Below are 144,179 nucleotides of genomic sequence, written 5' to 3'. Positions count from 1 at the left end.
CGGGACCTCCTATTTTGACACCTTGTTGACTTCATTCCTCTACTTTATCCTTTCTGTACTTTCCTAAAAGGAATGGTATAATTCATAAGTTTATTGCATGTCTTATTCTTTAGATAAGTTAGACATATTGGCAATACTTTCTGTTTTTAACACTTGTCCCAAGTCACATAGTTGAATATTTACTTAGTGGGTATAAATCTTAAAATGCAAACTCAGGTTGAAAAGATAGCTTTCTTTTTTTGTTATAACTCAACAAACTTCTGAATCCAAACTTCCATTCTACCAGGCTGTCAAGAAACCAGTACAAAAAATGCAAAACAAAAAGTTAATTCAGTATTCTCCCCTCTGGCTGAAGGAGTAAGGGTATCCACTTGCATGGTCTCCTCATGACTGGGCTTTTTGCTACTTCTATGCCCTACATGACACCCCTGAATCCACTAAGGATGTGAGTTGTTCAGTTCTCTGTGATGCACTACTCAGTCATTCTTCTCTTAATTTTTGTCACTAAGGTGGTGTCATTTGCAAGTACACAGACCATCTCTGCTTTTGGATCTCACAAACTTCTCTTGAATATCTGCTTTTTTTCCCACCATGGAGTGTAATTTTCCTATCTGGTAGAAAGTTCTCTCTTTTCTTATTTCTTAAAGATATTCTATATCTGACTGTACATCCCTTTCCTCTAAGGATTTAAGATTTGACAATCCCAAGGTCAGAAAGAATTTTAAGCTGTATCTGTTTTCCTACCTGCCACCTATTTCCCCTAAGACAATGAAAACCAAGTTGCTTTCGTGTATTAAGAGAAGAGAAAGGAAACAGAATGATAAAAAGTAATAAGTTAATATCTCAAAATATTACCAAGTCACACTAATATCTGTCCTCTTTTGGGAACAGTAGAGCCTCTTCTGATTGCATCAGGGCATTTTTGGATGATTCATATGGGCCTAGGCAAAATTAGTATAGAACATATAACTTACCTAAATTACATGAAAATCTATAGTACTCCACTTATAAAATAATTTTTATAGCTGGGAGTGGAAGGAGATTTTTCACTTGTAGAACATGGGCTGGGCTGTAAGGAAAAGAGTGAATGCATTGAAAAGGTGGGTATTCCAAACTCAGTATTTTGGATGGTTCTATGTTTTTGTTCCCCCAAAATTCATTTGTTGAAACTGAAATGCCCAATATGATGGTATTGGTATGTGACGCCTTTGGGAGATTATTAGGTCAAGAGAGCAGAATCCTCATAAATGTGATAAATGAACTTATAAAAAAAGAAGCCAGAGAGACCCCTTGCCTCCTTCCTCCACATGAGGATACAGGAAGTCTGTGACCTAAAAGAGGTCTGGTGGCATGCTGGCACCCTGATCTCAGACTCCCCAGCCTTAAAAACTGTAAGAAATAAAATCCTATTCCTTAAAAGCTACCCAATTTGTGGTATTCAGGTAGCACCCTGAATGGAGCACCTCCATAAGACAGATGGGGTTTGACTCACTGTGGTTAAAGAGATCAGGGTCAAAAGCTTATAGAAAAAATCAAAGGAGACTTTGGGATACTGCCGGCATAAACAGAGCTGCTTGCCAACCCAGATATAAGGGTTAGCTCAGAGCTGTATGCAGGGGTTAGGTATGGAGATGCCATTTAGTCTGACATTGCCATAGCAGGAGAAAATTTATGAATATTGAGATACCCATCGTTTGCACAGAATGTTAGGCATTCTCAGCAGTGGCAACAGTGAGTTTCAAAAACAAGTGGCAACTAGAGAAGAGGAGGAATCAGTGTGGAGACAAATGCCATATGGTGTCTTTAACTAAGATGTTGGTTTGGGGGGCACATGTAAGGTCATCTTTGAAGATTCAGAAATAAACTGATACAAGGAAATAAGGGAGTTGGTACTGTTATCACATGGATGGGAGCCCAAACCACTGTAGTTTGAGAATTAAAAGTTAATTTAGGAGATTGACACCAGCAAGATGGCAGACTAGGAAGCTTCAGTCCCTATTTCCCCATGAAAATACCAAATAAACAACAACATATAGACAAAAGTAGCTATGTGGTATCTCTAGAAATAGTTTAATAAGCTGCAGCAACCAAAGCCTAAACAAGAAAAAGACACACTCAAAACAGTAGAAAATTTCATGAAGTGTTTGATCTCCTTTGCCCCAAACATCTCCAGAGCTACACAGCATGGCACAGTCCCAATTTCTGGTTCTTCACTCAGGACATAGAGTATAACTTGCTATATTCTGGCTTGTCTGGGAGCTGTGCAAGGGAATGGTTTCTGTCTTGCCTTACTCAGGGCACTGACAGGAATGGTGGCATAGTTTGGGTATCAGGTTGAAGGTGAATAAAAGCAATTGATGGAGGCCTCAATGCAAGAGAACTTCAAGGGGATTTCAGATGTGTGAGTGCCTGGGAGGATGAAATTAACAGACAGATGAAAACAATAGAACATCTATGACTCTGAGAAGAAGCAGGGGTGAGACTCCTCAGTAAATTAAGACATTTAAAAATAGGCATGTATTTGGGAGCATTATAAAAGAAGAAAAAAAAAGCACACATATACTTATGGGAGATGCATCTTCAGAAAAGGCCTGAGAAGACCTTCAGCCTTCATGACAGGTGGATTAGAGGAGGTGTTCCCCTGCACAGAGCCAGTCTGTGAAGACTGGGAGAGGTGAATATTTTTTCAAACCCTCAGTTTTCAGCAAAACATGGATATTGTTTCACCACTTCTATTCAACCCAGTACTACCAGTCCTAGTTGGAGTAATTTTATAAGAAATAAAAAGCATCCAGATTGGAAAGGAATAAATAAAATCATTTCTGTTCACATACAATATGATCTTATAAGTAGAAAACTTAAAGATTACCCAAAAAACTGTTAGAATTAATAAATATTCAGCAAAGTTGAAGGATACAAAATCAACACACACAAATCAGTTGCATATCTACACACTAATAATTTACAATCCAAAAAAATTAAGAATATTTTTAAGCCTACACCATCTGCTTTCATTGGCCTCCAATCTGACACTCAAACTATGTCACCATGGGCTTCCCTGGTGGCGCACTGGTTGAGAGTCCACCTGCCGATGCAGGGGACACGGGTTCGTGCCCCAGTCTGGGAAGATCCCACATGCCACGGAGTGGCTGGGCCCATGAGCCATGGCCGCTGAGCCTGCATGTTGGGAGCCTGTGCTCCGCAACGGGGGAGGCCACAACAGTGAGAGGTCTGCCCGCATACCGCAAAAAAAAAAAAAAAAAAAAACTATGTCACCATTACTGTCAATGCCCTGAGTTAGGCAAGAAGGAAACCATTCCCTTGGGGAAGAAGTAAAACTGTCACTCTTTACACATGGCATGATACTATATATACAAAACCCTGAAGTCCCCACCAAAAAACTATTAGAACTAATAAATGAATTCGGTACAGTTGCAGGAAACAAGATTAATATACAGAAATCTATTGCATTTTTATACACTAATAATGAACTATAAGTATGAGAAAATAATTCTGTCTAAAATTTCATCAAAAGGAATAAAATACCTAGGAATAAAATTAACAAAGGAAGTGGAAGAACTATACTGTGAAAACTATTAAACATTGTTGAAGGAATTTGAAAATGGTACAAAGAGATGGAAAGATATTCCATGTATTAGATTAGAAGAATTAATATTGTTAAAATGTCCATATTATCCAAATCAATCTACAGAATTAATGCAATCCCTACCAAATTCCCATGATATTTTTTCCAGAACTAGAGCAAATAATCCTAAAATTTAAATGTGTCAACTGAAAAGAATGTACATCCTAAAAGTTGAGAATTATGTTTTATTCAAGGATATTACTGAGGACTATAGCCTGGAAAGACAGCCTCTCGGATAGCTCTGAGGGACTGTTCCAAAGAAGTAAGGGAGGAGCGAGTTGTTTCTGAAAACAAACAAACAAAACAACAAAACAACAAAAAAATCACATGTAGTCGAACATCAAAAGATTACTGATAATCAGAAAAAACCCCAGACATCTCAAGTTAATGATGTTAGTGCCTTTCTCAGGGAAGATGCAAGAGTTTGGGCTCTCTGAGGTGGGAGAGCCAACTTCAGGACATTGATCAACAAGAGACCTCCCAGCTCCACATAACATCAAATGGCAAAAAACTCCCAGAGATCTGCATCTCAACACCAGCACCCAGCTTCACTCAACGACCAGCAACCTACAGTGCTGGACACCCTATGCCAAACAACTAGCAAAACAGGAACACAACCCCACCCATTAGCAGAGAGGCTGCCTAAAATCATAATAAGTCCACAGACACCCCAAAACACACCACCAGACATGGACCTGCCCACTAGAAAGACAAGATCCAGCCTCATCCACCAGAACACAGGCACTAGTCCCCTCCACTAGGAAGCCTACACAACCCACTGAACCAAACTTAGCCAATGGGGACAGACATTAAAAACAATGGGAACTACGAACCTGCAGCCTGCAAAAAGGAGACCGCAAACACAGTAAGATAAGCAAAATGAGAAGACAGAAAAACACACAACAGATGAAGAAGCAAGATAAAAGTGCACCAGACCTAACAAATGAAAAGGAAATAGGCAGTCTACCTGAAAAAGAATTCAACATAATGATAGTAAAGATGATCCAAAATCTTGGAAATAGAAGAGATAAAATGCAAGAAACTTATAACAAGGACTTAAAAGAACTAAAGACGAAACAAACAATGATGAACAGCACAATAAATGAAATGAACAATACTCTAGAAGGGATCAATAGCAGAATAACTGAGGCAGAAGAACAGACGTGAACTGGAAGATAAAATAGTGGAAATAACTACTGCAGAGCAGAATAAAGAAAAAAAGAATGAAAAGAACTGAGGACAGTGTCAGAGACCTCTGGGACAACATAAGACATGCCAACATTGGAATTATAGGGGTTCCAGAACAAGAAGAGGAAAAGAAAGGGACTGAGAAAATATTTGAAGAGATTAGAGTGGAAAACGTCCCTAATATGGGAAAAGAAATAGTTAATCAAGTCCAGGAAGCACAGAGAGTCCCATATAGGATTAATCCAAGGAGAAATGTGACAAGACACATATTAATGAAACTGTCAAAAATTAAATACAAAGAAAGCATATTAAAAGCAGCAAGGGAAAAACAACAAATAACACACAAGGGAATCCCCACAAAGTTAGCAGCTGATCTCTCAGCAGAAACTCTGCAAGCCAGAAGGGAATGGAAGGACATACTGAAAGTGATGAAGGAGAAAAACCTGCAAGCAAGATTACTCTACCCAGCAAGGATCTCATTCAGATTTGATTGAGAAAGTAAAACCTTTATAGACAAGCAAAAGCTGAGAGAGTTCAGCACCACCAAAACAGCTTTACAACAAATGCTAAAGGAATTTCTCTAGTCAAGACACAAAAGAGAAGGAAAAGACCTACAATAATGAAACCAAAACAATTTAGAAAATGGGAATAGGAACATAAATATCGATAACTACCTTAAATGTAAACGGAATAAATGTTCCCACCAAAAGACACAGATTGGCTGAATGGATACAAAAACAAGACCCATATATGTGCTGTCTACAAGAGACCCACTTCAGACCTAGAGACACATACAGACTGAAAGTAAGGGGATGGAAAAAGATATTCCATGCAAATGGAAACCAAAAGAAAGCTGGAGTAGTAATTCTCATATCAGACAAAATAGACTTTAAAATAAAGACTATTAGAAGAGACAAAGAAGGACACTACATAATGATCAAGGGATCAATCCAAGAAGTAGATATAACAATTGTAAATATTTATGCACCCAACATAGGAGCACCTCAATACATAAGGCAAACACTAACAACCATAAGAGGGGAAATCGACAGTAACACATTCATAGTAGGGGACTTTAACACCCCACTTTCACCAATGGACAGATCATCCAAAATGAAAATAAATAAGGAAACACAAGCTCTAAATGATACATTAAACAAGATGGACTTAATTGATATTTATAGGACACTCCATCCAAGAACAACAGAATACACATTTTTTTCAAGTGCTCATGGAACATTCTCCAGGATACATCATATCTTGGGTCACAAATCAAGCCCTGGTAAATTTAAGAAAATTGATATTGTATCAATTATCCTGTCCGACCACAACACCATGAGACTAGATATCAATTACAGGAAAAGATCTGTAAAAAATAAAAACACATGGAGGTTAAACAATACACTACATAATAACGAAGTGATCACTGAAGAAATCAAAGAGGAAATAAAAAAAATACTTAGAAACAAATGATAATGGAGACACGACGACCCAAAACCTATGGGATGCAGCAAAAGCAGTTCTAAGTGGGAACTTTATAGCAATATAAGCCCACCTTAAGAAACCGGAAACATCTCGAATAAACAACCTAATCTTGCACCTAAAGCAATTAGAGAAAGAAAAACAAAAAACCCCAAAGTTAGCAGAAGGAGAGAAATCGTAATAATGAGATCAGAAATAAATGAAAAAGAAATGAAGGAAACAATAGCAAAGATTAATAAAACTAAAAGCTGGTTCTTTGAGAAGATAAACAAAATAGATAAACCATTAGCCAGACTCATAAAGAAAAAAAAGGGAGAAGACTCAAATCAATAGAATTAGAAATGAAAAAGGAGAAGTAACAGCTGACACTGCAGAAATACAAACGATGATGAGAGATTACTACAAGCAACTCTATGCCAATAAAATGGACAACCTGGAAGAAATGGACAAATTCTTAGAAATGCACCACTTGCCAAGACTAAATCAGGAAGAAATAGAAAATATGAACAGACCAATCACAAGCACTGAAATTGAAACTGTGATTAAACAAAAGCCCAGGACCAGATGGCTTCACAGGCTAATTCTATCAAACGTTTAGTGAAGAGCTAACACCTATCCTTCTCAAACTCTTCCAAAATACAGCAGAGGGAGGAACACTCCCAAATTCCTTTTATGAGGCCACCATCACCGTGATACAAAAACCAGACAAGGATGTCACAAAGAAAGAAAACTACAGACCAATATCACTGATGAACATAGATGCAAAAATCCTCAACAAAATACTAGCAAACAGAATCCAACAACCTACTGAAAGGATCATACAACACGATCTAGTGGGGTTTATTCCAGGAATGCAAGCATTCTTCAATATGCGCAAATCAATCAATGTGATACCATATTAACAAATTGAAGGAGAAAAACCATATGATCATCTCAATAGATGCAGAGAAAGCTTATGAAAAAATTCAACACCCATTTATGATAAAATCCCTGAAGAGAGTAGGCATAGAGGGAATTTTCCTCAACATAATAAAGGCCATATATGACAAGACCACAGCCAACATCATCCTTAATGGTGAAAAACTGAAAGCATTTCCACTAAGATCAGGAACAAGACAAGTTTCTCCACTCTCAACAGTCTTATTCAACATAGTTTTGGAAGTTTTAGCCACAGCAATCAGAGAAGAAAAGGAAATAAAAGGAATCAAAATCAGAAAAGAAGAAGTAAAGCTGTCACTGTTTGCAGATGACATGATCCTATACATAGAGAATCCTAAAGATGCTACCAGAAAACTACTAGAGCTAATCAATGAATTTGGTAAAGTTGCAAGATACAAAATTAATTCACAGAAACCTCTTGCATTCCTATACACTAATGATGAAAAATCTGAAAGTGAAATCAAGAAAACACTCCCACTTACCATTGCAACAAAAAGAATAAAATACCTAGGAATAAACCTACCTAAGAGAACAAAAGTCCTGTATGAAGAAAATTATAAGACACTGATGAAAGAAATTAAAGATGATACAAAAGCTGGAGAGAAATACCATGTTCTTGGATTGGAAGAATCAACATTGTGAAAATGACTCTACTACCCAAAGCAATCTACAGATTCAATGCAATCCCTATCAAACTACCACTGGCATTTTTCACAGAAGTAGAACAAAAAATTTCGCAATTTGTATGGAAACACAAAAGACCCCGAATTGCCAAAGCAATCTTGAGAACGAAAAACGGAGCTGGAGGAATCAGGCTACCTGACTTCAGCCTATACTACAAAGCTACAGTAATCAAGAGAGTATGGTACTGGCACAAAAATGGAAAGATAGATCAATGGTACAGGATAGAAATCCCAGAGATAAACCCACGCACATATGGTCACCTTATCTTTGATAACGGAGGCAGGAATGTACAGTGGAGAAAGGAGAGCCTCTTCAATAATTGGTGCTGGAAAAACTGGACAGGTACATGTAAAAGTATGAGATTAGATCACTCCCTAACACCATACACAAAAATAAGCTCAAAATCGATTAAAGACCTAAATGTAAGACCAGAAACTATCAAACTCTTAGAGGAAAATAAAGACAGAACACTCTATGACATAAATCACAGCAAGATCCTTTTCGACCCACTTCATAGAGAAATGGAAATAAAAACAAAAATTAACAAATGGGACCTAATGAAACTTCAAAGCTTTTGCACAGCAAAGGAAACCATAAACAAGACCAAAAGACAACCTTCAGAATGGGAGAAACTATTTGCAAATGAAGCAACTGACAAAGGATGAATTTCCAAAATTTACAAGCAGCTCATGCAGCTCGATAACAAAAAAACAAACAACCCTATCCAAAAATGGGGAGAAGACATAAATAGACATTTTTCCAAAGAAGATATACAGACTGCCAACAAATACATGAAAGAATTCTCAGCATCATTAATCATTAGAGAAATGCAAATCAAAACTACAGTGAGATATCATCTCACACCAGTCAGAATGGCCATCATCAAAAAATCTAGGAACAATAAATGCTGGAGAGGGTGTGGAGAAAAGGGAACATTCTTGCACTACTGGTGGGAATGTGAATTGGTACAGCCACTATGGAGAACAGTATGTAGGTTCCTTAAAAAACTACAAATAGAACTACCATATGACCCAGCAATCCCACTACTGGGCATATACCCTGAGAAAACCATAATTCAAAAAGAGTCATGTACCAAAATATTCATTGCAGCTCTATTTACGATAGCCTGGAGATGGAGACAACCTAAATGCCCATCATCAGATGAATGGATAAAGAAGATGTGGCACATATATACAATGGAATATTACTCCGCCATAAAAAGAAACGAAATTGAGCTATTTGTAATGAGGTGGATAGACCTAGAGTCTGTCATACAGAGTGAAGTAAGTCAGAAAGAGAAAGACAAATACCGTATGCTAACACATATATATGGAATTTAAGAAAATAAAATGTCATGAATAACCTAGGGGTAAGACAGTAATAAAGACACAGACCTACTGGAGAACAGACCTGAGGGTATGGGGGGGGAAGGGTGAGCTGTGACAAAGCGAGAGACAGGTATGGACATATATACACTACCAAACGTAAAACAGATAGCTAGTGGGAAGCAACCGCATAGCACAGGGATATCAGCTTGGTGTTTTGTGACCAACTGGAGGGGTGGGATAGGGAGTGTGGGAGGGAGGGAGACGCAAGAGGGAAGAGATATGGGAACATATGTTTATGTATAACTGATTCACTTTGTTATAAAGCAGAAACTAACACACCATTGTAAAGCAATTATACCCCAATGAAGATGTTAAAAAAAAAAGAAAAGAAAAACAAAAACAAAGCAGGATGCCAAATTTGAATTTCAAATAGAAAATGAATACCTTTTTTTTGTATGAGCGTGTCACATGCAATATTGGGCATATAATTATACTAAGAAAAAAAAATTGGGGCTCATTGAAATTATTTCTTTGATATGCATCTTAACTATCTAGGGCCAGTAAGTATCCTGTTTTTATCCACCCTGAATTCCCCTTAGGGAGCACCACTGGGGGCTGCTGTAGTGGCTGATGGCTTGATGGCTGAAACATTCTGTGTTTACTGAAATGACAGGCAACATTTTCTTTGTCCACATATGGAACCATGAAAGACCCTGAACTGCCAAACAATCTTGAGAAAAAAGAAGAAAGTTGGTGTGGTGCTGGGAAAACTGGACAGCTACATGCAAAAGAATGAAATTAGAACATTCTTTAATACCGTGTACAAAAGTAAACTCAAAATAGAATAAAGACCTAAATGTAAGACCTGGGGGCTTGAATCTGAGTAGCAAAAAAAAAGAGAGAGAGACTTTATTAAATTTGAATTTCAGATAAACAATGAATACATTTTTAATATAATTATATCTCAAGCACTACATGGAACATACTTATACTAAAACATTATTCATTGTTTATCTGAAATACAAATTTAACTGGTATCCCATATCTTTATTTACTAAAACTTCTAACTCTAGCTAGAGTGTAAATGTCCCCAGTGGCATTTATACAGTAGCATATGGCTTACAGATCATGGACAATAAGCTATGCTCATAGTTTTTGACTATGTCAGCGTAAACAACTTAAAGGCTTTGTCAGGCATTTTGTTTGTAGACTTATGGCCAGCTCTATGTGATCTAATATCTTGTGCCTCTTCCACACTGTTCAGTAAAGTTCTGTGAAGTACATTCCAGCTTGGCAGGTGGTTTCGTGAAACATATAGAGGCAATGCTTAAAACAACACATTTAAGTGAAGCTAAGTCCTATCCTTGCAGGCCAGCATGGTGGTGGTGGCATTTATCACATAAGTGAGAGAATGAGAAGAGAAATGCTAAACTTGCAAAATGTGTGACAGACTGGAGATTGTTTGGTCAAGTATCTTCTCTAAACCTGGAGATTCTCCTTCCAGATGTAATCTGGAGACAGCTTTTGTATTGCTAGATTGAAGGAGGCTTGTGTTTTCTCACAAGGCTGTCAGGACTGTCTGGCTGGCCACAGTGCCTCATGCTGAGGAGGCAGCTAGGGACAGTCAAAGCAGACAAAGCAGAGTTAAGTAGGTGCAAAAGAGACTGTATATGGTCCACAAAATCCAAAATATTTACTGTTTTGCCTTTACAGAAAAAGTTTATTGACATCTGGGCTATGTATTAAGAGAGATTTTCTAGATTCCTCTACCATCCTTTAACATATGACAGGATATTCCCAGATGAATCCACACTTAAGAGTTCTGTCATCCAAATCAGAAAAGAAGAAGTAAAGCTGTCACTGTTTCAGATGACATGATACTATACATAGAGAATCCTAAAGATGCTACCAGAAAACTACTAGAGCTAATCAATGAATTTGGTAAAGTAGCAGGATACAAAATTAATTCACAGAAACCTCTTGCATTCCTATACACTAATGATGAAAAATCTGAAAGTGAAATCAAGAAAACACTCCCATTTACCACTGCAACAAAAAGAATAAAACATCTAGGAATAAAACTACCTAAGGAGACAAAAGACCTGTATGCAGAAAATTATAAGACACTGATGAAAGAAATTAAAGATGATACAAATAGATGGAGAGATATATCATGTTCTTGGATTGGAAGAATCAACATTGTGAAAATGACTCTACTACCCAAAGCAATCTATAGATTCAATGCAATCCCTATCAAACTACCACTGGCATTTTTCACACAACTAGAATGAAAAATTTCACAATTTGTATGGAAACACAAACGACCCCGAATAGCCAAAGCAATCTTGAGAACGAAAAAAGGAGCTGGAGGAATCAGGTTCCTGACTTCAGACTATACTACAAAGCTACAGTAATCAAGACAGTTTGGTACTGGCACAAAAACAGAAAGATAGATCAATGGTACAGGATAGAAAGCCCAGAGATAAACCCACACACATATGGTCACCTTATCTTTGATAAATGTGACAGGAATGTACAGTGGAGAAAGGACAGCCTCTTCAATAAGTGGTGCTGGGAAAACAGGACAGGTACATGTAAATGTATGAGATTAGATCACTCCCTAACACCATACACAAATGTAAGCTCAAAATGGATTAAAGACCTAAATGTAAGGCCAGAAACTATCAAACTCTTAGAGAAAACATAGGCAGAACACTCTATGACATAAATCACAGCAAGATCCTTTCTGACCCACCTCCTAGAGAAATGGAAATAAAAACAAAAGTAAACAAATGGGACCTAATGAAACTTCAAAGCTTTTGCACAGCAAAGGAAACCATAAACAAGACCAAAAGACAACCCTCAGAATGGGAGAAAATATTTGCAAATGAAGCAACTGACAAAGGATTAATCTCCAGAATTTGCAAGCAGCTCATGCAGCTCAATATCAATAAAACAAGCAACCCAATCCAAAAATGGGCAGAAGACCTAAATAGACATTTCTCCAAAGAAGATATACAGACTGCCAACAAACACATGAAAGAATGCTCAACATCATTAATCATTAGAGAAATACAAATCAAAACTACAATGAGATATCATCTCACACCAGTCAGAATGGCCATCATCAAAAAATCTAGAAACAATAAATGCTGGAGAGGGTGTGGAGAAAAGGGAATACTCTTGCACTGCTGATGCGAATGTGAATTGGTTCAGCCACTATGGAGAACAGTATGTAGGTTTCTTTAAAAACTACAAAGAGAACTACCATATGACCCAGCAATCCCACTACTGGGCATATACCCTGAGAAAACCAAAATCCAAAAAGAGTCATGTACCAAAATGTTCATTGCAGTTCTATTTACAATAGCCTGGAGATGGAAACAACCTAAGTGCCCATCATCGGATGAATGGATAAAGAAGATGTGGCGCATATATACAATGGAATATTACTCAGCCATAAAAAGAAACGAAATTGAGCTATTTGTAATGAGGTGGATAGACCTAGAGTCTGTCATACAGAGTGAAGTAAGTCAGAAAGAGAAAGACAAATACCGTATGCTTACACATATATATGGAATTTAAGCAGAAAGAAAAATGTCATGAAGTACCCAGGGTAAAACAGGAATGAAGACACAGACCTAGTGGAGAACGGATTTGAGGATATGGGGAGGAGGAAGGGTGAGCTGTGACAGGGCGAGGGAGAGTCATGGACATATACACACTAACAAACGTAAGGTAGATAGCTAGTGGGAAGCAGCCTCATGGCACAGGGATATCAGCTCGGTGCTTTGTGACCGCCTGGAGGGGTGGGATAGGGAGTGTGGGAGGGAGGGAGACGCAAGAAGAAAGAGATATGGGAACATATGTATATATATAACTGATTCACTTTGTTATAAAGCAGAAACTAACACACCATTGTAAAGCAATTATACCCCAATAAAGATGTTAAAAAAAAAAACGTAAATGGATGAGGCTTCCCTGGTGGCGCAGTGGTTGAGAGTCTGCCTGCTGATGCAGGGGACACGGGTTCGTGCCCTGGTCCAGGAAGATCCCACATGCCACAGAGCGGCTGGGCCCATGAGCCATGGCCACTGAGCCTGCACGTCTGGAGCCTGTTGCTCCGCAACGGAGAGGCCACAACACTGAGAGGCCCGCATACTGCAAAAAAAAAAAATGTAAATGGATAAAGAGAAATAGACTATGCTAAAACTAATCAAAAGAAAGCAAGAGTAGCTATACTAATTTCAGATACAGCATTCTTCAAAGCAAGGAAATTTATCAGGAATAAATAAGGGCATTACATAATGATAATGATTACAAATAATAAAGGGGTCAATTCTCCAAGGCATAAAAATTCTTAATGTGTGTACAGATAATGGTGATGACTTTTTATATACCACAACTAAGGCACAATCCATGGAAGAAATAATTTATAAGCTGGAATTTATTAAAATTTAAAACTTCTGCTCTATGAGAAACAATGATAAGAGTGTTATCCAAAATATGAAAAGAACGCTTAAAACTCAACAATAAAAAAACAATACTCCACTTTTAAAAATGAGCCAAAGACCTTAACAGACACCTCATCCAAGAAGAAGATACACAAGGCAAATAAGCATATGAAAAGATGTTACACATCATATGTCATCTAGGAAATGCAAGTGAAAACAATCATGAGATACAGTTACACACCTATTAGAATGGCCAAAATCTGGAACCCTGATGACACCAAACACTGGTGACGACTTGGAGCAACAGGAACTTTCATTCATTGTTGGTGGGAATGCAAAATGGTACAGCCACTTTGGAAGACAGCTTGGTGTTTCTTATAAAACTAAACATACTCTTACCAAATGATCCAGCAGTCTCATTCCTCGGTATTTACCCAAAAGAGTTGAAAACTTATGTCCACAGAAACATGCACCATGCACTAGTATGTTTATAACAGATTTACTCATAATTGCCAAAACTTAGAGGCAAACAACACGTCCTTCAATAGGTGAAGGGATAAATAACGTTATTCAGCACTAAAAAGAAATGTGTTATTGTGTCATGAAAAGATATGGAGAAACTTTAAGTGCACATTACTAAGTAAACAAGGCCAATCTGTTAGGGCTCATAGTGTATGATTCCAACTACATGACATTCTGGAAAAGGCAAAACTACAGGGATAGTAAAATGATAAGTGGTTGCCAGGAGTCGGTGATGGAGGGAGGGATGAATAGGAAGAGCACAAGGAGGTTTTAGGGCAGTGCAAGTACTTTGTATGATACTATAATGCTGTATACATGTCATTATACATTTGTATAAACCCACTGAATGTACAACACCGAGAGTAAAGCCCAAGGTAAACTATGAACTTTGAGTGACTATGATGTCAGTGTAAGTTCATCTATTGTAACAAATGTATCACTCTGGTGGATGATATTGATAATGGGGAGGCTATGCATTTGTCGGGGTAAGGGCGTATAGGGAAATTTCATAACTTTCTCTCAATGTTGCTGTGAATCTAAAACTACCCTACAAATGAAGTCTTAAATAATACTATGTCTTTTTAGGACAATGTAACTTTAAAGCTTAATGCTTAATGATAGAAGGAGGACATGATTTAGGAAAATAGAAAAAACAATAAAACAAAAAAATCAACCCATCCTTTTTCTAATCACCTGGAACACTATAAAGGAAAAGGAAGAAAAAGAGTAAATTTATGAGTTTGTGCAATTCCACTCCTGGGTACACATCTGGAAAAAAAAAAAACTAATTCGAAAAGATACATACACTCCAATTTCCATAGCAGCATTATGTACAGTAGCCAATAAATGGAAGCAACTTAAGGGTCCATCCACAGACGAATGGATAAAGAAGATGTGTGTGTGTGTGTGTGTGTGTGTGTGTGTATATATATATATATATATACATATACACACTGGTATACTACTCAGCTATAAAAAAAGAATGAAATTTTGCCATTGGCAGCAATGTGGATGGACTTGACATTATGCTAAGTGAAATAAATCAGACAAAGACAGAAACTGTATGATATGACTTATATGTGAAATATTAAAAATACAACAAACTAGTAAATATAACAAAAACAGACTCACAAATATAGAGAACAAACTAGTGGTAACAAGTGGGGAGAGGGATGGGAGGAGGGACGATATAAGGGTAGGGGATTAAGAGGTACAGACTATTAGGTATAAAATAAGCTACAAGGATATATTGCACAACACAGGGCATATAGCAAATATTTTATAGTAACTATAAATGGAATATAACTTTTAAAAATTGTGAATCACTATATTGTATACCTATAATTTATATAATATTATACATCAACTAAATAAAGCTTTAAGTTCAATAAATTTAAATTTTAACTAAATAAATAAAATTTTAAAAATTAAGCTGCAAATATTTTCTGCTGCTGTTTATAAAACATACTTTTACAGATCTACATTTCTAAGGGGAAAGGATAACTGATAACATAGTTAAATAGTAAATGCACATTCACTGAAGTCATTTAAGCTGTGACTAAAGTTTTTTTAAAAATATCCACTTGTTTTACCTTTTAAAACTCAGTATTTAGGTTGTGATTTGAGTTATTTCCAGTTGACCAGTGTCACAACTGTCCAATGAATAAAGAACCTGGGCTAGTTAAGTGACTGTGAAGGGGTGCATTTATTATGTACAACCTGTGGTTTCATTGTTGCTTGTTCAGGAGTAGCAAGAAAACAACAGACCAGGCTTGAGATGTATTAGAGGAGATCAAACGTACTCACTTTAAGCAATTAGAAAACAAAGTATTATGTAGGTCAGGGCAAATCACAATGTTTTTAGGGGCCAGGTAGTTAACATAAATGTGTGAATGAGACCATATATAAATAAAATTATATCATGAAGACTTTGGGATTTAGAATATAAACTCCTCTTAAGGTATTCAAATTCAATTTAAAATAAAATGTTTGCAAGCCAAACAAAATAACTTTGCAGCCAGATTTGACCTTCATTGGATGTTTGCTGTCAAAGTTTGAATGGAAATATAAAAAGCTCTTCTGGCTACTCAGGGCTTCAAAATATACCGATTTCTTAGAGTCATCACAACCCATGATTTGGCCCTAAGCTTTGCAAACCTAGGGTCTTGACTCTTTCTGATTACCATGTTGATCAATTTATATGACTGAATCAAATACATCATTCACATAATATTGGGTTGGCCAAAAAGTTTGTTCGGGTTTTTGTAACATATTATGGCATAACCCGAACGAACTTTTTGGCCAACCCAATGTAATAAATCAGGATGCCATTGTACTGGTGTCAACAACAGAATACATATTTGCAGTGGCCAAAATTATGCAAGACATCAACTCCTTAACCAATGTATTTGGGAAGCTAAATTAATCATAATAGCAAAAGAATTGTTGCTAGTGAGGGATATGTCACCCAAGCTGTGGACCAGCCTGATTAATAATTATTGCCTATAAATAAGGATAGCTTTTAATAGCTGAGCTACTTTTGCCTACCAGCTACAGCATCTCCTCCATGGGCTTTACGTTTATGACTAATGCCTAATTCTCATTATTTAGCTCCCTTTTTTATTAGCTTCATACATTTCATTGAGTTTTTGCTATCTTTCCTATCAGTAGAACATCAACTACAAATGAAGAATTTAATTATATGTTTATTTATTATGTATAGTATATATGTGTACATAAATATTCACTTTGTATATAATTGTGTATGCATATATATGCTTTTAGTTTAAATACATTTCATTATTAGCTATATTAAGGTGTTGAAGATAACCTTCTAATCACTTCTATTAGACTTATACTATCTCAACTCTCCTCAGTAATACATTAGATTTAAATTAGAGATAACAATTGATAACAATTATAGATAAAAAACTCCACAGTATGCATCAGACTGGCTCGAGAGAAAAATGCCTACAGAGAATAAAAAACATGCTCCTACCTGAGAATAAAAGGGAGAGGGCTCAGGATATTAAAGAGGGTCTAGAAAGGAAATATGATGGCTGTCAAACTGCAGCTGATGATTCTTAAGAACTTCATGGTGCATCTGTGGTGCTTTCAGACTACAATTCTATACTCCTGAGCCAATAAAATCTGACAAAATCAGCAAGAGATGGCCCATTAGGGGAATTCATTAGATTTCTTTCTCCCACCCACATCACTCTTCCCACTATTTTCATCTAAATTATCTAACTCTGACCTCTGGTTCCGGCTTTAGCACAGGTACCAGGTTTCAGGCTCCTAACTCCCAATTTGGGTGGTAGCAACCACCTTTTCCCATGCAAACAAATGTTACATAATATGCCTTCTTTCACTGGGACTTAATATGCCTGGATTGAAGCTTGAGGCCTCCCTGATTCCAACCAGCACATCATAGCACTATTTCTCCACCAAGTCCATTGTTCAAGACACAACAGTGTTGACCCGTGTGAACTAAATACATAAAAGATGAGGAAATGTAAATGAGCATATGTCTTTTTTTCCCCTCAGGTATGAGCTTTGTTTTAGATTGATATTTTTCAAAAAGGGTTCAAGGATCACCTGCATCAGAATCACTTGGACTGTTTACTTAAAATCCGTATTTCTGGGCCATACTCCAGACCTATTATATCAAAATATGTAAGCAGTGGGGTCCAGAAATCTGTATTTCACACCAGGAATCCAGGTGATGCTGATGAATACAAAAGTTTAGAAAAGATTATTTGGTGACATCTTCTGTAATTTCAAATTTTCTCAGTAGATGGTGTTATCTAACCATTTTTCTCTGTATTTGCATCATCATATTAACAGTTTGTTATCTGTATCAAGAGGTGGCAAATTCTGTCTCTCCATCTTCTGTTTGATAAATTTACATTTTCTTAGTCACACACATACTATTCTTTCAAGAGACACAACACACAAAATGTAAAATGGAGATGTTGTCCAAAGTTAGGAGAATGGGTAACTAGATTAGGGGTTGGCAAATGTTTTCTATAATGGGCAAGATAGCAAATAGCTTAGGTTTAACTGGCCATTCTATTTCTGTAGCAACTACAAACTCTGTAGCATGAAAATAGCCATAGACAATATGTAAATGAATGTGTGTGGCTTTGTTCCAATAATACTTTATTTACGGACACTGAAATTGCAATTTCAAGTAATTTTTACTTATTACAAAACAGTACAGTAAGTCCCCTACATATGAACAAGTTCCATTCCAAGAGCACGTTTGTAAGTCCAATTTGTTTGTAAGTCCGACAAAGTTAGCCTAGGTACCCAACTAACACAATTGGCTATATAGTACTGTTCTGTAATAGGTTTATAATACTTTTCACAAAAATAATACATAAAATACAAACAAAAAATAATGAAAACATTTTTAATCTTACAGTACAGTACCTTGAAAAGTAGAGTAGTACAGTACAACAGCTGGCATACAGGGGCTGGCATCGAGTGAACAGGCAATAAGAGTTACTGACTGGAGGAGGGAGAGGAGGTGGAAGATGGTAGAGCTGAAGGATCATCAGCAATAGGAGATGGAGAGCAAGCTGCAATTTCACTCACACATGATGTTGATGGAACACACGTTCACATCTTTGAAAATTCACAACTTAAAAGTTTGTATGTAGGGGATTTACTGTATTCTTTTCATTATCCTTCAACCTCTTAAAAATGTAAAAAAACATTCTTATCTCATGGGCTATACAAAAACTGAGGGTGGGCTGTCTTTGGCCTGTTGCCTGTGGGCTGCAGTTTATGGATCCCAGATCTAGATACTTATACATGTTCAAACTGAAGGCATAGTAGTTAAGAGCTTGGTCTTCAAAGTCAGGTAGTCTGGGTGCAAATGCTGGCTTAGGAAAGTTAATTAATATTTCCAAACCTTAATTTCTTTTTCTTTTCAAACCTTAATTTCTTTATTTATAAAATGGGAATAATAACAGTAAAGACCACTTAAGATTATTGGCAGGATAATAGGAATTGATTTGTGAAAAGAGCTTAGAAGAGTGCTGAACATATGGAAAGCAGCCAGTAAGTGATAACTATTGTTGTACACTAAGTCCTGTCCTAGATGTTTTCAATACATCTCATTTCAACCTCAGAACAACCCTTGAATGTATGTATTATTTTGCCTCTTTAAAGGACAAGGGAACTGATGCCCTGAGAAATAAATTATTTACACAATATTACATAGCTGGTAAGCAGTAGGGCCTGTATTTGGAGTCAGATTCAAGTTTGTCTCACTTCAGAGTTCATGCTTTTGCCACTATGCTGATCTCCTTGGGTTCATTTGTGTTAGGCTATGGATAAAGACTAGAACTCTATCAATTTATTCATTTAGTAGTGTTAAAATTTCTGTTTTAAAGAATTACTAAGATTCACAATCAACATACTATTATGTGTGTTTATACAAAATAGCTTGTGAAATTCAAAAACATATGATGGTGTTATGGTTAGTTTTTATGTGCCAACTATGTGCTAGGTTATAATACCTAGTTATTCAAATACTAACCCAGGTGTTATTGTGAAGGCATTTTGTATGTGGGCTTAAGGTCTTCAACCAGTTGAGTCTAAGAAAAGATTACTTCCATACAGTGGGTGGGCATCATCCAATCATTTCAAAGACCTTAAGAGAAAAACTTACGTTTCCCTGAGAAGAAATTCTGCCTCAAGACCACAACATCAGGTCCTGCCTGAGAGCTTGCAGCCCTGCCAGCCTACCTTACAAACTTTAGGCTTGCCAGCTCTCACAATCAAATAGGTCAAATCTTTGAAATAAATCTCTACTGGTCCTGTTTCTCTGGAGAGGCCTGAGTAATACAGATGTACAGTTTTGACATAGATGAAAAAAGCCAGGTATATCTTCATTTGTACATGTAACCAGGATTTCTCAAACTCTTCTCTCTTGAGTGGAAATATAAGTGACAGTAACATTCACAAAACAAGATTTTTCTGACTTTGCTCTCTTACTCTACAGCAGCATTTCTCAATTGGGAACAATTTTGCCTACCTGGGGGATATTTGGCAATGTCTGGAGACATTTCTCTTTGTCACAGCTGATGGGTATAACTAGCAGGTAGCAGGTAGAAATCAGGGATGTTACTAAACATTCTACACTGCACAGGACATCCCCCTACAAAAGAGTTACACATCCAAAAATGTCATAGTGCTACAGTTAAGAAAATCTGCTACAGGAATATAGTTCCTTTCAAAATCTTCTCAAATAGTTATTGGAGTTCCCAGGTAGGAGCATAAAGGAACCTTTTTCGACACTAAGTCCTCTGTTCTTCATTCTCCCACTTTAACTCCCTTGTTTCTGCTGATGCTCAGAGTAGCAGCTATACCATCATTTTCCAAGAATTACTCCGCACTGGTGTTGGGGGTTGCTAATGGTAGAGATGCTGTTGCTAATGCCCAATTGGTATCTGGGTTGAGGCTCCAAGTGCCTAATATCTAGAGTCCTGGTGTAAATGTTGAGGACATCATTCTCTCACCATTGCTGAAACTGCTGGAAACAATGCTGCCAATACCAGGGTCTTTTGGACTATCATCATCCCTACTCTTCTCATTTTTATCTGCTGTTTTATCATAGCCCACTCCTCAGGAAACAACCTGAGTGACACTCACCATGCTGTACTCCGAGTCACTTTTTTACTTTGAACTGGCCCATTTTCCTAGAACCAGGTTAAGTTCCTTAACTATTTTCTTTAGAATGAACTCTCTCCCAAGAGTATTCTAAATTCCCCATTCTTATCCATAATGAATATATATATATATATATATATATATAATCAACTCTCTAAATATGCTAAGATGTACTTGAACCTTAGGGTAAGCCACTTTTTGCTCAGATAAGGATTCCCTGCTACATAACTTACTTCATTCAACTATGATACACATATTTATGGAGCACCAGTCATTCATTCAAAACAATTATTGAACATCTAGTATGTGCTAGGTAGTATTCTGAGAAATGAGGATATAGCAATGGCAAAACAAGGTAAGGTCTTTACTCTCATGGAGCTTACATTCTAGTTGGAAAATAAATTCTTAAAAAGTAAATAAATAATTTCAGAAAGAAATATTACCTTGAAAAAAGCAAAAAACAAAACTGTATAATGTGGCTTGTAATAGAGAGAGGATTCTTTGGATTGAGTGGTCAGGGAAGGCATCTATGTGGACTTAAAATTTAACCAGATGCTAGCATGATGCGAAATATCTAGAGAAAATATATTTCAAGCAGAACAAGAAAGAGAAAATAAAACATGGTAAGCAAGGGGGAATGCGCTGTAAGATGAAATCGTAATTTGGCATGCTCCAGATCATATAGATCCTACTAAGCCCCAAGCACAGTGCTATGTACTGGGATAGTGTGGTAAGCCAAATATATTATGTACCTCATAGAATAATTTAAAAGATATATATTAATCAAAACTGACACAACTAAATATACAAATGCAAAATATTTTAAGTACAATGCAGGGAATTACCTAATGTTATGAGAGTATGTAATTATGCAATTTGATCTGATTAAAGGAAGGGTACCCTGAGGATGATGAGCTGGAATCTCAAGGATGAGTAGTTGATAAGCAAATAATAAAGGAAAGACTGACATTATGTAGACAAAATAATTTAACTTTTTCTGCTTTTAACAGGTAGTGAGGCAAGGAACAGATGCTCTTTTAAAGAACTAAACTTATTTTTCTCCTTTCACTTGGACACACAAAATAAGAGAGTTTAGATTAAGAAGAAACAATTAATTAGAGTAAAAGTACACTTTGGTTAATGATAAAATCATTAAGCCTGAAAGGCCTAACTCCAGGTTTCTAGTGGTTATTGATTTCTCATTCTATGCAGCTGTTACAGCATGACTTGGAAAAGAAAGGTTACACTTAGATCCAGTAAGGTAGGGCCAATGTAAGCTGAGCAGCAAACTACTTCTACAGTCTCCCAGGGAAGGTCATGGCCATTTGTTGGTGGATGGCTATTTCTGGAGAAGCACAGTGTCATCTGCTCTGGAAATCTCAGTAGTCTGGCACCATGAAAATTTCCACTAATCAGACTAGTCTACCAAATTGGAGTAAAGGAAGTGTTCTTTGTGAAGAAAAAAGAAAAGGAACAACAATGTTAAATGATGAAGATTTCTATGTATAAACCAAATGATAATTTTATAACACATTAATGCATGCATATGTCAGCAAAATTTCAGCTGCAAGTAACAGAACAATTAAGTGACCTAAGAAGGAATTTTAAATTTATCACCTAAAAAGAAACCTAGAGATGGTAATCCCTATCTCGACATCACTGGAATTGGGCCAGATATGGTTGTGATAGTCTTTGAAATACTTCTTATTCTGAATTTGTAAACACTTTATAATTTCCTGACATTAGTATTGATGTTTACAAATGTACAAAGTATATATCATTATCATCACCACCAGTACACTGTCATTGCTAATATTTGTTTCAGAAATAAGACAAACACTAACCTGTTATCAGACACCCACTTCAGATCCTGAGAGAAGTTAGGAAGACATTTAAAAAACTAAATGATATTTTCTCTAAAGTTTACCTAAGCAGTACTTCTATAAACAGTCAAAAGTTGATTGCTCTCAGGTACAGATTAAAGTCAAAGCAGATAAACATTTTGAAAGCTATAAACATAGTTTTATGATTTTGCTGATCCCATTTGATTTTCAAAGGCTAACATAGTTGACACTGGAAAAATTTTTTAAAACTTTGAGATTCATAAAATGAATATAGAACATTTTCTACCAGTAGCATGAAGACAACCCAAATAGATTACCATAACAACACATGCTCTGGAATTTAAACAAGTGGAAGTCTTGTGGAAGACCCAGTTGAAATATGAGAAATATAATGTATAGAGATGCAATGTATAAAGTTTCCATGTTTTATAACAACTCAGGCTCAGAAACAGTCAAACAAAGACCACAGATAGTAATTTGGTGAGTAAGGGGTTTATCATAGTCAACTCATAAAATATAGTGGGTTGGGGAGTTATGCTGGTTTTGTTTCTCTATTGTCTTTGAAGTTGAAATGATTTATGATACCCTAAGTAGGCTCCTAGAACCTGGAACTTTTCTAAGGATGGCAGTAGGAGAAGTAACAGGAACTCACATTTCACCTAAGGAAATATGTATTTAATACTAACTGAGGACAAGGAACTGCAGCAGGTTTTAGAGCAAACAACTCTAAAAGTAGTCAATGGATAGGTCGAATTCTGGTTTAGGTTTTTACCAGATTTTTCATTTTTAACACAGTATTATTATTAATGGGTACATTAAAATAAGGTTGGAGGTTTGGTTAACCTCCATTTTGTACTCCCAGCTTCTGCCAATGCCTTGTCTAGTAGGGTATGAGAAGTATGTGCAGCGAATGGTCTTGCTCTATCATTTGGGTAAATCTGAAAGACTTCAGACACAACATTATTAACATCTCCCTTTAAAATACACATAGGGGACCTTCACTATGATGGACTAGTAAGATGTGGAGATCACGTTCATCCCCACAAATGCATCAAAAATACATCTGCATGTGGAACAACTCATACAGAACACCTACTGAATGCTGGTAGGAGACCTCAGAATTCCCAAATGCAAGAAACTCCCCATGTACCAGGGTAGGGCAAAAGAAAAAAGAAAAAAACAGAGACAAAAGAATAGGGATGGGACCTGCACCTCTGGGAAGGAGCTGTGAAGGAGGAAAAGTTTCCACACACTAGGAAGTCACTTCACTGTCAGAGACGGGGGGTGGGGGGGGAGCTTTGGAGCCATGGAGGAGAGCGTAGCAACAGGGGTGCAGAGGGCAAAGCAGAGAGATTCCTACACAGGGGATCAGTGCCGAATAGCACTGACCAGCTTGAGAGACTTGTTTGCTCACTCATCGGGTTGGGTGGGGGCTGGGAGTTGAGACTCCAGCTTCGGAGGTCAGATCCCAGGGAGATGACTTGGGTTGGCTGTGTGAACACAGCCTGAAGAGGGCTAGTATTCCACAGCTAGCCAGGAGGGAGTCTGGGAAAAAGTCTGGAACTGCCTAAGAGGCAAGAGACCATTTTTTCAGAGTGTGTGAGGAGAGGGGATTCAGAGCACCATCTAAACGAGCTCCAGAGATGAACACAAGCCACAGCTATCAGCAGGGACACAAGAGACAGGCATGAAATGCTAAGACTGCTGCTGCAGCCACTCTAAGAAACCTGTGTGCAAACACAGGTCACTAACCACACCTCCCATACCTGGAGCCTGTGCAGCCCGCCACTACCAGGGTCCTGAGATCCAGGGACAACTTCCCTGGGAGAACACACCATGCACCCCAGGCTGTTGCAACATCATGCCAGGCTCTGCTGCTGCAGGCTTGCCCCACATTCCATACCCCTCTCTCCCCGCAGCCTGCGTGAGCCAGAGCCACCTACCTAATCAGCTGTTCCTTTAACCCTGTCCTGTTGGGGCAGGGAACAGACACCCTCAGTAGACCTACATGCAGTGGAGGGGCTAACTCCAAAGCTGAACCCCAGGAGTTGTGCAAACAAAGAAGAGAAACGGAAATTTCTCCCAGCAGCTTCAGGAGCAGTGGATAAATCTCCACAATCAGCATAATGTACCCTGCATCTGTGGAATACCTGAATAGATAATTAATCATCCCAAAATTGAGATAGTGGAATTTGGGAGTAACTGTAGACATGGGATGTGCTTTCTGCATCTAATTTGTTTCTAGTTTTATGTTTATTTTAGTTTAGTATTTAGAGCTTATTATCATTGGTAGATTTGTTTATTGATTTGGTTGCTCTCTTCCTTTATATATATTTTGTTTGTTTGTTTGTTTGTTTTCCCTTTTTCTCTTTTTGTGAGTGTGTATGTGTATGCTACTTTGTGTGATTTTTTTCTGTATAGCTTTGCTTTTACCATTTATCCTAGGTTTCTGTCTGACCATTTTTTGCGTGTTTGTTTGTTTTAGTATAGTTTTAACGCTTGTTTTCATTGGTGGATTCGTGGATTTGGTTTTTCGTTTGGTGGCCCTTTTCATTCTTTCTTTTTCTTTTTATTACTTTTGTATATTTTTAACTTTAATAATATTTTAATAACTTTATATTTTATTTTATTTTTCTCTTCCTTTCTTTTTTTTTGAATTGACTGTTTTATTTCTGCCTTCACTACTGTCATTATTTTTTTAAGACAATTTTTTAGAACAGTTTAAAGTTCACAGCAAAATTGAGAGGAAGGTACAGAGATTTCCCATATGCCCCCTGCCCCCGGCCCCCCAGATCCACAGCCTCCCCCAGCATCAGCATCCCCAGAGTGTGGACATTTGTTACAAATGATGAACCTATGCTGACATGTCATAATCACTTAAAGCCCACAGTTTACATCAGTGTCATTCTGAGTATTGTACATTCTGTGGGTTTGGACAAATGTAAAATGACATGAATCCACCATAATAGTATCACACAGAATAGTTCCACTGCCCTAAAAAATCCTCTGTGCACCCACCCCCCGTATTCATCCCTCCTTCCCCTTCCCCAGGCTCTAGCACCACTGATCTTTTTACTTTCTCCATAGTTTTACCTTTGCAGAATGTCCTACAGTTGAAATCCTCTTCAGATTGGCTTCTTTGACTTAGTAATATGCATTTGAGGTTTCTCCATATTTTTTTCATGGCTTGAAAGCTCATTTCTTTTTGGCCTTGAATAATATTCCATTGTCTGAATGTACCATATTTTACTTATTCATCACTGAAGGACTGAAAGACATCTTTTGGTTGCTTCTGTTTGTATGGAAACACAAAAGACCCCAAATAGCCAAAGCAATCTTGAGAACAAAAAAAGGAACTGGAGGAATCAGGCTCCCTGACTTCAGACTATACTACAAAGCTACAGTTATCAAGACGGTATGGTACTGGCACAAAAACAGAAAGAGAGATCAATGGAACAGGATAGAAAGCCCAGAGATAAACCCACACACATATGGACACCTTATCTTTGATAAAGGTGGCAGGAATGTACAGTGGAGAAAGGACAGCCTCTTCAATAAGTGGTGCTGGGAAAACTGGACAGGTACTTTTAAAAGTATAAGATTAGATCACTCCCTAACACCATACATAAAAATAAGCTCAAAATGGATTAAAGACCTAAATGTAAGGCCAGAAACTCAAACTCTTAGAGGAAAACATAGGCAGAACACTCTATGACATAAATCACAGCAAGATCCTTTCTGACCCACCTCCTAGAGTAATGGAAATAAAAACAAAAATAAACAAATGGGACCTAAAGAAACTTCAAAGCTTTTGCACAGCAAAGGAAACCATAAACAAGACCAAAAGACAACCCTCAGAATGGGAGAAAATATTTGCAAATGAAGCAACCGACAAAGGATTAATCTTCCTTTCTTTCATTTTTTTTTCCTCCCTTTTCTTCGGATCTGAGGGGCTGACAGGGTCTTGGTGCTATAGCTGGGTGTCAGGGCAGAATCTCTGAGGTGGGAGAGCCGAGTACAGGACATTGGATGCCCAGAGACCTCCCAGCCCCACATAATATCGAATGGTGAAAACTCTCCCAGAGGTTGCCATCTCAACACTGAGACCCAACTCCAATCAACAATCAGCAAGCTACAGGGCTAGACACGCTGTGCCAAACAACTAGCAAGACAAGAACACAATGTCACCCATTATCAGAGAGGCTGCCTAAAATCATAATAAAGTCAGACAACCCCAAGCACACCACCAGACACAGTCATGCCAACCAGAAAGACAAGATCCAGCCTCATCCACCAGAACACAGGCACCAGTCCCTCCACCAGGAAACCTACACAACCCACTAAAACAAGCCTAGCCACTGGGGGAAGAAATCAACAACAACAGGAACTACGACTTGCAGCCTGTGAAAAGAAGACCACAAACACACTAAGTTAAGCAAAATGAGAAGACAGAGAAACACATAGCTGATGAAGAAACAAGGTAAAAACCCACCAGACCAAACAAATGAAGAGGAAATAGGCATTCTACCTGAAAAAGAATTCAGAGTAATGATAGTAAAGATGATCCAAAATCTTCGAAATAGAATGGAGAAAATACAATAAATGTTTAACAAGGACCTAGAAGAAATAAACAGCAAACAAACAGTGATGAACAACACAATAAATGAAATTGAAAATTCTCTAGAAGGAATCAGTAGAAGGATAACTGAGGCAAAAGAATGGATAAGTGACCTGGAAGATAAAACAGTGGAAATAACTACCCAAGAGCAGAATAAAGAAAAAAAGAATGAAATGAATTGAGAACTGTCTCAAAGACCTGTGGGACAACAATAAACGTACCAACATTTGAATCATAGGGGTCTCAGAAGAAGAAGAGAAAATGAAAGGGATTGAGAAAATATTTGAAGAGATTATAGTTGACAACTTCACTAATATGAAGAAGGAAATAGTCAATCAACTCCAGGAAGCACACAGAGACCCATTCAGGATAAATCTACAGGGAAAAATGTCAAGACACATATTAATCAAACTATCAAAAATTAAATACAAAGAAAATATATTAAAAGCAGCAAGGGACAGCAACAAATAACATACAAGGGAATCCCATAAGGTTAACAGCTGATCTTTCAGCAGAAACTCTGCAAGACAGAAGGGAATGGCAAGACATATTTACAGTAATTAAAGGGAAAAATCTATAACCAGAATTACTCTACCCAGCAAGGATCTCATTCAGATTTGATGGAGAACTTAAAACATTTACAGATAAGCAAAAGCTAAGTGAATTCAGCACCACCAAATCAGCTTTACAACAAATGATAAAGGAACTTTTCTGGCAGGAAACACAAGAGTAGGAAAAGACCTACAGTAACAAACCCAAAACAGTTAAGAAAATGGTAATAGGGACTCTACTTGATGGTAATAGGAACATACATAACGATAATTACCTTAAATGTACATGGATTTTACCCAACCAAGAGACATAGACTGGTTGAATGGATACAAATAAATGACCTGCATACATGCTGTCTACAAGAGACCCATTTCAGACCTAGGGACACATACAGACTGAAAGCAAGGGGATGGAAAAAGATATTCCATGAAAATGGAAATCAAAAGAAATATGGAGCAGCAATTCTCATATCAGACAAAATAGACTTTAAAATAAAGACTATTACAAGAGACAAAGAAGGACACTACATAATGATCAAGGGATCAATTCAAGAAGAAGATATAGAAATAGTAAATATTTATGCCCTCAATTTAGGAACACCCCAGTACATAAGGTAAAGCTAACAGCCATAAAAGGGGAAATCAACAGTAACACAATAATAGTAGCGAACACCAACACCCCACTTTCACCAATGGACAGATCGTCCAAAATGAAAATAAATAAAGAAACACAAGCTTTAAATGATACATTAAACAAGATGGACTTAATTGATATTTATACGACATTCCATCCAAAAACAGCAGAATGCACATTCTTGTCAAGTGCTTATGGAACATTCTACAGGATAGATCATATCTTGGGTCACAAAACAAGCCTTGGTGAGTTTAAGAAAATTGAAATCATACCGGGTATCTTTTCTGACCACAATGCTATGAGAATATATATCAATTACAGGAAAAAAATCTGAAAAAAAATACAAACACATGGAGGCAAAAAAATATACTACTAAATAGCCAAGAGATCACTGAATAAATCAAAGGGGAAATGAAAATATGCCTAGAAGAAAATGACAATGAATACAGGATGACCCAAAAGCTATGGGAAGTAGCAAAAGCAGTTCTAAGAAGGAAGTTTATAGCAATACAATCCTACCTCAAGAAACAAGAAACATCTCAAATAAACAACCTACTCTTAAACCTAAGCAATTAGAGAAAGAAGAACAAAAAACCCCAAAAGTTAGCAGAAGAAAAGAAATCATAAAGATTACATGAGAAATAAATGAAGGAAACAATAGCAAAGATCAATAAAACTAAAACCTGGTTCTTTGAGAAGGTAAAAAAAAAATTGATAAACCATTACCCAGACTCATCAAGAAAAAAAGAGAGAAGACTCAAGCCGATAGAATTAGAAATGAGAAAGAGAAATAACAACTGACACTGAGGAAATAAAAGGGATCATGAGCGATTACTACGAGCAACTGTATGCCAATACAATGGACAACCTGGAAGACATCTTTAGAAAAGCACAATGTTTTGAGACTGAACCAGGAAGAAATAGAAAATATAAACAGATCAATCACAAGCACTGAAATTGAATTTAAAATTTTCCAACAAACAAAAGCCCAGGACCAGATGGCTTCACAGGCGAATTCTAACAAACATTTAGAGAAGAGCTAACACCTAACCTTCTCAAAATCTTCCAAAATATAGCAGAGACAGCAACACTACTAAACTCATTCTATGAGCCCACCATCACCCTGATAGCAAAACCAGACAAAGATGTCACAAAAATAGAAAACTACAGGCCAATATCATTGATGAACATAGATGCAAAAAAAAAAAAAAAACTCAACAAAACACTAGCAAACAAAATCAAACAGCATATTAATAGGATCATACACCATGATCAAGTTGGCTTGATCCCAGGAATGCAAGGATTCTTTAATGTATGCAAATCAATCAATGTGACACACCATATCAACAAATTGAAAGATAACAACCATATCGTAATCTCAATAGATGCAGAAAAGGCTTTTGACAAAATTCAATACAAATTTATGATAAACACCCATCAGAAAGTAGGCATAGAGGGAACTTACTTCAACATAATAAAAGCCATATATGACAAACCCACAGCCAACATAGTTCTCAATGGTGAAAAATTGAAACCATTTCCACTAAGATCATGAAAAAGCCAAGGTTGTCCACTCTCACCACTATTATTCAACATAGTTTTGGAAGTTGTATCCATAGCAATCAGAGACGAAAAAGAAATAAAAGGAATCCAAATCAGAAAAGAAGTAAAGCTGTCACTGTTGGCAAATGACGTGATAATATACACAGAGAATCCTAAAGATGTTACTGGAAAAATACTAGAGCTAATCAATGATTTTGGTAAAGTAGCAGGATACAAAATTAATGCACAGTAATCTCTTGCATTCCTATACACTGATGATGAAAAATCTGAAAGAAAAATTAAGGAAACGCTTCCACTTACCATTGCAACAAAAAGAATATAATACCTAGAAATAAACCTACCTAAGGAGAAAATAGACCTATATGCAGAAAACAATAAGACTCTGCTGAAAGAAATTAAAGATGATAAAAACAGATGGAGAGATATATCATGTTCTTGGATTTGGAGAATCAAAATTGTGAAAATGACTATTCTACCCAAAGAAGTCCACAGATTCAATGCAATCCCTATCAAACTACCAATGGCATTTTTCACAGACTACAACAAAAAATTTCACAATTTGTATGGAAACACAAAAGATCAGAATAGCCAAACCACCATGAGAAAGAAAAATGGAGCTGGTGGGACCTGGCTCCCTGACTTCAGACTATAGAACAAAGCTACAGTAATCAAGAGAGCATGGTACTGACACAAAAAAAGAAATATAGACCAATGGAACAGGATAGAAAGCCCAGAGATAAACCCATGCACATATGGGCAACTTATCTTTGATAGAGGAGGCAAAAATATACAATGGAGAAAAGATACTCTTTAATAAGTGGTGTTGAGAAAACCATAAAGCTACATAAAAAAGAATGAAATTAGAACACTCCCTAACACCATACACAAAAATAAACTCAAAATGCATTAAAGACCTAAATGTAAGGCCAGACACTATAAAACTCTTAGTGGAAAACATAGGCAGAACACTCTATGACATAAATCACAGCAAGATCCATTTGGACCCACCTCCTAGAGAAATGGAAACAAAAACAAAAATTAACAACTGGGACCTAATGAAACTTAAAATCTTTTGCACAGCAAAGGAAACCATAAACAAGATGAAAAGACAACCCTAAGAATGGGAGAAAATATTTTCAAAAGAAGCAACTGAGAAAGGATTAATCTCCAAAATATACAAGCAGCTCAATATCAAAGAAACAAACAACCCCATCCAAAAATGGGCAGAAGACCTAAATAGACATCTCTCCAAAGAAGATATAGAGATTGCCAAGAAACACATGAAAGTATGCTCAACATCACTAATCATTAGAGAAATGCCAATCAAAACTAAAAGCAATCACCTTACACTATTCAGAATGGCCATCATCAAAAATCTACAGAAAATAAATTCTGGAGAGGGTGTGGAGAAAAGGAAACCCTCTTGTACTGTTGGTGGGAATGTAAATTGATACAGCCACTATGGAGAACAGTATGGAGGTTCCTTAAAAAATTAAAAATAGAACTACCATATAACCCAGCAATCCCACTACTGGGCATATACCCTGAGAAATCCGTAATTCAAAGAGTCATGTACCACAAACATCATTGCAGCTCTATTTACAATAGCCAGGACATGGAAGCCACCTAAGTGTCCATCGACAGATGAATGGATAAAGAACATGTGGCACATATATACAATGGAATATTACTCAGCCCTAAAAAGAAATGAAGTTGAGTGTTTTGTAGTGAAGTGTATGGAGCTAGAGACTGTCATACAGAGTGAAATAAGTCAGAAAGAGAAAAATAAATACCTCATGCTACATATATATATGGAATCAAAAGAAAAAAAAAAGGTTCTGAAGAACCTAAGGGCAGGACAGGAATAAAGACTCAGATGTAGAGAATGAACCTGAGGGATGGGGGGGGAGGATAAGCTGGGATGATGTGAGAGATTGGCATGGACATATATACACTACCAAATATAAAATAGATAGCTAGTGGGAAGCAGCCACATGGCACAGGGATATCAGCTTGGTGCTTAGTGTCCACCTAGAGGGGTGGGATAAGGAGTGTGGTAGGGAGATGAAAGAGGGAAGAAAAATGGGGATATATGTATGTGTATAGCTGACTCATTCTTTTATACAGCAGAAACTAACACACCATTGTAAAGCAATTATACTCCAGTAAAAATGTTTAAAAAAGAATAATGATGGAACATGCCCTCTGGGTGGGAGCTGTGAAGGAGAAAAATTTTCCACACACTAAGAAGCCCCTTCACTGGCAGAGACAGGGGAGGGTGGATGGGGAAGCTATGGAGCCATGGAGGAGAGCACAGCAACAGGGGTGCAGTGGGCAAATCGGAGAGATTTCACACAGAGGATCCGTTCTCACCAGTACTCACCAGCCTGAGATGCTTCTGCTCACCCATCAGTGTGAGTGGGGGCTGTGAGCTGAGGCTTGGGCATTGGAGGTCAGATTCCAGGGAGAGGGCTGGGGTTGGCTGTGTGAACACTACCTGAAGGGGGCTAGTGCCCCACAGCTAGCCATGAGGGAGTCTGGGAAAATGTCTGGAATTTGTCCCTAAGTGTCAAGAAACCATTGTTTCAGGGTGTGTGAGGAGAGGGGATTCAGAGCACTACCTAAATGAGCTTCAGAGATGGGCACGAGCCACGGCTATCAGGGTGGACCCCAGAGAAGGGCATGAAATGCTGCTGCTGCAGCCACCAAGAATCCTGTGTACAAGCACAGGTCACTATCCACACCTCCCCCACTGGGAGCCGGTGCAGCCCACCACTGCAAGGGTCATGTGATCCAGGGACAACTTCCCTAGAAGAACACTCGGCATGCCCCAGGCTGTTGTAATGTCATGTTGGCCTCTGCCGCAGCAGGCTCACCCCACATTCCATGGCCTGAGTGAGCCAGAGGCCTCTAATCAGCCACTGCTTTAACACCCTCCTGTCTGGGTGGGAACAGAAGCCTGAGGGCACCTACATGCAGAGGCAAGGCCAAAACCAAAGCTGAACCCCAGGAGCTGTGTGGACAAAAAAGAAAGTTAAATTTCTCTGTGCACCCTAAGGAGCAGCAGATAAAACCACCACAATCAACTTGATGTACCCTGCATCTGTGGAATACCTGAATAGACAATGAATCATCCCAAAATTGAGGCAGTGGACTTTGGTAGCAAATGTAGACATGGGGTTTGCTATATGCGAATGACTTGTTTCTGATTTTTATATTTACCTTAGTATAGATTTTAGTGCTTGGTATCGTTGGTGGATTTGTTTATTTGTTTGGTTGCTACCTTTTCTTTATTACTTAAATTTTTATTTTATTTTAATAATTTAAAAACAAATTTTAATTTTAATAATTTTATTTACTTTTATTGTGTGTGTGTATATATATATATATATATTTGCTTTATTTTCTCCCTTTTCTTCTGAGCCATGTGGCTGACAGTGTCTTGGTGCTCTGACCTGTTGTCAGGTCAGAGACTCTGAGGTGGGAGAGCCGAGTACAGGAAATTGGAAAATAAGTGACCTCCTGGCCCCAAGTAATAGCAATTGGTGAGAGTTCTCCCAAGGATATCCATCTCAATGCTACGATCCAGCTCTACTCAACAGCCAACAAGCTCCAGTGCTGGATGCCCCATGCCAAAAACTAGCAATACAGGAACACAATCCAACCCATTAGCAGAGAGGCTGCCTAAAATAATAATAAGTTCACAGACACCCCAAAACACACCACTGGATGCAGCACTGCCCACCAGAATGCAAGCACCAGTCCCCTCCACCAGGAAGCCAAAACAAGCCACTGAACCAACCATACCCACTGGGGGCAGACACCAAAAACAACAGGAACTTCGAATCAGTAGCCTGCAAAAAGGAAACCCCAAACACAGCAAGTTAAGCAAAATGAGAGACACAGAAATATGCAGCAGGTGAAAGATCAAGGAAAAAACCCCATCAGAACAAATAAATGAAGAGAAAATAGGCAGCCTACCTGAGAAAGAATTCTGAGTAATGTGAGTAAAGATGATCCAAAATGTTGGAAATAGAATGGAGAAAATACAAGAAACTTTATGAAGGACCTAGAAGAACTAAAGAGCAAACAAAAAATGATGAACAACACAATAAATGAAATTAAAAATTCTCTAGAAGGAATCTATAGGAGAATAACTGAGGCAGAAGAGTGGATAAATGACCTGGAATATAAAATCGTGGAAATAACTACCAAGATCAGAATAAAGAAAAAAGAATGAAAAGAATTGAGAACAGTCTCAAAGACCTCTGGAACAACATTAAATGCATCAACATTTGAATTATAGGGGTCCCAGAAGAAAAAGAAAGCATCTGAGAAAATATTGAAGAGATTATAGTTGAAAATTTCCCTAACATGAGAAAGGAAACAGTCAATAAAGTCCAGGAAGCACAGAGTCCCATATAGGATAAATCCAAGGAGAAACACACCAAGACATATTAATCAAACTATCAAAAATTAAATACAAAAAAACCATTAAAAGTAGCAAGGGAAAAAAACAAATATCATACAAGGGAATCCCCTTAAGGTTTACAGCTGAACTTTCAACAGAAACTCCACAAGACAGAAGGCAGTGGCAGGACATACTTAAAGTGATGAAAGGGAAAAACCTACTACCAAGATTACTGTACCCAACAAGGATCTCATTCAGATTCGACAGAGAAATTAAAATCTTTACAGACAAACAAAAGCTAAGAGAATTCAGCACCCCCAAACCAGCTCTACAACAAATGCTAAAGAAACTTCTCTAGGCAGGAAACACAAGAGAAGGAAAAGACCTACAATAACAAACCCAACAATTAAGAAAATGAGAATAGGTACATATATATCAAAAATTACCTTAAATGTAAATGGATTTAATGCTCAAACCAAAAGACACAGACTGGCTGAAATGATACAAAAGAAGACCCATATATATGCTTTCTACAAGAGACCCACTTCAGACCTAGGAACACATACAGCCTGAAAGTGAGGGGATGGGAAGAGATATTCCATGCAAATTGAAAGCAAAACAAACCTGGGGTAGCAATTTTCAAATCAGACAAAATGGACTTTAAAATAAAGACTATTACAAGAGACAATGCAATCTCTTCAAATATTTTCTCAGTCCCTTTGTTTTTCTCTTCTTCATCTGGGACCCCTATAATTCGAATGTTGGTGCTTTTAATGTTGTCCCAGAGGTCTCTGAGACTGTCCTCAGTTCTTTTCATTCTTTTTTCTTTATCCTGCTCTGCAGTAGTTATTTCCACTATTTTATCTTCCAGGTCACTTACCTGTTCTTCTGCCTCAGTTATTCTTCTATTGATCCCTTCAAGAGTATTTTTAATTTCATTAATTGTGTTGTTCATCATTGTTTGTTTCCTCTTCAGTTCTTCTACATCCTTGTTAAATGTTTCTTGCATTTTCTCTATTCTATTTCCAAGATTTTGGATCACCTTTAATATCCGGAGAGGGTGTGGAGAAAAGGGAACCCTCTTGCACTGCTGGTGGGAATGTAAATTGATACAGCCACTATGGAGAACAGTATGGAGTTTCTTCAAAAAACTACAAATAGAACTACCATACAACCCAACAATCCCACTACTGGACATATACCCTGAGAAAACCATAATTCAAAATGAGTCATGTACCAAAATGTTCATTGCAGCTCTATTTACAATAGCCAGGAGATGGAAGCAACCTAGGTATCCATCGTCAGATGAATGGATAAAGCAGATGTGACACAAATATACAATGGAATATTACTCAGCCATAAAAAATGAAATTGAGTTATTTGTAGTGAGGTGGATGGAACTAGAGTCTGTCATACAGAGTGAAGTAAGTCAGAAAGTGAAAAACAAATACCATATGTTAACACATATATATGGAATCAAAGGGAAAAAAAAGGTCATGAAGAACCTAGGGGTAAGATGGGAATAAAGGCACAGACCTACTAGAGAGTGGACTTGAGGATATAGGGAGGGGGAAGGGTAAACTGTGACAAAGTGAGAGAGTGGTATGTACATATATATACTATCAAACGTAAAATAGATAGCTAGTGGGAAGCAGCCGCATAGCACAGGGAGATCAGCTCGGTGCTTTGTGACCACCTAGAGGGGTGGGATAGGGAGGGTGGGAGGGAGGGAGATGCAAGGGGGAAGAGATATGGGAACATATGTATATGTATAACTGATTCACTTTGTTAGAAAGCAGAAATTAACACACCATTGTAAAGCAATTATACTCCAGTAAAGATGTTAAAAAAAAAGAGACAATGCAAGACACTACATAATAATCAATGGAAGAACATATAATGATTGTAAATATTTATGCCCCCAACATAGGAGCACTTCAATACTTAAGGAAAATGCTGACATCCAAAAAAGGAAACACAATAGGGTAAACGACAGTAACACAATAATAGTAGGGGATTTTAACACCCCATTTTCACCAATGGACATATCATCCAAAATGAAAATAAATAAGGAAACACAAGCTTTAAATAACACATTAAACAAGATGGACTTAGTTGATATTTGTAGGACATTCCATCTACAAAGAATACACTTTCTTCTCAAGTACTCATGGAACATTCTCCAGGATAGATCATATCGTGTGTCACAGACCAGTCCTTGGTAAATTTAAGAAAATTGTATCAAGTATCTTTTCCGACCACAGCACTATGAGATTACATTTCAATTACACGAAAAACAAAACTGTAAAAAGTACAAACACATGGAAGCTAAACTATATGCTACTAAATAACCAAGAGATCACTGAATAAATCAAAGAAGAAATCAAAATATGCCTTGAAAAAAATGACAATAAAAACACAATGACCCAAAACCTATAGGATGCAGCAAAAGCAGTTCTAAGAGGAAAGTTTATCATAAAACAATCCTACTTCAAGAAATAAGAAAAACCTCAAATAAACAACGTAACCTTACACCTAAAGCAATTATAGAAACAAGAACAAAAAAAAAACCACAGATAGCAGAAGGAAAGAAATCATAAAATCAGATCAGAAATAAATGAAAAAAAATGAAAGAAACAATAGCAAAGATCCATAAATCTAAAAGCTGGTTATTTTAGAAGATAAACAAAATTGAAAAAACACTAGCCAGATTCATCAAGAAAAAAAGGGGGAAAACTCAAATCAACAGATTTAGAAAATAAAAAGAAGTAACAACAGACACTCAGAAATAAATGGATCATGAGAGATTACTACAAGCAACTATATGCCAATAAATAGGACAACCTGGAAGAAATGGGCAAATTCTTAGAAAAGCACAACCTTCCTAGACTGAACCAGGAAGAAATAGAAAATACAAACATCAATCACAAGCACTGAAATTGAAACTGTGATTTAAAATTTCCAAAAAACAAAATCCCAGGACCAGATGGCTTCACAGGCAAATTCTATGAAACATTTAGAGAAGAGTTAACATCTATCCTTCTGAAACTTTTCCAAAATATAGCAGAGGGAGGAACACTCCCAAACTCATTCTATGAGGCCACCACCACCCTGATACCAAAATCAGAAAAAGGTGTCACAAAAATAGAAAACTACAGGCCAATATAACTGATAAACATAGATGCAAAATCCTCAACAAAATATTAGCAAACAGAATCCAACTGAACACTAAAAGTGTCATACAATATGAGCAAGTTGGGTTTACCTCAGGAATGCAAGGATTCTTCAATACATGCAGATCAACCTGATACACCATGTTAACAAATTGAAGGATAACAAACATATGATAATCTTAATAGATGCAGAAAAAGTTTTCAACAAAATTCAACACTCACTTATGAAAAAGCTCTCCAGAATGTAGGCATAGAGGGAACTTACCTCAATATAATAAAGTCCATATATGACAAACTCACAGCCAACATCATTCTCAATGGTGAAAAACTGAAACAATTTCCTCTAAAATCTGGAACAAGACAACATTGCCCACTCTCACCACTGTTATGCAACATAGTGTTGGATGTATCAGCCACAGTAATCAGAGAAGAAAATGAAATAAAAAGAATCCAAATCAGAAAAGAAAAAGTAAAACTGTCACCATTGGAAGGTAAATGGTAATATACATAGAGAATCCTAAAGATGCTACCAGAAAACTACTAAATCTAATCAATGAATTTTGTAAAGTAGAAAGATACAAAATTTTTGCACACAAATCTTTTGCATTCTTGTACACTAATGATGAAAAATCTGAAATAGGAAATAAGGCAACACTCCCATTTACCACTTCAAGAAAAAGAATATAATACCTAGGAATAAACCTACCTAAGATAACAAAAGATCTGTATGCAGAAGATTATAAGACATTCATTAAAGAAATTAAAAATGAAACAAACACATGGAGAGATTAACCATGTTCTTGAGATGGAAGAATCTACCTTGTGAAAATTATTATATTACCCAAAGCAATCTACAGATTCAATGCAATCCCTATCAAACTACTGATGGAATTTTCGCCAGAAGTACAAAAAAAAAATCACAATTTGTATGGAAAAACAAAAGACCAGAATAGCCAAAGCAATCTTGAGGAAGAAAAATGGAGCTGGTGGGATCAAGCTCCTTGACTTCAGACTATACTATAAAGCTACAGCAATCAAGAGAGTATGACACTGGCACAAAAACAGAAATATAGATCAATGGAACAGGATAGAAAGCCTAGAGATAAACCCACACACACTTGGTCACCTTATCTTTGGTAAAGGAGGCAAGAATATACACTGGAGAAAAGATAACATCTTTAATAAGTGGTTCTGGGAAAACTGGACAGCTACATATAAAAGAATGAAATTAGAACACTCCCTATCACCATACACAAATATAAACTCAAAATGCATTAAGGACCTTAGTGTAAGGCCAGACACTATAAAACTGGTAGAGCAAGGCATAAGCAGAACAGTCTATGACATAAATTATAGCAAGGTCCTTTTGGACCCACCTCCTAGAGAAATGGAAATAAAAACAAAAATTAACAAATGGGACCTAATGAAACTTAAAATCTTTTGCACAGCAAAAGAAACCATAAACAAGACAAGAAGACAACTCTCATAATGGGAAAAATTATTTACAAAGGAAGCAACTGACAAAGGATTAATCTCCAAAATATACAAGCAGCTCAAGCAGCTCAATATCTAAAAAACAAAAACACAATCCAAAATTGGGCAGAAGACCTAAATAGACATTTCTCTAAAGGAGACATACAGATTGCCAAGAAACACATGAAAGCATTCTTAACATCACTAATCATTAGAGAAATGCCAGTCAAAACTACAATGAGGTATCACCTCACACCAGTCAGAATGGCCATCATCAAAATATCTACAAACAATAAATGCTGGAGAGGGTGTGGAGAAAAGGGAACTGTCTTGCACTGTCTTGTTGGTGGGAATGTAAATTGATACAGCCACTATGGAGAACACTATGGAGGTTCCTTAAGAAATTAAAAGTAGAACTACCAGCAATCCCACTACTGGGCATATACCCTGAGAAAACCATAATTCAAAAAGAGTCATGTACCACAATGCTCATTGTAGCACTATTTACCATAGTCAGTACATAGAAGCCACCTAAGTGTCCATCAACAGATGAATGGATAAATAAGATGTGGTACATATATACAATGGAATATTACTTAGCCATAAAAAGAAATGAAATTGAGTTATTTGTAGTGACATGGTTGGACCTTGAGTCTGTCATACAGAGTGAAATAAATCAGAAGGAGAAAAACAAATACTGTATGCTAACGCATATATATGGAATCTAAAAAAAAAAAAATGGTTCTGATGAACCTCGGGGCAGGACAGGAATAAAGATGCAGAAATAGAGAATGGGCTTGAGTACATGGGGAGGGGGAAGGGTAAGATGGGACTAAGTGAGAGAGTTGCATGTACATATATACACTACCAAATTTAAAATAGATATCTAGTGAGAGCAACCACATAGCACAGGGAGATCAGCTCCATGCTTTGTGTCCACATAGAGGGGTGGGATAGTGAGGGAGACACAAGAGGGAGGGGATATGGGGATATATGTATAGCTGTTTAACTTTGTTATAGAACAGAAACTAACACAACATTGTAGAGCAATTATACTCCAATAAAGATGTTTAAAAAAACACATCATAAAAAATTCTTACTGATAAAAAAATAGATATTGGAACATGAGCAGCTAACGATTGTTAACTCCTTCTCTACTTCAGTAGTGATACTCAGTCCTGTTAGATGTACAAAGATGCCAGGGTGCCATTTGCTGGTGTTAGTCGGAAATGTGAAAAATCAAGGGTTAGGTGGCCATGAAATAAGTGCCAGACAAGGCTGAACAGCTGTACCATAGAGCTGGTCTCTAGAATTTGTTGTAGCATAGTGCTCTTGCTATAGTGATTTTGCCATTTATTTTGTACTGTACAACTATTTATTAACTCAATTATAACTTTTTTGTAATAAGCACATTCACTAATCAACAAACGTTAAAAGCCATGTTAAATGAAAAATAATACAATTCTATTTTTCAAAAAGTTAATGATAAATTTGTAACTTGCATAAAATGTGCTATTCATTTAGATCAAATGACTCATTCTAAATTAATTTAGCTCATATTTGGTTCTAACCTTTCTCATGCATAAACAAAAAATGAAATGATAACTTAATAAGATGATTTTATTAACAGAAGTATTTCACAGTTACACAAAGGTAATTTTAGAACAATGAAATCAAATACTTCAAATAGAAAATGTTATGTTTAATAATGGTTTGATTTTTTGATCCAATCCATAGAATCAGTATAAAGCCTTTGAAAGTTTATTCTACCAAGGTGAAATATTTGAGATTATTGAGAAAACTATTTTAAATTCAGTTTAAAAATTAAATCTGGAGATAAAAATATTTTTATATTTATCATATGAATGCAAATATTAGTAGAGCAAAAGCATCATTGTAAAATATTTTCTTATTAAGTTAGAAACCTCTGGAGAAATTTGGGATTATTTTGAAATACACATATTTCATAACTATATCTTAAGATGCCTTTATAGTCCACCCATCTATATAGAAAACATAGATGTCAATATTTATATGGAGAAAGAGTAATTGATAGAAGTATAGGGTTTGGGGTATTGGCGGTGTTGAATCTAAAAAGAAAAATTTCCCCTTTGCATGTATTTACCTACTTTATTTCCTTGCTGCCCCTCACCAATTAGAGTTTGGAAATGTTTAAGCCTTTGGATAACTATTTTGTAAATTAACCTGTTTTCAAATGTAATTAATTACCTTTTGTAAATGCGTTCTTAACATTTGAGTTGAATTTTTTATCAAAATCAGTTGGAACTCTGATGCAGGACACATGAAACATGAAACAAATGTAGCTTTCAAGCTTTTAATTAATCACAATGACTGAAAACAAAGCTTGAAAACACAAAGACACTGGAATTTTATTATAACAAAAGAGAGGGAACGACTGAATTAAATGATGAGAGCTCAAACTGTAAAAGTTTTAATTTTGAAATTTTATAATTGAACTTTGGAACATCTTGATTTGTGATTTTTTGATGGTGCATCTATTTTTATTGGATAAATTCATATTCTGTACTAGAATGGAGTAAAATAAAGGATATGATTTTGCAGCATCTAAATTCGGTGAAACATTCAAAAGGTTTATTAAAAGAGACAACTTCTTGATGAATTTATTCTTGTAAAACAAATTTGTTGAAGACAGATCCTCTGAATAGAAGCAAAAATTATATATTTAAACTAAAACAAATACACATTTCAATACATACAAGAAAATTGGGAATATACACCTTTTAGCAGAATTTTCTCTGAGTTTCCCTGTCATGACCTATAGACAGTATTTTATTGATTAACACTATCATGGTCTGGAGAGAAGAATCAACTGAAAGTATTAAAAATTTCAAATTTATCAATAATAAATTGCAACTTTTAAAAACATTTCAGGGAAAAGACAATATTTTAAAATATATTTTTCTCCAAAATGGCATATTATAGATAGATGTAGCTAAGACTGTGATTAAAATGTATGAATTATCAATAATACATGTTCTGTATATGTTATTTTCCAATGTTCAGGTAAATTATATATTTTTTAAATGTTACTTTAATGTACACAGATACATGTTATTTTATTTTTGAAATAATTTCACTTTTGAGAATAGTTTTTGAATAAAACAATTTTATAGGTCCACGCACATAGTAAAACCAAATTGTCATCATTTTAATTATTTTGTTGTTCCCTTTCACATTCTGAAGTGCTACAGTTTGGATTGTATGTTATAAATCTGATGGTCACTCTATCCTTTGACTTTTTTAACACCTCTGGTGATTATTAAACATACTAAATTTTTAAAAGTGCTTTAGTAATGAGATCCCACTTCTATGTTCAACAAACCTATAAGCCAAGAAGAAAAAACAGAAGCTCAGTGGAGATAGCATCAGGGAAATGATCTAGCCATTTGGCAGCTGGTATAAAAAAGAAAGCAATATCATTCATTGTAGTATAGGTAGTACATGTCTAACAAGAAATAACTTCATTTTCTTCTTCTTATAAAATCAATTCATTTTCATCATAGAAAAATTAGAAAATACAAAAAAGTAAGAAGAAAATAAACACCCACACTACCTCCATCTGAGGAACACTATTGACCAATTAGTGACCACTATTGACCTTGACCAATTTTATTTTCAAGACTTTTACCTTGGAAATTCCGCTAAATTACAGTACTCTTTGAATTTTAATTTCAAAGATGATTGCCTACTTCTAGTTTGAGTGCAATAGGTCTAGGGTAGCCATACAAAGAGGAATGTGTGTGTTTGTAGATGATGCAAAAATTCGGCCTCTGTACACTGGTACTAAACGGAATCTCAGAGACAGAGTTTTGGGTGAAGTAGAAAAGAATAGGTTTATTGCTTTGCCAGGTAAAGGGGGCCACAGCAGGCCAATGCCCTCAAAACTGTGTGTCCAATAGGCATGGGAGGATTAGGAGTTTTATAGTCAAGGGGCAGGGTTACTGATAAGGGTTGGGGTGCATGCATGGCCTGCATTTCCCTCAATATAGATATCTTATGGCATCAGGTGGTCTCATGATCTGTGGTTCTTGAGGTTACTGAACTGTGACCTTTCTGGAACATCTTCCATTTGTTGGGGGTTTTTGCTCTGCAGAAGTGCTCAAAGATATTGTTATGTATATCCTTTGAGGAGGAACCAGGACCCTGTGCCATGGCTGTACTATTGTTTCTTGACTGCTCCTCCCTTGTGTCTGCATCCCCACCCTTCCCTGATTAACAGTTTGAAACTGTCCTTTGGAACTCAGGGAAGGGGACACAAAAAGTTTTTGTGCCCAGGAGCCCCACTGGGTCCTGCTCAGTTTCATAGATGCAATGGCTGTTATCTTGCTGGCTGAATATTATAATCATCAATGGCTTGCACTGTGGAGTTTGACTGTCTGGATTCAAATTCTGGCTCTATCACTTCCCTGATGTGTGACCTTATAAAGTTACTTAAGCCTTCTGTGTTTCAGTTTGCTTAGCTGTGAGAGGAAGTGAATAATAGTATCTACTTCATGTTGTTGTTCCAAACATTAAATATTATAATACACAGCACCTGGCATACTGTGAGCACTTAGTAAATGTTAGCTATTATTATTTTGAGCTATGTGATTACATAAATATCATCTATCTTAACTCTGTGGAGAATAAGACTCAATCTTCTTTGAAGATTAACTTCTATATGTCTTTCTCAGGAGGCCTATTAACTCTTAGTGCCAACAGTAGAGATTTTACAAATATTACATTTTTTTCACATAAGTAATTTTTCTGTTTATTTTTATTTCTTTCTTTAACTGAAATTTCTGAACAACTTCCCAGGACCAGATTTCATCTTGCCACTTAATGTCATAACCTCCACTTGCAGGCCATCATCACCCTTACTTATCACCCCACACCAGTTAATTTTCTCTTAATCGCGTACTGCACAGGCATAAGAACACACACACACACACACACACACACACACACACACACACACACACAGCCAACATACAGAAAAAAGGACCTTTTTTTTCTTATTTAGCATTCATTAAAGCAGCAATCACAGGCTAAAAAGAAGTGGAATATTTACTTAGCCTCATGTTGGTGGAAGTCTTCAGCACTGGATTGTTTTTACACTGAAAAAAAACCCTCATGTAATCAGTTAATTGGAAAATTAGCCCACCTTCATCAATTTACATGTCTTTGGTATTTTATTTTTAAAATTCTATTTAAGCGTACTATGATACAATTAGGTCTGAAGCCAGAATTTTCTTTAAATCATATGAGAGTGTAAATATATATGTGTGTGTGCGTGTGTGTGTGTGTGTGTGTGTGTGTGTGTGTGTAACTATTAAACAAAAGACTACCAGTCTCACAGGTCCTAAACCTTCTTGCTCTAATAAAAATTAAAATCAGTCGTTTAATTTTTTTGACAGTATTTGTGATAGTTTTTTGAATATTTCATAATAGATTTCTGACTTCCTTTCAAACACATCATTTCTGATGTTAGTTTGTCAAATTAAAATAAATCCAGAATTAGGTAAGGAAAGACTTTATTCAAAAAGATTATTATCGCAAGTGGAAGTGACTATTGCAACAAGGAGAATGAGATCTGCAAGTCTCTCAAAGGTAAGGTAGAAAGAAATTTTCTTTTATTGGGAAAGATAAACAAGCCTAGAAAAAAAACAGGGAATGGGGCAGTGGGATGAATATGTGGCTTAAATGACAGTTGATCAAAGAAAATGTCTTTCCTTGCAGTCAGCAAACTCTCTGGAGGAGCCATTAAGGGGGGGGTGGCTGTTCCATATTCTGATGCTGGCTCAGGCTGAGGGTGGGTCAAAGTTCAGGGACCTGGGGGAAGGAGAGAAATCTGAAAGTTTGGTCAAGCCAAGCTAGTGGTATTTAGTGGGGGCAAACAGTTTATCAAATCATTTACGAGTCAAAGAATGGGAATTTGGGGAGTTCCCTGGTGGTCCAGTGGTTAGGATTCTGTGCTTTCACTGCTGTGGGCCCTATGAGCCTTGTCCTAGGTAAACAAGGGAGCCATCTACCAGTCTTATCTAAGTTATGTGGGGAAATGTGGTTCTTTGCAGTTAGCTATTTCCTGAAACACAAAAGTGTGGGTGGGAGAGGCGTCGGGGGGTGTGGGGGAGGCCCTTGAGTCACTGTTTTCAGAATACAGGGCTCAGGTAAAGTTTAACGTTGCTACTTTGTATATTAAGGACATTTTCCTTGGGTAATACCCAGAGGGCACAGTCACATGTACCAACAATATCTCTTCTCTTACAAACCACTTAGATCTATGAATCCCTCTCCTTATTTATGGTTAGTTGGGTGGAGGAGTGGGGAAAATTGCACTTGGCCAACGGCGTTCTCACAGAACAGTGCTTTTCAGTGTGTTGGCAATTTTCACTTGTGTACAAACTCCTGGGTTTTTTTTCTTTTCTTTTCTTAACTTTTTGTTTGGTTTGGTTAGGTTTGGTATTCTTTTTTTTTTGATTTTTAATATAGTGTTTAATGTATCAAAGTATATTATGAGCATACTTAAATATCAAATGGTGCTGAAAGGTTTTTAATGAAATACTGTAGCCCTTTGCTCCAACTATTTCTAGTTCTCATCTCCAGAGGCAAATGTTTTATTTATTTTTTTTAATTTTTACTGGAGTATAGTTGATTTACAATGTTTTTAGTTTCAGGTGTACAGCAAAGTGACTCCATTATACATATACATATATCCACCCTTTTTTAGATTCTTTTCCCATATAGGTCATTACAGAGTATTGAGTAGAGTTCCCTGTACTATACATCTGATGGTGATGTTCATACTTCTAAACAATATACATATAGAAAAAAAACTTTTCCTTGGTTCATTAATTTTAAACTTATCGACTTCCTATTATAATAAAGACTTAGCTATCTTGTACCTCCTCCTCTCCCTTCCCAACTGCCCCTCTTCCACTCCTCCCAATATATATGTAAATCACTATATTGCTTAAATCATTAATCAGCATGTTCATAATTATTACTATGTACATATTTACTGGATAACTAATTCTTGTCATCATATATATTTATTTACATTTTTCATATCTTCAGGCTATTATTTGCCTAGTTGCCTTGCATAATTTTCCAGATGCTCTTAATTCTTTCTAGATGCACAATCACATTATCTACCATACCATCTGCTCTACTGAGTTTAATTTTTCTGGGATGCCTCCTTCCTGGGACTGCCATCATTCTGCTCTAATCTGAACAGACTGATCTCTGCAGGTCTGCCATACAGTTGCTATCCTAAGACTAATCTTCACAGTTGTCTTGAGTAAGACTCATTGATCCCTAAACCTAGGAATGATATTTAGCTGTTACACACCTGTATGGAAGAGTAGCCAGCCTCCCTCTTGATTGTTTGAGAATCCATTCTCACTAGTAAGTGTCATGAAATGTTGGTTGTTAAATATTTTTAACATCATCTTAAGGAAATCAATATCTTGTTTTTTCTTACTGTATATCCCTATATTGCCGGCGAACATATTCTTATGATAGATTTTCATATGATAGGTTTTGCACACTTGATCCCTACTATACATGTTTTCTCTAGGTCCTGAAATTTTCTGGGGTTCTGTGAGGATATATTAGCTCTTTTTTCTATCTTAGAGCATTGTCATTGTAACCTATTGTACGCCGATGTCCCTTCATCATTATCTTTGTCTTTTGTGATTTGTACAATTTTCATTTAATTTTAACTTTAATTATTAAAACATGACTATAATGCAAAAAGCTGTTGAAACATAAATGATAATGATATTGACCTCAATTGAGAAGAAAAATTTGTAAAATTTTCCTGTAGATTCTTGCTTTAAAAATCCCTTTGTCTTTAAAACTGATTTTTCCATTATGGATTTAAGTCAAATAAAATTACTAAGAATAATCTTCCTGCAACAAATTTTGTAGTCAAATTAAGTCCTCTGAACAGAAATTTCTTATTCAAATATCAAATATTTTAAAAGAATTGGAAATAACCTAGATCAAATCTCAGCTTAAAACTGGATACTGGGACATGAGGGGGAAGATGGTGGAAGAGTAAGACACGGAGATAACCTTCCTCCCCACAGATAAATGAGAAATACATCTACACGTGGAAAAACTCCTACAGAACAACCACTGAATGCTGGAGGAGACCTCAGACTTCCCAAAAGGCAAGAAACTCCCCATATACTTGGGTAGGGCAAAAGAAAAAAAGAAAAAACAGAGACAAAACAATAGGGATGGCACCTGCACCAGTGGGAGGGAGCTGTGCAGGAGGAAAGCTTTCCACACACTAGGAAGCCTCTTCAAGGGCAGAGATTGCGGGTGGCGCAGGGGGGAAGCTTCGGAGCCGTGGACAAGAGTGCAGCAACAGGGGTGCGAAGGGCAAAGCAGAGAGATTCCCACACAGAGGATCGATGCCAACCAGCACTCTCCAGCCCAAGAAGCTTGTCTGCTCACCCACCGGGGTGAGCGGGGTCTGGGAGCTGAGGCTCGGGCATTGGTCAGATAGCAGGGAGAGGACTGGTGGCATGAACACAGCCTGAAGGGAACAGTACACCATGGCTAGCCTGGAGGGGAGTCCGAGGAAAAGTCTGGACCTGCCGAAGAGGCAAGACACTTTTTCTTCCCTCTTTGTTTCCTGGTGCACAAGGAGAGGGGATTAAGAGCAAGGCTTAAAGGAGTTCCAGAGACGGGCGCGAGCCGCGGCTAAAAGCGTGGACCACAGAGACGGGCGTGAGATGCTAAGGCTGCTGCTGCCACCACCAAAAAGCCTGTGTGCGAGCACAGGTCACTATCCACACCTCCATTGCGGGGAGCCTGTGCAGCCCACCACTGTCAGGGTCCCGGGATCCAGGGACAACTTCCCAGGGAGAATGCACAGTGTGCCTCAGGCTGGTGCAATTTCACGCTGGCCTCTGCTGCTGCAGGCTTGCCCCACACTCTGTGCCCCTCCCTCCCCTTGGCCTGAGGGAGCCAGAGCCCCAGAATCAGTGCTCCTTTAACCCCGCCCTGTCTGAGTGAAGAACAGAACCCCTCTGGTGACCTACAGGCAGAGTCAGGGCCAAATCCAAAGCTGCGCCCAGGGAGATGTGAGAACAAAGAGAAAGGGAAATTTCTCCAAGCAGCCTCAGGAGCAGTGGATTAAATCTCCACAATCAACTTGATGTACCCTGCATCAGTGGAATACCGGAAAAGACAATGAATCACCTCAAATTGAGGAAATGGTCTTTGAGAGAAAGATTTATTATTTTTTCCCCGTTTCCTCTTCTTGTGAGTGTGTATGTGTATGCTTCTGTGTGAGATTTTGTCTATATAGCTTTTCTTTCACCATTTATCTTAGGGTTCTGTCCATCCATTTTTTTTTTTACTTTTTTTAAAAAAAATTTCTTAATAATAATTTTTTTTATTTTAATAACTTTATTTTATTTTATCGTTATTTTATTTTTTTATCCTCTTTCTTTCTTTCTACTTTTTCTCCCTTTTATTCTGAGCCTTGTGGATGAAAGGTTCTTGGTGCTGCAGCCAGGAGTCAGTGCTGTGCCTCTGAGGTGGGAGAGCCAACTTCAGGACACTGGTCCACAAGAGACCTCCCAGTTTCATGTAATATCAAATGGAGAAAATCTCCCAGAGGTCTCCATCTCAACACCAACACCCAGCTTCACTCAAAGAACAGCAAGCTACAGTGCTGAACACCCTATGACAAACAACTAGCAAGATAAGAACACAACCCCCCCAGTAGCAGAGAGGCTGCCTAAAATCGTAATAAGTCCATAGACACCCCAAAACACACCACCAGGTGTGGACCTGCCCACCAGAAAGACAAGATCCAGCCTCATCCACCAGAACACAGGCACTAGTCCCCTCCACCAGGAAGCCTACACAGCCCACTGAACCAAATTTAGCCACTGGGGAAAGACACCAAAAACAATGGGTACTATGAACCTGCAGCCTGCAAAAAGGAGACCCCAAACACAGTAAGATAAGCAAAATGAGAAGACAGAAAAACACACAGAAGATGAAGGAGCAAGATGAAAACCCACCACACCTAACAAATGAAGAGGAAATAGGCAGTCTACCTGAAAAAAAATTCAGAATAATGATAGTAAAGATGATCCAAAAACATGGAAATAGAAGAGAGAAAATGCAAGAAACATTTAACAAGGACTTAGAAGAACTAAAGAGGAAATAAGCAACGATGAACAACATAATAAATGAAATTAACAATACTCTAGAAGGGATCAACAGCAGAATAACTGAGGCAGAAGAATGGATAAGTGGCCTGGAACATAAAATAGTGGAAATAACTACTGCAGAGCAGAATAAAGAAATAAAGAATGAAAAGAAATGAGGACAGTCTCAGAGACTTCTGGGACAATATTAAATGCACCAACATTCAAATTATAGGTGTCCCAGAAGAAGAAGAGAAAGAAATATTTGAAGAGGTTATAGTTGAAAACTTCCCTAATATGGGAAAGGAAATAGTTAATCAAGTCCAGGAAGCATGGAGCATCCCGTACAGGATAAATGCAAGGAGAAACACACAAAGACACATATTAATCAAACTGTCAAAAATTAAATACAAAGAAAACATATTAAAAGCAGCAAGGGATAAATAACACACAAGGGAATCCCCATATGGTTAACAGCTGATCTTTCAGGAGAATCTCTGCAAGCCAGAAGGGAGTGTCAGGACATATTTAAATTAATGAAGGAGAAAACCTACAAATACGATTATCCTACCCAGCAAGGGTCTCATTCAGATTTGATGGAGAAATTAAAAGCTTTACAGACAAGCAAAAGCTGAGACAGTTCAGCACCCCCAAAGCAGCTTTACAACAAATTCTAAAGGACCTTCTCTAGGCAAGAAACACAAGAGAAGGAAAATAACTGCAATAACAAACCCAAAACAATTATGAAAATGGGAAAAGGAACATAGATAATGATAATTAGCTTAAACTATCAAACTCTTAGAGGAAAACATTGGTAGAACACTCTATGGCATTAATCACAGCAAGATACTTTTTGACCTACCTCCTAGAGAAATGGAAATAAAAACAAAAAGAAACAAATGGGACCTAATGAAACTTCAAAGCTTTTGCACAGCAAAGGAAACCATAAACAAGACCAAAAGACAACCCTCAGAATGGGAGAAAATATTTGCAAATGAAGCAATTGACAAAGGATTAATCTCCAAAATTTATAAGCAGCTCAAGTAGCTCAATAGCAAAGAAACAAACAACCCAATCCAGAAATTGGCCAAAGACCTAAATAGACATTTCTCCAAAGAAGATATACAGACTGCCAACAAACACATGAAATAATGCTCAACATCATTAATCATTAGAGAAATACAAATCAAAACTACAATGAGATATCATCTCATACCAGTCAGAATAGCCATCATCAAAAACTCTAGAAACAATAAAAGCTGGAGAGGGAGTGGAGAAAATGGAACACTCTTGCACTGATCGTGGGAATGTGAATTGGTATAGCCACTATGGAGGGCAGTATGGAGGTTCCTTAAAATACTACAAATAGAACTACCATATGACCCAGCAACATCACTACTGAGTATATACCCTGAGAAAGCCATAATTCAAAAAAGTCATGTACCAAAATGTTCATTGCAGTTCTACTCACAATAGCCCAGAGATGGAAACAACCTAAGTGTCCATCATCCGATGAATGGATAAAGAAGATGTAGCACATATATACAGTGAAATATTACTCAGCCATAAAAAGAAACGAAATTGAGCTATTTGTAATGAGTTGGATAGACCTAGAGTCTATCATACGGAGTGAAGTAAATCAGAAACAAAAAGACATATACTGTACGCTAACACATATATATAGAATTTTAGGAAAAAAATGTCACAAAGAACCTAGGGGTAAGACAGGAATAAAGACACAGACCTACTAGAGAATGGACTTGAAGATATGGGGAGGAGGAAGGGTAAGCTGTGACAAAGCGAGAGAGAGGTATGGACATATATACACTACCAAATATAACCCAGATAGCTAGTGGGAAGCATCCGCATAGCACATGGAAATCAGCTCGGTGCTTAGTGACCGCCTGGAGGGGTGAGATAGGGAGGGTGGGAGGGAGGGAGATGCAAGAGGGAAGAGATATGGGAACATATGTATATGTATAACTGATTCACATTGTTATAAAGCAGAAACTAACACACAATTGTAAAGCAGTTATACTCTAATAAATATATTTAAAAAAAGAAGAAAATGGGAATGGGAACATAGATATCAATAATTACCTTAAATTTAAATGGAATAAATGCTCCCACCAAAAAACACAGACTAGCTGAATGGACACAAAAACAACACCCTTATATATGCTGTCTACAGGAGACCCACTTCAGATGTAGGGACACGTACAGACTGAAAGTGAGGGGATGGAAAAAGATATTCCATGCAAATGGAAATCAAAAGAAAGCTGACATAGCAGTTCTCATATCAGACAAAATAGACTTTAAAATAAAGACTATTAGAAGAGACAAAGAAGGACACTACATAATGATCAAGGGGGCGAAACAAGAAGAAAATATAACAATTGCAAACATTTATGCACCCAACATATGAGCACCTAAATACATAAGGCAAATACTAACAGCCATAAAAGGGGAAATCAACAGTAACACATTCATAGTAGGGGACTTTTACACCCCACTTTCAACAATGGACAAATCATCCAAAATGGAAATAAATAAGGAAACACAAGCTTTAAATGATACATTAAAAAAGATGGACTTAATTGATATTTACAGGACATTCCATCCTAAAACAACAGAATAAATATTTTTTCTCAAGTGCTCATGGATGATTCCCCAAGAGAGATCATATCTTGGGTCGCAAATCAAGCCTTGGTAAATTTACGAAAATTGAAATTGTATCAAGTGTCTTTTCCGACAACAATGCCATGAGACTAGATATCAATTACAGGAAAAGATCTGTAAAAAATACAAACACAAGGATGTTAAACAATACACTACTTAATAACGAACTGATCACTGAAGAAATCAAGGAGGAAATCAAAAAATACCTAGAAACAAATGACAATGGAGACACGACCACCCAAACCCTATGGAATGCAGCAAAAGCAGTTCTAAGAGGGAAGTTTATAGCAATACAATCCTACCTTAAAGAAAAGGAAACATCTTGAATAAACAACCAAAACTTGCACCTAAAGAAATTAGAGAAAGAACAAAAAACCTAAAGTTAACAGAAGGAAAGAAATCATGAAGATCAGATCAGAAATAAATGAAAAAGAAATGAAGGAAACAATAGCAAAGATCAATAAAATCAAAAGCTGGTTCTTTGAGAAGATAAACAAAATTGATAAACCATTAGCCAGACTCATCAAGAAAAAAAAGGGAGAAGACTCCAATCAATAGAATTAGAAATGAAAAAGGAGAAGTAAAAACTGACACTGCAGAAATACAAATGATGATGAGAGATTACTACAAGCAACTCTATGCAAATAAAATTGACAACCTGGAAGAAGTGGACAAATTCTTAGAAATGCACAACCTGCCAACACTGAATCAGGAAGAAATAGAAAATATGAACAGACAAATGACAAGCACTGAAATTGAACAGTGGTTAAAAATCTTCCAACAAACAAAAGCCCAGGACCAGATGGGTTCACAGGTGACATTTAGAGAAGAGCTAACAACTATCCTTCTCAAACTCTTCCAAAATATTGCAGAGGGAGGAACACTCCCAAATTCATTCTACAAGGCCACCATCACCCTGATACCAAAACCAGACAAGGATGCCACAAAGAAACAAAACTACAGGCCAATATCAGAACATAGATGCAAAAATCCTCAACAAAATACAAGCAAACAGAATCCAACAGCACATTAAAAGGATCATACACCATGATCAGGTTGGGTTTATTCCAGGAATGCAAGGATTTTTCAAGATACACCAATCAATCAACGTGATACACCATATTAACAAATTGAAGGAGAGAAACCATATGATCACCTCAATAGATGCAGAGAAAGCTTTTGACAAAATTCAACACCCACTTATGGTAAAAACCCTGCAGAAAGTAGGCACAGAGGGAATTTTCCTCAACATTAAAAGGCCATATATGACAAACCCACAGCCAAAATTGTCCTCAATGGTGAAAAACTGAAACGATTTCCACTAAGATCGGTAACAAGACAAGGTTGCCCACACTCACCAATCTTATTCAACATAGTTTTTGAAGTTCTAGCCAAAGCAATCAGAGAAGAAAAGGAAATAAAAGCAATCCAAATCAGAAAAGAAGAAGTAAAGCTGTCACTGTTTGCAGATGACATGATACTATACATAGAAAATCCTAAAGATGCTACCAGAAAACTCCTAGAGCTAATCAATGAATTTGGTAAAGTAGCAGGATACAAAATTAATGCACAGAAATCTCCGGCATTCTTAAACACTAATGATGAAAAATCGGAAAGTGAAATTAAGAAAACAATCCCATTTACCACTGTAACAAAAAGAATAAAATATCTAGGAATTAACCTCCCTACAGAGACAAAATACCTGTATGCAGAAAATTATAAGATACTGATGAAAGAAATTAAACATGATACAAATAGATGGAGAGATATACCATGTTCTTGGATTGGAAGAATCAACATTGTGAAAATTACTCTACTACCCAAAGCAATCTACAGGTTCAAGGCAGTCCCTATCAAACTACTACTGGCATTTTTCACAGAGCTAGAACAAAAAAAGTTCACAATTTGTATGGAAACACAAAAGACCCCGAATAGCCATAGTAATCTTGAGAACGAAAAACAGAGCTGGAGGAATCAGGCTCCCTGACTTCAGTTTATACTACAAAGCTGCAGTAATCAAGACAGTATTGTACTGGCACAAAAACAGAAAGATAGATCAATGGAACAGGATAGAAAGCCCAGAGATAAACCCACACATATAAGGTCACCTTATCTTTGATAAAGGAGGAAGGAATGTACAGTGGAGAAAGGACAGCCACTTCAATAAGTGGTGCTCGGAGTACTGGACAGGTACATGTAAAAGTATGAGATTAGAACACTCCCTAACACCATACACAAAAATAAGCTCAAAATGGATTAAAGACCTAAATGTAAGGCCAGAAACTATCAAACTCTTAGAGGAAAACATAGGCAGAACACTCTATGACATAAATCACAGCAAAATCCTTTTGACCTACCTCCTAGAGAAATGGAAATAAAAACAAAAATAAACTAATGGGACCTAATGAAACTTAAGTGCTTTTGCACAGCAAGGGAAACCATAAACAAGACCAAAAGACAGCCATCAGAATGGGAGAAAATATTTACAAATGAAGCAACTGACAAAGGATTAATCTCCAAAATTTACAAGCAGTTCATGCAGCTCAATAACAAAAAACAAACAACCCAATCCAAAAATGGGCCTAAGACCTAAATAGACATTTCTCCAAAGCAGGTATACAGATTGTCAGCAAACACATGAAAGAATGCTCAACATCATTAATCATTAGAGAAATGCAAATCAAAACTACAATGAGATATCATCTCACACCCGTCAGAATGGCCATCATCAAATAATCTAGAAACAATAAACGCTGGAGAGGGTGTGGATAAAAGGGAACATTCTTGCACTGCTGGTGGGAATGTGAATTCGTACAGCCACTATGGAGGACAGTATGTAAGTTCCTTAAAAAACTACAAATAGAACTACCATATGATGCAGCAATCCCACTACTAGGCATATACCCTGAGAAAATCAGAATTCAAAAAGAGTCATGTACCAAAATGTTCATTGCAGCTCTATTTGCAATAGCCCGGTGATGGAAGCAACCTAAATGTCCATCATTGGATGAATGCATAAAGAAGATGTGGCACATATATAGAATGGAATATTACTCAACCATAAAAAGAAACGAAATTGAGTTATTTGTAGTGAGGTGGATGGACCTGGAATCCGTCATACAGAGTGAAGTAAGTCAGAAAGAGAAAGACAAATACCATAGGCTAACACATATATATGGAATCAAAAAATATATATCCTGAAGAACCTAAGGGTAAGACGGGAATAAAGACACAGACCTACTAGAGAATGGACTTGAGGATATGGGGATTGGGAATGGTGAGCTGTGACAAAGTGAGAGAGTGGCATAGACATATATACACTATCAAACGTAAAATAAATAGCTAGTGTGAAGCAGCTGCATAGCACAGGGAGATCAGCTCGGTGCTTTGTAACCACCTAGAAGGGTGGGATAGGGAGGGTGGGAGGGAGGGAGATGCATGAGGGAAGAGATATGGGAATATATGTATATGTATAACTGATTCACTTTGTTATAAAGCAGAAAGTAACACAGCATTATAAAGCAATTATACTCCAATAAATATGTAAAAAAGAAGATGTAAGAACACACACACACACACAAATACTGTATACCGATTGTCTAGAAGACATTATGTCTAATATACAGAGAAGGCAAATATTTCAAGACATTATATATCTTAATGTTTGGTATATGACCCAGAAAACACAGCTTCAGGGAGGCTTCTAAGGCTTTAGGAAGAGTAAACAGCATAGCCCTAGTAAAAGCAGATCTAAAAATATTGTCAGTACAATACAAAAAATATATTTCTACTTAATAAATTAGATAAGATATTAGAAAAACTTGTTTTTTATTTTTATTGGTGTATAGTTGCTGTACAATTTTGTTTCAGTTTCTACTGTACAGCAAAGTGAATCTGCTATACGTATATATCCAGTCTTTTTTGGTTTTCTTTCCCTTTTATGTCACTGCAGAACATTGAGTAGAATTCCCTGTGGTATACAGTATTTTCTCATTAGTTATCTATTTTATACATAGTATCAGTAGTATATATATGTCAATCCCCATCTCCCAATTCATCCCACCCTCCCTTTCCCCCTTTGTTGTCCATACATCTGTTCTCTACTTCTGTGTCTCTATGTCTGCTTTGCCAGTAAGGTCATCTATACCACCAGAAAATTACTAGAGCTCGTCAATGAATTTAGTAAAGCTGCAGGACACAAAATTAATACCCAGAAATCTCTTGCATTCGTATACACCAAGAACAAAAGATCAGAAAGAGAAATTAAGGAAACAATCCCATTCACCTTTTCCACAAAAAGAGTAAACTACCTAGGAATAAACCTAACTAAGGAGACAAAAGTACTGTATGCAGAAAACTAAAAGACACCAATGAAAGAAATCAAAGATGACACAAAGAGATGGAGAGATATACCAGTGTTCTTGGATTGGAAGAATCTATAATGTGAAAATGACTATACTACCCAAAGCAATCTACAGATTCAATGCAATCACTATCAAATTACCAGTGGCATTTTTCACAGACTAGAACAGAAAGTTTACACTTTGTATGGAAACACAAAAGACCCCGAATAGCCAAAGCAATCTTGAGAACGAAAAACAGAGCTGGAGGAATCAGGCTCCCTGACTTCAGACTATACTACAAAGCTAAAGTAATCCAGATGTATGGTACTGGCACAAAAACAGAAATATAGATAAGTGGAACAGGATAGAAAGCCCAGAGATAAACCCACACACCTACAGTCAACTAATCTATGACAAAGGAAGCAAGAATATACAGTAGAGAAAGGACAGCCTCTTCAATAAGTGGTGCTGGGAAAACTGGACAGGTACATGTAAAAGTATGAGACTAGATCACTCCCTAACACCATACACAAAAATAAGCTCAAAATCGATTAAAAACCTAAATGTAAGGCCAGACACTGTAAAACTCTTAGAGGAAAACAAAGGAAGAACACTCTTTGATATAAATCACAGGAAGGTCCTTTTTGACCCATCTCCTAGAGTAATGGAAATAAAAACAAAAATAAACAATTGGGACCTAATGAAACTTAAAAGCTTTTTCACAGCAAAGGAAACCATAAACAAGAACAAAAGACAACCCTCAGAATGGGAGAAAATATTTTCAAAGGAAGAAACTGAAAAAGGATTAATCTCCAAAATATACAAGTAGCACATGCAGCTCAATATCAAAGAAAACAAACAGCTCAATCCAAAACTGGACAGAAGACCTAAATAGACATTTCTCCAAAGAAGATATACAGCTTGCCAACAAACACATGAAAGGATGCTCAATATCACTAACCATTTGAGAAATGCAAATCAAAACCACAATGAGGTATCACCTCACGCCAGTCAGAATGGCCATTATCAAAAAATCTAGAAACAATACATGCTGGAGAGGGTGTGGAGAAAAGGGAACACTCTTGCACTGTTGGTGGGAATGTAAACTGATACAGCCACTATGGAGAACAGTATAGAGGTTCCTTAAAAAACTAAAAATATAACTACCATATGACCCAGTAATCCCACTACTGGGCATATACCCAGAGAAAACCATAACTGAAAAGACAGATGCACACCAGTGTTCATTGCCACACTATTTACAATAGCCAGGACATGGAAGCAAGAAATTCTCACCTGAGTATCTTGAGGAAAAAGTGTTTTTGAAAATTTAATATCATTTGTTATTCTTTCATATAAGGATCTTCAAGTCCTTTAGAATATAATTTTATAAATCCAACAAAACAGGATGGACAATTATAACGATATATAACCAAAGTGTTATGATTTCTATAGATAATGTAAGTGCTGAACAGGTGGGAATAGTTACAATGGAATGACATGGCTCAACACAGTTATTGTATTTGATTTAACAAGGGAACTGGCAATAAAGAAATAAGTTTCTTTCCATGTGGAAAGCTACTAGTCTGTCTGAATATTATGCTGCATCAGGTCACAAGGGCCTTCTTATAGCCAGAAGATGCTCAAAAATTTATCAACAGCCAGAGGTTTTCTTTAATGTGATTGAATAAAATAGATTCTCCAAAGAATATATGAAAGGAACATTGAAGGGTAAAAAGTTTCCTTCTTCTTCAAAAATAAGTGACTATAGTCACAATGAACTTGTTTGTTACCTGACTGCAATTTCCCAAGAAGATTTTGTCTACTGTTGACACCTATTCAGGGCTATTGATAACTGTACCACTTTAAGGAACGCACAGATATTTCTCAGAGCAACGTTATTTTACCTCATGAAAGAATAAAACCTCAAAATGTCTGATATTTTTCTGCCTCTAATATCATCATCCAATCTTTTCTTATAGATTGAGTGTTTTTTATCAAGAGGAAAGGGTGCACACATAGAGTCATAGGGGATACTGAGTTAGGTTGGATCTCTAAAGGATGCCACAATCCAAACGTCCCAGTCAATTAGCCCTGTGTGTGACCCAATAGAAAGAAAAAAAAACTTTCATAAGACTTTGGGCAATTTGCTCTAACTCTGGATGACATTCAAAGTAAAGTGAAAGTTTTAATTTACACTAGTAAGGGATTAAAGAAATTTCAATTGTACATCAAAAGGGAGCCTTTGTACGGGAGGTGCACAAGGTATTCAATAGAAATTTTCTAATTCAGTTCAACCCTTCTTATGCACTTTACACTTTTCCTCCGCCTTAACAGTCTATGGTTCTATGGTACTTTGAAATCTTCCCAATATCACCAAGGTAAAAAGTGATAAAACTAGCATGAAACACATATTATCTGACACTATTCCAAAGCTTTTCCTACAGGGTCATGGAAAAAGTTTGCAAAATAAAGGATATAGGAGTAAATTTAAGAAAAGAGCCTATTGAGATAGAGCTTAAATGTGTTTTCAAGCCCTGAAAACATTTTATATTTTTCTCTTAAATACAATTTAAACACACCAAAATGCATTTAAGTGTAGAAGTTGATTAGATTTTTATTTATTTAATTTCTTATTGAAATATATTTGAGTTATATACATAGATTAGATTTTTAAATGTAAACATGACCCTAGTAAAAGTGCAGAAAATTTCCATCACCTCAGGAAACTTCCTTATTCCTGCTTTTAGTAAATCCCAGCACCCTTATTCCTGCTTTTAGTAAATCCCAACACCCATAGGCAAACATTATTCTTATTTCTAATAGCAAGGATAGGTTTTACCTGTTCCTGAACTTCATAAAAGTGGAATCATATAATGTGTATAATTCTGTACCTTGCTTTTTTCACTCAGCATAATGTTTTTTAATTCATCCATGCTTTGCCATCTATCAGTAGTTCACATTTTTTCTTCTTTTTTGCAGAATAGTAATCCATTGTATGAAAATAAATAATCTGTTCATCTATTGTCCTGAGTAAATAACTAGAACTGCTGGGTCATAGGATAGGCATCATTTAACTTTACAAGTAATTGTCAAAACCTTTTCCAAAGTGACTGTACTATGTTCCAGTCTCACCAGCAATATGTGGTAGTCCCATTTAATCCACATCTTAATATTTGGTATTTGTTGGCCTTTTAATATTAAACATTTTAGTAGGTATGAAATCATATCTCATATTGGTTTTAATTTGCATTTAGCTGCTAAATAAAATATTTTGCACATTTCATGTCTAATGACTATTTTATATCTTCTTTTCAAAGTGTCTATTCAGTCTTTTGGCCATTTTTTTTAACATCTTTATTGGGGTATAATTGCTTTACAATGGTGTGTTAGTTTCTGCTTTATAACAAAGTGAATCAGTTATACATATACATATGTTCCCATATCTCTTCCCTCTTGCATCTCCCTCCCTCTCACCCTCACTATCCCACCACTCCAGGCAGTCACAAAGCACCAAGCTGATCTCCCTGTGCCGTGCGGCTGCTTCCCACTAGGTATCTACCTTACTACATTTGTTAGTGTGTATATGTCCATGACTCTCTCTCGCCCTGTCACAGCTCACCCTTCCCCCTCCCCATAACCTCAAGTCCGTTCTCTAGTAGGTCTGCGTCTTTATTCCTGCCTTACCCCTAGGTTCTTCATGACATTTTTTTTTCTTAAATTCCATATATATGTGTTAGCATACGGTATTTGTCTTTTTCCTTCTGACTTACTTCATTCTGTATGACAGACTCTAGGTCTATCCACCTCATTACAAATAGCTCAATTTCGTTTCTTTTTATGGCTGAGTAATATTCCATTGTATATATGCGCCACATCTTCTTTATCCATTCATCCGATGATGGGCACTTAGGTTGTTTCCATCTCCAGGCTATTGTAAATAGAGATGCAATGAACATTTTGGTACATGACTCTTTTTGAATTTTGGTTTTCTCAGGGTATATGCCCAGTAGAGGGATTGCTGGGTCATATGGTAGTTCTATTTGTAGTTTTTTAAGGAACCTCCATACTGTTCTCCATAGTGGCTGAACCAATTCACATTCCCACCAGCAGTGCAAGAGTGTTCCCTTTTCTCCACACCCTCTCCAGCATGTATTGTTTCTAGGTTTTTTGACGATAGCCATTATGACTGGTGTGAGATGATATCTCATTGTAGTTTTGATTTGCATTTCTCTAATGATTAACGATGTTGAGCATTCTTTCATGTGTTTGTTGGCAGTCTGTATATCTTCTTTGGAGAAATGTCTATTTAGGTCTTCTGTCCATTTTTGGATTAGGTTGTTTGTTTTTTTGTTATTGAGCTGCATGAGATGCTTGTAAATTTTGGAGATTAATCCTTTGTCGGTTGCTTCATTTGCAAATATTTTCTCCCATTCTGAGAGTTGTCTTTTGGTCTTGTTTATAGTTTCCTTTGCTGTGCAAAAGCTTTGAAGTTTCATTAGGTCCCATTTGTTTATTTATGTTTTTATTTTCATTACTCTAGGAGGTGGGTCAGAAAGGATCCTGCTGTGATTTATGTCATAGAGTGTTCTACCTATGTTTTCCTCTAAGAGTTTGAGTTTCTGGCCTTACATTTAGGTCTTTAATCCATTTTGAGCTTATTTTTGTGTATGGTGTTAGGGAGTGATCTAATCTCATACTTTTACATGTACCTGTCCAGTTTTCCTAGCACAACTTATTGGAGAGGCTGTCCTTTCTCCACTGTACATTCCGGCCACCTTTATCAAAGATAAGGTGTCCATATGTGTGTGGGTTTATCTCTGGGCTTTTTAACCTGTTCCACTTATCTATATTTCTGTTTTTGTGCCAGTACAATACTGTCTTGATTACTGTAGCTTTGTAGTATAGTCTGAATTCAGGGAGCCTGATTCCTCCAGCTCTGTTTTTCGTTCTCAAGATTGCTTTGGCTATTCGGGGTCTTTTGTGTTTCCATACAAATTGCGAAATTTTTTGTTCTACTTCTGTGAAAAATGCCAGTGGTAGTTTGATAAGGATTGCATTAAATCTATAGATTGCCCTGGGTAGTATAGTCATTTTCACAATGTTGATTCTTCCAATCCAAGAACATGGTATATCTCTCCAGCTATTTTTATCATCTTTAATTTCTTTCATCAGTGTCTTATAATTTTCTGCATACAGGTCTTCTGTCCCCTTAGGTAGGTTTATTCCTAGATATTTTATTCTTTTTCTTGCAATGGTAAATGGAAGTGTTTCCTTGATTTCATTGTCAGATTTTTCATCATTAGTATATAGGAATGCCAGAGATTTCTGTGCATTAATTTTGTATCCTGCCACTTTACCAAATTCATTGATTAGCTCTAGTAGTTTTCTGGTAGCATCTTTAGGATTCTCTATGTATAGGATCATGTCATCTGCAAACAGTGACAGATTTGCTTCTTCTTTTCCGATTTGCATTCCTTTTATTTCCTTTTCTTCTCTGATTGCTGTGGCTAAAACTTCCAAAACTATGTTGAATAAGAGCGGTGAGAGTGAGCAACCTTGTCTTGTTCCTGATCTTAGTGGAAATGCTTTCAGTTTTTCACCATTGAGGATGATGTCTGCTGTGGGCTTGTCATATATGGCCTTTATTATGTTGAGGAAAGTTCCCTCTATGCCTACTTTCTGCAGGGTTATTATCATAAATGGGTGTTGAATTTTGTCAAAAGCTTTCTCTGCATCTGTTGAGATGATCATATGGTTTTTCTCCTTCAATTTGTTAATATGGTTTATCACATTGATAGATTTGCATATATAGAAGAATCCTTGCATTCCTGGAATAAACCCCACTTGATCATGGTGTATGATCCTTTTAATGTGCTGTTGGATTCTGTTTGCTAGTATTTTGTTGAGGATTTTTGTATCTATGTTCATGAGTGATATTGGCCTGTAGTTTTCTTTCTTTGTGACATCCTTGTCTGGTTTTGGTATCAAGGTGATGGTGGCCTCGTAGAAAGAATTTGGGAGTGTTCCTCCCTCTGCTATATTTTGGAAGAGTTTGAGAAGGATAGTTGTTAGCTCTTCTCTAAATGTCGCCTGTGAACCCATCTTGTCCTGTGCATTTGTTTGTTGGAAGATTTTTAATCACAGTTTCAATTTCAGTGCTTGTGATTGCTCTGTTCATATTTTCTATTTCTTCCTGATTCAGTCTTGGCTGGTTGTGCATTTCTAAGAATTTGTCTATTTCTTCCAGATTGTCCATTTTATTGGCATAGAGTTGCTTGTAGTAATCTCTCATGATCTCTTTTATTTCTGCAGTGTCAGTTGTTATCTCTCCTTTTTCATTTCTAATTCTATTGATTTGAGTCTTCTCCCTTTTTTCTTGATGAGTCTGGCTAGTGGTTTATCTATTTTGTTTATCTTCTCAAAGAACCAGCTTTTGGTTTTATTGATCTTTGCTATTGTTTCCTTCATTTCTTTTTCATTTATTTCTGATCTGATTTTTATGATTTCTTTCCTTCTGCTAGCTTTGGGGTTTTTTTGTTCTTCTTTCTCTAATTACTTTAGGTGCAAGGTTAGGTTGTTTATTCGAGATGTTTCCTGCTTCTTAAGGTGGGCTTGTATTGCTATAAACTTCCCCCTTAGAACTGCTTTTGCTGCATCCCATAGGTTTTCGGTCGTTGTGTCTCCATTGTCATTTGTTTCTAGGTATTTTTTTATTTCCTCTTTCTTTCTAGGTATTTTTTTATTTCCTCTTTGATTTTTATTTCCTCTTTGAAGTGAATTACTTCATTATTAAGTAGTGTATTGTTTAGTCTCCATGTGTTTGTATTTTTTACAGATCTTTTCCTGTAATTGATATCTAGTCTCATGGCATTGTGGTCAGAAAAGATACTTGATACAATTTCAACTTTCTTAAATTTACCAAGGTTTGATTTGTAACCCAAGATATGATCTATCCTGGAGAATGTTCCATGAGCACTTGAGAAAAATGTGTATTCTCTTGTTTTTGGATGGAGTGTCCTATAAATATCATTAAGTCCATCTTGTTTAATGTATCATTTAAAGCTTGTGTTTCCTTATTTATTTTCATTTTGGATGATCTGTCCATGGGTGAAAGTGGGGTGTTTAAGTCCCCTACAATGAATGTGTTACTGTCGATTTCCCCTTTTATGGCTGTTAGTATCTGCCTTATGTATTGAGGTGCTCCTATGTTGGGTGCATAAATATTTACAATTGTTATATCTTCTTCCTGGATCGATCCCTTGATCATTATGTACTGTCCTTCTTTGTCTCTTTTAATAGTCCTTATTTTAAAGTCTATTTTGTCTGATATGAGAATTGCTACTCCAGCTTTCTTTTGGTTTCTATTTGCATGGAATATCTTTTTCCATCGGCTTACTTTCAGTCTGTATGTGTCTCTAGGTCTGAAGTGGGTCTCTTGTAGACAGCATATATAAGGGTCTTGTTTTTGTATCCGTTCAGCCAATCTGTGTCTTTTGGTGGGAGCATTTAATCCATTTACATTTAAGGTAATTATCAATATGTATGTTCCTATTCCCATTTTCTAAATTGTTTTGGGTTCGTTATTATAGGTCTTTTCCTTCTCTTGTGTTTCTTGCCTAGAGAAGATCCTTTAGCATTTGTTGTAAAGCTGATTTGGTGGTGCTGAACTCTCTCAGCTTTTGCTTGTCTGTAAAGGTTTTAATTTCTCCATCAAATCTGAATGAGATCCTTGCTGGGTAGAGTAGTCTTGGCTGCAGGTTTTTCTCCTTCATCACTTTCAGTATGTCCTGCCACTCCCTTCTGGCTTGTAGGTTTTCTGCTGAGAGATCAGCTGTTAACCTTATGGGGATTTCCTTATGTGTTATTTGTTGTTTTTCCCTTGCTGCTTTTAGTATGCTTTCTTTGTATTTAATTTTTGACAGTTTGAGTAATATGTGTCTTGGCATATTTCTCCTTGTATTTATCCTGTATGGGACTCTCTGTGCTTCCTGGACTTGATTAACTATTTCCTTTCCCATATTAGGGAAGTTTTCAACTATAATCTCTTCAGATATTTTCTCAGTCCCTTTCTTTTTCTCTTCTTCTTCTGGAACCCCTATAATTCGAATGTTGGTGCATTTAATGTTGTCCCAGAGGTCTCTGAGACTGTCCTCAGTTCTTTTCATTCTTTTTTCTTTGTTCTGCTCTGCAGTAGTTATTTCCACTATTTTATCTTCCAGGTCACTTATCCATTCTTCTGCCTCAGTTATTCTGCTATTGATCCCATCTAGAGTACTTTTAATTTCATTTATTGTGTTGTTCATTGTTGCTTGTTTCATCTTTATTTCTTCTAGGTCCTTGTTAACTGTTTCTTGCATTTTGTCCATTCTATTTCCAAGATTTCGGATCATTCTTACTATCATTATTCTGAATTCTTTTTCAGGTAGACTGCCTATTTCCTCTTCATTTGTTAGGTCTGGTGCATTTTTATCTTGCTCCTTTATCTGCTGTGTGTTTTTCTGTCTTCTCATTTTGCTTATCTTACTGTGTTTGGGGTCTCCTTTTTGCAGACTGCAGGTTTGTAGTTCCCGCTGTTTTTGATGTCTGTCTCCAGTGGCTAAGGTTGGTTCAGTGGGTTGTGTAGGCTTCCTGGTGGAGGGGACTAGTGCCTGTGTTGTGGTAGGTGAGGGTGGATCTTGTCTCTCTAGTGGGCAGGTTCACGTCTGGTGGTGTGTTTTGGGGTTTCTGTGGCCTTATTATGATTTTAGGCAGCCTCTCTGCTACTGGGGGGGTTGTGTTCTTATCTTGCTAGTTGTTTGTCATAGGGTGTCCAGCACTGTGGCTTGCTGGTCATTGAGTGAAGCTGGGTGCTGGTGTTAAGATGGAGGTCTCTGGGAGATTTTCGCCATTTGATATTATGTGGAGCTGAGAGGTCTCTTGTTGACCAGTGTCCTGAAGTTGGCTCTCCTACCTCAGAGGCAGAGCCCTGACTCCTGGCTGGAGCGCCAAGAGCCTTTCATCCACATGGCTTAGAATAAAAGGGAGAAAATGTAGAGGGAATTAGTAGAAGTATGAGGAAAGAAAGAAGGAAAGGAGGGAAGGAATGAAGGAAGGAAAGAAGAAAGAAAGAAAGAAAGAAGGCAAGAAGGAAAGAAAGGAGGGAGGGAGGAAGGAAGGAAGGAGGGAAAGAAGGAAAAAAGACAGAAAGAAAGAAGATACAGTAAAAATAAAATAAAGTTATTGAATTAAAAAATTCTTATTTAGAAAAAAGAATTAACAAAGGGACGGATAGAACCTTAGGACAAATGTTGGACGCAAAGCTATACAGACAAAATCTTACACAGAAGCATACACATACACCCTCACTAAAAGAGGTAAAGGGGGAAAAATCATAAATCTTGCTCTCAGAGACCACCTCCTCAATTTGGGATGATTTGTTGTCTAAAGGAGGGAAGAAAGGAAGGAAAGAAAGAAAGAAAGAAAGAACAAAGGTAAAGTATAATAAGATTATTAAAATTAAAATTAATTATTAAGAAAAAAAATTTTAAAAAAACCATGGACGGATAAAACCCTAGGACAAATGGTGGAAGCAAGACTATACAGACAAGATCTCACACAGAAGCATACACATACACATTCACAAAAAGAGGAAAAGGGAAAAAAATCATAGATCTTGCTCCTAAAGTCCACTTCCTTAATTTGGGATGATTGGTTGTCTATTCAGGTATTCCACAGATGCAGGGTATATCAAGTTGATTGTGGAGCTTTAATCCACTGCTTCTGAGGCTGCTGGGAGAGATTTCCCTTTCTCTTCTTTGTTCTCACAGCTCACTGGGGCTCAGCTTTGGATTTGGCCCTGCCTCTGTGTGTAGGTCACTGGAGGGCGTCTGTTTTTTGCTCAGACAGGATGGGGTTAAAGGAGCCGCTGATTCGGGGGCTCTGGCACACTCAGGCTGGGGGGGAGGTAGGGGCACGGCGTGCGGGGCAGGCCTGCGGCGGCAGAGTCCAGCATGACGTTGCACCGGCCTGAGGCCCGCCATGCGTTCTCCCGGGGAAGTTGTCCCTTGATCCCGGGAACCTGTCAGTGGTGGGCTGCACAGGCTCCCCGAAACGGGGGTGTGGATAGTGACCTGTGCTCGCACACAGGCTTTTTGGTGGTGGTAGCAGCAGCCTTAGCGTCTCCCGCCCGTCTCTGGGGTCCACGCTTTTAGCCGCGGCTCGCGCTCGTCTCTGGAGTTCCTTTAAGCAGCGCTCTTAAACCCCTCTCCTCGCGCACCAGGAAACAAAGAGGGAAGAAAAAGTCTCTTGCCTCTTCGGCAGGTGCAGACTTTTACCCGGACTCCCTCCCAGCTAGCCGTGGTGCACTAACCCCTTCAGGCTATGTTCAAGCCGCCAACCCCAGTCCTCTCCCTGCGCTCCATCCGAAACCGAAACCCGAGCCTCAGAGCCTCAGCTCGCAGCCCCGCCCGCCCTGGCGGGTGAGCAGACAAGCCTCTCGGGCTGGTGAGTGCTGGTCGGCACCGATCCTCTGTGCGGGAATCTTCCCACTTTGCCCTCCGCACCCGTTGCTGTGCACTCCTCCGCGGCTTCGAAGCTCCCCCCTCCGCCTCCCGCAGTCTCCGCCCGCGAAGGGGCTTCCTAGTGTGTGGAAACTTTTCCTCCTTCACAGCTCCCTCCCACTGGTGCAGGTGTCATCCCTATTCTTTTGTCTCTGTTTTTTCTTTTTTTTTCTTTTGCCCTACCCAGGTACGTGGGGAGTTTCTTGCCTTTTGGGAGGTCTGAGGTCTTCTGCCAGCCTTCAGTAGGTGTTCTGTAGGAGTTGTTCCACGTGTAGATGTATTTCTGGTGTATCTGTGGGGAAGAAGGTGATCTCCGCGTCTTACTCTTCCGCCATCGTCCCAAAGGTCTCTTGGCCATTTTTTTAGAGTCTTTCTTTTGGTTATTATTGAGTTGTAAGAATTCCTTATATATCTTGGAATAAATTATTTGTCAGATATATGTATTACAATTTATTTTTCAATCTGTGGTTTCCCTATTCATTTTTTTTAAACTTTAAAAAAATTGAGGTATAACTGATATATAACATTATGTTGGTTTCAGGTGTACAATATAATTATTTGATATTTGTACACATTGCAAAATGATCACTACAATAAGTCTAGTTAACATCTGTCACCTTACATAGTTATAAAAAGTGAGAAATTTAAGACCTACTATTTTAGGAACTTTCAATGATGCTATACAGCATTATTAACTATAGTAACAGTGCTATATATTACATCAGCATGATTTATTTATTTTATAATTGGAATTTTGTAACTTTTGACCCCCTTCACTCATTTCACCCAACCCCCACCCTCACCTATGGCAACCACTACTCTGTTCTCTGTATCTATGAGCTTGTTATTTTTTTTGTATTTATTTTTTAGATTCCACTTATAAGTATGACCATTTGTCATTCTCTTTCTGACATATTTCACTTAATGTAATAGCCTCAAGGCCCATTCAGGTTGCCAAAACTGGAAAGATTTTATTCATCTTTATGACTGAATATCATTCCATTGTGTGTGTGTGTGTGTATATATATATATATATATACAAACATACATACCCCATCTTCTTTATCCATTTGTTCATTGATGGACTCATAGATTGTTTCTAAGTTGCTGATATCTGGGGCAATGCATATAAGTTGGGGTAAATGATAGATTAGCCAAAAGCTTGGGAAGAAAGGCTGATGAATGAGATGTTTTGCTGATAAGTGCTTTGAAAAACTCTGAGACATTCCTGAGAACCTAGAAGAACACACATGTCCAGGGCTGTGTACATGCCCAGGAAAGGTCTAAGAAAGCATTAAGCTTCCACCTCTGGTTAACCTAGAAGGTCTTTGTAAGTAGGAAGTGAAGGCTAAGGCATAGTGGTAAACTACAAGACTGAATGCTGAGGGTGTGCCATAACATGCATATAGAATGCCTCAGCAAAGACTGGGAAACTTAGTTCCAGAAGTTTAAGTAAGTCTCTGTGGAATCACTAGGTTACCACTAAGCTAATTGAGTAGACCTCAGTGGCTATTAAGGACAAAGAACATAAGAGTGCAAAGAATTAGTTCTGAAAATCCTGTGAACAAAAAAAGAGTAAGAACAGTGATATAGCCCTTGGGGGGAGAAATCTGATTTCCAGAGTTGTCTCATTATATATTTTTTAAATGTCCAGTTTTCAACACAAAATTACAGAACATGTAAAGAAAAAAAGTATGACCATTGAGAGAAGGAAAAGAAAAGAAAAAGAAATTGATGTAATTAACTGTCCTTGAGGAAAATAAAAACAAAGCACTTGCTAGAAAAAGTCTTTAAATCAACTATTTTATACATGTTTAAAGAGCTAAAGTAAACAAAGAACTAAAGGAATCAAGAACGATGTACTAAGAAGTAGAGAAAATAAATAAAAGAATAGCATGAAGAGAAACCAAGTAGAAATTCTGGAGTCTAAAGGTACAATAACTAAAATGAAAAATTCAGAAGAGAGACCAAAGGGCAGATTTTTATCAGACAGAAGAATCATTGACCTTGAAGATAAGTCAATTGAGATTATGCAGTCAGAGGAGCAGGGAAAAAAAAATAGTGAACTCAAATGACTAGAGCCTCAGAAACCTTTGGACCAATATCAAACATATAAATACATGCATCATGGAAGTTCTAGGAGAGAAGAGAGAGGAAGGAACATAAAGAATATTTGATGAAACAATGGCCAAAATATTCCCAAAATTGATTTAAAATATTAATCTATACATACAAGAAGCTTAATGGACTTCATTTACAATAAAATTAAAGAGATCCAATCCAGATGCTTCATTAAAAAAAATGACAAAGCCAAAAATAAAGAAAATCATTAATGCAACAAAAGAAAAAATTACTCACTACATACAAGGGAAACTCAATAAATATAACAGCTTATTTCTCATCAGAAATAATGAAGGGCAGAAGGAAATGGGATGATATCTTAATAGTGGAAAAAATATCCTCAAAAATGAAGAGATATGCTTTAGATGCAAAGACACAATCAGTTCAAAAGTAAAAGTATAGAAAAAGATGTTACAAGCAAACAGTGATCAAAAGAGCGCTAGACTGGTCACAGTAATATCAGACAGAATAAACTTTAAGAAAAAAAATATTATGTGAGGCAAAAGACATGTTATAACAATAAAAGGGTCAATCCATCAAGAAGACATAACAATTATAAATGTATACACCCAACAACAGAACACAAAATTACATGAAGAAAAACTGAAATAATTGAGAGGAAACTTAGACAACTCATCAATAATAGTTGGAGAATTTGATACCCCACTTTTGATAATTGATGGGACAACTAGACGGAAGATCATCAAGGAGATAGAAGACACTGGCAAAACCGTAAGCCAAGTAGATATAACAAAAAGCTATAGAACACTCCACCCAACAATAGCAAGATATATTTTTTTCTGAAGTATACACTATAGGGTAGTCCATATAGTAGGCCGAAAACAAGTCTCAATAAATTAAAAAATATATATTTCATACAAAGTATGTGAACCATAGGCAATAGAATAAAATTAGAAGTTAATAACAGAAGGAAATTTGGAAGGCAGTTATGCTCACCACTATACCACCAATACAATAACAGAAGGAAATTTGGGAAATTCACAAGTACATGGAAGTTAAAGAACATTCTTCACAATAACTGATAGGTCAAAGCAGAAATCCTAAGGGAAATTAAAACATACTTTGAGAAAAGTGTAAACACAAATACAACCAACAAAAACTTATGAGATGCAGCAAAAGCAGTACATTGAGGGAAATTTATAGATACAAATGCCTACACACACACACACAAAAAAAGATCTAAGAAAATCAGTGTCCCCATCTATATAATGTCTTTTTCCTCTGGCTGCCTTTGAGATATTCTCTTTATTATTAGTTTTTAGCTCTTTGACTATGATGTGAATAGGTGTGGATTTATTTGTATTTATCCTTCTTAAGGCTGACTGAGCATCTGTAATATGTAAGTTTATGTTTTTCACTAAATTTGGGGAAATGTCAGCCATCTTCCCTTAAATATTATATACTTTTTTCTCCCCCAGTCTCATTCTCTCCTACTGAAATTCTAATTGTGTGTATGTCAAAATGATTGACATTGTCTCACAGGTCACTGAAACTTTTTCTTTTCAATCTTTTTTCTCCTGGTTCTTCCAGTAGGATGATTTCCATTTGTCTGTCTTAAAGTTCACTGACCCTTTCTTCTGTTGTCTCTTATCAATTTATAAGCCAACTGAGTGAAATTTTCACTTTACATAGAGTAATTTTCATTCATATAATCACCCTTTGATTCTTTTTATTATTCCCATTTCTCTTTGATAGTCCCCATTGGCTTATTCATTGTGAAAAAAAATTAAATCCTTGAACCCACTTACACTAGTTGCTTTAAAAATCTTGTTTGCTAATTCCAAATTGAGTCGTCTTGGGATTTGTTTCTATTAAGTGTTTTTCATTTGATGCTGGGTGACAATTTCACTATTGACTGTTTCACATTGGACCTGTGAATACAATATAGTGAGAATATGGATTCTATTCTCTTCCTCTGAAGAGTATTGACTATTTTATTCTAGTATGCAGTTAAATTACTGACAGATCAACTTGGACTTGTGAAGGCTTGTTTCACACTTTCTTAGAGCCATCTATTTCACTTTTGTCCCAAGCCTTAGGGAAATCCCCTTGTCACAAGACATAGAATTTACTCATAAAATTAGGCCCTTCTGGGATTTCATTGTAGAGCCCAAGGGAGTTATCAAACTCTTTACATAGACTCAAAATCAAAACTCTGTCTCTCTTGTGTTTGGCATTAGCTGAAATCTATGCTCAACTTTTATAGCCTTGAAACAGCTTATTTCTGCTGAACTCTTTTCAGGCTCCTGTTTGGGTACACAGTTTAGAGGTCAGCCAAGGATTTGAGGTGAGTTTATATGCAGATTTAAGGCTCACTACTTCTGGGGCTTCTTCTATTCTTGAATATATCACCCCCCAATTTCAAGCCACCATTCTTCGGGCTTCCAATCTTCATCCTTGGGCACTTCATGCCAATAAACTACAGCTTTCTATGTGAGTTCTATCTTCGCTCCATCATGTGGGCTAGGAAGCACCCTCAGGGGAAAAAATTATAAATGTGGATCTCATCCACTGCAGTACCTTTCTTCCAGTATTTAATCCTTGTTAGTTTTTAATCTGCTTTTTTTTTTCACTGTTAAGGGCCATTAGTAATGGTGCAATATATTTTATCCAGAGTTTATAATGGCTAATTATAACAGGTTATTCCAATAAAAGTACTCAACCATTACCGAAACCAAAAATCCTGAAAAATACTTTACTTTGAGCCAAATTTTCAATGCTCCTAAAGGATTAAGGAGGTAGGACTATCATGACCCTGGAAGAGCTCACAGGGGAGACAAGTTAGGGTTGTAAGGCTTCTGCTGCTGATTCTGATATAAAAACATACATGCTCTGATTCTAACAGATTAATCTCTTTGTCATACTGTACACACATTGTTTCTTTCATCTGAATGTGTGTTTTCACCTTGACATGAATTAGCTTCCTATTTCTATTCTACCAGCTTATATACCTGATTCTTCTTCAAAACTCAAAGAGTGACATCAGCAATGTGGCAAACTAGGAAGCTCCAGAGCCTTGTTCCCCCATGCAAATAAGAAGAGAATGACTAATGACAAACTGAAATTACTTTGAAGAGGCTCTGGAAATCAAAGATATACAGCAACTAAGCAAATGCCCCATCAAGAAAAAGCCACATTTAAAGCTGTCAGAAATTTTATGGTATCTTTCTTTGCCTTTTCCCCACATCCTCCCTGGTGTGGTACAGCACCTTCAGGAGGAAGTGCTCCTATTACCAGACACAAACCATATCCTAACTTGACTATGGGCTGCCTAAGGAACAGGTTTCTGTTTTGCTTAACTTGAAGCTCAGAAGGAGAAAGACTGTGGAAGGCAGTGGCAGCACTTGACTTGAAGCTCAGATGGGGGAACTTCAACATAGTTTGAATTTTCAGTTGATGGAACCCATGGGAGGCAATGGAAGGCACTGAAGAGCATAAAATTTGAAGTTGGCCTGCATACATGTGGACATTTGGGGCAAGAGAAAGTGGGAATAGAAATAAAATACAAAAATCTAAGGTCCCAAGTAGAAGCCACATGAGATTCCATGTGAATTAAGACTTTTATAAGTAGTTGTGTATATAGGTAAATTGGGGAAAAAAGCACACACACAGATCTAAGCATAAAACATGTCAAGAAACAACCTGGGAAGACTGTAAGCCTTCATAGTGGGCTGAAATCAAGATGATAACCATGTCTTACTAATTAATGAAGGTCTTCCCCATTAGTCTGCAAAGCTAAGAGAGGTGGCTCTTTTTACAAATAAATTTTCAACAAAGAATCACAAAGCATACAAAGAAATAGGTATATATTGCTCATTAAAAGGATCAAAATAAATCTCCTGAAACCATCCCAGAAGAAAAACAGAAATCAGACTTCCTAGAAAAATGTTTTAAAATAATTATCTTAAATGTGCACAGAAATAAAGGAAAACTATACATAAACAAAGTATAAATATCAACAAAGACATAGAAGTTGTAAAGGAACCAAACAAATTCAAGAGCTGAAAAAGGTAATAATTAAACTGAAAACTTCACTGGAGGGATTAAGAAAGAAACTCAAAGGGACAGAAGAAAGAATCAGCAAACTTTAAGACAGGTCATGTGAAATTATGCAGTTTGAGGAGCAAAAAGATAAAAGAATGGGGAAAAGTGAACATATTCTAAAGGAATCATGAAACACTGTAGGTGAACCAATATATACATTATGGGAGTTGCAGAAGGAGAAGAGAAAGAAAAAAGTCAGTAGAAAGTCATTGCCTATCAGTAATAATGTTCAATGCAAATGAATTAAAGTCTCCAATCAAAAGTTACAGACTGGCAGAATGGATTAAATAATAGGATCCAATTACATGTTATCTGCTTTATATCTAAGGATATGCATGGGTTGAAAGTGGATGTATGGAGAAAAAAAAATTTCATGCAATCAGTAACCAAAAGAGAGCAGGGATATACAATAGCACACAGAATAGACTTTAAGTCAAATAATATCTTAAGAGACATGAAAGGACATTATATAATGACAAAAGTGTCAATTCACCAGGTAGATATAATAATAATAAACATATATAAACCAACCATAAGAACTCTAAATATATGAAGCAAACACTGACAGAATTCAAGGAAGAAAAAGACATAATAACAGCAGGAGACTTCAGTATTCCACTTTCAATAATGTATATAATAACCAGATAGAAGATCAAAAAGGAAATGGAGGACTTGAACTACACTATAAACCAGTTGGACCTAACAGACGTATGTAGAATACTCTACCTAACAAGACTAAATTTACATTTTCTCAAGGGCACATGAGACATTCTCCAGGAGAGACCATATATTAAACTGCAAAACAAGTCTCAATAAATTTAAAAAGACTGAAATCGTACAAAGTATCTTTTCCAATCACAATAAAATAAACTAGAAAACCACAGTAGAAGTAAATTGTAAATAATACAAACATGATAAAAACAATCAACAAACTAGGAACAGAATGAAACTCCCTCTATATATGAAAATAAATATATAAGAAAACATAGCTAATAACATACTCAATGATCAAAGATTGAAATTATTTCCTCTAAGATCAGAAACAAGACAAGGATGACTTCTTTTGCCATTTCTGTTTAACAGAGTACTGGAAGTCCTAGTCAGAGCAATTATACTAGAAAAAGAAATGAAACCATCTTATTTGGAAAGGAAGGAGCAAAATTATCTCCGTTCATGGACGACATGATCTTATATGTAAAAAACCTAAAGAGTCCACACTCCCAAAATACTGTTAGAACTAGTAAACAAATTCAGCAAAATTGCAGTATAGAAAACAAATACAAAAAATCAGTTTTGTGTCTATAATGTTTTGTTCATTTGTGTCTACAATGAACAATCCAGAAAGAAAATTAAGAAAACAATTCCATTTACAATAGCATCAAAAAGAATAAAATACTTAGGATTAGACTTAACCAAGGAAATGTAAGACCTGTACACTGAAAATTACAAAATATTGATGAAAGAAATTAAAGATGCATAAATGGAAAAATTCATTCATTAATTGGGAGACTTAATATTGTTAAGATGACAAAACTAACCCAAACAATCTACAGATGCAATGCCCTTCTATCATAATCCCAATATTTTTTGGCATGAATAGTAAACTCATCCTAAAATTTATACAGAACCTCAAGGGACTCTGAATAACCACAATAATCTTGAAAATGATGGACAAAATTAGAGGTCTCAGATTTCCTGATTTCAAAATTTCCTACAAAGCTACAGCAATCAAAACACTGTGGTACTGGCACAAAGACAAATACAGCTGACCATTGAACAACACGGGTTTGAACTGTGTGGGTCCACTTATATGCAGACTTTTTTCAATAAATATACAGTTGGCCCTCTGTATTTGCACATTTTGTATTCACGGGTTTGGCATCCACAGATTCAACCAGCCATGGACCAAAATTTCCATTTGGAAATTTGGTTTAATCCGTGGATGCAAAACCTGCAGATGTGAAGGGCTTACTCTATTCGTTGTACTGTAGCATTTTACACAAGGAACTTGAACATTTAAAGATTTTGGTATAAGTGGGGGCTCCTGGAACCAATGCCCCATGAATACTGAGAGATGACTGTGTATAGATCAGTGGAATAAAATAGGGATCTCAGACATAAGTCCTTACATATATGGTCACATAGTTTTTGACAAGGGTGTCAAGACCACTCAATGAAGAAAGGACATGCTTTCCAACAAATGGTGTTGGGCAAACTGTATATCCACATGCAAAGAATAAAGTTGGACCTTTTTTTCTTACACATACACAAAGATTAACTCAAAATGTATTAAAGACCTAAACATAAGAGTTAAAACTAAAAAACTCTGTTGGAAAAATTACATAGGAGGAAAGCTTCTTGACACCAAATTTGGTAATGATTTCCTGGATATGACACCAAAAGCACATGAAACAAAAGAAAAAGAAAATAAATTGTACTTCATCAAAATTTAAAATATTTATGCATCTGAGGACACTATTGAGAGTGTAAAGTTAATCCACATAATGGGTGAAAATATTTGCAAATCATATATCTAGTAAGGGTTTAATATTCAGAATATATAAAGGAATCCTACAACTCAATAACAAAAACAAACAACTCAATATAAAAATGTACAAAGATTTGAATAGATATTTCTACAGAGAAGACATGCAAATGGCCAAAAAGCACATGGAAAGATACTTAATATTACTAATCATTAGGGAAATGCAAATCAAAACTATAGTTAGATACTACTTCATATTTACTATAATGGGTGACGATGTGGGTGTGGACAAATTGGAAGCCTTTTGCATTGCTGGAAGGAATACAAAATGGTGTAGCTTCTACAGAAAACAGTCTGGTAGTTTCTCCAAAAATTAAACATATAATTATCATATGACCCTGCAATTATATTCCTAGGTATATATCCAAAAGAACTAAAAGCAAGGACTTAAACAGATAACAGCATTATTCACAATAGCCAAAATGTGGAAGTGATCCAAGTGTCCACTGATGGATGAATTGATAAAATGTGATTTATACACACAATGGAATATTGTTGAACTTTTAAAATATAGAAATTTTGACTTATATATGAATAAACCTTGGAGACATTATGCTAGGTTAGGTAAGCCAGTGACAAAAAGAACAAATATTTTATGATTCCACTTATATGAGGTACATTGATTAGTCAAATTCATAGAAACAGAAAGTTGACAGGAACTTGGTAGGGTCTGGTCAGAGGGGAAAATGCGGAGTTATTGTTTAATTGGTATCGAGTTTCAGTTTGGGAAGAGGAAAAAGTTCTTGAGCAAGATGGTGGTAATGATTGCACAGTAACATGAATGTACTTAATGCTACAGAATTGTACACTTAAAAATGTTTAAAATGTGAAATTTCTTGTTATATATTACCACAACTTAAGAAAACCTCAAGAAGTCTCTCTTCCTAGAGCCTTCCCTGATGAAGTCCATAAATTCTGGTTTTCTGTTACTCATCACCCCTCAGTATTTTATACTCTACATTAAATTAAATTGCAACAATTGATTGGTACTTTATAAATGCTCTTAACCTTTAAAATGTGTTCCAGTATATGTTCTTTGTGATTCATTATATACACTTTGTAAGTACATGATTCCTACAGTCAAGCATATAAGGTGGGTACTCAGGTTTGTTGCTATAATACACAAAGTTTATATTTTGTATAAGTTGAAAAGTATTTAAAATTCCAAATGCTACAGAGCATCAGGAGGTAATTGTTGACAGTGATTATTTTGAAGATTCTGGGCAAAGAATGTTTATTCAATACATTCACAGTTATAAATATCTATTTAAATATCGTGATGCTCAAAAGCAAAAATCTGTTTATTGAAAACTGAAAATCCCACATTTGGATTGACAACAAGTATCAGGGCACTATTTAAATTACCACTTATTTCACTATGGCTCTTTCTTCTTAAATCTACAATGTACATAGTGACTATCCCAAAACAAATTGGTGCCAAAATGTAAAAGTAATTGTTTGGAAGTATATATTGAGACAATAAACACAAAATGTGTATTTTAAGAATAATGACAGGTCATACACAATATACCTCAGCATTAAGAAAAATATTACTTGTAAAATATATTTTTCAGATGGAAATATAAATTTGCAGTTTGTACTTTGATTGTAGTGCTTCTCTAACATGAATGTGTGCATCACTTGCATACTTGTTCAAATAGTAAGAAATCTATAGTTTGTCACATTTCAAAGGATAGGAAATTTTGCTTTACTTTCAGTATCTTCTAATGGAGTGTAAAATCTAATAACAAAGGAAAAAATCTTGTTCTCGTAAAAGTTCAAAATGGGAGAAACAAAATTTAAAATGGATTTTTGTGACCTATACTAGAAGGAGCACTTGAACAGGATACTGGTGCATGTATTCAGAATATCTGTTAACAAAAATCTATAAAATAATAGTTTTATCTCAATAGGTTTATACTTTTGCAATTTCTTTAAAACTTTTCAGGGTCTACAAAGGCCCAATCAATTTAATTTTCTCCTCTGAATCTGTAGAAATCAAAAATGGTAGGGGTTGCATTCCCATACCCAGTCTTACCATAAAGAAGGGAGTGGCCATTTAGTTATTGAGCTTGACACCACAGGGTACAAAATGTGTCACCACAGAGTACAAAACGTGTCACCAAATCTCCTTCCTTCACAGCTAGAATTAGAGCCTCCCATTAATATTTATAGTATATATTTATGTCTCTTACCCAGCATCCTGGTTCCTGTACCACCATTTTTGATGCTGTCAATATTCATGCATTCATAAGATATATACTGAGTGTCTATTAAGTACTGAGTACTGTTTTTAGGCACTGAAAGTATGACAGGTACATGAGTGATATATAGCTTCTGCCCCCCAAGGGCTAATCTAGAGGGAGAGAACACAATGAAGTGGTTTGTCAGTACCATCATCTTGGGTCTCCAAAGATGCCTCAGAATATTTCAGACTAATTCTGTGCCTTTGTAGAGCCACATAATACCCTTGGAACACACTTGAGTTGTTAAAAACCAATAGTAGGTGTTTTCAGATGGTGATGATAATTTCTTTCTAAAGCTTAGGTTGGCTTTTTGATGTACTTTTTAAAAGAGAAGGGAAAAATAAGATTTTGCAGCTAATGTAACAGAAGTGTAATTCCTAGGTAATGAACTAGAATATATTAATACATCTATAGGAAGATATCATGGTACATTGTTATCATTTAATATTTGTTTAAAATTTAAGCATAGTATGACTATTTCAGAAGACAGAATTCTTTAATGAACAAGTAAAAAAGCATGAAAAAATGTCATTTTAACATTAAAGAAAATTCCAGACAAACTAAATTTTAAAGAAATTAGTATTTTTCTCTTTTCCAAATAAATGCATCAGAGAACTATACAGTATCTTGTTTTCCTGAAATAGGTATTACTATGTACAGGTTCCTCATTTACACTTAGAAAGTAGTTCAGGCTCTATAAAAATCAAGTTTTATATGACAAGCCACTAAGTTCTTTGGATTAAAGAAAACACTATATATCTAAGATATTCTTACCAATTTTCTCTTCCTCAATTCCTGTACCCTTCAAGGTTTTGGCAAGATTTTTTCTAAAAATCCATATGCTAGTTTTCAAATATGTTTTTAAACAAGGTGAGATTATAATAGCCTTTGGCTCACTGTTGGTTCAAGACTCCTTTTGTCCTTGCATGTAGCAGAGACAACGTGAAAACCTAGCAAGTGAAATATCTAAAAATAGAAAGACAAGGAGTGAGATCAAAATATTTATGGTATCAGACTAGACAGTAAATCCTAATTTAAAATATGTTTAATGAATCAATTGGCACAAACAGATGTGTCTGCTTATGTTTGATATTTTAGCCTTTTCTACCAGCTGTTAATACACAGCTTCCAGGTATTCACACATTTACTGCTAATCTGAGATGAGCAAGATATAGTGATAAGCAGTATAGATAAAAAGATTCACAGAAGAAATCAGAATGTAATGACTTTGACAAAAATGCAAGGCAGAACATTATTAGAGCTATAAGTTTGTAAGCAGTGTGGACATCCTGCAAGAAATGCCATATCTGCTGGAGAAAATTTACATCCATTTTTGATTGAATAAACATTTATTGAGAGTGTGTGAAGCCCAGGTAGATGCATTAAAGCAGATTATGATATCAATTGATAAGTTTTCTGTATTATCTCTACTGGGAAAATAATATACTTCAGGGACAATAGAACTGTTGTTCTTATATTTGGACTCTATCAATAACACACACATCCTTAATATCATCAGTTGAAACTCTTCAAAGGTTAAAACAACAGTGCTATACTGATGTAGGGTAGAGTAAATTTTCACATCAACTTCCATTGTCTAGACTAAATCCTTCATTCTAGTTATTTTATTTTAAGGAACCTTTATATTATTTAATAGGATAACACATTATGAGAGATACATTACAGGACCGACGATAGAAAATGATTTTCAAAATTAGTGCACTTAGTGTCCTAAAACAATGTTAAAAATGATACTTCTCCCATTATTAGTACTACTTCTATTACTACAGGTATCCACCAATATTTATTAAATAGTTAGCATGTGTCTGGCATTGTGCCAAATGCTTTACCTACATTATTTCGTTTAATCTCAAAATCTTCTATGAGTTGTGTAATGATCTGCATTTTGGAGTGAGAAAATTAAGTTTCAGAAAATTTTAGTAACTTGTTTGGGGTCCCACTACTAAGTATTAGAGCCAGACAGATAACTCCAGTCTGTCATGCCTGGTATTTTTAACCACAATTATACCATCCCATTTTACTCAATTCATGGATAGAAGTTATTTTGTTCATTTTATTTTGTTGGATCACTTGCTACTTTGCATAGAGCAAAAATATGAATTTGACCAAACTTTCTAATGTTAAAAGCAAAGATCTCAACACACAAGATAAGATGGAATATGATGAACTCTACCACATTATACATATTTATGAAGATTCTAGTTTTAATTCTAAGGCTCTCACATATTATCTTTTTTCAGTTATACAATAATAACTCATCAACTAAACAATTATGTCTTAACCTATAGGGATACTAGAGAAGAAAATGTTGTCAAGAATGAGATCTATGATGTTTCCTTGCTAAACATAAATACAAACATATGTCTTATCATAGCTTACAGTAATTATTTCAACAAACATACATTAAGTATCACCTATGTCTTAGTCACTGCTCTTACGTTTTTTTTTTCTTTTAAAACTTTTTACTATATTTCATTCCACTGGAAAACAAAATAAGTATTGTGGCTCGCTCAAAGTGCTTCCTTGGGAATATTCCTTTTTGTGGGATTCTTTTTATTGGGTGCCAGGCTGACCTGTCACCCCCTGTTTTCTCCCAGCAGTCCTTACTCTGCTGTATTGTTAGAAGGCATGCTTCAAGGTACTTCCAATTTCAAAAAGGCAATAAAATTTTCTTTCTGGGCTCCAGTTATCTTAATAACCTCATAACGGGCTTCTTTAACTTAAAAAAAAATGTGATGGCCCTTGATAAATATTGCAGCAAATTCTAAGCTATAATTCAACAATTCCTCTTCTCAGTAGAGGTCACCTCTGCAATCTGTAATGAGGTCTCCTAGGGAGTCTTTCTAATACTGTTATGGAAAATAGGCCATGCAAGAATTAAACCGCTAAGGAAATAGCCTGGTGGTAAATAGCCTTCCACTAAACTTCAAAAGAACAAAGACACTTTAATTAAAACAGCCTTGAAACTATCCTGCTCCTTTGCATCAGACACAGTCAATAAGAGGTGTTTAGTGAACTCTCCTACAGAAGCAAGTACAATAAACCCAAACACTGAAGTGCTCCTAAAGACAAATCTGGTTCCCAATTCACAGAATGGCTACTAATCCGATGGTTTACAATAATAGATAAAACATTCTGTGGATCTTGGTTTCTTTTCCCCTCCTTAGAATGAATCTGTTATGCTTACCTTAGTGTAATAGCTAGTTTTTGCTACATAACAAACCACCCCCAGATTAAATAGAAACTGCTAAACCATCTGTTTATCATCATGCACGGTTCTACAGATCAACAATTTGGGATGGGGTCAGCTCTGCAATTTTTCCGATCTAAGTCACTCATGTGTTTAAGGTCAGCTGTTAGTTTCTGGTTAGGCTGGAGGCTGGCTAATTGTTGGCTAGGGCACTTGGAATCTCCTCCACAAGATCTCTTGATCTCCAAGAAGCTAGCCTGAGCATGCTCATATGGTGGCAGGATTTAAGAGCAGCAAGACTCTGTTTTTCAAGTCTGTCTTTGTGTCATACTTTCTACTGTCCCATTGGTCAAAACAAGTCACATGAGTCATTATGAGAGGGTACTGCCAAAGGGCAAGGTTACAAGGGGGCGTTAAAAATTGGAGATTTTATTGCAATCAGTTCACCACACTTAGTTTTTTTCCCCTTCAATCTCCTATAATAACATCTCCTGGATAATGAACTGTCTCTAAATGATACTTTTCTTGTGTCATAACACAAAAGTGAATAATTCGACCAAACTGTCTTTTGCTTTATGACATATTGACCTATCACTCTTGAACTTGTAAAGAAGTAAATCACAGCTAAAAGCTCTCACAAGATCCCAGAGGTCTAAGCAAATCTAATAGAGCCACTACAAATACTAAGAACACCAAAAATAAAACATTTAGTCTAATAAATATTTTGACAGCTGCATTTGCTGGAAAAACAAAAACAAAAAGACACAAGTTGATGGTACCTCTACCTTCCCTTTTCTTCTTCCTCCTCAGCTAACCTTATCAATCAACTGAAGTTACCTGCTATTTTGATCAAATCAAACCCAGAGGAAATTGGCACCAAGTGAAAATGGAAAATCAACTGCCACCCACACTCTCTAACTTGGGAGCTGCCAAGGAAAAAAATGGGATTTTCAAATGTATTGTTTCAGAATTTGAGCTGCTTTCAATGGTAGTAATACAACAGCAACCCCCACCACCTTGTCCTGTCCAAAATTCCAAAAGAGAGAGCAGAAAAAAGCTATTCTATTGGTTACATCACATAACTCCAAATTGCTATTCAGACATATAAAAATGGTCATTTAAGAATATTTCTTCAAAGTCTTGAGCTCAATCTAATGGATTTACTTTGTATAATTTTACTTATAATTATGATTTCCTTTATAATCTTCTGACAGCTAGTTAGTACCTTCCTACACTCAAAATGAATTACTTCTCCATAGGAAATGTTCACAAAATAAGACACTGGAGGACTGTAAGCCTGAGAGAGAATATCTGATTAATGTTGTTAAAGGACCTTTCTGGCTTCTGTGTTGAGAATTATAGGAGATACAAGAGTGGAAACTGCTTTTAGTACAAGGGATACATGGTAATAACAGAATTTACTAGTGGGAGATATAGAATATTAAAAAAATAAGAAAGAGACATGTAATATAATGTCAAGAAGTAATAAGTTTAGTAAAGAAAAATTAAATAAGAGAAAAGGTTAGAGAGTGATGGCAGGGCAGAGAAGGCTGTTTATATTAAATGGAATGATCAAAGAAGAACTCTCAGAGGAGGTGATAATGTAAGCTGAGACCTGTATTATGAGGTGTGGGTACTCAATTCCAAAATCTAGGGGAAGAGCATTCAAGAAGAGATAACATCTGATGCAAAGACAACACACAGGAATTATCATGGTGGGTTTAAGATCAGAGTGGCTGAAACACAGTAAGCTTGTGGGAGGATAGGAGTTGTGGTTGGACTGAGGCCAATAAAAGCTAGGTCTTGCAGACACTTGGATTTTATTCTAGTCATGATGGGAATTCAATAAAGGTTTTTGAGCTAAAGAGTGATATGATCTGATTCATGTTTTAAAGGAATCACTCTGGCTGCTACATTGAGATTGAAGGGGTATAAAATAGGGAAATCAGGAGGCTACTGTAGTAATCCAGGTGAGGTGATGGTAGTTGGGTACTGATGCAAGTGGTGAGGAGTAGTTAGATTTGGGATCTATTTTGAAGTTGTATTAAAAGATTTTACAATGGACAAGATTATGGAATATAAATGGAGAAGGGGGTTCAGTTTTATATGCTGGGCAACTGGGTAAATGGTGATGAGAAATGGGGAGGAACAGGTTGCATATAGGGGTTTAGGGGAAAAATCAGTAATGAAGATTTTCATTTTGGCTATGTTTTGAGATGCCAATTAGACATCTAAATAGAGATGTGATTCAGGGTTCAATGTATGAGTGTGGAGGTCAAGGAAGAAGCATGGGATATGGATATTAATTTGGGATCCATCAGCATACAGGTAGCATTTAATGCTATGGAAATAAATATAATCACCTAGGGATAAGTATGAATAGAGAAGGGAAGAAAAGGAGTGTATAAAGAATAATAAAGGCATAATAGAGATAATCATGAATAGTTCTGTATTAGTTATTTATTACTGCATAACAAATTACCCTAAAATTAAGCAGTTAAAACAATAAATACTTATTTTAACACACAGTTTCTGAGGATAAAGAATCTGGGAGTGACTTAGCTGAGTGATTTTGGTTCAGGGTCTGCCACAAATTTTTAGTCCAACTCTTGGCCAGATCTTCCGTCAACTCGAAACTTGACTCTTGCAGTTTTACAAAAGGCTTTAGTTCCTCACAACACGGGTCTCTCAGTAGAACTACTTGTAACATGGCAGTTTGTTTACTTAGAAGAGTGGTTCAAGAGAGAGGGAGAGAGTAAATATTGCCCAAGACAGAGGTTGTTGTCTTTTTAGCACTTTTTTTGGAAGTGTCATGCCATCACTTCTGCCATATTTTATTGGTTAGAAGTTTAGCACATCCTGAAGAGGAGCAGAATTAATCCCACCTTTTAAAGGGAGGAATATCAAATAATTTGTGGACATATTTTTGAAACTACCACAGTTTCCTAATACATAAAAAGTTATAAAGATCAATGTTATAACAAATACTACAATTTTATAAGTAATATGTAATCCTTCATTGAGTAGGATGCATACATTAAGCACTCTGGAAGTGTATCTTTACCTTAAAATGATTCAAAAAATTAAGCTCTTTATCCAAAGCCACACAATTATTAAATAGAAAAATCATGTTTTCTGACTCAAATTCCAGTTTTCCCCATCAATTTTTCTGTAGAAAAACTTTTTTTTTTTAAATGGCAGCTGTTTTATAAGTATAGGTAAATACAATCTTTTGACAAAACCCGGGCAAATTTGCTCAAGTAAATACACTTTATAATACTGACTACAGAGTTATTACCAAGAGTTGCTCAAAATAAGTTAGATAAATTTTATTTTTTTAATAAATTTATTTATTTTATTTATTTATTTTTGGCTGCATTGGGTCTTCATTGCTGCACGTGGGCTTTCTCTAGTTGCGGCAAGTGGGGGCTCCTCTTTGTTGCTGTGCACAGGTTTCTCATTGTGGTGGCTTCTCTTGTTGCAGAGCACGGGCTCTAGGTGCTTGGGCTTCAGTAGTTGTGGCTCCTGGGCTCTAGAGCGCAGGCTCAGTAGTTGTGGTGCATGGGCTTAGTTGTTCCTTGGCATGTGGGATCTTCCCGGACCAAGGCTTGAACCCATGTCTCTTGCATTGGCAGAAGGATTCTTAACCACTGTGCCACCAGGGAAGCCCAAGTTATATAAATTTTAAAAGTTCCCTATCCCTAAGTCTGGAGACTCATATGAGGAACCCGAAAGGAGGCCTTCATGTGAAGACTTGCTTGGAGCTCTATAATTCGTTAAAATGTTTATGAATAGGGATGCTATGACATTTTAGATATTCAGTCCAGGTGCAAATACTTGCCCTAATTGCTGCTATCATGACAGACAAAGCCTATTTTTTGGTAGGTTAGCTCTAGCTTACTTAATAACATCACCATCATCATCATCATCATCATTCAGTATAGGTTAGTAATTAACACATGATCTGCAGTCAGAATGTCTAATTCTCATCATCAGAAGGGTCCAAACTTTCAGTTATAAGCTGAATAATTTCTGGGATCTAATGTATGGCATGGTGACTATAGTCAACAATATTGTACTGTATAATTAAAAGTTGCCATGAGAGTAGAGCTTTAATGTTCTCACCATAACAACAACGACAGCAAGGTAATTATGTGAGTTAGAGGATGTGTTAACTAACCCTCCTGTGGTAAGTATTTTGTAATATATACGTGTATTAAATCATCACATTGTCCACCTTAAGCTTACATAGTAAAAAGAAAAAATCTGATCTTTAATGGATCTCCTATGGGTTTAGCTGAAGGAAAACCTAAAAGAAGGATTGAAAATTAAAAGTACTTATTTTTCTTATTCAAGAAAAGACTATTTTTGGCCACAGTCCCAAGGGATGAATAAGTAACCACCACTAATTAAAGGTAACTTGGAATCAGGAAACATGCTCAGAAAATCAGCCAATCAGTGACAGTGTCTCTCCAGCGGCCATGTTTCTAAAAAGGAGACAGTCAAAAACAGCCTCACCACAGTAATTGTACCCTTGAAGGTTAGCAAACAATGATAATCCCTAAAGTCAGCCAATCAGTGACAGTCTGGCTCTTTTATACAATAGCCAATTAGCAAATGCCTCACTCCAGTGACCATGCTTCTGAAAGTTAACTGGTCCACAGCAACCTTATTTCAGTGACCATAGAAACAGTGCTGAAAGTTCTACAATCCCTAAACACTTCTACTTCTGGAAGTCTACCAAGCCCTGAACCCCCAGGCTAAATAAAACGTTATACAAACATACCTCATTTTATTGTGCTGTGCTTTATCGCACTTCACAGGTAATGCAGTTTTTACAGATTGCAGGTTTGTGCCAACCCGGTAATGAGCAAGGCTGTAAGTGCCATTTTTCCAACAGCATTTGCTTACTTCATGTCTCTGTGTTACATTTTGGTAATTCTCACAGTATTTCAAACTTTGTCATTATTATTATATTTGTTATGGTGATCTGTAATCAGTGACTTTGATGTTACTACTATGAATCACTGAAAGATCAGATGATGGTTAGCTTTTTTTGACAATAAAGTATTGTTTAATCAAGGTATATACATTTTTTAAACATTGCTATTGCACACTTAATAGACTACAGTATAGTGTAAACATAACTTTCATAAGCACGGGGAAACCAAAATATTCTTGTGAGTTGCCATATTGCAATGTATGCTTTATTGCAGTGTTCTGGAACCAAACCTGCAATATCTCAGAGGTATGGCTATATAAAATAAACTTTGGCTTTGTTCGAGAAACCTAGACTATACAAGTACAGCTCTCCCTCAGGCCAACAGAAAGTTCACCATTTTTACATCAGATATCTAGTTTATTTTTTCATTAGTTCATGACACTGTCAGTGTTCAACCTTATCTTATGATTAGTTATGGGTTTGGGTATGTAAGTGACAGATACACTGATGTGGACATGAGATGAGATTATGAAGTTCAGTCTTTCAACTCTTGCAACGGTTGCTATCATCCACTTTTTATTTGTGTATATTTAATCCCCAAATGTGAAAACACAAATATAAATTTTGTGATGAGTTTTCTGAACAGTAAAGATTTATTAAACAATAAAAAAGTCCTTTTGAAGCTCTTTGTGTAGTATGCAATTGTTCATTCAATATAAAAATGATGGAAAGTCAGATATAAACCAGCATATACTAATTGCTAAGTATAAGATATATATGGTTTCTTCAACTAGTGTCAAAGAAAGTGACAAAATAACATTTTCTTTGATTAAAGCAAAATTCAGGTGATGAAGATAAAATAATCACAGCAGAAGTTGTAATGGCTTTCTGCACCATACATCATCAATCTATCAGCAAAAATAATTGAACATGCTACTGCCAGAAGTATTTTCTGATTTCAAAATTGCAAGCAAATTTTCAACTTCCAGGACAAAATGTACTGGAATAACAACAAAAAAAGTAAATTAAAGAGATTACTAAAGCTCTAAATAACTCACTTTTTAAAAAAAACAAAATAGCCACAGATGCAAGTAATTACAGTGCAAAAAGGAATTTCCTTTTGCTTGTGCCATACTTTCTCACAAAAAAAAAGGGTTACTTGAAAGTCTATTAGAAAGTAGAACATCAGAAACTGCAAATTTTTGCTTTTGGTGGAGATAATACAAATACAGATTTTAGTGGATGTCTGTGTAAAGATACAATGCATATTCAAAGTTGAAAAAATGTATGAATGTTTCTATGGAAGGTGTTGGCTAACCTACCCATATCCTGCATAATGCTTCTCAAATATTATCTGATGTTCTTTCTACTGACTTTGAAGCAATCGTTATAAAATTGTTCTCTTACTTCAGCATTTATAGTCTTCAAACTGAGTGACTAAAAGATTTTCTTTTTTCACTTTTGGCATTGGCATTCAGTATTCTTCAATTCTCTCACATTTAAAAATCCATGGTGGCCCAGTGACTAAGACTCCACGTTCTGAATGCAGGGGGCCCTAGCGTGCCGCAACTAAGACCCAGCAAATCCATTGGCTTTATTTAGCAAATGCAGTTGAGAGAATCCTGTTTTTGTGAAGCACTGAAATCATACTTTAATTCTTAAGAAAGGTATCAAAAATTCTTGTTGACATTTTAAGTAATCCACTGAGTGAAGCCTACTTATTCATCGTTCATAGTTTTTAGTATTTTTTAGAAACAGAATTATGCAGACTGAAGGAAGGTTAAACAGTGCTATTGATGTTTCAGGAAATTATTGAATTTCTTAAAGGATGAATTGACAAAAAATGTGTTATTTTAGGTATCAAGGCTATTCTTAAAAGGAACATTACTTATTTACAGAAAAAGAAATTTCAACTTGAACTAAATAGTATTATGGAACTTATTATGCCAATCTTTTGAAATAGATATCCTTTAAATAATTTGATTCTTTATGTGGATGTTGTTTAATACTATTCCCAAATGGGAACAAGCAGAATCATAATGTATAGTGTTGAAGAAGAGTGAGAAGAAATTGATAGCAATGCTGTTTTTGTCAGTGGACAACATTTTCAAAAGCTGATCAAAAGATGCAAAGTAATCCTGAAGAATGGAAAAGAAAGTTATACTACAGAAGATGGTATTATGCACATCTTAATATATTCAAAATAAAATGTGAAGAACAATTCTCAGCATATTAACTTTATGCCAGAACATCAGTATACTGGTTCATAATAGTAGTGTTGACTGTATTTACTCACTAATGAATATTCAATAGACCAAAGTAGAAATAAGTTGGATGTGAGCATTGTTAAAGCTATATTACAATATAAATATAAAAAATACTATAATTTTGAGAAATTTTATAGGCAAATTCTGAAAACTACAGAACTCTTAAGGAGAGCCAAATTATGAGGGACATATAATTTTAAAAATAAGTATTAAATTTAGATACCTATAGTTTACTTCAGGTAAATATCAAATAATATATAGTAAAAAAACGTCTCATGCAATATTTTTATTTTATCTCAATGTTCATATGCATAGGGAAATGTAAATCATTAAAATTAACCTGGGTATCCTGTATTTTTATATACTACATCTGGCAACTCTAAAAGTATTTATTTTTGAAATAAGACAGAGAAAGACAAATACCATGTGATCTCACTTATATACAGAATTTAAAACAAACAAACAAACAAAACCTAGCTCAAAGATAAAGAGAAAAGATTGGTGGTCGCCAGAGGCAGTAGGTGAGTAAAATGAGTGAAGGGAGTTAAAAGGTACAAACTTACAGTTATAAAATAAGTCACAGAGATGTAATATACAGCATGCTGATTGTAGCTAATAAAAATGTATTGCATATTTAAAATGTGCTAAGAGAGTAGATCTTACAAGTTATCATCACAAAGAAAAATAATTTTTTGGTGACTATGTCTGGTGACAGATGTTAACTAGACATTGTGGTGATCATTTCACAATATATACAAATATCAAATCATTTAGTTGTACATGTGAAACTAAATGTTATATGTCAATTATACCTCAGTTTCCAAAAAAAAGAAAGAAAAAGAATGAACTTTCTCAAAGTTTCACCAGAAATTAATAGAATTACACTTAATTTTTCCATTCTGAAATGAAAGTTTATATCTCATGATTTTAGTTTACTCACACTGGTAAGGTTGAGCATATTTTCACATATTTTTGGCTATTATTTTTTTTTCTGTGAATTGAATATCCATAAGTTTAGCACATATTTCTATTTTGTTGCTTTTTAAAAATTTGTAGGTAGCCCTTATTTATTCTGGATATTTTTTGTGTACACATATTTTACATTACTTGCAAATAAAAAGTTAGATAATTCATAACAATGCCAAGATCATTAACAGAAGAATTTAAGAGATAAATGTAGAAAAGTGAACTATAAAATAACTAAGAGGTGAACATTTATCTGATCTAAAAGTAAGGAAGGCATTTTAGGTGTATATGTGAGAAGGCAAGAATCATAAAGAAGAGCAGCTGGTTATATTACATTGAAATAGAAAAGTCTTCATATTAAAAAACACAAATGCAAATAAAAAGCAAATTATACAGATATAAAATATATATACACACATACAAATATAATAATCAAATTTACTAATATCTAAAGAGGCAAACTGTACAGGCAAGTTATGTAAAATAAGGCCAAATATATTTTAAAATTCAAAAGGAATAATAATAAAAAAAATCGGGAGTATGAGGGGAAGATGGCGGAAGAGTAAGACGTGGAGATCACCTTCCTCCCAACAGATACACCAGAAATACATCTACATGTGGAACAACTCATACAGAACACCTACTGAACTCTGGCAGCAGACCCCAGACCTCCCAAAAGGCAAGAAACTTCCCACGTACCTGGGTAGGGCAAAATAAAAAAGAATAAACAAAAACAAAAGGATAGGGACGGGACCTGCATCAGTGGGAGGGAGCCATGAAGGGGGAAAGGTTTCCACACACTAGGAAGCCCCTTCATGAGCGGAGACTGTGTGTGGTGGAGGGGGGAAGCTTTGGAGCCACGGAGGAGAGCACAGCAACAGGGGTGTGGAGAACAAAGCAGAGAGAGATTCCCGCACAGAGGATTGGTGCCAACCGGCACTCACCAGCGCGAGAGACTTGTCTGCACACCCGCCGGGGCAGGTGGGGTTGGGAGCTGAGGCTCAGGCTTCGGTCAGAGCTAAGAGAGAGGACTGGAGTTGGCAGTGTGAACACAGCCTGCAGGGGGTTAGTGCACCACGGCTAGCCGGGAGGGAGTCCTGGGGAAAGTCTGGACCCGCCGAAGAGGCAAGAGACGTTTTCTTCCCTCTTTGTTTCCTGGTGCATGAGGAGAGGGGATTAAGAAGGCTGCTTAAAGGAGCTCCAGAGACGGGCGCGAGCCGCGGATAAAAGCACGGACCCCAGAGACAGGCATGAGACGCTAAGGCTGCTGCTACCACCACCAAAAAGCCTGTGTGCGAGCACAGGTCACTATCCACACCCCCGTTTTGGGGAGCCGGTGCAGCCTGCCACTGCCAGGGTCCCGGGATCCAGGGACAACTTCCCCGGGAGAACGCACGGTGCGCCTCAGGCTGGTGCAATTCCACGCCGGCCTCTGCCATCACAGACGCGCCCTGCACTCTGTACCCCTCCCTCCCCCAAGCCTGAGTGAGCCAGAGTCCCCGAAGCAGCTGCTCCTTTAACCTCGTCCTGTCTGAGCGAAGAACAGACACCCTCTGGCGACCTACACGCAGAGGCTAGGCCAAATCCAAAGCTGAGCCCTGGGAGTTGTGAGAACAAAGCGAAAGGGAAATCATTCCCAGCAGCCTCAGAAGCAGTGGATTAAAGCTCCACAATCAACTTGATGTACCCTGCATCTGTGGAATATATGAATAGACAATGAATCCTCCCAAAATGAGGAGGTGGACATCGAGAGCAAGATTTATTCTTTTTTCCCCTTTTCCTCTTTGTGTGAGTGTGTATATATATGCTTCTGCATGAGATTTTGTCTGTAAAGCTTTGCTTCCAACATTTGTCCTAGGGTTCTATCTGTCCGTGTTTTTTTTCCTTCTTAATAACTATTTTTTTTATTTTAATAATTTTATTATTTTTATCTTACTTTATTTTATTTTATCTTATTTCTTTCTTTCTTTCCTTCCTTCCCTCCTTCCTTCCTTCCTCATTCCCTGCCTCCCTCCCACCCTCCCTCGCTCCTTTCTTTCCTTCTTTCTTTCTTTCTTTCTTTCTAACTTTCTTTCTAATTTTTCTCCCTTTTATTCCGAGCCATGTGGATGAAAGGCTTTTGGTGCTGCAGCCAGGAGTCAGTGCTGTGCCTCTGAGGTGGGAGAGCCAACTTCAAGACACTGGTCCACAAGAGACCTCCCAGCTCCACATACTATCAAATGGCGAAAATCTCTCAGAGATCTCGATCTCAACACCAGCACCCAGCTTCACTCAACGACCAGCAAGCTACAGTGCTGGACTCCCTATGCAAAACAACTAGCAAGACAGGAACACAAAACCACCACTTAGCAGAGAGGCTGCATAAAATCAAAATAAGTCCACAGACACCCCAAAACACATCAGCTGACATGGACCTGCCCACCAGAAAGACAAGATCCAGCCTCATCCACCAGAACACAGGCACTAGTCCCCTCCACCAGGAAGCCTACACACCCCACTGAAACAACTTTAGCCACTAGGGACAGACACCAAAACCAACGGGAACTACGAACCTGCACCCTGCAAAAAGGAGACCACAAACACAGTAAGATAAGCAAAATGAGAAGACATAAATACACACAGCAGATGAAGGTGCAAAATAAAAACCCAGCAGACCTAACAAATGGAGAGGAAATAGACAGTCTACCTGAAAAAGAATTCAGAATAATGATAGTAAAGACAATCTAAAATCTTGGAAATAGAATAGAAAAAATACAAGAAATATTTATCAAGGACCTAGAAGAACTAAAGATGAATAAGCAACAATGAACAACAGACTAAATGAAATGAAAAATACTCTAGATGGGATCAATAGCAGAATAACTGAGGCAGAAGAATGGATAAGTGACCTGGAAGATGAAAGAGTGGAAATAACTACTGCAGAGCAGAATAAAGTAAAACAGAATGAAAAGAACTGAGGACAGTCTCGGAGACCTCTGGGACAACATTAAACAAAACAACATTTGAATTATAGGGGTTCCAGAAGAAGAAGAGAAAAAGAAAGGGACTGAGAAAATATTTGAAGAGATTAGAGTGGAAAACTTCCCTAATATGGAAAGGAAATAGTTAATCAAGTGCAGAAAGCACAGAGAGTCCCATACAGGATAAATCCAAGGAGAAATACACCAAGACACATATTAATCAAACTGTCAAAAATTAAATACAAAGAAAACATATTAAAAGCAGCAAGGGAAAAGCAACAAAATAACACACAAGGGAATCCCCATATGGTTAACAGCTGATCTTTCAGCAGAAACTCTGCAAGCCAGAAGGGACTCGCAGGACATATTTAAAGTGATGAAGGAGAAAAACATGTAACCAAGATTACTCTACCCAGCAAGGATCGCATTCAGATTTGATGGAGAAATTAAAGGCTTTACAGACAAGCAAAAGCTGAGAGAGTTCAGCACCACCAAACCAGCTTTACAAAAAATGCTAAAGGAACTTCTCTAGGCAAGAAATACAAGAGAAGGAAAAGACCTACAATAACGAACCCAAAACAATTAAAAAAACGGGAATAGGAACATACATATTGATAATTACCTTAAAGGTAAATGGACTAAATGCTCCCACCAAAAGACACAGATTGGCTGAATAGATGCAAAAACAACACCCATATATATGCTGTCTACAAGAGACCCACTTCAGACCTAGAGACACATACAGACTGAAAGTAAGGGGATGGGAAAAGATATTCCATGCAAATGGAAACCAAAAGAAAGCTGGAGTAGCAATTCTCATATCAGACAAAATAGACTTTAAAATAAAGACTATTAGAAGAGACAAAGAAGGACACTACATAATGATCAAGGGATTGATCCAAAAAGAAGATATAACAATTGTAAATATATATGCACCAAACATAGGAGCACCTCAATACATAAGGCAGATACTAACAGCCATAAAAGGGGAAATCGACAGTAAAACATTCATAGTAGGGGACATTAACACCCCACTTTCAACAATGGACAGATCATCCAAAATGAAAAGAAATAAGGAAACACAAGCTTTAAATGATACATTAAACAAGATGGACTTAATTGATATTTACAGGACATTCCATCCGAAAACAACAGAATACACTTTCATCTCAAGTGGGCATGGCACATTCTCCAGGATAGATCATATCTTGGGTCACAAATGAAGCCTTGGTAAATTTATGAAAGTTGAAATTGTATCAAGTATCCTTTCCGACAACAATGCTGTGAGACTAGATATCAAATACAGGAAAAGATCTGTAAAAAATACAAACACATGGACACGAAACAATACACTACTTAATAACGAAGTGATCACTGAAGAAATCAAAAAGGAAATAAAAAAAATACCTAGACACAAATGACAATGGAGACACAATGACCCAAATCCTATGGGATGCAGCAAAAGCAGTTCTAAGAGGGAAGTTTATAGAAATACAATCCTACCTTAAGAAATAGGAAACATCTCAAATAAACAACCTAACCTTGCATCTAAGGCAATTAGAGAAAGAAGAACAAAAAAGAAAAACATGTTAGCAGAGGGAAAGAAATCATAAAAATCAGATCAGAAATAAATGAAAAAGAAATGAAGGAAATGATAGCAAAGATCAATAAAACTAAGAGCTGGTTGTTTGAGAAGATAAACAAAATTGATAAACCATTAGCCAGACTCATCAAGAAAAAAAGGGAGAAGATTCAAATCAATAGAATTAGAAATGAAAAAGGAGAAGTAACAACTGACACTGCAGAAATAACAACGATCATGAGAGAATACTACAAGCAACTCTATGCCAATAAAATGGACAACCTGGAAGAAGTGGACAAATTCTTAGAAATGCACAACATGCCAAGACTGAATCAGGAAGAAATAGAAAATATGAACAGACAAATCAGAAGCAATGAAATTGAAACTATGATTAAAAATCTTCCAACAAACAAAAACCCTGGACCAGGCAGTTTCACAGGCGAATTCTATCAAACATTTAGAGAAGAGCTAACACCTATCCTTCTCAAACTCTTCCAAAATATAGCAGAGGGTGGAACACTCTCAAACTCATTCTACGAAGCCATCATCACCCTGATACCAAAACCAGACAAGAATGTCACAAAGAAAGAAAACTACAGGCCAATATCACTGATGAACATAGATGAAAAATTCCTCAACAAAATACCAGCAAACAGAATCCAACAGCACATAAAAAAGATAATACACCATGATCAACTGGGGTTTATTCCAGGAATGCAAGGATTCTTCAATATAAGCAAATCAATCAACGTGACATACCATATTAACAAACTAAAGGAGAAAAATCATATGGTCATCACAATAGATGCAGAGAAAGCTTTCGACCAAATTCAACACCCATTTATGATAAATACCCTGCAGAAAGTAGGCATAGACAGAGCTTTCCTCAACATATAAAAGGCCATATATGACAAACTCACAGCCAACATCGTCCTCAATGGTGAAAAACTGAGAGCATTTCCAGTAATATCAGGAACAAGACAAGGTTGTCCACTCTTACCACTCTTATTCAACATACTTTTGGAAGTTTTAGCCACAGCAATCAGAGAAGAAAAGGAAATAAAAGGAATCCAAATCGGAAAAGGAGATGTAAAGCTGTCACTGTTTGCAGATGACATGATACTATACACAGAGATTCCTAAAGATGCTACCAGAAAACTACTAGAGCTAATCAGTGAATTTGGTAAAGTAGCAGCATACAAAATTAATGCACAGAAATCTCTGGCATTCCTATACACTAACGACAAGAAATCTGAAAGAGAAATTAAAGAAACACTCTTATTTACCATTGCAACAAAAAGAATAAAATATCTAGGGATAAACCTACTGAAGGAGACAAAAGACCTGTATGCAGAAAATTATAAGACACTGATGAAAGAAATTAAAGATGATACAAATAGATGGAGAGATATACCATGTTCTTGGATTGGAAGAATCAACATTGTGAAAATGACTCTACAACCCAAAGCAATCTACAGATTCAATGCAATCCCTATCAAACTACCACTGGCATTTTTCACACAACTAGAACAAAAAAAGTTCACAATTTGTATGGAAACACAAAAGAACCCGAATAGCCAAAGCAATCTTGAGAACGAAAAACGGAGCTGGAGGAATCAGGTTCCCTGAATTCAGACAATTCTACAAAGCTACAGTAATCAAGGCAGTATGGTACTGACACAAAAACAGAAAGATAGATCAATGGAACAGGATAGAAAGCCCAGAGATAAACCCATGCACATATGGTCACCTTATCTTTGATAAAGGAGGCAGGAATGTACAGTGGAGAAAGGACAGCCTCTTCAATATGTGGTGCTGGGAAAACTGGACAGATACATGTAAAAGTACGAGATTAGATCACTCCCTAACACCATAAACAAAAATAAGCTCAAAATGGATTAAAGACTTAAATGTAAGACCAGAAACTACCAAACTCTTAGAGGAAAACATAGGCAGAACACTCTATGACATAAATCACAGCAAGATCCTTTCTGACCCACCTCCTAGAGAAATGGAAATAAAAACAAAAATTAACAAATGGGACCTAATGAAACTTCAAAGCTTTTGCACAGCAAAGGAAACCATAAACAAGACCAAAAGACAACCCTCAGAATGGGAGAAAATATTTGCAAATGAAGCAACTGACAAAGGATTAATTTCCAAAATATACAAGCAGCTCATGCAGCTCAATAACAAATAAACAAAAAACCCAATCCAAAAATGGGCAGCAGACCTAAACAGACATTTCTCCAAAGAAGATATACAGACTGCCAAGAAACACATGAAAGAATTCTCAACATCATTAATCATTAGAGAAATGCAAATTAAAACTACAATGAGATATCATCTCACACCAGTCAGAGTGGCCATCATCAATAAATCTAGAAACAATAAATGCTGGAGAGGGTGTGGAGAAAAGGGAACATTCTTGCACTACTGGTGGGAATGTGAATTGGTTCAGCCACTATGGAGAACAGTATGGAGGTTCCTTAGAAAACTACAAATAGAACTACCATATGACCCAGCAATCTCACTACTGGGCATATACCCTGAGAAAACCTTGATTCAAAATGAGTCATGTACCAAAATGTTCATTGCAGCTCTATTTACAATACCCAGAGATGGAAACAACCTAAGTGTCCATCTTTGGATGAATGGATGAAGAATATGTGGCACATATATACAATGGAATATTACTCAGCCATAAAAAGAAACAAAATTGAGCTATTTGTAACGAGATGGATGGACCTAGAGTCTGTCATACAGCGTGAAGTAAGTCAGAAAGAGAAAGACAAATACCGTATGCTAACACATATGTATGGAATTTAAGAAAAAAAATGTCATGAAAAACCTACGGGTGAGACAGGAATAAAGACACATACCTACTAGAGAATGGAGTTGAGGATATGGGGAGGGGGAAGTGTAAGCTGTGACAAAGCAAGAGAGTGGCACGGTCATATATACACTACCAAACGTGAAATAGATTGCTAGTGGGAAGCAGCTGCATAGCACAGGGAGATCAGCTCGGTGCTTTGTGACCACCTAGAGGGGTGGGATATGGAGGGTGGGAGGGAGGGAGTCACAAGAGGGAAGTGATATGGGACCATATGTATATGTATAACTGATTCACTTTGTTATAAAGCAGAAACTAACACACCATTGTAAAGCAATTATACTCCAATAAAGATGCAAAAAAAACACACAATGGCAAGAAAAATATAAACAGCAAAAAAACAAGATGTAAGAAAAATATACAAAATAAAAAAAAATCAATGAAAATTTAAAAGAAAAAAAAGAAAATTGAAGTGAAATAACAACATAACACTTTTTGCTTATCATATTATATTACAAAACTTTAAAAAATTATTACATTCAGTGCTTACTTGGTAATCTTCTCTGAAGATAATTCTGCCAACCCACCCTTTCTCCCCTGCCTTTTAACATCTGCCTTTTTAATTCTATCCACTCTTTTTGTTCAGTATCACGTATTATACCTAAATCCGTTTCCTGACAAATCTGCTCAATGAATTTAATGCACTTACTTTGTTTACTAAGGAACCAATCATTTTTATCATATTGACAGTCAACCCCAAACATGGGCTCAAGGCTAGTTTTCACTGTCAAGTTGATGACCATTTTCCTTGCCAGATATTGTGTTCAAGTTGAAATATAGCTGTTCTATTATTTGCTCTGCATCAGTACTCAACGTTTTCTTGCATATGTATTTGATTAAGGACTTTCATCCTGTCATTTGTGATAGGTGTTTATCTCTGCTGCAAGCTGAATCTCTCAGTTACAAATGACCTCAAATGCCCTTCCATTTCTACCATGACATAAATATTCGGTTTGAGGGATCTCTCCATCTACAAATATTACTTGCTTCTTAAATTGGCATGTTTCAGGGATCAGATGAATATCTTTGACTTTCTTCAGTTTTTTCTTTGTGTGTGATGTTCAACAAATGCTCAATTTTGCCACTTTGTCCACTCTCAGAAACTCTGAAAGGTCTGAGATTTCACCCTACTTAAAAGTTAACAAGTTAGTTGGCAACAATTTCATAGATAATGGCAAAAAACCCAAGACTCCTGCATCAGAGAAGAAGGACTTTATTATTCATGGCATAACAGGCAACATGAACTTCACGTTCACAAAAATATCCCTTGTTGCCCAAGTCACATGGGGGGAAAACAGTGTTGGGTCCAAGTGGATGCAGAGCACACAGTGAGTTTGTGCCACAGCTGAGAAACTCTGAGCTTAAGAAACACAAACAGTTACAGAAGGACTGATAGGAAACTTGCCCATCCTTTGCCCTAAAGGGAGATGTTATCTTTCCCATATTGGACAGCAAACAAATCTGCCTTCTGCTACAGAGAAACATACTATATCTATCTTCCAAAGCTGTTGGCTATAAAAATATCATTGAAAAGCTGTCAGTGACTCTGTTCACAAGACATGCAGAAATATATGAGAAACCCTTGGAGAACTGTCTCCCAACACCCATGACACTCTAGCAAAAACAGAACACCTGAATTACTATAGTTCTTCCAGAAGATGGCTGGGAGGGTGTCTTCTTCCCTAGATGTTAGTGCTTTCCAGTTTGAACTCAAAGAAGTATGTGTGTTACTATCTCTAGAAAATTGACAATATGTGCTCTAGAAGAAAAAGGTTTAGGATCAGGGAACCTGGTTCTCAGTTTGGGGTACAGTGTCTTGGGGCAAAAGTAATTTTTTGTTTGGAGCTTAATTTACTCACCTGTAAAATAGGGGAAAAACTACTTATCTTAAGAGAATTGCTATATTCAATGACAAAATAAATATGGAAGAGACTTGTCAACTTTTAAATGTTTTATAAATGCTATCTGTGTGCATGAATGTACTCATTCATTTCTTCATTAATGTCTTTTAACAGATAAGTACCTAAGCTCATACTTCAAAAATTTAAATATGTGGCACCATTAGCTTCAAATGCTAACATAAATAAGCTTACAGTACAAGTTACAGTGACATGGCTGTCTTTCTACGATTGTCAGTTAACACTGAGAGTTTTGACGAAATTAAGCTGAGTCCCCTGGATTTTTATTTTTTATTTCACTTTTTTTCTAGTGTCTAACCATTTGGTCCTTTATTAATTTTGTTTTTTAAATTGAGATATATTTGACATACAAGATTGTATAAATTTAAGGTGTAAACATGTTAATGTGATACAATTATATATTGTAATAATTGCCATTGTAGTGATAACTTGTTAGCACCTCTATTATGTTACATAACCATTGTTTCTTTTTAGTGATTGGAATGATTAATTTCTAGTCTTTTAGCAGGTGTGATCATAAAAATACACTATTATTGTCTATATTTACTATACTGTGCATTAGATCTCTACGGCTTATTTATGATTTTGCAGGTTTGTACCCTTTAAACACCATCTGTCCTATTCCCCCACCCCCTATCCCCTGGTAACAACAATTTTACTGTTTTTATAAGTTTGGCTCATTTTAGATTCCACATATAAGTGACATCATACAGTATTTGTTTTTCTCTGTCTGACTTATCTCCCTTAGCATAATGTTTTCAAAGTCCATTTATGTTGTCTCAAATCCCAGCATATCCTTCTTTCTCAGGTACATTGAGTACAAGGAAAATCAAAATCCCAGCAAGTTATTTTGTGGATATCATCACACTGACTCTAAAGTTTTTATGGAGAGGCCAAAAAGAACAGAATAGGCAACACAATATTGAAGGAGAAGAACAAAGTTAGAGGACTGAACCTGTCCAACTTCGACTTACTATAAAGCCATCACAATGTGGTGTTGGTAAAAGAATAAACAAATAGATCAATGGAACAGAACAGAGAGACCAGAAATAGACCCACATAAATACAGTCACAACTGATTTTTCCCAAAGGAGTGAAGGCAATGCAATGGAGAAAGGATAGTCTTTTCAAGAAATGGTGCAAGAACAACTGCACATTTCCATGCAAGTAAATGAATCTAGACACAGACTTTACACCTTTCACAAAAAGCAACTCAAAATAGATTATAGACCTAAATATAAAATGAAAAACTACAAACCTCCTAGAAGACAGCACAGGAGAAAACCTAGATAACCTTGGGTATGGTGATGCCTTCTTAGATACAACACCAAAGGCACAATTGGTGAAATAAATCATTAATAAGTAGATCTTCATAAAATTAAAAACTCATGCTCTGCAAAAGATACTGTCAAGAAAGTGATGATAAGACAAGCCACAAACTGGTAGAAAATATTTGGAAGAGATACATTTGATAAAGAACTGTTATCCAAAATATACAAAGAATTCTTAAAATGCAACATGAAAACAAACAGTGCAATTAAAAATGGAAAAAAAATAAGAACAGACACTTCACAAAAGAAGGCATATAGATAAATAAGCAGACAAATAAGTAAATGAAAAGTTATTCAACACCATATGTCATTAAAGGATTGCACATTAAAACAATGAGATACCACTACACACCTATTATGATGGCTAAAGTCCAAAGCACTGACAATACCAAATGCTGGTGAGGATGTGGAACTATAGTAATGCTCATTCTTTGCTGGTGGGATTGTGAAATGGTACATCTGCTTTGGAAGTCAGTTTGGCAGTTTCTTACAAAACTAAACATATGCATACCATATGATCCAGCGATCATGCTCCTTGATATTTACCCAAATGATTTGAAAACTTATGTCTACAAAAAATTTGCACAGGAATGTTCATGGCCATTTTATATATAATTGCCAACACTTGGAAGCAACCAAGATGTCCTTCAACATGTGAATGTATAAACAAACTCTAGTGCATCCATAGAATGGAGTATTATCCTGCAATAAAAACAAATGAGTCATAAAGCCATGAAAATACATGGAAGAATATTAAATGCATATTGTTAAGTGAAACATTTCTAAACTAAAAAGGCTATATATTGTATGATTCTAACTATATACATTTTGGAAAAGGCAAAATTTGTGTGATAGTAAGAATATCAGTGGTTTCCAGGGATTCAGCAGAAGGTAGTGTGGGATGAATAGATGACGCACAAGGGATTCTTTTGATACAGCGATACTATTCTGTATGATACTGTAATGGTGGATTCACGTCATTATACATTTGCCAAAACCTACAGAATGCAGAACACAAAGAGTGAACCATAATGCAAACTATGCACTTTAGTTAATAATAATGTATCAATATTGGCACATCAAATGTACCACACTAGTGCAAGATGTTGTTAAGGATAGAGGAAAATAAGGGAGAATTGGTTTAGGGGTTATATGGAAACACTGTACTTTCTACTCAATTTTTCTATAAACCTGTAGCTATTCAAAAAATAAATTATATTAATTAGAAAAAGAAATTAATTATAGGTACATGCTATAATAATCTTGAAAATATTATTCTAAGTAAAAAAAGCCATACACAAAAAGCCATGTACTGTATGAGTCCATCTATATTAAATTCCCAGAACAGGAAATTCCATTTAGATGGTAAACAGATTAGTGTTTGCCAGAGTATAGGGAGATGAAGGAATTGGGAGTACCTGCTAACAGGTATGGGGTTTCTTTTGGAGGTTATGAAAATATTCTGTAATTAAACAGTGGTTATGTTTTCATAACCTTGTGAATACACTAAAAAACAATGAATTTTATGCTTTTTAATGGTGAATTTTTTGGCAAATGAATTATATCTCAATAATAACTTTTTGGAAGATACCACCAGATTATCTCTACTACCATATATAAGGATAAATTAAAATTATATTAAGGTCCCCATTTTTTCAATCTGGGGGTGAAATTGGGTCTCTAAAGTAAACTTAAGCAAAAGCAGAGTTTTTATACAAGGTACACCACTTTCTGTGTGTGTGAGACTTTGGACAAGATATTTAATGGACTAAGTTTCAATGTAATCACCTGTAATAGTAGTTCCTATATCATAGGGGTGTTTGTTTGAAGGTTAAATGGAATAATATACATAATGGGCAAAGTACAATCTCTGAACATATTGTGCTCAATAAATATTAATTTTATTGTAATTCCATGCCTTTTTGGAGAACTTTGAAGACTAGAAAGAGGAAATATAATTAGATGGAATATGTGACACATTAGTTAATCTATTTTACAGATATATGTCGGTCAGTAGGTGGCAACACTAATAGCCCTCTCCATAATTTGAGGTGAGGTGTTTTTTCCTATCTCATAGGACAACTCAGCAATGATAAAGGGCCAAATTGCCACCAGAAACTTAACAAGGCACACTGACCATGGCTAATGCCACTCTGCTGAGCTAAAAATAACCCATGAATCTAGGATTTTAGGCTTTTTTTTTTTTTTTTTTTTTTTTTTTTTGCGGTACGCCAGCCTCTCACTGTTGTGGCCTCTCCCGCTGCGGAGCACAGGCTCTGGACGCGCAGGCCCAGCGGCCATGGCTCACGGGCCTAGCAGCTCCGCGGCAGGTGGGATCTTCCCGGACCGGGGCATGAATCCGTGTCCCCTGTATCGGCAGGTGGACTCTCAACCACTGAACCACCAGGGAAGCCCGAGGCCTTTTTAATGTCTGTATTATTTAATATAGGCTAATTATGTGGTAACCTATAGAAAAATATCTTATCACAATTGAAGTTTCAGCAAGAATATTTTTCTTTTACTTAACAGTCCTAGGCAGCTTCTCTCCAAGTGGTAATTTAAGAACTTAAGTGAAGAAGACTCTGTTGTATTCAACACAAAGCTTCCTAGTTTGCCTGGACAATTGCCACTGCAGTCAACTGAAAGTGGAAAAACAAAGAAGACCTGGCATAAAAGGATTTAATGGGCCATGCCTGGCTGTGGTACAAATGCATCCACTGGAGAAAGCTCAGTTACATAGCCACATCCAAATTCAAAGAAGGCAGACAAATGCAGTCCAGCTAAATGCCAATGAACAGAACAAATTTTGATATAAAATTACAAGTCTGCTACAATTGCCAAAATTGGGAGGAAATTTTCCATGTCTCAGGAGCAGGTGGGTAATCCTGGTATCACTGTACCAAACAGTCATTCTCATTCTGGAGTCATGGAGAATCAGATTCAGTGACCTGCACATAGTTATCACTCAATAACACTTTGTTGAACAAATGAATGAATTCATGAGAATAAATGAAATAAATGAATGAATAAGTGAATGAGAGCCTAAAATAATACTAAAATTATCAAGGGTAGGTTTGAGTCTTTCAGTTTAGCATAATGACTAAGAGGTATGTGCATGCAGACTAACCTGAATTCAAATCCTGGCTCTGCCACTTAATACAACAACAACGACAACAACAACAACAACTTTACTACTACTACTACAAACCTTCATGGAAACTTGTTGATGGTAGAACATATTTTCAACTAAGAAACTAATGCTAATAATGTCTTTTTTTGAAACAATTAAGGTTCAGTGTAGTTTAAAAATAGTCTCATTCCTACTCTAAAATTCTATGACAGATTCATTTTTTTTCCTGTCTGGTATATGTGCAACCTCCTTATATGATCTTTGAAATGTCTAGAAGTAGACCATTTGGTGTATAAGCAAAGAAAATTCCTCTAGCAGAGCAGAGAGATATCACTAGTAACAGAATGACATTAATAAGAATAAATACCTCTTATTTTTGATGAAAAACAGTTGTCTCAGGTCCACATTGCTAATTAATATTGATTTAATGCAGGGCTATTTGTAATAAATAAAATGCAAACAATGAGCTTAAATGAATTTATTTGCTCTCCCCTGTTTCCTATTATTTTGCAAGAAATTCATAACATGAAGTATGTATGTTGTTTTACCAAGTATATTTGACCGCATGATAATGTATTACATATTTGGTTACTCAAAAGGCTTCAAGGTCTCTGTAACCTCTGCAAATTGAATTGAGTATCTTATTTCATTTTAATTTTACATTAAATTCAGTATCCAAGTAGCAGAAAAAAATATAAAATTTGAGAATTAGCTGTCTTGTGTCTGTTAGATCTCATTTGCAGTCAATTCTTTGTGTATGGCTGTGTGTTTTTCAAGTATCTTGCCTTCATAAAATGTTTTAAAACATCTAAAAATTGTCATATTGTTCATCTCTCTGGAATTCTGTAAGATAGCACTTATGCTTCCCCTGACAACTTGTCACAAATTCACAATGCTTAGAGACACAGGGTATATTTCTTATAGCCATTAGAATTTAGAAATTTATTTAATAACTGTAAATGCTTAAAATGTTTAAAATCTCAAGGGTAGCACTGAAAGTGTAATACCTCTCTGGTACAGAAGCTTCAAAAGATACGATTCCTCTGTAATGCAGTATCTGATATTTCCAGCTAATCATCACGGGGGACTTGTGGATTACTATGTCTTAATAGAAGAGAGGTCACATTCTAAACACAGATGTTAGAGAAGGTTATTTGGCAAACATTCAGGAGTGCTATCCCAGTGTTTTCTCCACAAATATAGTTAATAAGCCATAATTCTTTGGGGTCTTCAACACCATCTCAGGAAAATATAAAGATGTCAGACCAGAAGAACACTAATGTGTTTTTAAATTTTTAATTTCTACAGTCATAAAGTAGATGAACCATATGACATCTACAACTGAGTTGGTATCATAACAATCATACATTTAAATAGCAATTATCAATGCATAGAATAAATTTTACATACAGTTTAAAACATGTTTACAAACATTGTTTCACTTGATTCATATAGCCCTAAAAAATCAAACTAAAAGTTAACACTAGTGTCTTTATTTATAGATAAGAAAACAATGGTCAAAGGACTCTTCCCAAATTCCATAGCTTGTGTCAGTATCTGAGCACAAAGACCATGTTTTCTGACACTTCATTCTACTTGGAAGTATAAAGTATTGTTCACACAAAAAAGAAGAAGAAAAATAACCATGATTTCTCAGCATAAATTTTGTGCATTTGACTTCATATTAATGAAGTAGGACAACTGGATCATAGAAAGTGATGAAATACTCAAATATTAAACCATTTTAAAAGTATTTATTACTCTATTTATACCACAACTTAGTGAATCATTTAATGGTGGTTATTTAAGCACTGAACATCGGTTGTGATTAAGGTCAGTGGCAGTCCTTCCAGATTTCCTAGGAAAACACTGCTGTGGAAAACCTCCAGGAAACAAAGAGTGAAAAATAGTATGAACTATGAACAAAAAATAAAAATAAATCAACAATAACAAAAAGTACTCATAAATTTCCCAAGAGGCAGAATTTGTGACAGTTTTATTTGAATCAAGCATTGCAATCAAATATGATTGATGAAATACAATGTGATGTACTGGTGAAATACATCTAAAGGAAGATAATAATCATAAGGAAATTCAGCACTCTACCAAAAAAACCCACAAAACTTTGAACAGCCTTTCTGCAGAATATTTTTAATACATTTTCCTCTGTATGAAAAATTCAACTGCGAAGGTCCATCCATGATGTAAATCATCTTTGTATATATAACCAAATATTTTATTCTCCTTATGTTATTATATGTCTAATGAACTGTTGTTAAATAAACAAATAGTACTGGTGCAAAGGTTATGTAAATCTGTCAGTTCTTCTAAATCCCTGTGTCAGAAATTTTTCCATTTGTGGACAAATGTGATGTGTAGCAACAAGTATGTTTACAGTTGACCCTTGAACAACTCAGGGGTTAGGGGCACTAAACTTCCCTCCCCACCCCCTGTGCAGTTGAAAACACACATATAACTTTACAGTCGGCCCTCTTATCTGAGATTCTGGATCCAGGATTCAACCAGTTGCAGATTGTGTAGTACTGTAGTATGGATTTAATGAAAGAAACCTGCATATAAGTGGACTCACACAGTTCAAAGCCCTGTTATTCAAAGGTCAACTGTATATCAAAACAAAATGAAAACATCTATACAAAGGAATTTGTGTATAACATTAGGATTTTTCATTCACAAGATAATAATTATTCTTGAATCAGTAGTCTCATCTCCAACCCCTTTTTAAAGCTATCACCTTCTAGCCAAAGTGAAACATGTTCCTTTGGAAGAAAGTCTCTACACCTACATTTGAATCTAAACTTTAAGAAAAAAAAAAAAAAGATTGCACTTGTGCAGATACTAACAAAGAAACCATAAACATGTGTAGTTACCTTCCTTGCTACCACAACAACATCTAAATATTGATGCTTAAAAAAATCAAGTTGTTAAAGAATGCTAAGAACACAGAAGACAAACTGTGAAAAGAAATGGGAAGTAAATTTACAAATTCACAGCCTTCCCTTAGACTTATTTAATAAAACTTTCCTTAACCGCCTATTTTTCACTATACATATTGACTCAGAGGCTTTGAAAAGTTTCTTAGAAAGGAAACATTAAAGTAAAGGGATAAAACTGTGTGTGTGTACATGTGTGTGTCCACATCCTCCTATACCTTCTGGGGCAGACACTGTTGGCTATCTACACAAGAGCCACTTACCCATTTTCCTTCCTCAAAAGTATTAGCTGGAAATCCCGTGATCTCAGAGAAAGTGGTCCCATTCATAGATTAGTGGTGGGTATATGATCCAGTTCTGCCCAATAAAAATATAAAGAGATGTTTGCTTGGAGAGGAGCACTTTTGACAATTATATCCTCCCTGGGTACGGAAGAAGAAATTTTGCTCCATGCCTCTCCCTCTTTCCTGCCTTTAAGCACAGTTTAGAGAATGTAATAGATACATCCATTGTATCCATATTAAGGCCATGAGAGAAAAGCCAAGAGAAATACAGAGAGAACTATCCAAAGCACTGATCTCATTAACATAATAAAATGGTGCCAGAATCTTACTCTCTGACTTATTTATTGGAAACATCCTCTTATTTAAGCCACTATGAATGGGCAATCATTTTCCTGTATCTAATATATTACTAAATTACATCCTGCTCTGTTCTTTCATCTTATTTTTTCCTCTAATTTTACATATAGAGAGTATTTTAGGTAACCAAGATAAGGAGGCTAATATATCTGTTAATGCAAGTTTGTGTGCCTGACGCACAGACAAACCGAAACGTTGGAATTTGGAGGAAAGGTTTATTGCAAGGCCATGCAAGGAGACAAGGTGGCTCATGCCCTGCAAAGCCTTGAGCTCCTAAAAGGGTTTTGGCAAAGCATTTTTAAAGGCCAGGAGAGGGGGTAGTCACAGGGTATGTGATCAGCTTGTGCAAAATTCTCTGATCGGCTGATGGTGAGGCAGCAGGGTGCTGTCACAGGGGTCAACATTATCAGTCCTTAGGCTCCAGGAGGCCTGGGGTTATGTGCTCATGGTCCTTAAGTAGTTCTTCCATTTGGTGTGTGTGTGTGAGGGGGTTCACATCTGCAAAACAACTCAGGAAATTTGCATCAAATGCTATTATCTAGGTACTTCAGAGAGGAGCTAAAGCAGAGGATATGGGGAAAGGCCTGTCCCAGGAAGGTCCCATAGGGTCCTGCTCAGTTACAATTACCCCCTTTTCTTTGATACCCTCAATCTTGAAGAGAACAAGTTTTGATCAAGAAAAGGAATAAATGTCAGATAGAGAGGTTAATCATAAACGTGACAGAGGTACCCACAGGGTCCTGCTTGGTTACAATTATTCCAGCAGACACTGTTTTGAGAATGGCTGGTGGCTTCTGAGTCTGACACAGCTACTCCATTTTTACTTCCAGATGCATTTCTCTCCTCAATGGCCAAAGAAGATGTCACATTAGTGATATTCATGCTTTTCTAGATATGAGAAGATTGAAGAATTTGGGCTCATAAAATCTACTGAAAATATCTAACTATCTGAAGGCCTGTTCTGCCACATATTCCCAGAGCACAGAGTGCCCCATACTTGATCTCCACCCTGAACTCCTTTCAGGGGGTTTTGAAGGTCAGCAGCTGCAGTGGAGAGGTAGATGGCAAGTGTCGATTTTCAGCTGGTAGGGCCCCTTCAAGGTCATAAATTTGTCCATGATTTTGGGGGCAATTTCATCCCATGGTGCTATGAATGCTCATTCCCAGGTCTGACGAAGACTTCATCGGTAGGCCACTCAACGTGCTATCACTGGACTAGGCCTTAGAGCCCAAAGTCTCTGGACCTCCTGTGTTACTAGCTTCATAGGGTCAAGGAAAATATTCCCTCTCGTGGCTTCTTCTCATATCTAGTGTTTCACTATTACAATCATTGATCTCATATGGAAATATATATTATCAGAGGCTCACACATACTGGATAATGAAAGAAACAAAAAAAGCTAATATCGGTAATACATTGTTGCATATATCTCCTGGTTTCAACCAGACTCATGAGGGGATATGTTAATTTCTTCTTTCCTGCAGCCATTCACAGGTGGGCTGGGTCAAGATGTTCCCAGTGAGCTGAACAAAGGAATTCTAGTTTAACATTCAAGCCTGGGGGCAGGGCTCCCGGAGATGGGCCATTATGTATACTTTAAGCTATAGGCAACATCACTTTAGTGATGAACTTGTAGCAAAAGCAATAGAATACAAAGGTTAAAGTAAAAGAAATGGGAATTTGTGTTGCAATGGTAAATGGGAGTGCTTCCTTACTATCTCTTTCAGATTTTTCGTTGTTAGTGTATAGGAATGCAAGAGATTTCTGTGCATTAATTTTGTATCCTGCTACTATACCAAACTCATTGATTAGCTCTAGTAGTTTTCTGGTAGCATCTTTAGGATTCTCTATGTATAGTAGCATGCCATCTGCAAACAGTGATGGTTTTAATTCTTCTTTTCTGATTGGGATTCTTTTTATTTCTTGTTCTTCCCTGATTGCCGTGCCTAAAACTTCCAAAACTGTGTTGAATAACAATGGTGAGAGTGGGCAACCTTGTCTTGCTCCTGATCTTAGAGGAAACCGTTTGAGTTTTTCACCATTGAGAACGATGTTGGATGTGGGTTTGTCATATATGGTCTTTATAATGTTGAGGGAGGTTTCCTCCTTGCCTGCTTTCTGGAGAGTTTTATCATAAATCAGTGTTGAATTTGTTGAAAGCTTTTGCTGCATCTATTGAGATTATCATATGGTTTTTATCCTTCAATTTATTAATATGGTGTATCACATTGATTGATTTGCATATATTGAAGAATCCTTGCATTCTTGGGATAAACCCCACTTGATCATGGTGTATGATCCTTTTAATGTGCTGTTGGATTCTGTTTGCTAGTATTCTTTTCAGGATTTTTGCATCTATGTTCATCAGGGATATTGGCGTGTTGTTTTCTTTTTGTGTGACATCTCTGTCTGGTTTTGGTATCAGGGTGATGGCGGTCTCATAGAATGAGTTTGGGAGTTCGTACCTCTGCTATATTTTGGAAGAGTTTGAGAAGGATAGGTGTTAGCTCTTCTCTAAATGCTTGACAGAATTCGCCTGTGAAGCCCTCTGGTCCTGGGCTTTTGTTTGTTGGAAGATTTTTAATCACAGTTACAATTTCAGTGCTTGTGATTGGTCTGTTCATATTTTCTATTTCTTCTTGGTTCAGTCTTGTAAGGTTGTACCTTTCTAAGAATTTGTCCACTTCCTCCAGGTTGTCCATTTTATTGGCATATAGTTGCTTGTAGTAATCTCTCATGATCATTTGTATTTCTGCAGTGTCAGTAGTTACTTCTCCTTTTTCATTTCTTATTCTGTTGATTTGAGTCTTCTCCCTTTCTTTCTTGATGAGTTTGCCTAATAGTTTATCAATTTGGTTTATCTTCTCAAAGAACCAGCTTATAGTTTTATTGATCTTTGCTATTGGTTTCTTCAAGATGATAAAAACAGATGGAGAGATATACCATGTTATTGGATTGGAAGAATCAACATTGTGAAAATGACTCTACTACCAAAGGCAATTTACAGATTCAATGCAATCCCTATCAAACTACCACTGGCGTCTTTCACAGAAGTAGAACAAAAAATTTTACAACTTGTATAGATACAAAAACGACCCCAAATAGCCAAAGCAACCTTGAGAAAGAAAACCGGAGCTGGAAGAATCAGGCACCCGGACTTCAGACTATACTGCAAAGCTACAGTGATCAAGACAGTATGGTACTGGCACAAAAATAGATACATAGATTAATGGAACAGGATAGGAACCCCAGAGATAAACCTATGCACATATGGTCACCTTATCTTTGATAAAGGAGGCAAGAATAGACAATGGAGAGAAGACAGCCTCTTCAATAAGTGGTGCTGGGAAAACTGGACAGCTACATGTAAGAGAATAAAATTAGAACACTTCCTAACACCATACACAAAAATAAACTCAAAGTGGATTAAAGACCTTAATGTAAGGTCAGAAACTATAAAGCTCTTAGAGGAAAACATAGGCAGAACACTCTATGACATAAATCACAGCAAGATCCTTTTTGACCCACCTCCTAGAGTAATGAAAATAAAAACAAAAATAAACTAATGGGACTTAAGGCAACTTAAAAACTTTTGCACAGCAAAGGAAACCATAAGAAGATGAAAAGACAACCCTCAGAACAGGAGAAAATATTTGCAAATGAAGCAACTGACAAAGGATTAATCTCCAAAATATAAAAGCAGCTCATGCAGCTCAATATCAAACAAACAAACAAACAAACAACTCAATTTAAAAATGGGTGGAAGACCTAAATAGACATTTCTCCAAGGAAGACATACAGATTGCCAGCAAACACATGAAAGAATGCTCAACTTCACTAATCATTGAGAAATGCAAGTCAAAACCACAGTGAGGGGCTTCCCTGGTGGCGCAGTGGTTGAGAGTCCACCTGCCGATGCAGGGGACACGGGTTCGTGCCCCGGTCCGGGAAGATCCCACATGCTGCGGAGCGGCTGTGCCCGTGAGCCATGGCCGCTGAGCCTGCGTGTCCAGAGCCTGTGCTCTGCAACGAGAGAGGCTACAACAGTGAGAGGCCCACGTACCGCAAAAAAAAAAAAAAAAAAAAACACAGTGAGGTATCATCTCACACTGGTCAGAATGGCCACCATAAAGAAATTTAGAAACAATAAATGCTGGAGAGGGTGTGGAGAAAAGGGAACACTCTTGCACTGTTGATGGGAATGCAAGTTGATACAGTCATTGTGGAGAACGGTATGGAAGTTCCTTAAATAACTGAAAATAGAACTACCATATGACCCAGCAATCTCACTACTGGGCATATACCCTGAGAAATCCATAATTCAAAAAGGCACATGTACCACAATATGCATTGCAGCACTATTTACAATAGCCAGGGCATGGAATCAACCTAAGTGTCCATTGACAGATGAATGGATAAAGAAGATGTCACACATATATACAATGGAATATTACTCAGCCATAAGAAGAAATGATACTGAGTTATTTGTAGTGAGGTGAATGGACCTAGAATCTGTCATACAGAGTGAAATAAGTCAGAAAGAGAAAAACAAATACCATATAGTAACACATATATATGAAATCTAAAAGAAACAAACAAGAAAAGGTTATCATGAACCTAGGGGCAGGAGAGGAATAAAGTTGCAGACATAGAGAATGAACTTGAGGACACAGGGAGGGGGATGTGTAAGCTGGGGAAAATTGAGAGAATAGCATTGACATATATACACTACCACATATAAAATAGCTAGTGGGAAGCAGCTTCATAGCACAGCGAGATCAGCTTGGTGCTTTGTGACCACCTAGAGGGGTGGGATAGGGAGGGTGGGAGAGAGATGCAAGAGGGAGGGGATATGGTGATACATATATACGTATAGCTGATCCACTCTGTTATACAGCAGAAACTAACACAACATTTTCAAGCAATTATACTTCAATAAAGATGTTACAAAAAAAAACATGTCTAATACGGCATCAGATTTGTTCTTCCCTATTACAATTACCAACTGTCAATATCCATTTCACAGTCTTGTGGGGAAAGGGCTGACAACAGCTCTTTGGTACTTCCTGCTATACAGGGGAGATGAAGGGTGATTGTGAACTGGAACTGATCAGCTTTGGGCAGGTAATATTAAACCCCTTAGTGAAAACACAGATTAAAAGCCAGTAATTCAGGCAAAACCAAAAAATTGAAATCATATTCATCAGTTTACTCAGTCCTATATAATTAATCTTTTTTACTAACAGTTTTATGAAATCAAAGTTTCTGTTACACTTTAAAATATCTTACCAAATTCAGCATTATGATTTAAAAGTTATCAGAAACCTGTTTTTGTCAAAGCATCCTTTCTCTGACTCTTCTTGTAGATTTGGCAGTTGTGCAAAGCATCAGCTTAGCTGCCTATGAATGATAAAAGTAACATTTATTCATACTGTATAATCTGAGGATGCTTATCACTCATTTAGCAATGTTTTCCATGTGATTTAGCATACCAATCAATTCTAGTCAGTTTAATATATATATAAAGATTTTTTTCTGAGGTACCTCAGGGGCCCTCTGAAGCATCCCAAAGCTAACTGAAGTCAATGCAACTTGAATTAGAATCTGATAGGAAGTTCATCAAAAATATCAAAAAGTTCTTTTTTATATAAAACATTTGGTCAGACAGAATATTTAAGAATAAATACAGATCAGTTAAAGCCAAGATAGTTCACTCAATTTGTTATCAAAAGCAGCATTCTAAGTAAACTTGTTCTCTTAGCAAAGAGGAACCAAGTCAGGTCCTGTGCCAGTGTGACCTTAAAAAAAATGCACAACATGAAAGTTGTGAGTCAAGTTTTATTTGGGGCAAAACGAAGACTATAGCCCAAGAGACAGCATTTCAGATAGTTCTAAGAAACTGCTCCAAAGATGCAGGGGGGAAGGTCGGTATATATGTGATTTTGGTGAAGGGGAGCACATACAATCAAGCACATATTTTTCTGCAGAAGTTTTCTGTTAATCATGAGGAGCAGTTGTCACCATGAAGGATTTTAGTGCTTTTCTAGATATGAGGAGATACAAGAACTGGGCTCATAAAATCGGCTCCTGAAAATATCTAACTATCTGAAGATATGTTCTGCCAGTTTTCCCAGAGCACAGAGTGCCCTCATTTCTGCTCTCCACCCTGAACTGCTTTCAGGGAGTGTTGAAAATCAGCATCTGCAGCAGCACATGATTTAATCCTTGTAGAGGTAGTTTGCCAGTGCCAATTTGTTGTTGACAAGGCCCCCTCATGGTCATAAATTTGACCTTGCTTTGGGAGGTATTTCATGACCATTTTGTCCCATGAAATGGGATGAAAGGAAGGATGAATGGTGCTAGGAATACTCATTCCTAGGTCTGCTGAAGATTTCACTGATAGGCTTCTTAATGTGCTATTACTGGACTAGGTCTTTTAACAATAACTAAGGACTCTGGCCCACCTGTCTTACCAATCTGTTATGGTCCAGGAAAATTCCCCTTTGTTGTATTTTCCCAAGTGTAGAGTTACAATTTTACAATCATTGATCTCATATAAAACTATATATTTTTGTCGGAGGCTCAGTCACACATTTGGTAATGCAAGAAATAACAATCTTGTAAAACAGACAAAATTCAATTAAAGTAGCTAGCAGTATTATTAAAGTCATAAATAAGAATTAAGCCAAGAACTTCCATTAGGTGCAACCCAGTATATCCTCAGGTCATCTGACTTAGTCTGTTCTGTACCAATCCTTATCTTTCAGGGAAATTGAGAAAGAAACTTGGTTACTGCTGTGACATACAACACTTTAAGATAACAACTAGAATTATGACTGATAACATTTTACCAGGACATATCAGAATTTTAGAAATTCCATATAATTTCTAGGATCTCTATATTAGTAACATTTACCATACAATATAACCTAAGAAGATTTATAACTCATTTGACAATACTTTCCATTCAACATACCATATGAACCTAATTAGTTTAATATCTCTCTTTGGGATGTTTCGAGGCCCTCTGAAGCATCCAAAAATTAGCTAGAGGTCAAAAGGACTTCATTAGAATTTGATTTAGGAAGTCTTGTCAAAAAACATATCAAAAGGGTTTAGAACACTCAGTCAGATAGGATCACAGGTCACTGTGAAAAAATAGGTATTCACTTAGCCAAAGTAATAAAAGATTTCAAAGGCAAATACAGAACAGATCACTTAAAAGGTAAAGAAACTTGAAATGTATTATCAAAGGTGATTAAATATCTTAAGAAATCTTGTCCTCTTAAGAGAGAGAAAAACTAAACTCAAGTTTGTACCTGCTTACTTTTAAAATTCATTTACTCAAGTAAATTTATTTTAACCTTAGTCAATCCTGACCATGCACGAAAGTCTTTTCTCAGGGTCCACTTTCCACAAACCTTTCCTCACTTTCTGTATCCATCACTTTATCTTCCCATTCAGAAACAGCCACCTGTAAGTCAGACCTACTTCCTTTTCCCTTAATAAAATGTAATTCCCTTCCTCATATCTTCTTTTTTTTTTTTTTTTGCGGTACGCGGGCCTCTCACTGTTGCGGCCTCTCCCGTTGCAGAGCACAGGCTCCGGACGCACAGGCTCAGCGGCCATGGCTCACGGGCCCAGCCGCTCCGTGGCATGTGGGATCTTCCCGGACCGGGGCACGAACCCGTGTCCCCTGCATCGGCAGGCAGACTCTCAACCACTGCGCCACCAGGGAAGCCCCCTCATACCTTCTTTATTGAAAACACACATCCTGGTTTCCTACTGTATACTGAAATGTAACCTTTATTATTTCTATTAGCTTTAATTACATGTTTAAATTAGAATCCTCAGATCTTAAAACCTTAATTTCTTGTGAAAACTAAGAAGTAAGCAATTATGAACTGTCCTTTAAATTAGCATTTTGTAGATTGGTGAACATAAACACCAGTGATATTTTCTAAAAACATTTGCTTTCTTTAGAGAATGTGGCACCAAACATATTCATTAATAGTCCTAAATACCATTTGTTTCTCTGTAAAAGGAAGCCAATGTTCACGAATTAATGTTCAGTATCTTATTTTACTCAGGAATGACCTAGCTATTCTATAAGCTTCCATCACTTAATTTAGCACAACTTTAGAATTTCAAGTTACCAGAATTTCAAGTTACAGACTTTTTTAGATAGACATTCCTAAAGCATAATTATTCTTAATAGAGTTTATCTAAAAGCTCTTATCTCATTTACAATTCTTTCCTTAAAATTTCCTTTGTGGGCTTCCCTGTTGGAGCAGTGGTTAAGAATCTGCCTGCCAATGCAGGGGACACAGGTTCAAGCCCTGGTCTGGGAAGATCCCACATGCTTCGGAGGAACTAAGCCCATGCACCACAACTACTGAGCCTGTGCTCTAGAGCCCACAAGCCACAACTACTGAGACTGCATGCCACAACTACTGAAGCCTGTGCAGCTAGAGCCTGTGCTCTGCAGCAAGAGAAGCTACCACAATGAGAAGCCCACACACCACAATGGAGAGTAGCCCCTGTTCATCACAACTAGAGAAAGCCCACGTGCAGCAAAGACCCAACACAGCCAAAAATAAATATAAATAAAATAAATAAATTTATTTAAAAAAAGTTTCTTCACATCAAATTACTTTCCTTGCTGACAAATTTTTAACAGATATAACGAGATATTATTTAGCATATATTACACCTAGGCACAATAAAAGTTTTATACTTAATGTTGATAACTCTAAAGACATGTCTATATTAATTAGATCAACAAACAAACATTAATACCAGATATTAATTTAATACTGACTATTTCGCAGTTCACGTGAACCTGTAACTCATTCTGGCTAGTTACCTTCTGTATTTTTTTTGAGAATTTATATAAGCAAAATAAAGGAAACAAATATTAATTTCCTATAATCCAATTAAGTAGAGCTCACTTACAAATTAATCTTTGATAATACCACCCAAAGGTAAAAACAAAGACAATGCACACATAAACATACAGACAGACACGAGAGATCTCATAGCTTCATTTTCTAAACTTAGTCATGAATCAGATATCATAATATAAAACTCACTAGTTGTAAATAACAGTTGGAGTAAGTTAAATTTTAAAAAGAATTCCCCACACTCCTTTTTTTTTTTGTCAGTCTCAGGAATTTAGAGATGATCCAAATACGATAAGTGATCCTGAGAGCTCTGGTCTCAAGTCATAGGGAGAGAAAATCAGGCTCTGTAGTAGGTCTTATTCCCTCAGGGTCAGAACAGTGAAGTGATTTTCTTTTTTCCTTCAAGTTAGCTTTCTCTACTGGTTGGAAATTAAACAGTGGTCAGTTAACCTTCGACAGGCATTGTATACTTAATTGGCACAATTGAAGGTTCATAATTTTCGTAGATAACCCCTCTTCTTTCCTTTTTTTTTTTTAATGGTCTTGAAAGTTTGGTCAACCAGTGTAACAAGGGTGTTTGTATTTAACGTAGACCAACCTAGATTGTGTCTTTTTTTTTTTTTTTTTTTTTTGCGGTATCAGGCCTCTCACTGTTGTGACCTCTCCTGCTGCGGAGCACAGGTTCCGGACGCGCAGGCTCAGCGGCCATGGCTCACGGGCTTAGCCACTCCGCGGCATGTGGGATCTTCCCAGACCAGGGCACAAACCCACGTCCTCTGCATCAGCAGGCGGACTCTCAACCACTGCGCCACCAGGGAAGCCCTAGATTGTGTCTTTTGACTAGAGTACATAAATCTTCATCTAAGCCTTCTAAAAAAGTGGAGTTAAGCAAAGGATCATTTTGGTGGTTAGACAATGATTCATTCAAACCTTTCATAATAGTCCAGAATTTATTCATCTGATCTTTACTTACACTGTTGAATCTCTGTCCACTCTTCGTATTTTTGGAAAATGCTCTAGGATAAGTTCGAGTAATTTCTGAGCTAATTCCTTGCATTCAGTGTGAGCCTCTGGACTATGTGATTCAAAATCCATTAAGGGGCGTTTCCATCCTGCCTTCTCTTTCCATTCCCTTGCTTTGCTTTCAGAAACTAATAGCTGTATTAATTGATACAGGTCTGAAAACCTGGGCTTGTAGGTCTGGATGGTTAATTCAAATTCCTGAGCAAATCCCAACGGATCCTGACTTGGATCATGAAATTCCATACCTAAGGCTCTAAGTTCTGTTTGGCTCCAGGGTGTGTACGTAAACACCGAAGATGGTTCACCTCTCCCTGTAATAGGTTTCTCCTTAAAGGGAGCTATAATCACTTCTGACTTTTTATCCTCCTTTCCTGGAGAAAGGGGAGCAGCAGGAGCCCAGAGTTGGAAGAGAAAAAGAGCATCTGCGCCAGGCAATTAAAATAGAAGAGGATACATGGGAGAAGCAGAGGGAGAGACAGAATCAGAGACAGTGCTAGTAGCCTTTTGTAGTTCTGATATAGTTTCAAGAAGTTACTCTATCATTTACTCTTTTAGAAGCTTCCAGATATCAATCAAAGTAAGCATTCAATTCAGTCTGTTTGATCTTACTGCTGGCTTTTTCTAACTTTGCTTGCAAAAATATCAATTTTGAAATATCAAAAGAACCCCAATTTGGCCATTTTAGGTTGAGATCACCCTTAGTATAATTTCCCCAATTAAGTAGGTACTTGCAAGTATGAGTTTTGTACATACATAAAGCTGGCTGGAGTGTTAGTCAGAAGCTGGCTTTCTGATGCCCCTTGTTTCTGTGTTTGAGAGGCTCTATTTCCCATTTTAAAGTTGAATTTGTCAGAGATAAAATTTACTAGTGAAATTGTGCTGTGGGCCAGTGTGCTGTTTGTGAGCTTAACTCCTCTAGGCATCACCCTAGAGTTGTTTCATCCCTCTTATGTGTCTCAGTTTCTCCCTTTGGTGTTCTAAGACCACCACGGTTGCTGGGATCACTGAAAGACCAATTCTTATCCATGACCCCTGGAGGAGCAAGTGTTTTAATTAATGAGTAGGTTTCCCTATGGGACCACTGCACGGTATGAGGACTCTGCCTCCACCACTCCTGTAAAGTTCTCAGTCACCTGAGAAAGCCGTAACTGGCTGGGAGGAGTCTTGTCCCTTTTCTTCAGAGCAAAGCTCTCATGAAATATCTTCACTTTTATCCCGACAAATTCTATTAAGGCAGCCAAATTGAGGAAAAGCCTCAGATCAGCCTCTTATCTAACCACTCAGCACAGATCACTCAGTCTCCTACAACTGAGCAAACCCCAGTATCTTTCAACCAGGCCCCTCCCAGTATCTTCCAACTGGGTGGGTATTTCCCTGGTATCTTTCAACTGGGAGGGTGCAGATACCTGCTATACACCACCAAATAAAACTCAGGATCATCAACCAATACGGGAGATCCGAGAACCAAGAGAGACTTACCCAAATTCGTCTGGACTCTCCAAGGAGCTGGACGGGTGCAAGGTGTCTCTGCTGGTACTGAGGCTCTGGTCCCTCATAGAGTTCAAGCAAAGGAGAGAACTCCACTCTGAGTCCCTTCTTCATGGTTGCCATAAAAGTTTGACTTAAAAAAAATGCACATGAGAGTTATGAGTCAAGTTTTATTTGGGGCAAAATGAGGACTATAGCCCAGGAGACAGCATTTCAGATAGTTCTAAGAAACTGTCCCAAAGGGTAGGGGGGAAGGTCAGTATATATGTGCTTTTGGTGAAGGGGGAGCACATACAATCTAGCATATATATATATATATATATATATATATATATATATATATATATATATTTGCAGAAGGTTTCTGCTAATCATGAGGAGCAGTCATCACCATGAAGGATCTTAGTGCTTTTCTAGATATGAGGAGATACAAGAACTGGGCTCATAAAGTCGTCTCCTGAAAATATATGACTATCTGAAGACCTGTTCTGTCAGTTTCCCCAGAGCACAGAGTGACTCATTTCTGTTCTCCATGCTGAACTCCTTTCAGGGGGTGTTGAAAATCAGCAGCTGCAGCAGCACATGATTTAATCCTTGTAGAGGTAGTTTGCAAGCACCAAAGGCAAGTACCAATTTGTTGTTGACACCAATCTATTTTAATAACAAAATCCATTTACCCAATTAAGTGTAATCTAATCTAAGCCTGACCATGCATAAAAGTCCTTTTTTACTCAAAATATATATCCCACTTTCCTACTATATAGTAAAATGTTTTATTATTTTTAGTAGCTTTAATTAGATATCCAAATTAGAATCCCCAACTCATAAAACCCTTAATTTCCAGTGAAAACCAAGAAGCAAGTAATAGTTATCAAAATCTGGAGGGACTATTTTAGATAATTTTCAAAACATAATTATTCCTATGAGTTTACTTAAAAGCTCTTATCTCGTTTACATTTACTTTAAAGTTTCATCATACCAAGTTATTCTTCTTGCTGACAAATTTGAGACAGGTATAACAAGATTTCATTTACTTCTATTAAACCTAGGTGCAGTGAAAGTATTATACTTAATGTTGATGACTCTAAAGATATGTCTATATTAATTAGATCCACAAACGTAAACATTAATACCAGGTATTATTTTAACACTAAATATGGTCCAGTTCAGGAGAATGAAACTCATTTAGCTTAATTTCTCTTGTACTTAGAATTGTTTGATTTGTAAGTGCTTACTTTTCTTTAAGCCAATTAAATAGAGCTCACTTACAGGGCTTCCCTGGTGGCGGAGTGGTTGAGAGTCCGCCTGCCGATGCACGGGACACGGGTTCGTGCCCCGGTCTGGGAAGATCCCACATGCCGTGGAGTGGCTAAGCCCGTGAGCAACGGCCCCTGAGCCTGCACCTACGGAGCCTGTGCTCCGAAACGGGAAAGGCCACAGCAGTGAGGGGCCCGCGTACTGCAAAAAAAAAAAAAAAATAGAGCTCACTTACAAATTAACCTCAGCAAAGTTATCCAAAGACAGACACATACAAACACATAAACAAACAGAGAGACCTCATAGTCCTCATTTCAAAAGTTCAGCCCTGAGTCAGGTACAGCAATGTAAAACCCATCAGTTTACAAAAGGTTGGATTAAAATTAGGTTTCTGGCGGATGGAACAAATCAAGCTCACTTGTCTATATGGTTAAATATTTGCAGAAAAACACACTTAGGATTTCTATTTACCCTTGACAAGGCAATTTCTAAATTACTTTACCCTCTTTTCAAAATTTGCATTTTAAAAGGATGGCAGAGGTGAGGGTTCCAGAGAAGACCAGATAGGACATTTGCATCTCAAAGATACAGGCAAGCTTCTCCTTGGATGACTTTTTTCCCCTTTGGTGGTCTCTGAGGGGTCAAAGCCATTTCCATCATCTGGGTATTTTGCATATCTCTCTGGGTGCATTCAGCCTTTTCAACCATATCTCTACTATTAAAAACCAAATAAGCCAATTGGAACAAATCGTTCGTTGGAGCCTGAGGACCAGCAGTTGCTTTCTGAATTGTGCGCCTGATGTCTGGAGCAGACTGGCTATGCAATGCATAGCCAAAAGGGCCTGTCCCTTGGGGGAGGAGGGATCCACGTTCGCATACTTCCTAAAAGCCTCCACTAGTCTACCTTGGAAGACTGAAAGATTTTTTGTCCCGTCCCTGTTGGACCTCTTTCATCTTTTTATAATTAATGGGTTTTACTGTAAGTTTCTGCAGACCCTAATGAAGCTTATGAATTAAAGTTTGGCTGAGGGAACATTCCCAGCAGTTTCAAATGCTATTCTTGCACCCCCTTTTTTCCTCAGTTCCAAGCAACACAGATTGATTAGATCAGCTCCAGAGAGCCCAGGTAGATCTGGCACAGGAAGAGACATGCAAATTCCTCTTCTAACTACTTATACAAAACCCAGCCATCTCAGGCTATTTTTAGGGAACTTTACTTTTTCTCAGTTCCCAAATATCCACCTCAGTTTAAACAAACAAATACATACATATCATCCACTCACATCCACATGCCCCTTTTCCAGCAAAACCAGGAAGAGAAAAAGGGATTTGGACTCAGGTACGGAGACACCCATTCACATACACACACATACCCCCAAGATAAAAGCAATTGCAAAAGACCCACTTTGACATAGTAGCCAAGCCATTAGGGGCCTTTGCCGTCCAGATCTCAGGGTGTATTGAAGCATTTTCTTTCATTTAGGGAACATAGCTAAAGATGTCTTAGTTTTGCAAAAGCACCCCAGGGGACTATAAGATGGAACAGAGCTCTGATCATCCATACTTAATTATTCATGGCCAGTGTTATCAAATATCAAGCAAACAGCAGTTCAAATCGGTCTCTCAGTGTCACAGCTCCCTAGCCCCTAAAAGGAAGAAAATTCTAACCAACGCTCTGCCGCAGGGGAAACCAACGAAATAGGGAAGAATATCCTGGTGTCATCACACAAAAGCCCGTTATTCACCAAAGACAACTAGCCAATGCAAGTACTAACACACATAGAAACGACAAACACATGGTCCCACAGACAAAGAATCAGACGAGGCATAGCCCAGAAATTCCACCTCCATTCCCAGACAGAGGCTCCAGAGTGGCCTGGCTCACAAAAAAGAATAGACCACGAGTGGCTCACCCCAAAATAATACACATAAAAACACAAAAAACAACTAAGCTATGGTCACTCAGACAGAAAATCAGAAGAGGTGTAGTCTAGAATTCCCCTTTCACTCCCCAACGAAGGTCTCCACCATGCCCAGTTCTCTCAAATGAACAGGTTCCCAAATCAGGTAGAGTCCAACAACAATTCCCATATCCAACAGGGTACCCCAACCAAACAAATTGGCTTGTCCCATAAAGGAAAAGCCAATCTGAGGGGGGAATATGTTCCTGGTGTGCACACTGGAGCAACTTATCCTCAAATGGCTCACTTCCCACAAGGGAAGCACCCCAAATGGAGTGGAGAGAATTCCCAACCTGCGCAAGTTGAAGTGACTCACCCAATGACACCAAATGTGGACCGCAGCTCCATACATTTCTCAGCTCAACAGCTTCATGCCATGGGTGGCCAGTGCCTGTCAGGGACAGCCCTTCCTGATCCCTGGAGCAAAATGGGCTCCAGCAGCTGCTGGGGGCTCAGGGAAGGGCCAGGCCAGGGTCGACCTGTCATGGGCATGGACTACTAGGCTGGCTTCACCAAAATTGTTAACGCAATTAACAATTGTGTTCATGTGGCCAACACATGGTGAGGCCAAACAAACTGAAATGTTGGAGTTTGGAGCAGAGAAAGGTTTATTGCAAGGCCATACAAGGAGAGGAGGTGACTCATGCCCTGAAAAACCTTGAGCTCCCCTAAGGGTTTTGGCAAAGCATTTTAAAGGCCAGGAGGGAGATGGGTCACAGGGTATGTGATCAGCTTGTGCACAGTTCTCTGATTGGCTGATGGTGAGGTAGCAGGGTGGTGTCACAGGGATTAACCTTGTCAGTCCTTAGGCTCCAGGAGTCCTGGGGCTATGTGCTCATGGTCATCAAGTAGTTCTTCCATTTGGTTAGGAGGAGTTCACATCTGCAAAACAACTCAGGAAATTTGCATCAAATGCTATTATCTAGGTACTTCAGAGAGGAGCTAAAGCAGAGGATATAGGGAAGGCTTCATGGTGTCCTGTTCGGTTCCATATCTAAACGTGGCTCCGCTCCAGTTGGACTGAGGCACAACACTTGTGCCAGGATTAAGAAGAGGACGATGATGTTGAAGGAAAATAAGCAATTAAGAATGTGAGTGGACAGACAGTGTGCCAAGGGTAAATAGAGACTAGGATGCCTACGGTTCAATGTGTTGCCACTGGGCTGTCTCTACAATGCTACTTAACAGAGTGTGGCGGGGATAATATTCTTTTATAATACCTTGGTACTAGTATATGTTTTTTATAGCAGGGGTCCCCAGCCTTTGGGCCACGGACTGGTATCGATCTGCAGCCTGTTAGGAACAGGACTGCACAGCAGGATGTGAGTGGTGGGTGAGCAAGCAAAGCTTGATCTGCCACTCTCCATTGTTCCCCATCACTCGTATTACCACCTGAACCATCCTCTCCCTGGTGCGTGTAAAAACTGTTTTCTATGAAACCGGTCCCTGGTGCCAAAAAGTTTGGGGACCGCTTGTTTATATCATCTGTTCCAAGTAGTCTGTACTCAGATTGCACTGATAGTCAATTACTTCAAATATGAACCATGAGTTGTGGCAAATAATGACTGATTTAAGAAAAGTCCAACCAAAGACTTCATTACAGTTCAGTATTGAAAGAAAACCCCAAATCAAAAGAGCAGTTATACTTGCTATTACTTACTTTATTGCCAGTTCCTCATGATTTGGAGAAAACAATGCTTCTGCTTTGTGAAGCAAGAGTAACCTACAATAGAGATAGATCAAGATGGTGAAGTAAGGGGAGGTGGAGCTCACCTTCCCCAGCAAACACATCAAAAATTCATCTACACGCAGAACAATTCTCACTGAAAACTAGCTGGAAACTGGTAGAAAGACAACTAAGGCTGTAAGAAAGATAGACATGTAATCAGGTAGGAAGGGAAGAAAAGTGATCAGGTTGGGACCTGTGCCCCTGGGAGGATACTTGGAGGAAAAGGGAGATTACACAGACTCCCGCCCTGGGGAGCAAGCAGTGAGAGTCAAAGATTAGATGTCCCAGCCCTTGTCTTACGCAGGGGAGACGAGTCCCCTTAGCTAGCTGGAGGACCACTGGAACTAACACAAGAGTAGTGGGAAGCCTGGACTCCAAGCATGGTTGCTGACTTGCTCCCAAGGCAGGGGGAAGAAAGGTCTGATCTAGAAGCTGCAGGGTTTCCCATGACCACCTCAGTGAGCACCTCAGCTCAGGCCAAGCAAATGCTCCAGCCCCACTCACTCTATGTCACAGTGCTGCACTGGATCTGAGGCAGCCATTACTACAGAGAAGACTCAACCCTGAGATGCAGAGTCCATGAGGTCCTTTGGTGTAACTTGGGTAGAGCTGGAGGTAGCCATTGTTGGCACTTACTAAAGGAGCTCCATCACAGATCACCACCCTATACATCCCAAGAGTTGACATGGGTTATGCCAGCAATTAACTGTGACTCCACAACAGGGTGCAGGCAACTGAAGCTGGGGGCAGTTATCTGCTGGTGGGGGGCAAATGGGACATGCACCCAATGCTGCATCTGAGTGGAGGGAGGGAAACAAGTATGTGCACCTGCACAGGCAGGGCACTGGAGATAGCTCAGACTTGTCTGTGGCCGATAGGGGCCAAGAGCCAGCAAGGACTCCACTTTCTTCGGTATTCCTCTCTCTGGGGCAAGGGTCCTGGTGCAGGGAGAAGGGAAAACACACACTTAAAGGGAACAGAGACAATTTGGGCTTCTGAAATCAGGACTTCTGCTCCAGCAACTTGAGATTAGACCCACCCCCAATAGAGTGGTGATGGCCACTGAGCAGAGGGAAAAATCCCACCTCATAAGTAGTTCCAGCTGTAGCCCCTCCATTTACAGCCCCACCACCTATCAAGGAGATAGCTTCCAGCATACCATGAAGAAAGACATGACTTGTGTACACGTCAAATCCAGCTCTCCCACCAAAGGCATTGGGCACATGCAAGCTTTATAGGGATGCTCCCACAGAAGAGCATCCCTTCAAGAATGCAATAGGTAACTGTTTCACCTAAATTCATAGAGGCAGACAAAAGCAAAATGAAAAGGCAGAGAAACTGCTCTCAATCGAAAGAGCAAGAGAAAATCCCTGAAAAAGTAATGAAACAGAAATAAACAATTTATCATATAAAGATTTCAAAGCATTGGTTATAAAAATATTAATAGAATTAGGGAAAAGAATAGATTGACACAGTGATAATTTTAAAAAAGAACTAGAAACCATAAAAAGACCCAACCAGAAATAAACACCTCAACAACTAAAATAAAAAACACACTAGAAGGAATGAAGTGATACAAAGGAACACACAAGTAATCTGAAGGATAGAATAATGGAAATCACCCACTCAGAACAGCAAAAAGGAAAGCAAATTTTAAAAAAATAAAAACATTTTAAGAGATCTCTGGGATAACATTTTGTGTACCAACATTTGCATTATAGGGATCCTAGAAGAACAAGAGAGAGAGATGGGGATGGAAAATGTATTTGAGGAAATTATGGCTGAAGACTTCCTAAACATGAAGAAGGAAACAGATATCCAGGTATAGGAAGCACAGAGGGTCCCAAACAAGATGGACCCAAATAGACACACACCAAGACTTATAACCAAAATGGCAAAAGTTAAATATAAAGAGAGAATTCTAAAGGCAGAAGGAGAAAAAAAGTAACATACAAGATAATCCCCTTAAGGCTATAAACTTATAGGCTTATGGGGCTATAAACTGATTTCTCTGCAGAAACCTTGCAGGTCAGAAGAGAGTGGCATGATATATAGAGAGTGCTGAAAGGGAAAACCTTACAACCTAGGATACTCTACCCAGCAAGATTATCATTCAAGATTGGAGGAGAGATGAAGAATTTCTGACAAGCAAAACTAAAAGAATTCAGCAATACTAAACTGACCCTAAAAGAAATGTTGAAGGGTCTTTTCTAAATGGAAAAAAAATAAGAATCTATAGGAAAGGGAAAGTACCACTATGGAAAGCAAATGTATAGTAAGGATAGAGGATCAACTGCTTAAATGAGCTAGTACATAGATTAAAAGAAAAAAAAAACTGTAAAAGCAACTATAAATACAATAAACAGTTAAGGGATAAACATGAAGATGCAAACATGACAAGGGAGTAAAAAATATAGATCTCTTAGAATGTGTTTGAACTTAAATGACTACTAGTTTAAAACAAGTAGATATAATTATAGGCCAACATATATGAACCCCATGTTACCAAAAACCTACAACAGACACACAAAAACCAAAAGGAAAGGAACACAAGCATATTACTAAAGAAAAATATCAAACCACAAGGGAAAAAAAGAAAAAGGAAAAATGAACAGAGAATTACAAAAACAACTGGAAAACAAGTAATAAAATGGCAATAAGTACATACCTATTAAAAATTAGTTTAAATGTCAATGGACTAAATGCTCCAATTAAAATATATAGTGTGGCTGAATGGATTAAAAAAATAAAAAAGAAAACAAGACCCTTCAATACCCTTTCTACAAGAGTCTCACTTCACAGCTAAAAACATACACAGAGTGAATGTGAGGGAATGGAAAAAGATATTTTATGCACATGGAAACAAGAAAGCAGGAGTGGCAATACTCATATCAAACAAAACAGACTGCAAAACAAAGGCTATACCAAAAGACAAAGAAGGGCATTATAGAATGATAAAAGGATCAATACAAGAAAAATATATTATACACATTAATATATATGTGCCCAATACAAGAACATGTAAATATATAAAGCAAATACTAACAGGTATAAAGGAGATATTGACAAGAATACAATAATAGTAGGGGAACTTAACATCCTACTTCCATCAATGGACAGATCACTCAGAAAGAAAAAAGAATAAGGCAACAATGGTCTTAAATGACACAACAGACCACTTAGACCAAGAGATATCTACAGGACATTCCTTCCAAAAAAAGCAGAACACATTCTTTTCAAGTGCATAGGGAATGTTCTTCACTATACATTACATACTAGGTCACAAAAGATGTCTCAACAAATTTAAGAGAATAGAAATTATATCACACATTTTTTTGACCACAATGGTATGAAACTAGAAATCAACTACAGAAAGAAAAATGGGAAAAGAACAAATATGTAGAGACTAAACAACAAGCAAGTAAAAAACCAATGGGTCAATAGAGAAATCAAAAAGGAAATCAGGAAATACCTCAAGACTAATAAAAATGGAAACACAACACTCCAAAATCTGTGGGATGCAGTGAAAGAGATTCAAAAAGGGAAGTTTATAGTGATAATGGCCTTCCTCAAGAAACAAAAAAAATCAAATAAATAATCGAACGTACAAGCTAAATGAATCAGCAAAAGAAGAAACAAAGGCCAAAGTCAGCAGAAGGAAGGAAATAATGTAGATCAGAGAGGAAATAAATAAAATAGAGATAAAAAATAGAAAAGATCAATAACACCAAGAACTGTTTTTTTTGAAAAGGTAAACAAAATGTATAAACCTTTAGCCAGGTTCACCAAGAAGAAAAGAAAGATAAACCAAATAAACAAAATAAGAAATGAAAGAGGAGAAATGACAAATGATGCAAGATAGATTAAAAAAAACATAAGAGAATAATACAAAGATTTATATACCAACAAATTGGACAATGTAGAAGAAATGGGCAAATTTCTAGAAACAAACAACCTGCACCTGAATCAAGAAGAAACACAATTTGAACAGACTGATCACTAGCAGTGAAATTGAGTTTGTAATTAAAAAAATAAAATCCCAGCAAACAAAAGTCCAGGACTGGACCACTTCACAGGGGAATTCTACCAAACATATAAAGAAGAGCTAATACCTATTCTTCCCAAGCTATTCCAAAAAATTGAATAGTATGGAACACTCCTAAATTCATTCTAAGATGCCACCATTACTCTAATGTGAAAACCAGAGAAAGACACTACAAAAAGAGAAAATTACAGGTCAATATCTCTGATGAATATAGATCCAAGAATATTCCTCAATAAAATATTAGCAAACCAAATCCAACAATATATAAAAAGGATCATACACCATGACCAAGTCGGATTTACTCCAAGGTCACAAGGATGGTTCAACATTCACAAATCAATCAACATCATACAACAAATTAACAAAAGGGAGAGTAATTACATGATCATCTCAATAGATGCAAAAAAAACACATTTGACAAAGTTCAGCATCCATTCATAATAAAAACTCACATCAAAGTGGATATAGAGGGAACATATCTCAACATAATAAAGACCATTCACGACAAACCCACAGCCAACATCATACTTAATGGTGAAAAGTTAAAAGACTTTTTGCTAAATGCAGAAACAAGACAGACACCCACTCTCACCACTTCTATTTAACATAGCATTAGAAGTCCTAGCCACAGCAATCAAACAAGAAAAATAAATAAAAGTTATCCAAATTGGAAAGAAAGAATTAAAACTGTCACTATTTGCAGATGACATGATACTTATACAGAAAACCCTAAAGTCTCCATCCCCAAACTATTAGAACAAATAAGTGAATTCAGCAAAGTTGTAGGATACAAGATTAATATACAGAAATATGTTGCTTTACTATACACTAATAATAAACTATCAGAAAGAGAGTAAAAAAAAAAATCCTGTTTACAATCAAATCGAAAAGAATAAAATACCTAGGAATACATTTAATCAAGGAGGTGGAAGACTTATACTCTGAAAACTATAAAACACTGATAAAGGAAATTGAAGATGATACAAAGAAATGGAAAGATAACACATACTTTTGGATTGGAAGTATTAACATTGTTAAAATGGCCATACTACCCAAAGCAATCTACAGATTTAATGCAATCCCAATCAAAACACCCATGACATTTTTCAGAGAACTAGAACAAATAAGCCTAAAATTCATGTGATACCATGAAAGACCCCCAAATCACAAAGCAATCTTGAGAAATAGAGCAATGCTGGAGGTATCACCCTCCCACACTTCAGACTATGCTACAAAGCTACAGTAATCAAAACACATGGTACTGGAACAACAAAAAATAAAAACAGACCCATAAATCAGTTGCACAGAATAGAGAGCCCAGAAATAAACCCATGCACCTATGGTTAATTAATCTATGACAAAGGAGGCAAGAATATACAATAGAGAAAAGACAGTCTCTTCAATAAATGGTGCTGGGAAAACTGGAGAGTTACATGTAAAACAATGGGATTAGAACATTTTCACACCATATACAAAAATAAACTCAAAATGGATTAAAGACCTTAATGTAAGGCCTGAAACAATAAAAGTCATAGAAAGGAATATAGGCAGAACACTCTTTGACATATATAATAGAAATATTTTTTGGATCTATCTCCTAAGGCAAAAGAAATAAAAGCAAAAATAAACAAATGAGACCTAATTAAACTTAAAAGCTTTTGCACAGCAAAGGACACCATCAACAAAATGAAAAGACAACCTAGAGAATGGGAGAAAATATTTGCATATGATGTGACTATAAGGGGTTAATATCCAAAATATATAAACAGCTCATACAACTCAATATCAAAAAAACAAACAACCCTATCAAAAAAATGGGCAGAAGACCTAAACAATCATTTTTGCAAAGAAGACATACAGACGACTAACAGGCACATGAAAATGTGCTCAACATCACTAATTATTAGAGAAATGCAAGTCAAAACAACAATAAGATATCACCTCACACCTTTAAGAGTGGCTATCATCAAAAAGTCTAGAAATAACAAATGTTGGTGAGGATATGCATGGAAAAAGAACTCTTATACATTGTGGGCAGAAACATAAATTGGTGCAGCCACTATGGAAAACATTATGGAGGTTTGTCCAAAAAACTGAAAATAGAACTATCATATGATCCAGCAATTCTACTCCTTTGTATAATACCAAAGAAAATGAAAACACTAATTCAAAAAGATACATACACTCCAATGTTCATAGCAGCATTCTACTATTTATAGTAGCCAAGATATGAAGCAACACATGTCCATCAACAGATGAATGAATAAAGAAGACGTGGTATGTGTACACACACACACACACACACACACACGTGTGCTCACAATGGAATATTAGTCATAAAAAAGAAAGAAATTCTGCAAGTTGCAGCAATGTGGCTGGACCTAGAGATTATTATGTTTAGTGAAATAAGAGAAAGACAAATACTGTATGATATCACTTATGTGGAATCTAAAAAATAAAACAAGTGAATGTATATAGCAAAACAGAAACAGACACACAGATATAGAAAACAAACAAGTGGTTACCAGTGGGAAGAGGGAAGAAAGGAATGGAAAGATAGGTGTATTAGATTAAGAGATAACAATCTACTATGTATAAAATAGATATACAAGAAGGCTATATATATAGCATAGGGAGTTATAACCAGTATCTTGTAAAAATTTTAATAAAGTGTAAGCTATAAAAATACTGAATAACTATGCTGTACACCTGAAACTAATATAATATTGTAAATCAAGTATACTTCAATTTTTTAATAAAGCAATCTACAATAAACTACTCTCAAAAATAAAGTTTAAAAGGATAAAATAAATGAAGAAATCTCAAACAAGATTATAACAAGCTGTTCCTTTCCCCCTCTTTCAAGTTTGCATTAGTAAATGTAGCAATGGTAAACTAAATTTACAAATTATTCCTAGCCCATCTCAGCAACTGCTGCCTTCAACAAACCATTAAGTATATGGTGTTCTTCAGGACCACACTGGTGTGTATTCCTTTTTTGTATTCAACAGATACCAAATATATATACTTTTGTAGCAGTTACTTTGAATTAAAACACAGTAGCTCATAATTAGCATTAATAGGGTCAACTAAAACAGCAACTGAAACTGATGTCATTAAATATAGAAGAGTGATAATCATCTCAATATCTTATTCCAATTACTCTGTCAAAGTTCTCACACATCTACTGTATAAAACCATGACTTCATGGGATTGTAAAATACTCAATACAATTTGACATTTTAAGTGGAAAATTCTGATAAATATAAATGTTAATGCAATTGGTAATATATTTATGATTTTTTTTCAGAAATTGGATTTCAAATAAACTTAATGTACTTTAGCACTTAATGGAGCTCTATTCTGTCAAAAAGTATACCAAAGGAGTAAAGTCAGTATATAATAATACCCATAATTCAATCATTTTAATATTGTTTTTTGAACACTCCTTTGTCTTTTAGAATACATATATACACACAGAGTTATTAATTACCACATACATAGTAAAGAAAATGCAACAATGCTTGTTAGGTGAACTCACTTGAGTTACTTCCTTAAAAACACTCCTAAATTGGATTATATAATAGAAAGAATGTTTTTATTAACTCTAGGGAAGCTGTTAAAACACTGGGTTACTTGTAAAGTATAAAATGAGCAATAACTCAAGTATGTGGATAATTTCCAATGATACCACAGTATACCAGAACACATATTTAAATTATTTCACACATATTTAAATTTACTTCATAGATTCCTAGTTAATACCTCCATACCATACATATGTAAATATGACTTCAAGATATTATTTTTTCTTTGGTGACATTTCCCTATGTGTAGCTAAAGTATGAGTCGACTGAAAGAAATAATTTCATTTTTTCCCTAAAAAGAGATGTCTTTACTTATAACTAATCTATCATCATTTCACTTTGCACAGGAAAGATTAAATCAAACAGAAATGTGTACTTGGGTCTTGACGATAAATCAGAATGTTAAGAAATCATACAATCCACTCTATATCAGTGCCTCATTCCAACTGGGCATACTCAAAAACACTCAAATGTTGGCCATCTGATCTTGTGCCCTCACAAACAAGCTGGACATATCCTAAATTGTATTAAGTTGTAAATGGAACTTCGTTATTTCCTCTAGCTCTCCTAGGTGATAAGAAATACTTTCTACTCTATCCTCAACATTCGGCTTGCTTCAGAGGTTCCTGGACATCAGCTGAATAATAAATACACATCTGGCCTTATTTTCTACATCAGTCAATTAACTGCATTAATCCCCAAGGACCTCTGGGCCAGAAAATCTTGTTCAGTTTGTTTTGGAGTGTATTTTCTGCTCATTAAAGAGAACATTAAAATTTAGTAGTCTCATTACCAAGATATAATTGGATTTATTCAAATTAAATTCTACAGAATATAACACTAATGGAACCTCTCATGTCATTGAAATTCTATTCAGGGTTATGCTGTCACAAGAGGAGTGACATAACCTAGTACTAGATAGATACAGGACAGTGCCAGGGGAGGCACAGACTGTTGCTATAAATGGATGTAGGGAGACAATTTTCAAAATTCATTTACCAGTTGCTGAACACTGAAGTACTTTTACAATAATAGAGTGAGCATGTAGTCATGCCTCTGCTGGTGAGCTGACAATGCTCTGCTAGTTACCACCTTCTAAGTTTCTGAAGCACATCTCAGAACATAGCTAGAATAAAATGAGATCCTTTTCAGATATGTCTTGATAGCTGGTAATGCTTTGATGTACATGATAGAAATAAAAAGGATTAGAGTAGTAGAGCATACAAAAATCTAGAGCAGCAAAATAATCACTTAGGATGCGAGTAATTAAGATATTCAGTATTTAGATCATTTTTTCTCTAATTTGAGAAAAATGTGGGAAATTTTTAAAAAGAGAAAATAAAAATCTCACATTAGTGTTCTTGAATAACAGGCATAAATAACAGGCATAAAAGTCATGAAAATAATGCTTTGGGAAGAACCATTTGGCAGGAGAAAGTGCAAGATAGATGGTGAGTGACATGTGGCAGGAAGACAATTGTAAGGACATTACAGTAATCCAAGTATGAGTTTATAAACAGCTGTACCAGGGTAGATAGCAGAAATAATGGAGAAAAAAATGAGAGATATTTAAAAGAAAAAATAGAGAGCTCAGTGAGAAATTGTACATAGACTAAAAGGAGATGAATGAGTTAAAATACCTTCAAATTGTCTAGTCTGAAAGATCAAAAGAGTGACAGAAAGTCTAGATGAAGTGGGTAGATGTTTAGGGGAAGTTGTTTCAGTTTCAGATATTTTCAGTATGAGATGTCAGTGTGATATTCAGTTGGATATGTCCTATAGAGTACTGCAATGCATGTAAGAGTTCATGCATACGTTGATTGGGGAGTCATTTGCAAAGTGCAATAGCAAAGACATAAAAAAGCATGAACAATAGTGAGTTAGGTATGGAGTTTAGGGCATACCCAATTAACTGGTACAGTGAGAAGAAGATATAAACAAAGGATATAAAAATGGAATGATAAGAGAAATAGGAGTATCAGAAAAGTAAAATGCCATCAAAATCAAGAAATGTGCATGTTCTTTGGAAAGTGGGAGTGGTTAAAAGTATTGAGAAATACAGAAACTTTTACTGGATTTAGTGAAACCACTAGTAATTTTTGAATGAATTGGGGGTAGAAATCAGCAGGGAAAAGAGGAGACAGAAAGTATTTGGCAATGAAATGAATTACAGTTTGGATAAAAGGTAGAAGAGGCAAGAATCATTTAGTCATTATGACTATCACCAAGTCCTTAGAAAAATAAGCAAGTATATTCCTTTGTTAGACCACCACATTTCATTAGAAGTCAAAAAGTCAGTGATTGGTCTTCTGAAAGGTTCTGTTGGAGAAATTAAAATTACTTATCTCAGGTGCAATGCTAAAAATAAAACTCCATGTTTTCTTGGAAGTAATATCTGTAAGGAAGATTATTTCATATGTTAAGAGGACAAGGTAGAAATAATTGAATGAGTGAACAAAGAGAAGAAAAATGCATTGCATAGAAGATATATAGAGAAATAAGAAAAGCGATGTTAACACACACACACACACACACACACACACACACACACATGAATAGAACCTGGTAAGTTGATTCCTCATAGATCAGAACTCTGAATATCAACCAGTATGTGTTTTTCTTTTTCTTTGGTTGAACTAATTTTATACTAATAAACATTTTTTTCAAAAAATCTAATTTTATTAAAAGCTTGACACTCAATTTTACAGCTAAAGATGCTTCATCTATCATTTTTAAGTGTCTGAGAGTTTGACTTTGACATCTCATTTATTAGTGAGAAAACTGAGAGCCTGAGAAATTTAGTAGCTTCCTCAGAGTGCCACAGTGAGTCAGGGAGCAAATCATAACTCAAAGCCAAGTTATATTGTTACAAGCTCATGCAGTCCCTTCAACAATTCTCAGTACAATCTTATTTCAATTTGACTAATAGCACTAATCAGCAAACACTGTGCAGAATTTGGTATCAGGGGTCATAAATGTGGATCACTGCTCCTTTTAACATTCAGAAATGTGATTAATCTGCCTGATTTAAGGTAATGTTTCCTTCAAATAAAATTAATTAAAATATTCTAAAATAGAGGACTTCTCTCCTTCTCTATCTAATATAACATCCAACATATGGTGAACTTAAGTCTATTTCATACTGCCTTGGATAAACCCTAAGGTGTTGTCCTAAACAAAATTTTCAAAGAATCATTTGTTTCTATATGGAAATATACATTATTTTAAATAAAATTACCTAGTGTAGTTACATAAGTTCAAGTTAAAATTAATAAACAAGTTGTTTTCATTCCACTGTAATTTTTTTCTCTGTTGCTTGTGTTGGTAGGAGGGGGTGTAATACAAAGTTCATCAGCATGGAAATAAAGGCCCTGCCAGCCGGGCACATATTCATATCTGAAGTGGTTGGTAATTAGTTCTACCTCTGCTAATGTAAAAGAAGCAATGTGCTCACAGGACCATCATACCTTTCCCAAGTATCACCCACAAGATGACCTTTACCCTAATTTTTTGTACCTTCATTCCCATTCCAATAACTAATATCCTGCCTCCTATGTTCTGTTTATAAAAGTGTGCCCATCATATGGTTTTCCACATCCTTTCTATTCCCCATTAATGACAACTGAATTTCTGCTTCTATGCCCTTATTTAGTCTGTCTATTCATCTGGAATGCTATTGTTACCTTCCCAATCATAATTATTCTCCAAGGTTCATGTGAAAGTTCCACCTGTCTTAAGAAATCTTTAAACACACCTGAATTCAGAGATGTCTTCCTCCTCTAAATTTGTATTATTTCATTCCACTCTTCATTTAACAATGTACAGCTGACCCTTGAACAACACAGGTATGAACTGCATTGGTCTACTGATATGTGGATTTTTTTCAATAAATATATTGGAAAAAATTTTGAAGATTTGTGACAATATGAAAAAACTTGAAGATGAACGACATAGCCTAGAAATACTGAAAACATTAAGAAAAAGTTAGTATGTGTTGAACACATAAAATATACATAGACACTAGTCTATCTTATCATTTACTACCCAAAAAGCACACAAATCTATTTAAAAAGTTAAAATTTACCGAAACTTTAGCACACACTTACAGACCTTATATGGAGCCATTGATTACACTAGGCTACCATAAAGTAATCATATTGCAGCTTCTTTGTTATCAATGCATGAATTGTTATACCTGTAAAAATGTATGAATTTCTCTTTACATTATCTTTTCATTTTAGATGTCTAGTGATAGTAATACGGATAACATGTACAGTATATTTCATCATATAAGACAATAGTGATGAAGGTACTGACAGACAACATGATTCATCTTGCAAACAGATGATGTAAACTTATGGTACCAATAAATACAATAGTATTGCAAATGTATTTTCTCTTCCTTATGACTTTCTTCATAACATTTTCTTGTCTCTAGTTTACTTTATTGTCAGAATATAGTATATAATACATATAATATATAAAATATGTGTTAATCAACTATGTTATCAGTAAGGCTTCTGGTCAACAGTAAGTTTTTGAGGAATCAAGTTATATGTGGATTTTTGACTGCACGGGGGTGGTCACTGCCCCTAAGCCCCACATTGCTCGGAGTTGAACAGTAGTTTGACAATCATAAAAACTCCAAACAAAAATAGCTCTCAGAGCTCTCAGGGGTTAAGAGTCAGTAACACAGTGAAGCAAAAGTCTTGAGAATAACTGCACAAAAAGGGTAGAAAGAACAGTTTCATTTTGTCTGCATCATCCCATGTCCCAGGCCAGCACTGCTGAGTCCCAAGGGAACATCCCAGCCCAACAGAGTTCCCCACACTAGGAATAGGAGAGTGGGGTGAGTGATCAGTCCCCCTAGCCTTTTGTGGCACTGAACAAAGGACCCACTTTTGTTTTACCCAACCAGAGACCAGTAAAGCTGAGAAATCTAGAGATATCTAGGAACAAGGAAGAAGGGCAGGGTCTACCAGTGTCAGCTATGTAGTGTGAGCAACCACAGTTCCTAGTGGCCCACTATGCAGAGAACCCTAGCAGCCTTTGCCACAGAGGACCACCAACAACCCCTGCAGATACTACAGACCCCTCCAGCTTTCATTACTGAGGACCTCATTGCAGACCCCAACAGACTGCTCTGCAGAGGATGCCAGAAGTTTTGCTACTAAGGAAACCAACAACCAGCACAGCCACCATAGACACCTTACAAATTTTGCCACTGAAGTTGTCACACACACACACCCCTGACAGACTTTTGCACTTGCAGACATCAGCTTCCTGAGTCCCTCACAACTCCTGCCTCCCTGCCCCTATCAGAGCTCAGGACATGCACCTGAAGCCAGCCCTGTCTTCTTCACTGAGCATGTGAAAGACGCTAGCCTAGAGCTCCACCTCCGACCCCCACTACTTTGTGCATGCCTGTGGCTAGCCCCTATAGCTGTATGAATGCATGCTGACAACAAGGCCACCACAGCTGCTAGTGGGTCTCTTTCCTGTCACTGGATTGCACTGATATAATTGGCTATAGTTATCCCCTACAGATGTGTACCTGCATGCTGCCAGCCCAGCTCCTGCCACTGGAATCAACTGAGATTTTTCCCTGGAATGGAAGGATGGTTCAACATACACAAATCAATCAATGCAATACACCACATTAATCGAATGAAAGGTAAAAATCATATGACCATCTCAATAATAGCAGAAAATGCATTTGACAAAATTCAACACATTTTCATGATAAAAACTCTCAAGAGAATGGGTGTAGAAGGAACATACTTTAACATAATAAAAGCCATATATGACAAGCCTACAATTAACATGATATTCAAAGGTGAAAGGTTGAAAGATTTTCCTCTAAGATCAGGAACAGGACAAGGGTGCCCTCCTCACCATTTCTATTCAGCATATTACTAGAAGTCCTAGACAGAGAATGCAAGTAAGAAAAAGAAATAAAAGGCACCCCATCAGAAAGGAAGAAATAAAGTCATTTCTGTTTGCTTAATCCTGAGTACAGAAAATTCTAAAGACTGCACAAAAAACTGTTAGAACTAATAAATGAACTCAGTAATGTTTCAGGATATAAATTCAACATAAAAAAATCAGTTGTGTTTGTATACACTAATGATGACATATCTGAAAAAGAAATAAAGAAAATGATACCATGCACAATAGTGTCAAAAATGATGAAATACTTAAGAATATATTTAACTGAAGAGGTGAAAATTCTGTACACTGAAACTGTAAGACATGGATGAAAGAAGTTGAAGAAAGCACACATAAATGGAGAGAAACCCATGTTCATGGACCAGAAAGTTAATGTTGTTAAAAAGTCCATACTACAAAACCTATCTAAAGATTCAGTGCAATCCCTATCAAAACTCCAAGGCATTTTTCACAGAAATAGAAAAAAATCTTAAAATTCATATAGAAGCACAAGCAACACCAAATAGCCAAAGCAATCCTGAGAAAGAAGAACAAAGCTGGAGGCATCATACTTCCTGATTTCATACTACATTATAAATGGCATGTATTTATATAGTGTATAGCTATCAAAACAACTTAGTACTGGCACAAAAACGGACATATAGGTCAATGGAAGAGAATACGAAGCCCAGAAATAAGCACATGTATATGGTCAACTAATATTTGATAATGGAGCCAAGAATAGTCAATGAGGAAAGGATAGTCTCGTCAATAAATAATGGTGAGGAAACTGGATATTCACATACAAGGGAATGAGACTGGACCCCTATCTTATAACATTCACAAAAATTAACTCAAAATGGATAATAACTTAAAAGTAACACGTGAAACCACAAAACTCCTACAGAAACATAGGGGGAAAGCTTCTTGACATTGGTCTTGGCAATGATTTTGGAGGTATGACAGGAAGAGCACAAGCAACAAAAGCAAAAATAAACAAGTGGGACTACATCAAACTAAAACTACATCTGCACAGCAAAAGAAACAGTTAACAAAATGAAAAGGTAACTTATGGAATGGGGAAATGTATTTCCAAACTATCTATCTGATAAGGGGTTAATATCAAAAATACATAAGGAACTCATACAACTCAGCAACAAAATAATAATAAAAATCAGATTAAAAATGAGGAAAGGTCCTGAATAGACATTTTCCCAAAGATACACACAAATGGCCAACACATACATGAAAAGATGGTCAACATCACTAATCATCAGGGGAATGCAAATCAAAACCACAATGAGATATGGCCTCATACCTATCAGAATGGCTATTATCAAGAGACAAAATATAAGAAGTGTTTGTTGAGGGTGTGGAGAAAAGGGAAACCTTGTGCACTATGGGTGGAATTGTAAATTGGTACACCCACTATGGAAAAACTGTCACTATGAAGTTTCCTCAAAAACTTAAAAATAGAACTGCTATCCCAAGGTAATCTATAAATTCAATGCAAGCCTTATCAAATTTCCAATGGCATTTTTCACAGAACTAGAATATAAAATTTTAAAATTTGTAGGGAAACACAAAAGACCATGAATAGCCAAAACAACATTGAGAAAGAAAAAAGAAAAACAGGGCTGGAGGAATCAGGCTTCCTGACTTCAGACTATACTACAAAGCTACAGTCATCAAAAGAGTATGGTACTGGCACAAAAACAGACCAATGGAACAGGATAGAAAGCCCAGAAATAAACCTATGCATCTACGGTCAATTAATTTATGACAAAGGAGGCAAGAAAATGCAATGGAGGAAAGACAGTCTCTTCCATAAGTGGTGCTGGGAAAACTGGACAGCTACATGTAAAAAACATGAAATTAGAACATTCTCTAATACCACACATAAAAATAAACTCAAAATGGATTAAAGACCTAAATTTAAGACCATATACTATAAAACTCCTAGAGGAAAACATAGGAAGAACACTCTTTGACATAAATCACAGGTGGATCCATCACCTAGAGTAATGGAAATAAAAACAAAAATAAACAATTGGGACCTAATGAAACTCAAAAGCTTTTGCACAGCAAAGGAAACCATAACTGAAACAAAAAGACAACTTATGGAATGGGAGAAAATATTTGTAAATGATGTGACCAACAAGGTATTAATCTCCAAAATATACAAATATACAAACAGCTCATGCAGCTCAATATCAACAAAAAACAAACGACCCAATCAAAAAATGGGCAGAAGATCCAAACATACATTTCTCCAAAGAAGACATACAGGTGGACAACAAACACATAAAAAGATGCTCAACATTGCTAATTATTAGAGAAATGTAAATCAAAACTACAATGAGGTGTCACATAGCATGGGTCAGAACAGCCATCATCAAAAAGTTTACAAATAATAAATGCCAAAGAGGGTGTGGAGGATAAAGAACCCTCCTATACTGTTTGTGGGAACACTAAGTAAATTAAGTAAATTGGTGTAGCCACCATGGAGAATAGTATGGATGTTCCTTAGAAAACTAAAAATAGAGTTACTATATGATCTGGCAATCCCACTCCTGCACATATATATGGAGAAAACTAATTCGGAAGGATACATGCACTCCAGTGTTCATAGCAGCACTATTTACAATAACCAAGACATGGGAAAAACCGAAATGTCCATCAACAGGATAAATGGATAAAGAAGATATGGTACATATACACAATGGTGTATTACTCAGTCATAAAAAAGAATGAAATAATATCATTTTCAGCAACATGGATGGATCTAGAGATTATCATACTAAGTGAAGTAAGCCATACAAAGACAAATATAATATGATATTTGATATTTGTGGAATCTATAAAAATGATACAAATGAACTTGTGTGCAGGGCAGAGATAGATCTACAGACATAAAGAACAACCTTGTGGTTCCTGGTGGTGGGGAGAGGAATGGATTAGGAGTTTGTGATTAAGAAATACAAATAGGGGCTTCCCTGGTGGCTCAGTGGTTGAGAGTCCGCCTGCCAATGCAGGGGACGCGGGTTCGTGCCCTGGTCCGGGAAGATCCCACATGCTGCTGAGTGGCTAGGCCCGTAAGCCATGGTCGCTGAGCCTGTGTGTCCAGAGCCTGTGCTCCACAACGGGAGAGGCTGCAGCAGTGAGAGGCCCGTGTACCGCAAAAAAAAAAAAAAAAAAAAGAAATACAAATAAATAAGTAAAAATAAAAATAGAACTACCATCTGATCTAGCAATCCACTGCTTGGGTATGTACACAAAAGAAATAAAATTACTATCTCAAAGCAATATCTGCACCCCAATGTTCACTGCAGCATTATTCACAATAGCCAAGGCATATGGATGGATTAAAAAAATGTGGAATATACACACACACACACACATATATATATATATATATATACATGCATACATATACACACACACCCAACACACACATACACAATGAAATATTATTCAGCCATAAAAAAGAAAGAAATCTTGCCATTTGTAATAACATGGATGGACCTTGTAGGCATTATGCTAAATGAAATAAGCCAGATAGAAAAAGTAAAATACTGTATAATCTCACTTATATGTGGAATCTAAAAAAGCCAAAGTCATAGAAACAGAGAGTGGAATGGTCATCATCAGGGGCTGGGGAGTGGGGGAAATGGGGATATTTGTCCAAGGGTACAAATTTCCATATGTAAAATAAATAAGTTCTGGAAAGCTACTGTACAACATATTGACTATAGATAACCATACTGTATTATATAATTGAAAGTTGCCAGGAGAGTAAATCTTAAATGTTCTCACCATAAAAAGTCATTATATGAGGTGATTGTTGTGTTAATTAATCTTGTGGTAATCATTTCATAATATATACATGTATGAAATCATCACATTGTATACCTTAAACATGCACAATGTTATATATCAATTATATCCCATTAAAGTCCAAAAATTACAGAGTAGATAATCACCATCAAGTAGCACCAAATTTTAAGCATAATCAGGACAGATTTGGATAGTGCAACGAGACCCTGGGATACCTTCTAGGGTAGCTATTGGTGGTCATTTATTAAGGTCATAATAACAATACCTCCATTGTTAGTGACTGAATTTTGTATATGTCCTATCATAGTATGGTAAGGTTTTACTGTAATTGCAAAAGAATAACATCATCAAAAACAAACAATTTTTTTAAAATGTGGTTCAATCTACGGGCTCACAAGAAAATCACCCTTGGGTGGCACTGCGTTTTGAGGTTCTTCTATATGTCCCAGGATTTACCTTTCTACTTTGAAGCTCTCTTCCTTAGATTCTCAATCAGTGATTTTTCTGAAAGAAAAAAAAAGTGATATAAAGAGAATTGGTGGTGGTGGGGGTGGTGCTTGTTTACCCATTTGGGTACAAGAATTAGAATCTAAAGGGAAAAGTATAAAGCAAGGCAAAGCTACTATTACATCTCCTGTTTCTAGTTTAGGATATAAAAACAAAGTAAAATTCACTAGTGAATCCTTGTCATGCCATATAATAATAGTTAATGTTTATAAAGTCTTAATATGAACCAGGCACTGTACTAACACTTTTCATAGGTTAATTCATTTAATGCTCTCAGTAACCCTATGAGACAGATACTGTTATTATTCCCCATATTTCAGATTAAGAAATTGAGCCACAGAACTTAAAATGATTTGCCCAAGTTCACAAGGTAATAAGTACTGGAACCAGATTTAATCCCAGAGAGTCTGTCTCTAAACTACATGTGTTTATGCACTTTATCTATGATACACAGCTTTGGAGTGTAGTTTCCTACTTAAATTTTGAAGTGAGTGTGACTTCTGTTCTAGGAGTTTCTCAAACAATGCAATGCGGCTCCATCTTGAGAACATGCCTCAGAAGAATGTGAACCTAAACGTTTCCCCAGTCAGAGACTGATTCTACTACCTCTGCACAGTTCCCCATAATGGAAATATACAATGCACTGGTTAAGTGTGGGTTAATAGTGGGTTTTTAAGCAGTTTCCATCTTGGAGTATCACACTGTTTTAATATTCAGCTTAATAATAAAGAGCTATGGTATTTTTTAAAGTAACATATTAAGTCATAAGAAATGAAAATAGGCTTTACTTTGGTCATTTTTCCTTGAAGAGTTGAACATGTATTCATCAAATGTAGAAAAAATTAACTTTTCAATATAAAAGCTATGATCACTATTTATTATGAGTGTGCCAAATATCATTCAAAAGTCAAAAGGATGATGGTCACCAATTGTCTATAAAATTGGTACTATAGCCCTAGTAGTTAAATGCATGGATTCTGAATTCAAACTGACTGCATTGGAATCCCAGCTTTGCTAGTTACGAGCTGTTTAATCTCAGTCAAATAGCCTCTTTGTGTATCAGTTTCCATTTCCATTAAATGGGGATAATAGTAGTGCCAGATTTTGAATTTGTTTTGAGGACTACATGAATTAATATGTGCAAATGATTAAAATAGTTCTGGGCAAATATTAATAATTCAAATGATTTTAGCTATTATTATTGTTATTATTATTATTACACTGAATGATGAAAAAGACCTGAAAATGCCACCTAATCAAAAAGAATACAGAGATTTTATGTAATCTGGAAATATGTGCTCTGAAGGGGACCTCATCCAGATCCCCACTGCCCCTATGCTTTAGAGAGTTAAAGGGTGTGAAATTCTGGCACTGAAGAAACTTTTTTGTACCCTAGGACAATTGCCTCCGTTAGTATATATTTTCACTATAAAATCTCACACAAGTTATGTAATCTAGACATGTCGCTGAAACGTTACTGAAAAAGGAGCAGTTGGACAGACAAAAAATTATATGACTTATATGACATAAGAAAGGTAAATGTTTATATCATGCATGAGCTAATAATGCTTGTTAGAATTTACTCCTAGATGCATAATCTGGGTTTCCCTCCTAATTTTGCTGAGATAAGGTAATAAAATTTCTTTACATCTTTAAAAACATAAAGCATCCAACTTCTTTATATCTAAATCTATGTTGAAATAAGGAAGTAGAAATTAGCACAGAATGCCTTTCAATTATTTCAGCAGTAAATGAAAAACCAGTAAGGATAATGATCAGTAGTCATTATTGTTTTATAAGAAAGAGTAAGCTCTAGCATTTCCCAAGCAATGCCACAAAACATGAGTATTTCTCAAGTTATAATTAATATTCCACACCCAAACTTTTGTGGTCAAATAATTTGGAGGATATTTTCAAACCATAGTAATGGTCTTGGAAAGTCACAATACATTAGCATACTAAAGGTTAGGAAAAATCACTCAATAAACATACTTATGCATATGGCTACATACACTCTTTGCAGAGAAAACATTTATCAACATACCTGGAACAAGATTTTGGAAACTGGCATATACTATGCATACATTTCTACTTTTCTTACATTGAACCTAAGTCTTTAGCCTGCTTGAGATTGAACTTAACTAATATTTCAAATTGTCTTTTTGCATTCTGCACAACATAAAAGATATAAATATGCTCCCTGCTCTGCAGTGATTTCTAATCTTGATGGGAGATGTATACATAAAAGCAACAAACATACTAAATTACTATAATTAAATGCTGTGACCAGGCTATAAAAGGTCAAGTATTAGTAAAGAAAGACTAGATTAAAAAGGCAAAACGTGAGCTACACATTAAAGAATGGGGATAAACAGCTAGTAACTGGCAAATGAGGTCAGGCTTTGATAGTAAGCAAAAACATGACATGCACCCAAGAGAGATTACTCTCCTTCACAGTCCCACAGGTTTATAGTGTTTCCTTCTGAAAGCTAAAGCAGGAATACTAATCTGCTCAGGTGTAATGTAAGAAGGGCATTTCATATAATTCTTCAAATCTAGCATGATTATTACCCTGAAAAGTATTTAATTCAACCCAACTGCATGAACTAAATTACTTTCTTCAAAAAGAAAATGGAAGCCTCAATTTTGCTGAAGAGGGTGTAAATTGGTAATTCTTTTCTAGAAACTAATCTAAGTAAAATATCAAGAGCCTTAAAAAAAAAAAAGGTTTACCTAGCAATCTCCTTTTAAGAATCCATTTCTAAGTAAACATGCAGATGTGTACAGAGAATTATGTCCATTGCTGTTCAGTGCAATGTTATTTTTAATAGCACAAGAAATAAAACTATATAAATAAGTGACTGGTAAAACAAATTTGAATGCATTCATACAACAGAATATTTTGCAGCAATTAAAACGAACTTGTTAAAATTATGAGATGGAAAATGTTTATGACGTGAAATGAAACCATAGGACTTGAAACTATATACACAGCATAATCTCAACTTTGTAAATATATGTTTATCAAAAATGACTAGAGGAAAACATTAAAAAAATTAACAATGGTTACCTCTCTTTGAAGTTCGATGACATGTAATAACATTTTTTAACTTTATAAAAAGCAATGGTAATAGTGAACTGATTCAGCATGCAGGTAACTGAAGGGAGAGAGGAGGGATAAAGCAAAGAGA

Source organism: Globicephala melas, chromosome X (assembly GCF_963455315.2).
Source record: "Globicephala melas chromosome X, mGloMel1.2, whole genome shotgun sequence".
NCBI lineage: Eukaryota > Metazoa > Chordata > Mammalia > Artiodactyla > Delphinidae > Globicephala > Globicephala melas.
Note: the sequence above shows the minus strand (reverse complement) of the source record.